Source organism: Acinonyx jubatus, chromosome A2 (genome assembly GCF_027475565.1).
Source record: "Acinonyx jubatus isolate Ajub_Pintada_27869175 chromosome A2, VMU_Ajub_asm_v1.0, whole genome shotgun sequence".
In the NCBI taxonomy this organism is placed as follows: domain Eukaryota; kingdom Metazoa; phylum Chordata; class Mammalia; order Carnivora; family Felidae; genus Acinonyx; species Acinonyx jubatus.
In genome coordinates this window covers 141274901-141419079 of record NC_069383.1, presented here as the reverse complement: position 1 = coordinate 141419079, position 144179 = coordinate 141274901, and the positions used below count along the sequence as shown (strand labels likewise).

At 37.2% G+C, this 144179-nt stretch overlaps 2 protein-coding genes and 1 long non-coding RNA gene across 19 annotated transcripts; 2 read left to right on the top strand and 1 right to left on the bottom strand.

Moving 5' to 3' along the window:
- Nucleotides 1-43355: 43355 nt before the first annotated feature.
- On the top strand, nt 43356-93786 carry CCDC66 (coiled-coil domain containing 66). Of its 10 annotated transcripts, XM_027039034.2 has the most exons (21): nt 43419-43441; nt 45042-45106; nt 45748-45773; nt 47463-47508; nt 54652-54796; nt 54877-55096; nt 56769-56934; nt 57114-57221; nt 58901-59036; nt 59843-59944; nt 71136-71267; nt 71876-72126; nt 72345-72429; nt 73501-73662; nt 76539-76683; nt 77426-77512; nt 88140-88627; nt 89210-89250; nt 90014-90255; nt 90439-90563; nt 91947-93786. In XM_027039034.2, exons 6-21 carry the CDS (start codon nt 54985-54987, stop codon nt 92031-92033), a joined length of 2469 nt encoding a protein of 822 aa, XP_026894835.2. In that variant the 5' UTR covers nt 43419-43441; nt 45042-45106; nt 45748-45773; nt 47463-47508; nt 54652-54796; nt 54877-54984; the 3' UTR covers nt 92034-93786. The 10 variants fall into 10 exon arrangements, with proteins under 10 accessions (XP_026894830.2, XP_014918689.3, XP_026894834.2 ...); XM_015063205.3 differs by having other exon boundaries at nt 54652-55096; XM_027039029.2 differs by lacking the exon at nt 47463-47508 and having other exon boundaries at nt 43356-43441; nt 54652-55096; nt 71939-72126.
- On the bottom strand, nt 93214-143513 carry TASOR (transcription activation suppressor). 8 transcript variants are annotated; one of them, XM_027039023.2, is made up of 24 exons: nt 142905-143513; nt 134848-134993; nt 133589-133681; nt 132848-132920; nt 132313-132404; nt 131494-131628; nt 128922-129046; nt 126783-126814; nt 125944-126049; nt 125073-125176; nt 124890-124993; nt 114044-114116; nt 113865-113936; nt 111784-112485; nt 108100-108506; nt 106705-106846; nt 105378-105437; nt 101119-101930; nt 98889-99011; nt 97949-98108; nt 97061-97169; nt 95150-95328; nt 94819-94983; nt 93214-93942 (listed from the first exon to the last, which is right to left on the bottom strand). In XM_027039023.2, exons 1-24 carry the CDS (start codon nt 143230-143232, stop codon nt 93410-93412), a joined length of 4875 nt encoding a protein of 1624 aa, XP_026894824.1. In that variant the 5' UTR covers nt 143233-143513; the 3' UTR covers nt 93214-93409. The 8 variants fall into 8 exon arrangements, with proteins under 8 accessions (XP_026894824.1, XP_026894827.1, XP_026894826.1 ...); XM_027039026.2 differs by having other exon boundaries at nt 101119-102053; nt 112294-112485; XM_027039025.2 differs by having other exon boundaries at nt 93214-94219; nt 101119-102053; nt 142905-143512.
- Nucleotides 112927-121558, top strand: LOC128314892 (uncharacterized). The gene is made up of 2 exons (XR_008297114.1): nt 112927-119921; nt 120166-121558. It is a non-coding gene; the product is annotated as an uncharacterized LOC128314892 (long non-coding RNA).
- Nucleotides 143514-144179: the final 666 nt, after the last annotated feature.

Genomic DNA, 144179 nt, shown 5'->3' with positions numbered 1-144179 from the left:
TATTAAAAAAAATTTTTTTTATGTTTGTTTTTGAGAGAGAGAGAGAGAGAGAGAGAGCATGAGTGGGGGAGGAGCAGAGAGTGAGGGAGACACAGAATCCAAAGCAGGCTCCAGGCTCTGAGCTGTCAGCACAGAGCCCGATGCGGGGCTCAAACCCACGAACTGTGAGTTCATGACCTGAGCTGAAGTCAGACGCTTAACTGACTGAGCCACCCAGGTGCCCCTAAGACCTCCACTTTTTTTTTTTTTCAACGTTTATTTATTTTTGGGACAGAGAGAGACAGAGCATGAATGGGGGAGGGGCAGAGAGAGAGGGAGACACAGAATCTGAAACAGGCTCCAGGCTCTGAGCCATCAGCCCAGAGCCCGACGCGAGTCTCGAACTCACAGACCGCGAGATCGTGACCTGGCTGAAGTCGGACGCTTAACCGACTGCGCCACCCAGGCGCCCCAGGACCTCCACTTTTAAGGGCTACCTCTATGAGATGAAAGAGACACCAGAAACTATGTCCACTCACTGGGTCCTGTATATATGTCCTTTGCACTGAGTACATGCTGGCTCAGTGGCACAACAAAGGGGACAATCTTAAACCAAGTCTAAGTCATCCTTTTCTCCAAGATCCAAGTTAGGTCTACTTTTAAAGCCTGGTCCGGATTAAGGATGGCCCTGATCAAGGCAACAGAAATGGGAAGATGGGACAATGAGGCCCCAAGGATGAAATATGAAAATGTGTGCTGACCTCTGGACCAGGCATCAGGTGGAAGGAAACCTTCAATGTAGGTACAAGAGGCAGCCCAAACCAGAAGGTGGCCCATGCATCCATCTTTCCTAGTGGTTGACTGGTAATAGAAGAGAATTCAGAGAGCTATAACCTTAGGACCCATCAGTCCAGCAAAGAGCAGTACTCCCTAAATGTAACTCAGAGAAAAGTCATGTCCTCCCTCAAGGAGCTTTTGAGGCCTGTGTTGGGGTGTGCAGAGCACAACAGGGTCAGCAGGTCAGCAGGTCAGCTCAAGCCATCCCTCTTCCAACTGCAGATTGACATACCAAGTCTTGGCTTTGGCTGCACAAGTAAGACATGTTCATAAAGAACAGATATATGTGACCACTCAGACATATCTTTTCCAACTGCAAATGTTTCATTGGGAGATGATGGCAGGTTTCTGGTTCTGAAAGGAGCGGCACATTCTGGATCAAGCAGCATCCTGTGAAGTGGCTTGGGAGTCCTCAAGCCTCTGACAGACACCCAAATTCCACACATGAGGTGAGAGTCCTTAGAACCAACCCTAGAGATCTTGGAGCTAGTGGAAGAAATCCTGCACAGGAAAGAGAATAACAGAAGATGTGAGGGGAAGACAACCAATTTGTTTGGTGAACTGCTGAATTTGCAGGGTTTACAGGATATAGAAGCAGGGATACCCACTTGGAATTGCTTAACAGGTTGGAATTCCTGAGAAATGTCAGAGCTGAAAGCATGGATCCAATGAGGAATAGAAGCCATGGAAATGGATGAGGTGCCGGGCAAAGAGTGCATCAGAACAAAGCAAAAATTAAGGAAAACTGGGAATTCCAAAATTCCAAAAAGCTGGGTGATCAGAAGAAAAGAGTCCCATGAAGGAGACAGAAAAAGAATGGTCCAGGATCAGGATTTCTCAACCTCAGCATGATTGACATTTGAGCCCCAGTAATTCCTTGTCACAGGAAGCTGTCTTGTGCATTTGTTTAACATCCATGGCCTCTACCCATGAGATGCCAGGAGCACCCTCTGCCCCTTGTGACAAACAAAAATATCTCCAAACATTCCTAAATGTCCCCTGTAGGGAAAGACGATCCCTGAATGAAAACCACTGGTCAAAGATATAGGAGGAAAATTAGAAGCAAATTATGTCCCAGAAGCCAAAGTAATTCACAAAGATAAATGCCTCAAAGATATTGAGTAAAATGAGGACTGAAGGGGCCAGTGTTTGGCCACTAGAAAGTCATCGGTGAACTAAAAGAGAGCAGTTTTGGGGCGCCTGGGTGGCTCAGTCGGTTAAGCGTCCGACTTCAGCTCAGGTCATGATCTCGCGGTCCGTGAGTTCGAGCCCCGCGTCAGGCTCTGGGCTGATGGCTCAGAGCCTGGAGCCTGCTTCCGATTCTGTGTCTCCCTCTCTCTCTGCCCCTCCCCCGTTCATGCTCTGTCTCTCTCTGTCTCAAAAATAAAATAAAAAACATTAAAAAAATTTTTTTTAATAAAAAAAATAAAAAATAAATAAAAGAGAGCAGTTTCAATGGAACAATTGAGGACAGACACCAGTCTAGCTGAATGTCCATATATGAAATACATAGTAAAAGAAATGCAAGAGTTGAAGGGTGTTTGTTGAACTAGGTGACCCTTTGAAGGTTCCTTCCAACCCTGAAATTGTGTGGTTCCAGATGACCTCCAAGGAAGATCTTTTGAGATCCCTCAAGCCCTGATCTGCTGGTGGCTGTCTTGTTTACATATAAAACCAGCCATGCCTCTGCTTGCCCTACTCATGTCACATGAAATAAAAATCCAAAGAAGCATCAATGGCTATGTGGTTTGGCCCCAGTGCATGTTGAAAACGAAAATATGTTTGTTTGTTTTTTATATCATTGCATAACCAAAAGGTAAGCAATAAAAATTTGCCAGGCAGTTACAGTTTAGAGAGAGGCTGAATTGGTAAGTGAATCTGAAGGTGTCAGGTTTAAGGTTGGTCTGAGAAGAAAGGAGTGGGGTTGAGGTCACCCAGAGCCTGCTAGAAGAATTTGTGTATCATCCAACCACTCCAGATTTCATCCCAGGTTTGGCTCAGATGAAGAGAGTCCTGTCCACAGATCAGACGAGTGGGAGCTAACATGTCCTGAGAGTGCCATGGGACGCCTGCATGGTGATAGCCTACACAAATGCCAGCACTCTTCTCCAGTGTTTGAACAATCAGACTAACTTCTAAGTGAGGAAAAAAGAAATTGAAAGCAAAGATCATGTTTTCCAACTAAATCAGGTATTCCAACTAGATAATTATCCAGCTAAAGGAGAGAGGTTGTTTTTTGCTTGTTTATTTGTTTTAAAGCTGAACTGAGAAATGAGAAACAAAAGTTTTAGTCCTAGTTTAATTACTACCAAAAGGCCACTTCCCTTCTCTGCACTCAGTTTCCACACGTGTAAAATAGGGAGTTTAAACTGGATGCTAAATAAGATGCCTTCTGCTTCTCTAATGGAGAAGAGGGTTCATGGCATGTGTTTCCACTGTGGAGGTTCCTTTAACACTTAGAGTCATAGTATGGCTTGTTTAATTAGATGTCCTCCCACCAGACTGTCAGTGCTTGCAGGAAGGTGCCAAGCCTCTGTTGTATACCACTGAGTCCCTACCTACCGTGCAGTGCTTGGTAAATATCTATTGGAGGAATTAATATGAAATGCCAGCTCCAAATGCCTCTGAGAGGCAGCTCTAGGAAAAGGTGATTTGGTATAAATCTTTAAAAAGTGTTCCAAGGAGAGCCTGTGTGGCTCAGTACATTAAAACGTCCAACTCATGATTTCAGCTCAGGTCATGATCTCAAAGTTTGTGAGATCTAGCCCCACATTGGGCTCTGCACTGAGAGCAGAGTATCTCTCTCCCTGTCTCTCTGCCCCTCCCCCACTTTCTCTCCCTCTCTCAAAATAAATGAATCAACATTTAAAAAATAAAAAAACAAATAAAAAATGAGCCAAGATCGGAACGTCTCCCTTCACTTTGCTTCTTCAAATGTGTTTTTTTTAATGTTTATTTATTTTTAAGAGAGCATGCAAGTGGGAGAGGTGCAGAGAGAGGGGGGGACAGAAGATCTGAAGCAGGCTCCATGATGACAGCAGAGAACTCACAAACCACGAGATCATAACCTGAGCCAAAGCGGATGCTCAACTGATGGAGTCACCCAGGTGTCCCATTTTTTCAAGTGTTTATAAAAGTCCAGTAATGGTATGTAATAAGTGGCAACATCCTAAAATATTTCCCATCCCTCTGACATGGATACCACTACCAGCTTGTCATATAACTTCTAGATAAACTAAACTTTTGGAAATTGTATTCCAAGTCAGCTATTTTGAAAGGGAAAAAAAAATCCAATGCTACTAATCCTGTGTTTGTGTCTCTGCCCTGCCCTTAGGAGGTTAATTTGCCTTGGGACACTGAGAGGATAAACAAGCAGACTGTGTAGTCAGAAGAACAAAAAACAAAATATCTTGAGATAAAATATTTTGTTTGTAAATTTCCCTGCAGGACAGATCACTAAGACTGAGATTTCTAGACACTGAGAACTTCTGTAAGTTCCCAGAGCCAGCCTGGGACCTGCTCAGCCTGCCTTAAAATTTCCCTGGTTCAAGTTAGCTGGAGAATAATTATCCAGAAGCTGTAGAAAAGAAAAAAGAGGAAGAAAGCAGAGAAAAAAAATCAAAGCCAAACATTAAGGTTTATTGCAAAGCCAAAGGAACAAGTGGACCCTGCATCCTGGAAGGTACCCCATTCTCTCTCAAGTCTGGCCCTTCCCTTGGCCTGGAAACCAGAATGATAAACGAAAGGGGTAAACATTCAAACAGGAAAAATATTGCCTAGGGAGAATTAACAAGAAGTGAGGACTAATGAGTCACAGCTGCCCAAGAAGAAAGTCTAACCTTAAATAAACTCAGGCTCTGTCATCCTACAGAACTGGGTTTAAATTCCATATTTGCCACTAGCTGGCTCTAGACAAGTTCCTCAAACTCCCTGAGCCTCTGCTTACTCACCTATGGAATAGAGATTGTAAGTGTTCATGTCCATGGAATTATTAAGTGGATTGAATGAGATAAGTCATATAAAGCACTTAGGCCAGGACGCAGTGCATAGCAAATGCCCAATAAATGTTACCTATTATTTTACTATAATTTTGATTCCTATGTCAAATTAGGTGACTGAGAGATACTACTGACAGACTCAGAGAAGAAGGAAGGGAGAACTGTGGTAGGGGATAAGAAAATGATCCAAATATTGTGGAGATTTGGTCTTAGATGTTACATGGTTTTGCTAGGAAGTTCATTAAAGTAGTTTTCATGGAATGATGTCAGCAAAATGGCAGAGTAGGCAGCTCCAAATGCCAGTCCCTCCATGGAAACAACAAAAACTAAGCAGAAACTCTCAGAACCAACTTTGTCAGAACCCTGAAAAAACATAGGTTTCCAGCAATCAAGCAAACATTGAATCAAGAAAAAGGCAATTTAAAAATAGTTGGAAAGCCTTGCGTTGTTTTTATTTGCTCTTGTTCCATTCCTTTTCTGACTCATTGTAGATTCTGAAAATGGAAGCTCATGTTCTTGGTGTGGGACCCAAGTACTTGGTTCTGGAGGAAGCAAAGCAAATCTTACTAGCAAATTATTCTGTTTGTTTCATCTTTCTTTTCTTTCTTTCTTTCTTTCTTTCTTTCTTTCTTTCTTTCTTTTCCTCTTCCTTTCCTTCCTGTTCAAGGAAATCTCTGTCAAAACACTACATAAACAGAGACTTTGATCAGCAGATACAAGTAATACTATCTTTGTAAAATACTTTGGAAAAGTCAGTAAACAGATGATGGCAGCTTCAACAATCGAGAGCCTGGGGAAGAGGGATAATCTGATTTCTAGAGTTACCATATTATAATATTCAAATGTTCAGCTTTCAACAAAAAAATCACAAGGCATACAAAAAACAAAACAAAACAAAACAGGGAAGTATTGTCCATTCAAAGGAAAAAATAAATACATTCACAGAAACCATCCCTGGAGAAGCAGAGGTATTGGACTTAGTACACAAAAACTCCAAATCAACTAAACTTAATAGACACACACAGGACACTCCAACAATGTCAGAATATACATTCTTCTCATTGTTTTGGAACATTCTCTAGAATAAATCATGTGTTACCCCACAAAACAAGACTCAATAAATTTAAGATAAAAATCATAGAAAGTATCTTTTCTGACTTCAATGGAATGAAGATAGAAATCAAAAACAGAATGAAAACTAAAAACTCACAAATATGTAGAAATAAAACAGCATACTCTTAAATAACCAATGGATCAAAGATGAAATAAAAATGGAAATTATAAAATATTTGAAACAAACAAAAATGAAAACACAAAATACTTATGGAATGTAGTCAAGGCAGTCATCAGAAGGATATTCATGGCAACAGATGACTCTATTAAAAGAGAAGAGTGGCACCTGGGTGGCTCAGTTGGTTAAGTGTCTGTCTTCGGCTCAGATCACGATCTCATGGTTCGTGGGTTCGAGCCCCACATTGCACTCTCTGCTGTTGGTGCGGAGCCTGCTTCAGATCCTGTCTCTCCCTGTCTGCCCCTCCCCCACTCACTCTCACAAAAAGTAAATAAATTTATAAATAAATAAGTAAATAAATAAATAAGAGGAAAGATGTCAACTCAATAATCTGAATTTACACGTTAGGAAATCAGAAAAAGAAAAAAATTAAGCCTAAAGCAAGCAGAAAAGAGGAAATAATAAAGATTAGAGAAGAAAGAAATGAAATAGAGAATTAAAAAAATAGAATCAACAAAACCAGAAGTTGGTTCTTTGAAAAGATCAACAAAACTGACAAACCTTAGCTAGATGGACAAAGACAAAAAGATGCAAGATGCAAATAACTAAATCAGAAAGAAAAATGGAGACATTGCTACTGGGCTACAGGAAACAAAGGATTATGAGACTATTCTGAACAATTATACATCAACAGACTAAATAACCTAGATGAAATGGACAAATTCCTAGAAACACACAAGAAGAAATAGAAAACCTCAACAGACCTATAACATGTAAAGAGATTGAATGAATAATCAAAAACCTCCCTACCAAAAAAGAAAAATTTCAGGACCAGATGCCTTCTTGGGTGAATTCTACAATAAAACATTTAAAGAAGAATTAATATCAATCCTTCTCAAACTCTTTAAAAAGTTAGAAGAGTAAGAGACACCCCAAATCATTCCCTGAGGCCAGCATTACTCTGACACCAAAGCCAAATAAAGGAATCACAAGAACAGAAAGTTACAGGACAATATTCTTTTTGAATAAAGATTGCAAACCAAATCCAACAGCAAATTAAAAGGATTATAACCCTATAACCAAGTGGAATTTATCCTAGGAATGCAAAAGTGGTTAAACATAAGAAAATAAGTCAATATAGTACGTCACATTAAAAGAATGAAGGAGGGGCGCCTGGGTGGCTCAGTCGGTGGGGCATCGGACTTCGGCTCAGGTCATGATCTTGCGGTCTGTGAGTTCGAGCCCCGCGTCGGGCTCTGTGCTGATAGCTCAGAGCCTGGAGCCTGTTTCGGATTCTGTGTCTCCCTCTCTCTATGACCCTCCCCCGTTCATGCTCTGTGTCAGTCTCAAAAATAAATAAACGTTAAAAAAAAAAGAGAGAGAGAATGAAAGAAAAAAATACATGATCATCTCAACACAGAAAAGAGAAAAATCATCTGACAAAATCTAACACTCTTGCATGATAAAAACACTCAGAGGGCCAACTCTTGATTTCAGCTCAGGTCATGATCTCAGGGTTGTGGGATTGAGCCCTCCATTGGGCTCTGTGCTGAGCATGGAGACTGCTTAAGATTCTCTTTCTTGCTCTCTCTGCCCCTCTCCCTCACTTGGACTCTTTCTCTCTCTTAAATAAATAAATAAATACATACATACATACATACATACATACATAAATAATATATTTTAATTTAATTTATTTTTTTAATATCCAAGTTAGTTAGCATATAGTGCAACAATGATTTCAGGAGTAAATTCCTTAATGTCCTTTACCCATTTAGTGCATCCCCCCTCCCATAACCCCTCCGTAACCCTCTGTTTGTTCTCCATATTTGGTCTTACGATATTTGTCTTTCTCTGACTAATTTTGCTTAGCATAATACCCTTTAGTTCCATCAATGTATTTGCAAATGGCAAGATTTCATTCTTTCTGATTGCTGAGTAATACTCCATTGTATATATATACCACAACTTCTTTATCCATTTATCCATCTATGGACATTTAGGCTCTTTCCATATTTTGGCTATTGTCAATAGTGCTGTCATAAACATTGCGGTGCATGTGCCCCTTCGAAACAGCATACCTGTATCTATTGGATAAATACCTAGGAGTGCAATTGCTGGGTTATAGGGTAGTTCCATTTTTAATTTTTTGAGGAAACTCCATACTGTTTTCCAGAGTGGTTGCGCCAGTTTGCATTCCCACCAACAGTGCAAAAGAGATCCTCTTTCCCCACATCCTTGCCAACATCTGTTGTTGCCTGAGTTGTTAACGTTAGACATTCTGATAGGTGTGAGGCGGTATCTCATTGTGGTTTTGATTTGTATTTCCCTGATGATGAGTGATGTTGAACACTTTTTCATGTGTTGGTTGGCCATCTGGATGTCTTCTTTGGAGAAGTTCCTATTCATGTCTTTTGCCCATTACTTCACTGGATTATTTGTTTTTGGGTGTTGAGTTTGATAAGTTCTTTATAGATTTTGGGTACTAACCCTTTATCTGAAATGTCATTTGCAAAGATCTTCTCCCATTCCGTCAGTTGCCTTTTAGTTTTGCTGATCATTTCCTTTGCCGTGCAGAGGCTTTTTATTTAAAAACAATTTTTTTTAATGTTTTATTTATTTTTGAGACAGAGAGAAACAGAGCATGAGCAGGGAGGGGCAGAGAGAGAGGGAGACACAGAATCCGAAACAGGCTCCAGGCTCTGAGCTGTCAGCACAGAGCCCGATGCGGGGCTCGAACTCACAGACCATGAGATCATGACCTGAGCCGAAGTCGGATGCTCAACCAACTGAGCCACCCAGGCGCCCTGAGGCTTTTTATTTTGATGAGGTCCCAATAGTTCATTTTTGTAAAATACATATATTTTTAAAACACCCCAGAAAACTAGGAATACAAGGGAAATTCCTTAACATGATAAAGGAATTATATGAAAAAACAGCAGCTAACACCATACTCAATGATGAGAGACCAAAAGCTTTTCCCCTAAAATCAGTAACAAGACAATGATGCCAGTTTCAACCACTGCCTTTCAACATTGTATTAGAAGTTCTAGCCAGAGCAATTATACAAGAAAGAGAAATAAAAGACATTGAAATTGAAAAGAACAAGTAAAATTATCTATTCACAAATGACATGATTCTGTATATAGAAAATCCCAAGAATCCACCAAAAACTGCTTAAGCTAATAATGACTCTATTAATAATTCAGCAAAATTGTATAGGACAAGATCAACAGGCAAGAGTCAGTTGTGTTTCTATATACCAGCAAAGAAACTGAAAAGGAAATTAAAAAAACATTACATTACAATAGCATCTAAAAGAATAAAATAGTTAGGAATAATTTTAGTCAGGAAGTGAAAGACTTGCATACCAAAACTACAAAACATGGCTGAAAGAAATTAAAGAAAACCCAAAGAAATGGAAACACATCCCATGTACATAGACTGGAAGACAATATCATTAAGAAGTTAATAACCCAAAGCAATCTACAATTGCAACACATTCCCCATCAAAATTTGGACAGCCATTTTTGTAGAAATGGAAAGACCTATCCTCTAACTCATACAGATTTGCAAGGGGCTCTGAACAGCCAAAACAATCTTGAGAAATTAAAAAAAAAAATTGGAGGATTCACATTTCTCAATTTCAAAATTTACTACAAAAACAGTGTGATCCTATCATAAAGATAGACATATAGACCAATGGAATACAAATGAGAGTCCAGAAATCCAACTGATTTTTGACAAGGGTGCTAAGTCCATTTAATGGGGAAGGAAGGGTTTCTGATAAATGGTGCCAGGACAACTGCCTTTCTACCTGCATAAGAATGAAGTTGGACCTCTACCTCACCCTATACAGAAAAATGAATCAAAAATGATTCAAAATGAATCAACAACCTAAGTATAAGGAATACATCCATAAAATTCTTGGAAAAAAATAGAGCAGTAAATAATTATGACCTTGAATTTAGCAATGGATTCTTAGCTAGGACACTAAAAGCACAAAGAAGAAAAGAAAAAATAGATAACTTGAACATCATCAAAATTAAAAACTTTTGTGTTCCAAAGGTTATTTAAAAAGTGAGAAGACAGGGCACCTGAGTGGCTCAGTAGGTTGATCATCCACCTCTTGATTTTGGCTTAGGTCATGATCTCACAGTGGGATCTAGCGTCACATCAGGCTCTCTGCTGAGCATGGAGCCTGCTTGAGAGTCTCTTCCTCTCCCTCTGTCCCTCTGCCCCTCTCTCCTGTTCACGCTCTTTCTCTCTCTAAAATTAAAAAAAAAAGTGAGAAGACAACCTACAGAATGGGATAAAATACTTGCAAACCATATATTTGATAAGGGTTTAATATCCAGAATATATTTTTTAAAAAACTCTTGCAAGCTCAAAAACAAATACCCAAACAATCCAATTTAAAAATGGTCAGGGGCACCTGGATGGCTTAGTCTGTTAAGCATCTGACTCTTGATTTTGGCTCAGGTCATGATTTTGTAGTTCATGGGATTTAGCCCTGCATCAGGCTCTGCACTGATGGCAAGGAGCCTTCTTGGGATTCTCTCTCACCCTCTGTTTCTGTACCTCCCTTGTGTGCATGCTCACTCTTTCTCAAAATAAATAAATAAACATTAAAAAAATAATAATAAATAAAAATAAAAATAGGCAAAAGATTGGATAGACATTTCTCCAAAGAAGACCTACAAATGACCAACAAGCATATGAAAAGATGATTAACATCAGAAGTCATTAAGTAAATGCAAATCAAAACCACAAAGAGATAGCTCTTTACACCCACTGGAATGGCTGTAATTTGATTTTAAAAGGAAAAATAACAAAAGCTATAATTTTTTTAATGGTTGTGGAGGATATGGAGAAATCGGAATATTCATACATTGCTAATATAAATGTAAAATAGTGCAACCATTGTAACACAGTTTGACAGTTCCTTAAATAGTTAAACATAGAATTATTGTATGACCCAGCAATCCCACTCCTAGGTATTCATGGGAAAGAACTGAAAACAGTTATTCAAACAGGTACATACACCTACAGGTTCACAGCAGCACTATTCACGGTAGCTATAAGGTAAAACTAGTCCAAATGTTTATCAATAAATAAATGAATAAACCAAATGTGGTATATGTGTATGGTGGAATATTATTCAGCCATAAAAAGGAATCCAGTACTGGCATATCCTATAACATGAAAGGACCTCGAAAACGTTATGCTAAGTGAAAGAAGTCAGACACAGAAAGACAAAATGATTCTATTATGTGAAATATTCAGAATGGATAAATTCTTAGAGATAGAACACAGACTGGATGGTGCTAGAAGCTGGGGGGAAGACAGCAATGAGGAGAAATTCTTTAGTGGTTAAAGGGTTTTACTACGGAGTGACAGAAATGTTTTTCAACTATGTAGAAGCGGAGGTTGCACAACATTGTGACTATAATTAACGCATTGAATTGTTTACTTTAAACTAGTTAATTTTGTATTATGTGAATTTCACCTCAATAAACTTTTTTTAAAGATAGCACCTAAACTATATTTTTCCTCCAAATGTGCTCTTTCAAAAAAAAAAAAAAACCCACTGTATTAAACACTTATTTGAATACAAAAATTAATTACAAATTAAATAATTCCTTCTGGAGAAAGGCCCAGAAAAAGAATATAGAGCTGTTTATAACTTATTGTTAACTTGCAAATGCTGCTGAATCCTTGCCATGCTTTTGCATAATGTGGTTCAGTCAAATGTTGGGTAATGAGCAGTTCATTTGGAGCCATTTTTGCAAAATATAGGATGCTATTCATGAAATGATTCTTTGAGTATTTATAGTGAAATGCCAATCTTTGTTTTTTAGTTTCATGGGAAGACTCCTTTTTGAAAGCCCTAATTTGTGACTTGAGTAACTGAAGGAGCCTGAGAATGCTTCTCATTGATAACTGATCCTTTCTCCTCCTCAGATCCAGTGTTTGTAGGCCAATGTCATAGTTTGCTAGGGCTGTTGTAACAGAATACCACACACTGGGTGGCTTATTTTAACAACAGAAGTTAATTTCCTCACAGGTCTGGAGGCTAGAAATCCAAGATCAAGGTGTTGGCAAGTTCGGTTTCTCCTCAGGCCTCTCCCCTTGGCTTGCAGATGGTGTCTTCCCGCTATGCCCTCACGTGGTCTTTTTTCTCTGTGCATGCACATCCCTGGTGTGCCTCTGTGTGTCCAAATTTCCTCTTCTTATAAGGATACCAGTCACATTGGATTAGGGCCCAGCCTCACAGCCTCATTTTAACTTATTCACCTCTTTAAAAGCCCTATTTCCAAATAGAGTCACATTCTAAAGTACCAGGGTTTAGGGCCTCAGCATATAAATTTGGGGGGGGGGACACAGTTCAGCCCATAACAGGCAGAATCTAAATTGACCCAACAAATTACAAATGTTTCAGATAATAGCGCCATATTAAAGTAGATTCAATCTCACCACCAGCAAAGACGGGCAGTTTCATGTTTTTCTCCTTTTGCTTCTGTAGCCAAGAGAAAAAAAAAAAAATTCTAAATAGCATAAAGATATTTTTGCTTTCCAAGGGTCTAACTTTTTCCTTTTCCTAGGCAAGAAAAGTTCTCAAATGAAGTAATCTCTCTCTTTTTTTAATGTTTATTTATTTCTGAGAGAGAGAGAGACAGAGACAGAGACAGAGACAGAGCATGAGTGGGGGAGGGGCAGACAGAGAGGGAAACACAGAATCGAAAGCAGGCTCCAGGCTCTGAGCTGTCTGCACAGAGCCTGACATGGGACTGGAACTCACGAACCATGAGATCTTGACCTGAGCCACAGTCAGATGCTCAACTGACTGAGCCACCCAGACCCCTCAATGAAGTAATCTTAATCAACTTCTAGATAATTGAAATACCCTAAGTACTTGGTGCTTTAATATTCCCATTGGGAAATACATGACTATTCTTAGCCTGATTCCCCATTTGTTAAAACAGGAATGATGCCTGTCTTGCCTATATCACTAGATAGTATTGCAAAGACATAGAAATAATATTTAACAAACAGTAGTTTTAATCTACGAAATGTAACATTAATACAAAGGAAAAGTAGGGGCACCTGGATGGCTCAGTCAGTTGTGTCCGACTTTGGCTCAAGTCATGATCTCACAGTTTGTGGGTTCAAGCCCTGCGTCGGGCTCTGTGCTGACAGCTCAGAGACTGCAGCCTGCTTCAGATTGTGTCTCCATCTCTCTCTCTGCTCCTCCCCTGCTCACGCTCTGTCTCTCTGTCTCTCAAAAATAAACGTTAAAAAAAAAAACACAAAGTGAAAATATTAATAATGACATTCAGTGCAAGAAAAGGAGAGTGATGAAATTAAGAAATTTGTGATAGGGACACCTGGGTGGCTCAGTCAGTAAGGCGTCCAACTCTGACCTCAGATCTCACAGTTTATGAGATCAAGCCCCATGTCAGGCTCTGTGCTGGCAGTGTGGAGTCTACTTGGGACTCTGTCTCTCCCTCTCTCTCTGCCCTTCTCCCATGCACACATGCACTCTCTCCCTCTCTCAAAATAAAACCACATTTAATAAAAAGAAATTTGTGACAAAACTTGTCAATTCATTTTTATGCAGCTTTACTTTTTTGGCTAAGATTTATTTCACGAATTATTGAATGAGCTTAGAAGGAGTAATGAAATGTATGTATATGCCATTAAGCAAGCTGCTCTTTCCATTAACTAAGAAAAGAATCTGAAGGTGGGGATTTAGGAAGGAAAGAAACTCAGCCAGATTCTAATTTCGTTTCCTTTCTATGTATGCTTTTTCTTTCTTTCTTTTCTTTTTTTTTTTTTTTGACATAAATTTGTTTGAACTCAATCAGCACTCCTTTTGTGAAGGAAATGTATGAAATGAAGGGGGTTTGAGAACTGGGCCAGTGTCTATGGCAACACAACATTTTAAGGAATGGCAGTGCACATCAATCTTCCCTATCTGATGGCAAAAGAGAAGAGCTAGATGTATGTCTGGAGAAAGGTGGCAATCAGCTTCAATTTGTCTTGTGTAAATAGGGATTCTCTTAATTTCAATGGAAGTTCAAAGCTTTTCATTTTTGTCTTTCCTGCCTACATAAATGCTCACCAAGGAAGCATTACACCTAGAGAAAATTCTCACAATTTGTAATTGCTTTATCTTTTCTCTCTTGTTAGTTACATGTTGTGAATACTGTAGGAAGGTCTGGTTGTTAACACTAATTATTTAAACCCTGATTTATTATTTAGCTTTGCAAATGTCAGTTTCCATATGTTTCTCTTTCCACACCTAACTTTGAAGATTATAGATAAGATAAAGATACATATATCAAAATTTTTAGTTACTAAATAATTCCAGGGGTGCCTGGGTGGCTCAGTTGGTTAAGCATCCAACTCTTGATTTCAGCTCAGGTTGTGATCTCACAGTCGTGAGATTGAACCCCATGTTAGGCTCAGCAATGGGTGTGGAGCCTGCCTTAGATTCCCTCTCCTTCTCTCTCTGTCCTTCCCCTGCTCTCAATGCACACACTCTCTCAAAAATAAAATAAAATAAAATAAAATAAAATAAAATAAAATAAAATAAAATAAAATATTCCAATCTTACACAAACTCTCCAGAGCATAAAAGAAAATGACCCAGATCATTTTATAAACTTAATATAACCTTGATATCAAAACAAAATAAGGAACATTCAGGAAAAGGAAGTTCCAGGCCAATTATATTCACTTATACATCAAAACAAGAATCCTAAAAAAAAGATTGGTAAACTAAACTATATACTACCATAATGAGCAAGTTTGATTTACCCAAGAAATCTAAGATTGGTCTAACCTTAGAAAAATTTGTTAGTGTACTTAATGACATTTATAGATTAAAGAAGAAAAAAAATCATATAATTAACTCAGTAGTTTCAGAAAAAATGTTTGATAAAATTTAATGCATCCTTTCAAAATAAAAGTGAGCTTCTTTAACCTGTAAAAGGATGACTACAGAATATCTACAACAAATATCCTTCACAATGGCAAGACCCTGACCATTCTTTTTTTTTTTTTTTTGAAAGAGAGAGAGAGAGAGAGCTCACACGTGCATGAGTGGGGCAGGGGCAGAAAGAGAGGGAGACACAGAATCCAAAGCAGGCTCCAGGCTCTGACCTGTCAGCTCCATGTGGGGTTGGAACTCACCAATTGTGAGATCATGACCTAAGCCAAAGTTGGACAGTCAACTGACTGAGCCACCCAGGCATCCCCTTTTATTTTTAATGTTTATTTATTTTGAGACACACACACACACACACACACACACACACACACACACACACGGGGAAAGGAAGAGAGAGAGAATCTCAAACAGGCTCTGTGTGCTATCAGCAGAGCCCCATGCAGGGCTCGACCCCACAAACTGTGAGATCATGACCTGAGCTGAAATCAAGAGTCAGTCATTTAACTGATTGAGCCACGCAGAAGTCCCAAGATCTTGAGCATTCTTATTAAAACAAAAGTAAGTCAAGCCCACCCTCTATTATCACCTCTATTTAGCATTACACCAGAGATCCTAACCAGATGAGTAAGAGATGGAAAAGAAATAAAAGTATTGAAATTAGATAGTAAAAAACAAAACAAAACAAATTGGGGGCAGTTGGGTACCTCAATCAGTTGTGTCTGACTTCAGCTCAGGTCATGATCTCATGGTTCATGCATTCGAGACTCACGTCAGTCTCTGTGCTGACAGCTTGGAGCCTGGAACCTGCTTCAGATTCTGTGTCTCCCTCTCTTTCTGCCCCTCCCCTGCTCACACTCTGTCTCTCTCTCAAAAATAAATAAACATTTTTAAAAAATAAAAAAATAAAAAAAATAAAAAGTTGTATTTATTTGAAAATGATATAATTGTTTAAAAGAATCTACAAATTCCTGAAATTTGTAAAGTTATGAGATGTAACTTGTAAGATTAGTAAACAGATATGAGTAACAAAGATTCAATATTGTTTTCAAAAAGATACTCTTTACAGACACAAACACAACAATAAAGATACCATTTGCAAAGCCAAAACTGAGATAATTTTAATTTAATCTAGCAAATATGCTCAAAACTTCTATGAAGAAAATCGTAACATTTTCTGAAAGACATTTAAAAGTAACTCAGATGAAGAGGTATGCCTGTTTGTGGACAGGAAGCCTCTATATCAAAAAGATTTCAGATCTCCCTTACCTGACCTGTAGATTCAGTGCAATTCCTGTCAAGGAACTTGACAAGCTAATATTAAAATATATATGGAAGGGAAAAGACCTCCCAAGATTAAAATCAAAGTGGGAAGATCTGCCATGCTGGAAATCAAGATTTATTTTAAAGCTTTAGTAATTTAGACAATGAAGTATTAAGGTAAGGAAATATACTGGTGAGGAGAAGGGAAAAAACAAATCGGCCCAACACACTATGTAACGTTGACGTATGAGAGAAGTGGCATTGTAGAACAATGGAGGAAGCACTCCAAATTCATCCCACACACAAAAATCAGTTACTGGTGGATGAGATTTTAATGTAAGAAACACAACTTTTAGGGCAGGGAGAAATGAATAGGTAGAACACAGAGGATTTTTAAAGCAGTGGAAGACCTCTGCATGTCATAATGATGGTTATATATCATTTTACATTTGTCTGAATGCACAGAATATACAACACCAAGAGTGAACCCTAATGTAAACTATGGACTTTGGGTGATTGTAATGTGTTGGTGTGGCTTCTTTAATTGTAGCAAATGTACCAGTCTGGTGGGGGAGACTGATAGAGGGGAGGCTATGTATGTGTGAGGACAAGGCGTATGTGGGAAATCTCTGTACCTTCCTCTCAGTTTTGCTGTAAACTTAAAATTGCTCTTAAAAATTGTCTTTAAATCAAAACACACACGTACAATATAGGAACTTCCTTAACAGAGAAAATTTCCTTAAGAGACAACATATGCAAATAATAAAGGAAAATATTTACATATTTTCCTACATGAAGATTAAGAATTTCTGTTAATAAAATTGGTACAGCCACTATGGAGAACAGTATGGAGTTTCCTCAAAAAACTAAAAATAGAACTACCCTAGGATCCAGCAATTGCATTACTAGGTATTTACCCAAAAGATTAAAAAAACACAAATTTGAAGGGGTGCATGTACCCCAATGTTTATAGCAGCATTATCAACAGCCAAACTATGGAGAGAACCCAAATATTCATTGACTGCTGAATGGCTAAAGAAGATGTGGTACACACATTCACGCGCGCGAGCGCACACACACACACACACACACACACACACTGAAATATCACTCAGCCATCAGAAAGAGCAAAATCTTCTTGCCATTTGCAAGGACATGGAGGGAGCGAGAATGAATCATGCTAAGTGAAATAAGTCAATCAGAGAAAGACAAATACCATATGATTTCACTCAAATGTGGAATTTAAGAAATGAAACAAAGGAACATATGGGAAGGGGGGGGAAGAGGAGAGAGGGAAACAAACCACAAGAGACTCAATGATACAGAACAAACTGAGGGTTGATGGAGGGAAGTGGGTGGGAGATGGACTCTAGATGGGTGATAGGCACTAAGGAGGGCACTTGTGATGAGCACTGGGTGTTGAATATAAGTGATGAATCATTGAATTCTCCTGAAACGAATATTGCACTGTATGTTAAATAACTAAAATTTAAATTAAAAAATAAGAAAGAAAGAAAGAATTTCTGTTAACAATACACCATAAAGGGAAAAGATAGTTCACAAACTGAGAGCAAAAATGTGCAGTGCATGTAAGCCACCAAGGATTAGTATTCAGAGTACCTGTAAGAATATGTGAATAAGAAACAGACAACCCAATATAAAGAGGAAAATGCATAATCTAACATAGAAAGGAGCAAAATATAAATGAATTTTCACTGAAGAGGATATACAAATACTAAAAATATAAAGAGATAAAAAACCTCATCAATAATCAGGAAAATGCTAACTAAAACAAACAAGATACCATTATATATCTTTCAGATTGGCAAAAACGAACACATCTGAAATACCAAAAGTTGATGAGGATTGGGAACAAGAGAAATGCCTGTGCAATGCTGGTAGGAGTAAAATAGGAAACAATTTTAAAAAGTTTGGTCCTCTCTGATAAAGTTGAGTCTGTATGACCAGAAATAGGTACAGAATTATTATAGCACCATTGCTTATGAGCAAAAAATAAAAACTAACAGACAAAAAGATCATGTAAGCAATCTAACTGTTCATTAATAGGTAAATGGATTTTTTTTGTGTGTGTGATATGTTCAAATAAGTAAGTTTTATACAGTAGTGGAAAGAGTTCAAGAACAAATCAAAAACTACAGAATACACTGCTAGGAATATTTTATTAGTTCGCTAGGGCTGCCATAACAAAATAACATAAAACAACAGAAATTTATTTTCTCACAATTCTGTAGCCTAGAAGCCCAAGACGAACGTCTGAGCAAAACTGGTTTCTTCTGAAGTCAGTCTCATTGGCTTGCAGATGGCTGTCTTCTCCCTGTGTCTCACATGGTCTTTCCTCTGTACATACATATCTGTGTCCAAATTTCCTCTTCTTATAGGGACTCTAGTCATACTGGTTTAAAGTCCACTCTAATTATCTCATTTTAACTTTATTATCTCTTTGAAGACTCTATCTCCAAATAGTAATATTCTTTTTTTTTTAATCCTTTTGTTTTTTAGTAGGCTGTGTGCCCAATGTGAGGCTTGAACTCACAACCCCCAGATCAAGAATCACATGCTCTACCCAATGAGGCAGCCAGTTGCCCCCAAATAGTCATATTCTAAAGTACTGGAGGTTAGGACTTCAAAATATGGATTTGGGGGGAAAAGAATTCAGCCCATAACAGATATCTACATTTAAGTAAAGCTACAATGAAAAGCAAAAAAATAAAATAGATAGCTACAATTTATCTTCTTGGTCTTCTTGGTGGCTGGGAGAGGGATGAGCTCAGGAAGGAGCACACCAGAGACTCCAATGGTCTTTGTGAAGATATGCTTCTTATGTGAATACCCTGATGTTCACTGATTGTATCCATTATGTATGTCCTCTGTGTGCTTGAAATTTTCAAAAAATAAGCTTCTTTTAAAAAAGAAAAATAGAACACACATATGTCAGAAAAAGAAAAATAGAACATACATATGTCAGAATGGTTTTGGTTGCATGCAACAGAAATCCAACCAGATTAGCTCAAGTGCAAGGGGAAATTATTGGCTTAATATCTGAGAATAATAGAAGTCAAGATTGCTTAAACATGGATGGATCCTACCTAGGACATGAATGTTGTCATCAGATTCCTTGCTTGTTCACTCTCTCTTCTCATGCATGTTTCCTTCCATCCATAGACAAAGAAGCCCAAGAAGTTCCTTTGGTTTTGAACACAAAATGTGTTCTGTTCCTCTGAAGATTCTTCATTGTCAGATTATCATTCCTTTTAAAATTATTTAGACTACTTTAAAATGTAATAGTAAATTAGCGTACTAGATAAATGTTTATACCTCACCAATGCTTTTAAAAATCTATAAACAGAGAACATTTTGACAAGGGAGCATAAGGGAAGCTGAGGACAAAGCACAAGACCACCCCCCACCCCCCATCTCCAGGTGAGATATGTGTGATATTCTTCAGGTCCTGGCTACCCAAGAATAAAAGAAAGGACAGAAAACAAATGGTTAAACTGATTAGAGTCCAGTTTACAAATATCTTGGTAAATTACAAAAAAAAAAAAAAAAAGGCAATCTTATCAATAGCCTAATCTCTAGGTACTCCCTACTATCTTAACTCTCTCTAAATAAATAAAAAAAAAACTTAAAAAAAAAAAAGATGTGAATAAAGCATCAAGATACATAGAATTGCATTATATCTCCTTCTTTGCAACTCTTGAGGATATAGTATTTTGTATACTGGTACCAGAAGGAAGAAAATATTAAAAATCAATTACAATACATTCAGAATTTATACATGGTATGTACCAAAGACTACATTTATTGAGTACCTACTATGTGCTATTAACTACATGTTGAACCACATTATATGCAATTTCTCCCACATTTTTCTCTGGCTGAACTAAATTTAACCAGGTCAAAAGCTTCTCTATGGAGGCAAAAAATAGATCAGTGGTTGCCTGGGGGTGGTGGAGGGAGTGTAGATGAAATCTCATTTGTTTTTGAAATTGGATTTTTAAGATTGATTGGCTTGCCTAATCAACAACAAACATTTTTCAGTCCATTTACATACAATTACAGTTGACACTTGAACAACTAGGTTTAAACTGCGTGGGTCCACTTCTATGTGCATTTTTTTCCCAATAAACATGGCTTAGTACTGTAAGTATATTTTCTCTTCCTTATGATTTTCTTTCTTTCTTTTTTAATGTTTATTTATTTCTGAGAGAGAGAGAGAGACAGAGTGCAAGCAGGCAGACACAGAGGTAGACACAGAATCCAAAGCAGGCTCCAGGCTCTGAGCTGTGAGCACAAAGCCCAACACAGGGCTCTAACTCGCGAACTGTGAGATCATGACCTGAGCAGATGCCCAACCGATTGTGCCACCCAGGGCCCCCTCTTCCTTATGATTTTCTTAATAACATTTTCTTTTCTCTAGCTTACTTCCTTTTAAAAATACAGTATACAATACACATGACATGTAAAATATGTGTTAATTGACTGCTTATGTTATCTGTAAGGCTTCTAGTCAACAGTAGGCTATTCTATTAGTAGTTAAGTTTGAGGGAGTCAGAATTTATATGTGGATTTCCAACTGTGCAGAGGATTGGTGTTCCTAATCCCTGTGTTCTTCAAGAGTCAACTGTACTCTTTCAGGTTACCGTTGTTTCAAGAAATGCATATAAATCTTAGAGGGAACATTTTGGAATGACGGTGGTTGGTGCAGTTTTGGAGTAGTGGTGGGGGTCCAGAGCCAATGGCCAAAAAAGAATTCTTGAGACATCATTGGTGCAAAAAAGGGGATTTTGTTAAGATATGGGCACAGGCCCTATGGGCAGAAAGCTGCACTGGGGTTGTGAGGATTGACTGACGATATACCTGGGAGATAGGGTGGGTAAAAGAAAAAGGGAGTTTTCCAAAAGGACTTCCACATGATATTGTGGAATAGCTAGATACTAGAGACCCAGCTATTGTCAAGCTAAGGTTGTTTTTCCCTCTAGCAAAGCATTAAGACAGCAGGGATTTCCTGGAGAAATGTTATACTCTGCATGCCTCAAGTATTTGTCAGTGGGCTGCAGGTTATAAGGAAATTTCATTTTATCTACATTTTCTTCTTGCCTTTGTTCCCCACCTCACTATGGAGGGGAGGGTGATGTTAACACTCCAGGAAATTTATTCTATAGGTTTCTGGAGGTTAGGCTATTGATAAAATTGCCTTTTTCTTGTAATTTACTGAGACATTTGTAAACCAATGGAGACTCAAGTCCTGCATAACTGTGGTCTCTATCAACTAACCATTTGTTTTTCCCTTTTCTTTGTTCTTGGGCAGCCAGGAGTGCCCTGGGGGTGGGGGGTGGTGCAGGATGTTAGTTCCTGTTTTGCCCTCAGCTTGCCTTTGGCTCCCTCATCAGTGGTGATGAATGACTTCTCAAAAGGTTTTCCCCAAATCCAGTGAATTGTAAAATAAGGCCCAAAGTGATCATGAAACTTTCTACTAATGGTAAAAATGCTTATGTATATCAACTATTATGTAAAATAAGTATTTGTGTCACCAGCCAGACCCCAAGACCTGGCCTTTACTGCCGAACCGCATGTGTGCTCACTAACCTTTGTCTTACATTTTTCCCTAAGCTCTTCTGTCCTGCTTACGTCTAGACTCAGGCCAATGAAACCCAGAAGACCCCCTGACAAGACCTCCTGCAGGCCCAGGCCACCCACATCGTTTGAGCCAAACCTGACTTGCACCTGCGCAGATGGACCATGGCATGACCTCTGGAATGACCTACGATTACCTTTACCTCATTGTAATACTAAAATCTCTTCCCAAGAAGGAGACTTAGTCTCATTTACATAACACGCAATTATGTATAGGCATGTTTCCTTAAGGAGCATGCGTGACTTTAAGCCTGTCTCTATGGAGGATGATAAGGCTTGCCTATCTAAATATTCATCCTAACCCTAAACAAAAGGAATCCATTCACCATCTCTCTGGGGGAATCATGGCTTTGGAAGCCATTCTCTTGATCTCCTTACTTGATGCAAATAAGTTTTCTTTGTGAGATAACTCAACCCGGTGTGATTTCTGACTCACCAAGGAGTGAACTCATATTGGTTCGGTTACATTTGTGTATGAGAAATGTTTCTCGAAAACAATTACAAAATTTGATTTGAGTTTTCATGACTATTTTATCTTATAGTTAATAAAGTATTGCCAGAATGTTTAAAGCTCAAGCAATAATTATGTCTATGATCAACATTTAATTCTATTTAGTAGACAAATTTTAAGGTGTCATATTTAATTAATGATTACACACACAACTATGAAAACATCTTATCTTGGCTCTTGCGGTTTCTGCACATTTTATGTAATTGTTCTCCACAGAGAATAGTCCACTTAAAGTAAAATTCTTGAACTTGATTTAAATTGTTTTTTCTCTATTGTGAGTTATATAAAATAACTTATACTATAGAAAGTTACATCTTGATAAAATTGGACTTAATTTTTACTGCAAAGTTTGTATTCAACCTTCAGATATGTATCAGTCAAAATATACAAAAAATGTAATCTTTTGTGTCCTCAAAAAGGTAGGTGGCCTCACTAAACCCACATTTAAATACTTCCTTTATTAATTGAAGTATACTGATATCACAAATAGGAGCAGGTAGAGTCATCTATAAAACTGTACTTATGTCAAACTTGCTAGATGATAAAAGCAAAGAAGCCCCATATTCAAGAGCTGCTGTTACTAGGGTATATCACAGGCTCTCTCCAGCCACAGACCTTTTGCACACACTGTTTGCATGTTTGCCAGACTCTTTGTTCATCCCTCATATCTCAGTTCTGGCATCTCTTCCTGTAGGAAATCTATTCGCAGGCCCAAAGTCAGACCAGACTCCCTTGTTATATGCTCTCCAGTCTCCAAGAGGCATTCATTTCCTTCAGAGCATTTCATTAAGTTAAATGTTGAATTAATGCCGATCTCCCACAGTTGTACCCACCAGGGGAGCAGCGTCCTTGTCTCATTTTGCTCCTTATTGATTGTATCTCTTTTTACTAACAAGTGCCTGGCACAGAGCAACCACATAAAGAAGTATTCTTTGAAGGAGGAAAGAAAGAAAAGACAAACAGCACACTAGATTATTTTCCTGGAGCCATCCTTCGGGTCCAGCCAATCTCACTGAAGGAGGGAATAGGGGTGATGGAAGTCACACATTCAAAAAGCAATCTGATTGTGACCATGTGCCTTGAGGCAAGCCAATCAGACCTGTTCTCTCCCAGGAATTTAAATATTGAGGGGATTATACTGGTCAAATGCCTGAGGTCCTACGAAGACAAGCTGTCAGCTTTTGTTCCATTGGGCCCTGTCTGAGCCTTTGGGTCTTTGGGCCTTTGGGCCTTTCAGTCTGAGACAGGGTTCTTCAACTTGCCTTTAAATCCTGTGAGCTACTCCCAAATTGTTTATTTTTACTTAAATTAGCCAGAGTTCCTTTCTTTTGCTCATAGCCAAAGAACCCAAACGGTTATATTTTCCTACCTCCTTTACCCTAACCAGATGTAAAGACTTCTGTATTACAGCACTTCTCAAGGCTAGGGATTGATGCTTTCAGTTTTAAAATTATAGCTAAAGGAATACGTTTCATTTAACCTGCACACATGCTCAAACACGATGGTTGCTTGGACCTCTTGTTTTGAACTGACCCAGGCCACACCCTTTTCCAGTCATCCCTCTAGTGCATTTCTAGCACAACTTCTGTGAAACCCCCTTCATTTCCAAGCTGTGATGTGTGGCTTCTTTTACATCCAGATAACCCTTCTCAAAATTCAAACAGCTATTTAAACCCCACGTCCCTAAAACATAAAACTTCAGTTCCATAAACACCCTCATTTCTCTGGAGCTTACCTACCTCCACCCCATCCTTCCTCCTTCCCTCCTGTCTCTTCGAGTGAGAGACTCCTTCCTCATCAAGGCAATCTGCCACCTCTGCCCTCCTGTCTGTCTCTTATGGTCCCATCCTCTCAACAGTCACAGCTCATTTAATGAGCCAGGCACAGTTCCAAACACTTTGCCTGTGTTACCTCCTTAAGTCTTGACAAAGCCTTATAAGGTAGGGAGTACTATTGCAGATCTGGGAAATAAGGCTCAGAGAAGTTAATAACTCTAAGTTCAGTGTACAACGTTTGGCCCACACAATTCAACTCCTGGACATGTATGTGTTCTGAAACATATGCTTTTCTATGCTATTCTGTCTCAGTGTTTTTCAAATTTCTCAATACCTGCACCCCCTCCCCAAAATAAAAGTTTTTCTGGGTGCTGCATCTTCCTATGGCCTTCTTCTCTTCACTTTCCAGTCTGCACCAAAGCCACTGTAGTCTAGCTTCTGCCCTTTTGATCCCACTAAATCTACTACAATTCTCATCACAAAGGTGCTCTCCCACACACAGAGTACCTTATAACTATTGAATTCATCCAGCCATTCACCAACCGGTTTTGAGCACCCATTCTGTTTCAGAAACTGCAGAATATGCACTGGCTGAACAAAACAGATAAGATCCCTTCCATCATGTACATGAGACCATCAGGGACCCCGTACCTGCCAGGTCCAGGGACCACTTTGGCCACTTCTCAATTTTTCTCCTATTTGATGTCCGCAGCACTGGTCATGCCAACCATTTCCTCCTTGAAATTTCAGGTTTTGGCTTCCATGAAGCCTCATATACCTGCTTTCCCTCTTCTTCCAGGACCACACTTTCTCAATCACTTTGATAAGTTCCTCTTCTTTACTATCAATCCCTTTAACGATGGAGTTGCTCAGAGTTCTACCACGGAGCACTTCAATAAGCCCAAAATTTAATCTTCCTTTCTCCCTTTTATATCTTTCCTTCCTTATTCCTTGTTCTCATTAATAGCAAGATGTCACATCCAATCTCCCTCTCCTTTTATGCCCCCACACTCTTATCCACCGGTCAGGAAATTCTGATAGTATTTGTCATCTTTAGAAGTTCAATCTGAGGGGGAGGCCTGGGTGGCTCAGTCGGTTAAGTGTATGACTTCGGCTCAGGTCATGACCTCACAGTTTGTGGGTTCGAGCCCCGCATCACGCTCTGTGCTGAATGCTTGCTAGGAGTCTGCTTCAGACTTTGTCTCCTTCTCTCTCTGCCCCTCCTCCACTCACACTCTGTCTCCCAAAAATAAATAAATGTAAAAAAAATAAATTAAAAAAATAAAGAAGCTCAATCTGAGGGGCCTGGCTGGCTTAGGGGGTGGTGTGGACAACTCTTGATCTCAGGGTTGTGAGTTCAAGCCTCATGTTGGGTGTAGAGATTACTTAAAAATAAAACCTTAAGAAAGTAAATAAACAAATAAAATAAATATTTTATTTTTAGGTAATCTCCTCATTCAAAGTGGGGCTTGAACTCACAACCCTGAGATCAAGAATCCCATGTTCTGCCATGAGCCAGCTTGGTGCCCCTCAAATAAGATCTTTTTAAAAAAATTTTTTTTAAATGTTTATTTTTGAAGGGGGGGGGGGCAAACTGCAAGCAGGGGGAGGGGCAGAGAGAGAGGAAGACAAAGATTAGGAAGCAGGCTCCAGGCTCTGAGCTGTCAGCACAGAGCCCGACGTGGGGCTCGAACCCACAAACTGTGAGATCATGACCTGAGCCGAAGCTAGTTGCTCAACTGACTGAGCCACCCAGGCGCCCCTCAAGTAAAATCTTAAAAAAAAAAGTTCAATTTGAATCTTTTTTATATCTTCTGTATTTATACTTAGCTTTTTAGATATATACAATACAGTTATAACAATCGTTTTCATGTTTTCTCTCTACTAATTCTAACACCTATGTGGGTTCCTAGTCAGTTTCAATTAACTGATTACTGTTCTTATTATGGACCATGTTTTTCTACTTCTTGTATGTGTGGTAATCTTTTTTTTTTTTTTTAGTATGTATGTATGTATGTATGTACGTATGTATGTATGTATTATTTTTCTTCTTTTTAAAAAAAATTTTTTTTTTTAATGTTTATTTATTTTTGAGACAGGGAGAGACAGAGCATGAACGGGGGAGGGTCAGAGAGAGAGGGAGACACAGAATCTGAAACAGGCTCCAGGCTCTGAGCTGTCAGCCCAGAGCCCAACGCGGGGCTCAAACTCACAGACCGCGAGACCATGACCTGAGCCGAAGTCGGACGCTTAACCGACTGAGCCACCCAGGAGCCCCAGTATGTATGTATTTTGAGAGAGAGAAAGAGAATTCTAAGCAGGCTCTGCATGGTCAGCATGGAGCCCAATGCAGGGCTCAATCTCACGAACTGTGAGATCGTGATCTGAGCCATGATGAAGAGTCAGAAGCTTAACTGACTGACCCATCCAAGTGCCCCATGTGGTAATTTTTGATTGGACGCCAGACATTGTAAATGTTACCTTGCCGAGTACTGAATATTTTTATAATCTGATAAATCTTCTTGACCTTTGTTCCAGGAGGCAGTCGATTAACTTGGGAATAGTTTGATCCTTTCTAGTTTTTATGATTTGTTAGGCAGGTCCAGAGTGGTGCTAGGAATAATTATTCCTCAATACTGAAAAACAAAACAAAACAAACCTTCCTGATTGATCTACCCAATGCCACGAGTTATTGGTTTTTCCAGTCTGGCTGGTAGGAATGGTTACTACTCCTGGCTCTATATGAGTGGCAGGCACTATACTTTCTAATCCTTTTGAATGTTTTTTTCCCTGGCCTCATACACATGCTGGTTAGTACTCTGCTGAATACAGGGAGGGGATCTCTACAAATCTACAGTCTCTCCCTCTCTGTTTGCTTTCTCCTCTCTGGTGTTCTATTCTATGAACTCAGCTGTCCTGATCTCCCCAGACTCTTAAGTCTGTCTCTTTGATCAGGGAGACTGCTGGAGCCCACCTGTTTTCCCCTCTCTGTACTGCAGTCTAGAAACTCTCTCAAGGCAGTAAGTTGGGGCAATCAATCACAGGGCTCATCTCAATTGTTCTCTGTTTCACAGGGATCTCTGTCCTTTGAGGCCTGTTATCCAGTGTGTTTGAAAATCACATGCGTGTGTGTGTATGTGTGTGTGTGTGTGTGTGTGTGTTATTTCAGGAAGGAGGGTAAATCTAGGCCTGTTACTCCGTACTGATCAGAAGAGGAAATCTTGCAATGAAATCTTAACAGATCACCTTGTCTCAAACTTTTGTAATCTGTTCTCAAGTCACCAGAGTCTTATTTTTTCCTAAAATATCAATCTCTTATTATTGCCTGCTTAAAGATCTTTTATGGCACTCTCATTTTTAGAATAAAATTTGAGCTTCTTAGTGTGGCATATTTCATGATTTCATGATGAGGCCCCTTCCCATCCCTCCACCTTCATTCCTCACCATTCCCCCACATGTGCTGTTGGCTCCAGCCATTTCAAGACATTTATAGTTGTCCTCCCCATCCCACCCACCAACACTTACCAGCACCTACTTCTCTTTGAACACACTGTTTCTTCTGCCTGGAATATTCTTTCTCCTCTTCCATCTGGCCAACCCTTCTTTAACCTAGACTACCCTATAAACTTTCCCTAGACCTTCCCATCTCCACCAGGTAGAATCACTCCCCTGCCTTTTCATATCACTATGAACTAAATCTTGTATGTGCCCCCTTTACTGCATTTATCACATGGCATTGTATATATTTGCTTATTTGTCTGTTCCCAGTAATATCTAGTACCTCCCATGAGGATAAAGAATGTATTTCCTTCATTAGGTGGCTAGTGTTAAATTCATCCAACCATGGGGCGCCTAGGTGACTCATTCAGTTAAGGGTCCAGCTTTGGCTCAGGTCATAATCTCATGGTTTGTGGGATCAAGTCTCATGTCAGGCTCTGTGCTGACAATATGGAGCCTGCTTGGGATTCTCTCTCTCTCCCTCTTTCTTTGCCCCTCTCCCCTCCTCAAAATAAATAAATAAAACTTAAAAAAAAATTCATCCAACCAATAAACATTTCCTGAGCTTTTCACCATATGCCAGGCACTGTTCTATGTCCTACAGATACAACATTGAACAAGACAGAGTCTTTGCTCTTATGGAGTTTACATAGGGGTGAAAGAGGTAGCCAATAAACATATAAAGCATAGCACATTTAGAAAACAGAAAAAGAGAACCCAGTTAGAAGGCTGCTCCAGCCATCCAGAGAACAGAGATGATTTTAACTTGGAATAGAGTGAGGGAAGGGAGGAGAAAGGAGCGAGAACTTGATCCACTTGAGACACATTTCTGAGATAGTCAGTAGAGTTTGTAGATGGATTTCTTGTGGGTGAGAAGGGAAAGGGAGAAATTAAGAATGACTTTTATGTGGTAAGTGCCTAATAAATTTGTGTATAAATAAGTTCCTTGATAATTGAAAACTAGTTTTAAAAGATGAACCTGGGGGCGCTTGGGTGGCTCAGTTGGTTGCGCGACCAACTTCGGCTCAGGTCATGATCTCACAGTTTGTGAGTTCGAGCCCCATGTCGGGCTCTGTGCTGACAGCTCAGAGCCTGGAGCCTATTTGAGATTCTGTGTCTCCCCCTCTCTCTACTCACCCCCACTGCTCACGCTCTGTGTCTCTCTGTCTCTCAATAATAAATAAACGTTAAAAAAAACTTTAAAAAAAAAGATGAACCTGTAGAATTGATTCAGAATCCAAGTGGCCAATTTCACTGGGAAAACTTGCCTTGTACTGGCTAGTTACCATGGAATAGTAAGTAACATTGAACAAAATGGATGAAGGTGGTCAAAAAGTATGGACTTCTAGGTGTAAGTCTTGGGATGTAACATACAGCATGGTGATTATAGTTAATAGTACTATATTGTATATTTGAAAGATGCTAAGAGAGTACATCTTAAAAATTCTCATCACAAGAAAAAATTATAACTATGTGTGGTTATAAGTTAACTACACTTATTGTGATTATTTTGCAATATATACACACATAAAAAATCATTATGTTGTACACTTGCAACTAGTATTGTGCTGTACATCAATTATACCTTAATGATAATTTAAAAAAATTAACATTGAGGTTAGACTTCAGAGTTACTTTGCACTTACTTACTGTCTGAACTTACTCAAGTTAAATAACCTTTCTAGGCCTCAGTTTTGTTATCTGTATTATGGAAATAATATTAATATCTGTAGTTGAGGATTTTGTTTAAAGAATAAATTGAGAAAACCAATAAATTGAGACAAATGCTTTTAAAGTTCTTAGTACTATGCCCAATATATAGTAGGTATTCAATAAAAGGGAGTTTACTTCAATGTATCGTTAGTGAAACAACTAATAAATTAGTTATTTTGTTGTTCTGTGTTCAAGAAGAATATCATGATTAAAATTTTTGTAAACATTCAGTGATTCTCGGTAGAAATAAAATTAGGTAATTCTTTTTTTCCTTTTTTTTTTAATGTTTATTTTTGAAAGAGAGAGAGAGAGCAGGGGACGGGCAGAGAGAGAGACACACACACAGAATCTGAAGGAGGCTCCAGGCTCCAAGCCATCAGCACAAATTTCCATGTGGGGCTGGAACCCATGAACCGTGTGACCATGACCTGAGCCAAAGTGAAGTGCTTAACCAGTTGAGCTGCCCAGGTACCCCAGAGTTAATTAATTCTTGCTGTGATGTATTTTGTGTTCTGGAAAAATTAATGAAGTCTTCAAAAATATATACAAAATAGGGGCACCTGGGTGATTCAGTCGGTTAAGTGTCTGACTTTGGGTCAGGTCATGATCTGGTGGTTCATGAGTTGGAGTCCTGTGTCGGGCTCTGTGCTGACAGCTCAGAGCCTGGAGGGAGCCTGCTTCGCATTGTGTCTCCCTCTCTCTCTGCCCCTCCCCCACTTGTGTTCTGTCTTTCAAAAATAAATAAAACACACACAAAAAATTTTAATGTCCCCCTTTAAAATATATACACAAAATAAAATACAAAATTAAACTACTACAAAAATCTCTCCAACAGAATGAAAAATCTACAATGACTTAATACTTTCAAGTACCTTTTTAAAGTGTCCCATTTCCAAATATTTCTAATACTGAGAGGAAAGCCGGTTGGTACATCTCCTAGCTGAGGCAGGCAGTTCTCAGTAGTCCTGAGCCTTTCTTGGGAAAGGGTGGGTGGACCCTGAACAGAAGAAGCCTGTGTCCCCAGCAGGGAAGGAGTAAACAAGGTCTGTTGCTAATTTCTTTAGAAATTAGGAGTAAATGAGATGAACACTGGTGAGCAAAATGAGAGACAAGTGGGGTTTCAGAATGGGAGAGAGAATGAGGAGGGAAGAAAACTATCAGGGCCAAATGAAGGGCAGCATATTGGAGACATCTCTCGAAAGGCTGGGGAGGAAAGACGTCAGGAGTTGGTGTTTTTACACATTCTGCAGAAGGGAAGAGAGAGAGAATATATGTAAGGGGATAACAGTGAGAGTGAGGACTGGCAATCCTCAAGAGCTGTCATCTGTGGTAATACTGTGAGCATATTATCACATAACTCTAAAGGCTAAAATCTATCATTGTCTCCATTTTACAGAGAAAGAAACTGAGACCAATTAACTGGGGCCAATTAACTTCCTCCTTATGGTGCAGGTGGTTAGCAGCAACGCAGAGATTTGAATCCGGTTCTGTTTAACCAGAGCCTATTCTTTCCTGCATCTTCCGGTACTGCCCCTGTAGTTCTTACTAATGGGTGGAAAGCTGTAGATTCAATAGTATCTGGGAAACCAAGGTGGGGGGGGGGGGGGCGACTGTGGGGGAGGGGGACTGTGAGGGAGGGTGGAGCAGAGGGAGGCAAAGAAAACGTACTGGCAAAATCTCCTATCTGCAGTTCTTAAATAAAAATCGATTTAATTTAACTCTCTTTGTGTTTGATTTTTTTTTTTTGAGTCTTGCAAAAAATGTAATCTTATACAATGGTAACGGTACATGAAGATTCTTAACTAATTTTATGTAAGGGGGTTTATTTGCCAAAGTCAAACTTGAAGTGCTGACCAGTTCAGATAATCACTCAAATCTTGTGAGAATGAGAGTTGCTTAATGTCACTTTGGAGGCGATGATTCCTATTTCTGAGTAAGAATTAGCTTTCACTTTATTAATGAAGTATTTTTTAATGAGTTTAATATAATTAGAAAATGCGTCTCTAAATCTCCAGGGAGTCATGACTTTCTACAATTTTATATTTTCTATGTTAACCATTTGAAACCACAAGTTTTCAGCTAAAGTTAAGTTTCATCTATGAACGAAAACGTGTCATCACTACATAGGAAACTGGACCCACACTGCCATCTGCTGTGTCAAGATTAGGTGAAAAATCACCCACATAAACTGGACTTGAAGAATGCAAAATATACATATGGAGAGCCTATATTGTGGAAAATGAGTACAAGGAAAAATAAATGCTTGCAATTATATGTTTCAAATTGTATTGGAAGTGTGGAGAGGAATTGTGTGTGTGTGTTGAATTGGACATGAAAAAAACAATAGAGAATAGTATGACAAAACTTAAGTCCCCACCACCTATATTTAAATAAAGAAAGAAAGAAAGAAATGCCTGTTTGTCTCCCTGGTCCCATTCTCTACCACTCCTACACCCATGCCAAAGAAATCACTCTTTAATGTCATGCTTATCACTGGAAAGTTTTTAATAAGCAAATGCATACATCTTATAGGTAAATATGTTCACCTTTTTACTTTTGTGTGCTTTATCTAGGTTTTCCAGTGAAGAAGTCTCTATGGTAGTAACATTTCATCCTGGGAAGCTAGCTAGCAGAAAGAGCTCTGTTCCGATACATATGTCCCGAACAGTATTTCTCCCCAATTTAAGACTCACAGCTGCCCAAGTAACTTCTCCCTGGTTGTCACTAACACTCCAATCATGGTGCCTCCCTTTCTGCGGTATGTCTAAAATGCTATTTGTCCCATTACAGGTTCATGTGGGAAGATGTGCATTCTAGGTAGGGGAGAGCTAAAGAAAAGACATAGAAATGAGAGAGAATACAAAGGGTATGTGGAGAAGAATAAATAGATTGTCACAGCTGGAGCACTAGGAGGAAGGGGAAATACAGAGGACATGTCCTACCACCGGCACACTGAGCACACTGAGTACCGAGGGCAGAGAAACCCATTGTGTCATTCACAGAATGAAGGAAAACATGAACAAGAGTCAAATGGGGGAAAGAATGGCACAATTAGCATGACCTCTGCTGCATTTGAATTGATTCTGAATAGCCTGAAAACTGTGGCAGCCAGCAATTGGGGACTTTGTAGCTAAGGAGAGAAGTAGAGTCTGGCAATTTCAGAGCCACCTGTACAGAGGTAAGATCGTAAATGTGAGTGGGGGATGAGCAGTCAGAAGAAGGGCTTAGGAGGAGAGTTGTAGAAAATACAACAGGAGGAGTCAGTACTGAGATGCCACAGTACCCCACTCTGCGAATGATAAAAATACCCCATCCCAATTGTCCCAGCACTGACTCCTCTGTTGCTGGCTATAACGAAATCCTTTCTTTTGGTTTTATCTCACATGTGTCCTTTTCTTCTAATGCACCTGAATAGAGGCAATCCCAGGAGGAAAGACATGGAGCCTGAGATGTTGCACTATCAAGCCTTTCCCCACCTCCTTCAATAATTTAATGTAAGAATAAACTGGCTTAGATGAATATCAGGCCAACCGGAAGGAAAAGAGAAGCCACCACTAGAGAGGAGCCTGCAGAGTCTAGGTTACAGGGAGAAGAAAGCCATCTCTCGCCCTCTTTTTCTTTTAAGAGTTTATTTTGAGGTAATCTCCATACCCAACACGGGGATCAAACTCACAACCCTGAGATAAAGAGTCACATGATCTGCTGACTGTATCCCCAGGTGCCCTGAAAGCCACCTCTTTAGATGCTATTGCTAAAGAGGGATCTTAGGCATATTTGTGGCAGGCCATGTCTTACTGAATCAGGTGGTGGTTTATGTTTTTATGTTTGCATGTGTGTAGTGAAACATGTGTAGGAGGGAGCAAATAAGGAAAGCTAGGAACCCTAAGCATTCATAGATCCAAAGCAAATTCTACAATTTGTTTATCACAACAGTGATCGGCTCTCAGTCAAATTTGGGGGCCTCAACTCTTTTTGGTTGTTATACTAGAAAGAAGGTGTGCTTTACAGAATAAGCATATGTACTAGTTTTATTACCACTTTAACAAATTACCACACACCAAGTGGTTTAAAACAGCACAGACTTACTAACTGTAAGGTCAGAAGTCTGATATAGGCCTCACTGGGCTAAAATCAAGATGTTGGTAAGCCTTCATTCCTTCTGGAGGCTGTAGGGAGGAATCCATTTCCTTGCCTTTTCCAGCTTCTAGAGGGTACCTGCATTCCTTGGCTCATGGTTTCCTTCCTCCATCCTCAAAGCCAACAACATAGCATCTCTTTGACCCTGTTTCCATTGTCACATCTCTTTCTCTGACCCTCTTCTGCCTCCCTTTTCCATGTTTAAGGACCTTTGTGATAACTTTAGATCCACTCAGATTATCTAGGATAATCTCCCTATTTTAAGGTGAGCTGAGTAGCAAACTGAATTCTATCTGCAACCTTAATTCCCCTGTGTCATGTTAGGTTTTTTATTCAGTTTCTGGGGACATTCTAGGAATGTCAGGGACCTTTTTGGCGTGAGGAGTGAGGGACGCATCATTCTGGTTACCACAATGTACTTTCATATATGTGACCTGTCATAAATACGATTACTTGATGGCACAGTTCATTTCCACAAAGGTTTCACCTTTTACTTCTGTGTGCTTTATAAATAAGATTGACCAGTGAAGAAGTCTCTGTGCTAGCAACTCATCTTGGGGAGTTAGTAGAGAAATTGCGATTCCTTTTTTTTTTTTTTTTTTTTTTGAGGGAAAGAGAGAATGAGCAGGGGAGAGGAGCAGAGAGAGAGAGAGAGAGAGAGAGACAGAATCTCAAGCAGGCTCCACACTCAGCATGTACCCCAATGTGGGGCTTGATCCTATGACCCTAGGATCATGACCTGAGCCAAAATCAAGAGTCAGACGCTCAACAGACTGAGCCACTCAGGTGTCCTGAGATCTCTATTATACACTTGTATAAGAACAAAAGAGATTTTCCCCCAAATTTACAACTCAGAGCTGCCTAGCTAACCTCTCTTTGGTTGCTGCTACATCTTATACCTACTCTAGTGTACCCCTTTCTTTGGTATGTCTAAGAAAATATATAAATTATGAGCCTCTGTTACCCTATTATGGATTCATGGGTAGCACTTTCCCATTTTACAGGATGTCTTTTCTAGCAGGAAGTCATTGGTTTGTGGCCATTTTAATTTATCTTGAAGAAAGGAGCATGTCCATGGTCTCACACAGAACACTCTAGTGGAATGCAGGGATGGTCACACAGGGTAACAAATGCTATTTGGGGACGAGTGGAGAATGCACCCTGGAGAAGTGGGAAGAGGAGAGAAGGCAGTAAGGGAGCCTCCCAGGAGGATGTGACATCTCAGCGAAGACCTACAGGACAAGTTACTCAGTGAAGTTACTCAGTGAAGTGCCATGAGGAAAAGCACTCCAGCAAGAAGAAATAGTTCTAGGAGGGCAGGGATTTTGTCGATTTGGGTTACTCCTTTATCCTTTATGCTAAAACAATTCTTGGGACACAATAGGCACCCAATAAAATCTGTGGTGCAAAGGATTATGTAAAATGGGAGGCAGGAAAAGTGGCTACATTAGAGGAAGTGGAACATTAGTGTAGGGAGGCTCGGGGCTCAAGGGGCAGTGGTGAGAGGGAAACTTAGAAAGATCAAGATGGGGCTGATAAACACGCTACGTCCTTCGGACTTTGTAGCAAGGGCAACAGAGTTTTCAAATTATTGCCAGATTTTAAGCAGCACAGTGACTTAGACTCCCATTAAAAAAATTTTTTTTCATGTTTATTCTTGAGAGAGAGAAACAGAGACAGAGTGTGAGTGGGGGAGGGTCAGAGACAGAGGGAGACAGAATCTGAAGCAGACTCCAGGCTCTGAGCTCTCAGCACAGAGACTGATGTGGGGCTCGAATTCACAAACTATGAGATCATGACCTGAGCCAGAGTCGGACGCCTAACCTACTGAGCCACCCAGGTGCCCCAAACAGACTCCCATTTTAGAAATCATTCTGGCCACAAAATAGAGACTGGTTAGGAGGTTGCTGGAATAGTCCGGAGTCTGGGGGAGAGATTCCCCGGGGGGGGGGGAGGGGGGCTCTAAATAGGGTGGACCGATGGGCATGGAGAGAGATGATGACAATTGAGAATCCACTTAGGAACTGAAAGGAACTTTAGACAGCTCATCTAATCTTTTATATGAAGAACCTGAGGTCAGAGAGGGTTGACTTATTCCTACAGTGGTTTTCTTTCTCTTCTTCCTCTGCTCTTTCAGTATTTCTTGAGATGCTTCTCAGAATTGTGCAATTAAGACCTTCATGCCTTCACACCTGAACAATTTACTTCATTTAATTTTGCTTTTGTCTAACGTATTGGTCCTTTGGTTTGTATCATCTGCTCCTGGAGACAGAGAAGACAGCTAATTAACCGGCTCTGTAGAGCAGCACTCACAAATGAATCACAAAAACTGCCTAACGGTGGTGATGTGTAGGGAGGAAAATGAATTCCACAAATGGGGGATGCTGGAAAATCTTCCCAAATGTGTATTTCTGAAAAGCTTTGGAACAGTTTCAAACAAAACTACGGAAATCAGTCCAGAATGCAACTTTCCAAGGTAGGATTTTAATTATTTTGTATCATATAAAAATGGTTCTGCTGAAGTCCTTCTGGAAACAAACCATGAATCCTTAGGCATTGATGGTGAAAAGGGGTTCTAAGTAGTCCTGATAGGGACAGACCTCACAACTTCACAGTTCTAAGGCCACTGGTTTTTATCAATCCCAATGCCCCTGTACCCACTGCAGATGCTTGATATACATGATATATTGTATTTATATCACATTGTGATATAAATTAAGACCGAATGGTGCACTGCCACACCCTGTCTGTCAGAAATGTTTAAGTATATCTGATGGGTTGGTAGGGTAGAAGTGCCAGGAGTGAGTTTAACAGAGCCTCCTAGGGGCACCTGGGTGGCTCAGTCGGTTGAGCATCCGACTTTGGCCCAGGTCATGATCTCACAGTTCGTGAGTTCGAGCCCCGGGTCGGGCTCTGTGCTGGCAGCTCAGACCCCAGAACCTGCTTCGGATTCTGTGTCTCCCCCCTCTCTGCCCCTCCCCCGCTCGTGCTCACACTCTGTCTCTGTCAAAAATAAAGAAATAAAAAAAAAAAAAGAAATAGCCACAGTTTAAAAAAAAAAAAACAAAAAAACCCAGAGCCTCCTATGAGGACCCAATGGAAGAAAGATCTCAGTAGTGGGGCCTCCCCTTGCAAATTCCATAAAAACTGAGTAAATGTATTAAAAATCATTAGTCAGTACAGAAATGCAGCTTGAAACCAAAATGAGATACCATTTTACATCCACTAGAGTGGCTAAAATTAAAAGCTGACAATACCAGGGGAGCCTGGATGGCTTAGTCATTTAAGTGTCTGACCTTGGTTCAGGTCATGATCTTGTGGTTTGTGGGTTCAATCCCCATGTCGGGCTCTGTGCTGACAACTCAGAGCCCAGGGCCTGCTTTGGATTCTGTGTCTCCCTCTCTTTCTGCTCCTCTCCCCTCCCCTCTCTCTCTCAAAAGTAAACATTAAAAAAAATTAAAGAATAAATAAATAAATAAATAAACAAATAAATAAATAAAGTTGATAATACCAAATGTTGGTGAAGGTATGAAAGCTACTAGAACCCTCATCCTCATACATTGGGGGTGTGTAATGGCACAACCTCTTCAGAAAACAGTCTGGTAGTTTCTAACAAAAATTAAAAAAAAAATTTTTTTTTAACGTTTATTTATTTTTGAGACAGAGAGACAGAGCATGAACAGGGGAGGGGCAGAGAGAGAGGGAGACACAGAATCGGAAACAGGCTCCAGGCTCTGAGCTGTCAGCACAGAGCCCGACACGGGGCTCGAACTCACGGACTGTGAGATCATGACCTGAGCCGAAGTCGGATGCTTAACCGACCAAGCCACCCAGGCGCCCCATCTAACAAAAATTTTAAAACATCTGTCCTCAGACCCAGCAATGAGTCTCCTTCCAAGTATTTGCCCACGAGGAATGAAAATACATGTGTACAAACAGACTTGCACAAGAGTATATAGAGCGGCTTTTTTTTCATAATACCCCCAAACTGGAAGTGATCCAAATATTCTCAGATTGTCATACATTCCTACAATGTATGAACTCAGCAACAAAACAAAAACAAATTCCTATACTCACATAACATGATGAATTCACAAATGTTATGCTAAGTAAAAGAGATCAGACTCAAAACCCACACCTTGTGTGCTTCCATCTATGTGACATTCTAGAAAAGACTAAACTAAATCCATGGTGATAGAAATCAGAACAGTGATTGCCTACAAAAAGGGGTAGGGATTGATGGAAATGGTACAAGAGAACTTTTGGGGGTCACAGAAATATTCTGTATCTTGATTGAAGTGGTGGTTAAATGAGTACATATATTTACCAAAAAAGTCTCTGAATTATACCCTAAGATCTGTGCATTTTACCATATATAAAATTTTTTAAAAATTTAAATCCAAGTTAGTTAACATATAGTATAATAATTTCAGGAATAGAATTTAGTGATTCATCACTTACATATAACATCCAGTGCTCATCCCAACAAGTGTCCTCCTTAATGCCTCTTGCCCATTTAGCCCTTCCCCCACCCAACACCCGGCCAGCAACCCTCCATTTGTTCTCTGTATTTAAGAGTCTCTTATGGTTTGTCTCCCTCTCTATTTTTATATTATTTTTGCTTCCCTTCCCTTATGAAATAGTGAAATCATATGATATTTATCTTTCTCTGACTTATTTTGCTTAGCATTTTACCCTCTAGTTCCATCCATGTTGTTGCAAATGGCAAAATTTCATTCTTTTTGATCACCGAGTAATATTCCATTGTAGATATATACCACATCTTTATCCATTCATCAGTCGATGGACTTTTGGGCTCTTTCCATACTTTAGCCATTGTTGATAGTGCTGCTATAAACATTGGGGTGCATGTGCCCCTTCGAATCAGCGCTCCTATATCCTTTGGATAACAATCTAGTAGTGCAATTGCTGGGTCATGGGGTATTCTATTTTTAAGTCTTAGAGGAACCTCTATACTGTTTTCCAGAGTGGCTGCACCAGTTTGTGTTCCCACCAGCAGTGCAAAAGGGTTCTTCTTTCTCTGCATCCTCGCCAACATCTGTTGTTGCCTGAGTTAATGTTAGCCATTCTGATTGGTGTGAGGTAATATCTCCTTGTGGTTTTGATTTGTATTTCCTTGAAGATGAGTTATGTTCAGCATCTTTTCATGTGTCTGTTAGCCATCTAGATGCCTTCTTTGGAATAGTGTCTATTCATGTCTTTTGCCCATTTCTTCACTGGATTATCTGTTTTTTGGGTGTTGAGTTTGATAAGTTCTTTATAGATTTTGGGTACTAACCCTTTATTTGATAACTCATTTGCAAATATTGCCCATTCCATTGGTTGCTTTTTTCTCCTCTAGGATTTTGATGGCTTCCTGTCTTATGTTTAGGTCTTTCACTCATTTTGAGTTTATTTTTCTGTATGGTGTCAAGTGGTCCAGGTTCATTCTTCTGCATGTTGCTATCCAGTTTTACCAACACCATTTGCTGAAGACACTGTCATTTTTCCATTGGAAATTCTTTTCCGCTTTGTGAAAGATTAGTTGGCCATACATTTGTCAGTCCATTTCTGGGTCCTCTATTCTGTTCCATTGCTCTGTCTGTTTTTGTGCCAGTCCCATACTGTCTTGATGATTACAGCTTTGTAACACAGCTTGAAGTGTGGAATTGTGATGCCTCCAGCTTTGGTTTTCTTTTCAGAATTGTTTTGGCTATTCGGGGTCTTTTCTGGTCCCATACAAATTTTAGGATTGTTTGTTCTAGCTCTGTGAAGAACGCTGGTGTTATTTTGATAGGGATTGCAGTATATGTAATTTTCTTTTTAAATCAGTTTTTAAGGGCACCTGGGTGGCTCAGTTGGTTAAGTATCTGACTCTTTTTTTTAAATGTTTATTTATGTTTGAGAGAAAGAGAGACAGCACAAGCCTGGGAGGGACAGAGTGAGAGAGAGGGAGACATAGAACCCAGAGCAGGATCCAGGCTCTGAGCTGTCAGCACAGAGCCCGATACAGGGCTCGAACCCATGAACTGTGAGACCATGACCTGAGCTGAAGTCGGATGCTTAAACTGACTCAGCCACCCAGGCACCCCAAGTGTCTGACTCTTGATATCATGACCTCATAATTCATGGGATCAAATCCCATATCAGGCTCTGAGTTGAGAGTGTGGAGCCTGCTTGTGATTCTCCTTACCTCTCTCTGCCCATTCTCTGCTCATGCTCACTGGCTCTCTCAAAACAAATAAATAAATGTTTTTTAAAAATCAGTTTTTATTAAGAATATAAAGTGGTCACATAAATAAAATATTTCAAGGAGAGGGTTATTAAATAAATTCTAAAATGGACAGAAACATGTAAAAACACCTGAAATATGTAGTCTTCTCAAGCAGAATATGCTATCCATGTATCCATTAATACATCCAATATCCATGGCTGTATTAATTGGTATTCAACGTCCATTAGATCATGGAATGAACCTCAGTATTATGATGTAGTTCTTTGTTGAAAGACTGTTCTATTGGTATTAAATTCATGGTATTAGTGAAAGCCTTGGTAAGTATCAAAAAGATAATTCAGTTACCAATTTATTAACTCAGCTTTTTTTTTTCAATATATGAAGTTTATTGTCAAATTGGTTTCCATACAACACCCAGTGCTCATCCCAAAAGGTGTCCTCCTCAATACCCATCACCCACCCCCCCTCCCTCCCACCCCCCATCAACCCTCAGTTTGTTCTCAGTTTTTAAGAGTCTCTTATGCTTTGGCTCTCTCCCACTCTAACCGCTTTTTTTTTTTTTCTTTCCCTCCCCCATGGGTTTCTGTTAAGTTTCTCAGGATCCACATAAGAGTGAAACCATATGGTATCTGTCTTTCCCTGTATGGCTTATTTCACTTAGCATCACACTCTCGAGTTCCATCCACATTGCTACAAAGGGCCATATTTCATTCTTTCTCATTGCCATGTAGTATTCCATTGTGTATATAAACCACAATTTCTTTATCCATTCATCAGTTGATGGACATTTAGGCTCTTTCCATAATTTGGCTGTTGTTGAGAGTGCTGCTATAAACATTGGGGTACAAGTGCCCCTATACATCAGTACTCCTGTATCCCTTGGGTAAATTCCTAGCAGTGCTATTGCTGGGTCATAGGGTAGGTCTATTTTTAATTTTCTGAGGAAACTCCACACTGATTAACTCAGCTTTAAATTAATCTTCTATGTAAAATGGATCTGGGCCCTTTAAATATTTTTCCTTTGTAGCTGACAGGATGTTAAGCTTTTTTTTTTTTTCTCACCAGTGGGAGAGGGGCAGAGAGAGGGGGGTACACAGTATTCGAAGCAGCTTCCAGGCTCTGAGCTGTCAGCACAGAGCCTGGCATGGGGCTCAAATGAAGAACCACGAGATCAAGACCTTAGTCAAAGTTGGATGCTCAACCAACTGAGTCACCCAGGTGCCCCTAAGATTTCTTTTTTTAAAAACATTCTTTTTAACGTTTATTCATTTTTTGAGAGACAGAGAGAGACAGAGCATGAGTGGGGGAGGGGCAGAGAGAGAGGGAGACACAGAATCCAAAGCAGGCTCCAGCCTCTGAACTGAGCACAGAGCCCAAAGTGGGGTTCGAACTCACAGACCATAAAATCACAGCCTGAGCCAAAGTCGGACGCTCAACCGACTGAGCCACTCAGGCACCCCTAAGATTTCTGGAGAGACATTGCAGGAAAAAAGAATCCTGTCCTTGCTTCCAGTGTGTTCACTTGGTAGGCTCCTTGGAATCCAGTATCTCAGTGGAAGAGGCTTCCCCCAGTTTCCAGCTTCTGCAGCACTGGCAGCTTCTCCAACATCAAGCTCATGCAGCATGGGCAGCATCTCCAGGGTCAAGCCCCCAGCACACAAGCTTGCTTCAGCACTCAATTCCTATAGAGCCTACTGGCCAGAAGCACCCAGCCATCAGCAGCTTCCCCCAGCAACCCCCTCAGGCAGTTTTGTAGTGACAGGCCCCTGGTGAGATACCTTGAATGGATTCCCCCGGTAACCTAGAGGATGGATTTCCGGCAAGATCTCCTGGCATAAGCCAGGGTCATGACTTCCAGTAAGGTCTGGATCTCAGTCCTGTGGGGCAACAGGGCTCTTCCTTGGGGACTTTATCTAAACTGCTCTTTATATCTGCTATTCGTATATTTTTTAGAATTCTCTTTATTTCTTACTAGTCAATCTCTCATTATGCCAGATCTGTTAACTATCATTATAGTTAATCATTATTTTTTAATGCTTATTTACTTGAGAGAGAGAGAGAGAGAGAGAGAAAGAAAGAAAGAAAGAGAACACACGAGTAGGGGGAAGGGCAAAGCAAGAAGAGAGAGAATCCCAAGTAGGCTTCACGCTGTCAGCAGAGAGCCTGACAAAGGACTCAGTCTCACATACTGTGAGATCATGACCTAAGTCAAAATCAAGAGGCAGGCACTCAATCGACTGAGCTACCCAGGTGCCCCCAAAGTAACATTTTATAAGTCACACCACTCTATGTCCCAAAAATACTCCTGTTAGCATGTCAGTTTAAATCTTTTTAGCCTTTTTTTTTTTTCTATGCCTAGGTAAGTGTTCCTTAAAACAGAACAAAACAAAACACAGGATCAAATGTACTCTGGTACCTGTTCCTTTACTCAGTCAAGTAGATTAACAAATGTTGATTTAAGTATATCTTCCACAGACCAGGTACATAAACGAATATTAAAAGATCTCTGAGTTTTCACTGAATGTACTATGAGAGTTCAATGTGCCTCATTTATTAAAACTATAGTTTCCAAAAATTGCTTGAGTAGATGAAAACCCTGTGAACTTTTAGTAGCTGCATTATAATCCTTATCATGAAATAGCACTCAGCCAAATTTAATAAAGTTGTTGGCATTTTTTATTTTTTGCTGTGTTTTCATGTGACAATTATTTACTGTCTATGCTTTTCAGTGCCAGGTGCTGTGGCTATGGAGGTATATGAGACACCAACTGCCTGGCCCTCTGAAGCTCACTCTGACACAGGATCTTAAACGTATGAGCGCGCAGATCAAAAGGGCAGGGACTGGAAGCTCCAGAGAATAGGTTCCTGATTTACCCACTAGCGGATTCCAGAGGAGGTTCTTGGAGGAAGTACGTTTAAATTTAGATTTTTAAGAACTAACAGCAGTTAGACTCATAAAACACTAGTTCGGAACATGGGCTCCGGGGTTAAACTGTTTGATTAATCTCTCTGTGCCTCAGAGATAATGTAAAGCTTCAATAGACCTAAAGCCCTTAGCTCCCAGTCTGCACAAAAGAGCTGAAATTCAGTACTTGCGATTGTTGCAATTTAAAAAAGAGTTACATTGCATTAGGCTTCCTGCGGAGGTCAGAGTCAGAAACAGGACAAACCCTGTACCGGACCTACGAGTCTCTCCCCAGGTCCCCACTCCCAATTTATTTTATACCCGAATAACCCTCTCTTACAAATATGAAATACGGGAAATGTTCATTTCCTAAAAAGCTTATACTTTTAGTTTTTCCATATTTTTGCCACCTCCACCTGAGCTGAGGCACTTCTCTGGGGGCTTCGAGTGAACTAGGGGCGGAGGGAGGAGGGTGGTGTGCCTACAATTCCAACGAACGAAGAGCCCCACTACCCAAGAACGAGGGCGAAGCGCCTGAGGCCACGCTAACCCAGCGGGTCTCCACAGTGGCTTCTCCCCCGTAGAGAGAGCACCCTCTAGCACGACTAATTCTGATTGGTCTGTTCTCCCAGCTCGCCGGCATCACCGTATCCAATGGGCGTAGCGCTTGTTGAGCGGCGGAGGCAACCGGCATACACAGGGGCCTGAGCGTTCGTGGAAAGAGCGAGAGGTCAGGCCATGAACCTAGGGTAAGCTGGGGCGAGAAGGGTGGTCTCTAGCGGAGATGGGGTGAGGCTAGGTTGGCCCTTGGAATCCTTCGTGGAACACCTTCCCGGCTTGCGCCGTCTCATACGGCATTGTTCGGCTGCCTGTGGCGGAGAGGGGACCAGAGGCCCGGGACGGCGTTTGTCGCCGCCGCCGCTTTTGCACAACGTTACTCGCAGTAAATCTGTCCGGGACCTCCTTTCCGCCCTCTCATTAACCTCACGGTGGTGAGGGAAGAGAGGCGGAAAGCAGTAAGGGCAGATGGAGAGATAAAGTTTAGTGGCTTCCCGGGGAGAAATCCTGGCCCCGGCCCTGGTTTTTTTTTTTGCGCCTTTGGCGTCTCTGCAGGTTGTCGGAGCGCCCAGAGGCGTTTAACGCCCGTAATGCGGGGAACCGAGTCTTGAGTAACCGATGCATTGCTAGTGCTTGGCCCCTAATAGGCCCTCATTAAGTTTGTTGAGTAAAAAGGACTGTTGCAGGGAAGTGATGGGGAAGTTCATGTTTTAAGAAGATGAAAAGTTACCAAACTCAGACTACACATCATTTAGCAAATGAATTTTGTATCCTAGAATCTGTAGAGAGAAAAATAAATGACAGGCTGCCCCTAAAGGAGTTTACAGTGCAGTAATACTGAACAGACGTACTTTTCGGTTTCATTCTTTTGTTTGTTGAGTTTCACGAACGCGTAAACATGGAGTATTCTAACGCTGCAACAGGGAAACTTTTAAAGTCCGTTTTCCCCCACTGTTTTAATAAAACAGGGTATTTTGATTTCCTCTACTTACCAACACTACAGTTTCGTGTTCCCAATGAGACTTTTTTTTCAACCTTTCTTTTTTTCCTTGGCTGATCCCGCTGGATTTAATTTTGTCTCTTAGACATCACATTTGTCCCTGTTGATGTTTATTGACCTACACTTATTCCTCCCCCACTTTTAGGAAACAGTGAATTAAATGTGGACTATTTTTATTTTCCGTGGAATTTTTATTAGGACCTTGATTTGTACAAGTTACCTTGGCAGTGTCTACCGTTAACTTCGTGCTCTTGCATAGGACATGCACAAATAAATTATAACAGCCAAAACTTATTACAGATTTATTGTTGTTATAGTAACAAAGTGTCAGTGTGCTCAAAAAGTTAGTAACAGTGGTGGCAATGTTACAGGCCACTTTCAGATTAATGATGTAGCAGGCCATAGAATGTATTAGTCATGAACAAATAGTAGTTAGATATGTTTTGCTACTTTAACTTAGGTGGAGAGTTTTGGTAACAGCATTTTTTCCAGTCTGGATTTATAAGAGTTAAATAATGGCATGATAATTGAATTCATTGCTTACCAGTAAAATACGAAGTTTCATGTTAAAGGTAATAAATTCTTTTATTATTGGAAAGTTTCAGGAATTTTCTGAGTGTTTAGTTTTATCTTGGATTGAAAAACGATTTTAATTAAAAGAATGGTTTAATATTTACAGTTCTTGTATAAATTGGGAAGAACGTATATATTTTCAAGATTCAAATGAGCATTTTATTTCTCTTTAAAACTTTGCTGTTTCTTAAAAATGACAACTTTCTTTTATTTTTCAGAGATGGTTTAAAGCTTGAAACTGAATTATTGGATGGAAAAACCAAGTTAATATTGTCTCCATATGGTATGCTGTGTTACTGGAAACCTAAAATGTTAACTTTTATATTCCTACCTAAAATTTATATGAGTTTAATGTACTTTTCGCTTATAATAGAGTAATATTTAAATGATTCTTTGCAAAAAGCTGTTTTCACTTTTTCAGATTTATTTTTAGCCAAGTAAAGTCAGATTACATCACTGCTTACCACTCTCAGTATTTATTCATAAAACTTAATGTCCCAGTATATTTTAATGTTTAATATGTTGCCTAATGGATAATCTGGGTGAAGTTTGTGTAATTATGTTCTGTGTATATAAAGAATGTAGTTTGAGAAAATTAAATTTGTAGTAAGACCACAGTTGCTAAAATCATTTTTACTATTAGTTTTAAAACTCAGTAAACTTTGGTAGTCCGCTCATTCATATTACTATTTTTTTTTTTTTTCTGATCTGTTTATAGCTTTATCTTGGAAAATAAATAGAAGTGAAATAGAAATTCTTGAACTATTCTGTAAAAGTTAGAACACTCAGGACCTAAAGTTAATGCTTTTGGGGTTAATATTTCTATTAAATACCTTCTTAAAACAATGCTAATTAAAATTTATTTTGTGACTGCCTTAGTGTGTTTTTGTTTGATGGCTCAGTAATTATTTTTTTCTTTTGTAGAATGTAAATCAAAATATTCTGTGAAGGTAAGCCAAATGACCTGACCTGTTTTTGAATGTAAAATGTGGTTTTCTTTACAGTGGTTTGAAAAGAATTCCTGTGAAATTATCATAATGGGTTTGGGATAATGATGAGGAGTTATTGTTCTCTTGCTTTCAGGCTGGTCCTTTCACAGAAATGGGATCATAATTTTTCAGTTTAAAAAGCTGTATAGAACATTTTTCTCTACATCAGTGCTGCCTAGTAAATCTTTTTGTGATGATGGAAATATTCTAAGATCATTGTTTTCTAATATGGTAGTCAGCAACTAGTCATGCGTGGTTATTTAGCACTTAAAATGTGGCTAGTATGACTAAGGAAGTGAATTTTTAATTTTATTTAATTTTGAATGCAAATTTAGTAGTTACACTGGACAGTGCAGTTCCTAAGATCTTTAAAAATACATATTCTTTAAAATGAGAATATTTTTCTTTTCATATTCAAATTCCATTTTCCCACATCAAAACGGTGTATCTGATTCACAGACTTACATGCATTTTGCCTTCTCCTTTAAGAGATCATACTTGAGCTTAATGATAATTTTCCTTTTAAATTTTTATCAGGAACCCATAGTGACTTTTTCTACAAAATACAGTACCACTTTCAGTTTTTTGATATCATACTTTTCTTGTTCCCTATTTTTTTTCCATGTTTAGATTAATAGAGCAGAAATTTCATCTCTTCCATAATTCACTGTAGCCCTCCTTTTTCCTTTATCATGTTAGCATCTTAAAGTCTTTTGTGTTTCTGTGACTAGAGCTCAATTTCGATGATGTGGCACTTTTCAACTCTGAGCTCTTGATGGCTTTGCTCTTTTTTCCAGGCTTGATCAAGGTGAAGTTCCTTGAGTACCGAGCATAATAATCACTTCATAAATGGGTGATGATAATCAGTAATTCCATATGTTACCAGTAAAAATTATCTCTCTGAATATGGTATATAGTTGTATACCTTGTGTGCTTTTTAAAATCACAGAATACAAATTATATATTTTTTCCTGGTCCTGCTCTATTAAAATATTGCAACTAATTATTTTATTTGAGTCACATTAACAACTACAGCACCCCTTTTTTAGCTCTTAGATAAAAAGCTGCTTGTAATAGTTGGTTTCCATCTTCCCTTGACCTCAGTTTTCTTTCACTTGTTTCTTCTTCCATCAATGTCCTTAATGGATTTGCTTCAGTCACCACATTTTGTGAAGACATTTCATTGTCTTTTTAACCAGCCTAGAACATATGGCGATCTCCTTTCATGCCTATAATAAAATTACTAGTCTTGGACTTTTGATAGAATCATCACAAGATTCTATTAGCAATCTAAAAATATTTTATTCTAGGATTCTTTTTTTCCAGAGTAACTATGTCTCAGTCGATGTTGATCTTAAATTATTATTCACTGTCTTGGAGCAAATTGTTTGATTTTATTCCTCTTGCTTTTGAGACTTCAAAATACTGATGATGGTAACTATATAAGGTGATGGATATGTTAATTCCCTTGATTGTGGTGACTTTCACAGTGTATGCATTTATCAAATCATCTAGTTGTACGCCTTAAATATATACAGTTTTTAATTGTCAATTATACCTTAATAAAGCTGGGGAAAAAATTCTGATGAAACCTAAGTCTCCCTTCTAGATTGATTTTACTTTAAGGAGCTTCTCTTCCCTTATTTATAGGGGTTGCTGAGATCTTCCTCATTTCTTTCTTTGCTCCTCACAGAAGGTAAAATACAAAGATAGTAGTACTTATCTTTTTTTTTTTTTTTCTTAAATCTGTTTTTAATTTCCCAAATCTCATTCAGCTTTATGTTGGATTCTCTTTTCCATAAGTTATTCATGAATTCTCTCTTCATAGTGTTTTTCTTCTACTGGGAGAAGCTCCTGAGTGACTACAACACCTACCTACAGTTCTGGTTTTCCCTTTCCTCACAGGTTGAATTACTGTCATTGTCATAGTGTGCTCTTTATTTTTTTTTATTTTTTTAATTTTTTTAATAATTTTTTTTTTTTTTTTTTTTTTTTTTTTGCGACAGAGAGAGAGCATGAGCAGGGGAGGGGCAGAGAGAGAGGGAGACACAGAATCGGAAGCAGGCTCCAGGCTCTGAGCTGTCAGCACAGATCCCGATGCAGGGCTCGAACCCACAGACTGTGAGATGATGACCTGAGCCGAAGTCGGACGCTAAACCGACTGAGCCACCCAGGCGCCCCATAGTGTGCTCTTTAAACACAGCTGAACTCTCATCTCGTCATGATTAAGTTTAACACCTCTGTGGTCCGAGTACTTTTTAAATTTTTCAAAATCCCTTCTGCATTTTTTTTAAATCCGTGGTAAGGAATATGAAGTTAAAGGTGGTTACCAGTTTAATTTCTTAAGCTTTTAGGAAGAGAAATGAAAGAAATGTTAATGATTCAGTGTCATGAGTAATTTATAAATTCTAAACTCTTATACTCGGGCACCTGGGTGGCTCAGTTGATTAAATGTCTGACTCTTTGGCTCAGGTCATGATCTCATGATTCGTGGGATTGAGCCCTGCATTGGGCTCTGCACTGACAGTGTGGAACCTGGTTAGGATTCTCTTTCTCTCACTCCCTCTGCCCCTCCCCTGCTCTCTCTCAAAATAAATGAATAAACTTCTAAACTCTTACACTTAAAATTGTCACTTGGGCACCTGGGTGGCTCTGTTGGTTGTGTCTGACTTTGGCTCAGGCCATTATCTTGAGGTTTGTGAGTTCGAGCCCCAGGTCAGGCTCTGTACTGACAGCTCATAGCCTAGAGCCTGCTTCAGGTTCTCTGTCTTGCTCTCTGTCTGCCCCTACCCTGCTTGCACTTTGTCTCTCTTTCTCTCAAAAACAAACATTAAAAAAAATTGTCACACATTAGTTGAAATATAAAACATTTAAAAATTTTTTTCATAGGTATTTCTACATGTGAGAAGCAGAATAGTGTCATGCAAAAGGATATACACAATATTAGTGTTAAGTAGCACATTTTATATCTTAAAATGTTACTTTTCTCTGATTCTTTCTAGCTTTGGCATCCTGGCCCCATGTAAATGATAAAGTCAGCCAGTACTAAACAAATTCATTGGACATTGTATTATGAAAAATATTGATAGAATTAAAACTAGTTAAAAAACAATTTGGCTATGTAAAAATTTTGACATGAAAACTTGATCTATTTTGATCTATTAAAATTCACATAATCCAGTAAACACTTGGAATTATTTGGTCTAGATTGCTTTTTCTTAATAAGTAACCTGAACATAATTGAATGTTTATTTGGTAGTTCATGATCTTTTGCTGCTTCCATTTATTGGTTTTGTTATTTTTTTTCCTCCCCTGCCATTTAGCTACAAAAAATAATCAGAATTGAGCTGAGTATATATTGACCTCATGCCACATCATTGCCCTTCTTGCCCACCCCCCTACCCCCATTTTATTAAATATTTTTAGAAGATTTTTTGGTCTATTTTTTTTTTTTTGTAAGTGAAATTTTGCAGGATAATTCTATTTAAATTAGATCGTCAATTAGTAAGTTTTTATTTAACAAGGATTTACTGAAGATTTAAAATTCTAGTAGAGTGCCATTCTTGGCTTTATTTCTTCTGTGATTGAAAGAAAGGAAATGAGCAAAACCTGGTCCTTGTGTTTTGGAAGTGAGGGTGTCAGGTAAATAACTATATTACAAGTAGAATATGATGTGTACTACAGTAGGATAATGTATACCACAGTAGGGTTATAAAAGGCAGACAACACTGCAAAGAGCAGCTTTTTGTGGTTTGAGGAGACCAGGGAATGCTTCATAAATGAGGTGACATTTTAATTAGAACTTAAAAGATGAGGCAGATATTTATAGGTAAAGAGGTAGGGGAGTGTATTCTAAGTTCAGAGAAAATGCTGGGCACAGTACCAAGATAGAAAGCCTAATTTGCATTTGGGGAATAGTGTGTATCTCAGGGAAGTATAGAACATAAAGCTTAGGGGAGGGTTTAGTCTTAAAGAGTTTAATTTTTTTTTTTAATTTATTTATTTTGAGAGCATGAGTAGGGGAGGGGCAGAGAGAGATGGAGAGAGAGAATCCCAAGGCTCTGCGCCCTCAGTGCAAGAGTCCGATGCAGAGCCCGATCTCATGAACTGAGATCGTGACCTGAGCTGAAGTCAGGAGTCAGATGCTTAACAGACTGAGACAGCCAGGCACCCTTTAAAGAGTTTAAATATATACTTAAAGAATTTGAACTTCTTAATTTGTATGTAGGGAGCATTAAAGTATTTTTGAAAAGTGGAGTAGATACGGTATAATTTGTGTTGTAGGATAGGGCTTCGGACAGCCCTACAAAGGACAGATTGTAACTGAGAGACCATAGTTACGGGCCAAATATAGTCCAGGGAGAGTCATAAGTTCTTGAACATGGGTGGTGGCTAGTGAAATGGAAAGAAGGGGACAAATGACTTCAAGATATGTTAATGGCATGCGCTGCACTTAGTTTGAATGAACAACTGATTAGAGAAACAAAATGCTCAACTATTAGTGACCAAAAAAAGGCCCATATGAGTCAAAGAAGGGTGAGAAAGTAGGAGCTATAGTTGGAGTCTGAGGTGGTAGGGCTCAGCTGTATAAGCTTCATGCAGTCTGCTAATAATTTGCTTATTCCACACAATGGTTTTCAAAAACTAGAGTGAATTGCCAGTATCTAAACATTGGAGAGTTTAATGTAAAATCTGTCATTTTTGGTTCTTTTGAAATACTGGATTCCTGTTTGGCAGTGTAGGCTGGTTCTGATGGTGACTGCCTCCTTTAGGTGGAAAAATGCTTTTCAACTTATCTTGTTTCCTACCTAGCCTAATTTACAGTATGTATTCAAGTTTGCCATTTCTCACTTAGAGAATTAGTTATATTAAAATAGCCACAGGGATGAGAGGATAAAAGGCATTTTACATTGTGGTACCAATTACATTGGTATTATCAAAAGCCTGAAGCTAGGAACAAATAGGATTTGGATGAGGTGAAGAGAATAACAAACAGATCTGTGGCTGATACTACAGGTACATTTTGAAAAGTCAGGTGAAATGTGAATGGCTAATTGGTCTAAGTGTGGTTGTATATTATATAAGTTACTGAAAGACCAGGAGAGTTGGGATATGATAAGCCGGGTGAAAGTCGTGGGGCATCTACCCTACTGTTTGACAGCAAATATCTTCTTCATTTTTACACCTCTAGTGCTTTTCTGTATTGGTGAGCACATAAAAAGCAACAGTTAATAGTGACTAAATGAGTGTTGAATTACTTTCGGTTAATTGGGTTTACTGAAATGTATAATGGATTAATAGAGGAAAGGTATGAATTAGGCAGACTGTAATCTAGTAGTGTGGTAATGAAAACCTGAATTTAGGCTTATCATCATGTAAATGGTGAGAAAAAGATATTTGAAAGGAAGAAATGACCAATACTTGTTCATAAGCCAAAGAAGACCATGAAAGAGGATAAAGATGACTCCATGCTTACTGGTCTGAGAGATTAGGACAACAGTGCCACAGAAATAGGATATTTTGGAAAGGGGAATAAATATGGGGGAGAGAGATAATTCAGTCTTTAAAATAGCGTAGTTGAGGGTAGTCAACAAAAAATTCACTCAACACCTATTTTGTTCCACTCCTTGTTCTGTACTGGAGCTATACAGTGGACAAAGTATAAAAAATTGCTGCCCTAGGGAGTTTACATTGGAAACGAATAGAGGCACTTGGGGTGGCTCAGTCAGTTAAGCATCCAACTTCAGCTCAGGTCATAATCTCACAGTTAGTGGGTCCGAGTGCTGCTTCGGGCTCTGTGCTGACAGCGCGGAGCCCGGAACCTGCTTCTGGTTCTGTCTCCCTGTCTCTCTGCCCCTCCCCTGCTCACGCTCTGTCTCAAAAATAAACAAACATTAAAAAAAAAAAAAGTTTGCGTTGAATGGGCATACAGTAAGCAAAATATACAATGTCACAAGATGAAAAGTGCTATAGGGAAAAAGAGAAAGGGAAGAGGCACAGTCACTTTAGGGGCACAGCAGTCTTTGGAAAAGGAAGTGTTAGGTAGGTGAGAGTGTGAGGGAGAACAGGAAACCTGCAAATTTAAATCAGTTGGTCAGAGAAGACCTCACTGAGCCAGTGATGTTGGAGCAAAGATTTGAAGGAGGTGAGTACATAAATCATGAGGGAAGAATGGCCCAGGTAGAGGGATTGACTAATGCTAAGGCCTGAAATTAGGAGAGTCTTATTCAAAGAATAAGAAGCCCACGTGTCTGGAGGCTAAGACAAAATGAGATCAGAGAGATCAGGTACGGGGATAAAATGTGAAGTGTGTGCAGATCATTAGGTCAGAGTAAGAAGTTCAGTTTTCTTCCTAAGTAAGATAGGAAGGCCTTAGAAGCTTTTGAAAAAAGTGACATGATGTGACTTTACCTACTAAGGTACCCTGTGGCTGCTGTGCTGAGCGCAGACTGGGAAGTGAAGGCAGAAGTAGGAAAAGCAGGCTTTTAGAAATTCAGGCAAGAGCATTATAATGACTTGGAGTAGAGGGCACAAGAAATGTTCAGGAGTGGTCAGATTCAGGATATATTTTGAAGATGGAGCAAAACAAGGTTTGATGACAAGTGTGGCATATGAGAGATAATTCCAAAATTTTGCATGGAGCTCCTCTGAAGGAGGAGTTATTTAGGGGCATGTGGGAGCTCAAGAGTTTGATTTGGGGCTTGCTGAGGCTTTTTTTTTTTTTTTTTTTTTTTGTAATTAAAGACAATTTTATTTGATCCTATCCAATTTGTGTGTGCACATATACACAGTCCATAGCAGACTTTGCAGGAATGTATATATTTCATTAAATGATAAATATGAGAACGTTTGGAAGTCCTGTGTATAATGTACTTTTGTCACTGTGAATTCTTTTCATAGGTTATGTGGGGCATGCCGAGTTTTAAATGGCTATTAGAAACCCAGTGGAAGTGTTTGGATAGACAGATGGAACCTTAAGTTAGGGGAGAGTTCCATCCTGGAGACAAATTTGGGAGTCCTCAGTATATGGATAATATTTAGAGCCACAAGGGTAAAAGAAATTAGCAAGTGAATGAGGTAACTTAGAGAAGAGATCCTGGGACTGAGCAACTTTAAGAGGTCTGGGGGAAAGGAGCAGCAAGAACCAGGATTGTGGAGTCCTGGAAGTGAAGTAGAGAAAGTGATTCAAAGTGGAAGGAGTTGGGGCCCCTGGTGGCTCGGTGGGCTGAGCATCGGACTTCAGCTCATGATCTCACAGTTTGTGAATTTGAGCCCCATGTCGGACTCTGTGCTGACAGATCAGAGCCTGGAGCCTGCTTCGGTCTCTCGTCTCTCTGCTTCTCCCCTACTCATGCTCTGTGTCTCTCAAAAATAAATATTAAATTTTTTTTTAAGTATTCAAAATAGAAGGAATAATCAACTGTGTCACATGCTGATAATAATGTTAGGATGAGGATCTGAGAATCAGTCACTGGATTTGCAACATAAAAGTTATTAGTGACCTTGATGAGTTTTAGTGGAGTCGTGTGGGTGAAAGCTTGTTGGGAATGGGATTATAGGAGATGAGAGGAGAAAGTGGAATCGTGTATTTTTTAAGGTGATAAAAAATGATGTGATCCAGCAGAAAAGAAACAGTTGATTCAGGAGAAAGCGAAGAATTGCTGGAGAAAGATCCCTGAGAACGGGTTATATGAATATGTATGAATAACAGGAGTACAAGCAGGTTTGCATGACTATTGATGCTGGTACAGATTTGGTGGTAGAAATTTCTTGAAGTTTTTTCAGAATGCTTCTCTATAAGATTTTTAGTGAAATATTGATCAAGATTTTCAGCTGAGATTAAGTTATGAAAGGGAAAGTGTTAGGAATTTGGGAAAGAGGAGAAAGTTGAAATTGTTAAGAGTAAATGAATTTGGGAAATGTTTGACTGTAGGGTAGCATGTTGTTTGGGCTATGTATTTAAGGTGAAACTAAATATTGTGGCTTGGTATTTTTCTTCCTGAGTAGTGTAGGCACAGAGTAGGTGATGAAGAGTTAGATTTTACCAGTTTGGGGATTTGCAAAGTGTGTGTCAGAGCAGGAGTTGGGAATGGAAGGCAATGGTGGTTTTGGTTGATTGTGGAATTTAAGGAAGGAAATGAGGACAAGAGGAAGGTAGTAGAATCAATAGATTATAGATCCCAGATGAGTTAAAGAATTATCAGAATTGGGATATGCAAGGAGAGTGTTGGTCATTGTGCTGTAATTGAAATTGAGACTATGGAGGGATTGCAAGTTAGGAGTAACAAGGTCAGTATAAGATATCACTGTGGGAATGAGTAACCGAGGTAGCTTGGAGGACAAGAGTAGAAGAGCAGAGTTAAGGAAATGAGAGGCCAGGGAATTGGAAAAATGATCTATGTGGATATGATAAAGCACTAATAATTAAGACAGGAGTTACGCTAGAGGGATGTTGACCCACAAGTTAAGTTATTCAAGGCATAACTAACCTAAGTTACTAATGCACAGGTCTATAGATACCTATAAAGAAAATTGGTAGTATGAGTGGTATAATCATGACATGAGATTCCAAGCTGGAGTAGAATGGAGATGTTCTACAACAGCTAGAATGAAAATTCTTCTGTATTCATTATCTTGAAATAAAATAATTTCCAGTTGTTGTTGAAGCTTTCAAGTAGATTTGCAAAGGTTAAATGTTATTTTCTCATGGATATAATCTTTTAACAGCAAAATGGAAAAAAAATTTAGAAGCCTGACATCACAGACAATATAAATAAAGATAATTGTTTGATTTTTTTCATGGGCTGTTATAAAGTATAAATTTCTCGTGTTTTAACAGATGGGAAATAAGACCAAGATTGCAAAATGTCCATTAAGAACAAAACAAACTGGATACATTCTAAAATCAACACAAAATACTTGTATCAAGAGTGGAAAACTTTTGCAAAAGAAGAGAATCGGTTCAGAAACTTCACAGGCAAAAGGTGAAAAAAATAGTATGACTTTTTCACCCACTAAGGATTTATGCAAGCAGTATGTAGATAAAGACTGTCTTTATGTCCAGAAAGAGATTTTACCTGCCACCCCCAATATACAGAAGACTAGAAACACCATAAATACATCTATAGTATCTAAAGAGAAGCTTTGCCAAAAACACATCACAGCTGAAAATATGAAGAGCAGTTTGGTGTGTCTAACACAAGACCAACTACAACAGATTTTGATGACTGTGAACCAAGGGAATGGATCTATTTCCCTGATTGAAAATGGAAAGGAGGAAACATGTAAGGTTTTTTTTGAAGTTTTAATTAATATTAACTTTACCAATATGTACTTGTTTTCGAATTTCTCATTCATTGGATTTGATATAACTGTGCCTCTTAAATTCTAAGTTACTGTGTAACAATCTTTTAAAATAATTATTCTTTTAGAGAACAGTTTTCTCATGCAGAATTACTTGTATAGTTATAATATGCCACATTTTAAGGTTAATGCTCAAAACACAGTACAATCATGGTACCATAGCCTTAAGAAACCCAATTCTGTGGACTCTAGAGTAAAAAAGCTATGGTACTTATTTTAGAATATAGAAGGCTCTACTTACATTAAAAATAATTATATTAGGGGCGCCTGGGTGGCTCAGTCGGTTAGGCGGCCGACTTCGGCTCAGGTCACAATCTCACACTCCGTGAGTTCGAGCCTCGCGTCGGGCTCTGTGCTGACCGCTCAGAGCCTGGAGCCTGTTTCAGATTCTGTGTCTCCCTCTCTCTCTGACCCTCCCCCTTTCATGCTCTGTCTCTCTCTCTCTCAAAAATAAATAAACGTTAAAAAAAAAAATTAAAAAAAAAATAATTATATTAAATGTTTTAAAAGACCACTATAGAATTTCTAGTGAAAATTGAGGGAAGCTTTACTTTGAATATTTGACTTGAGTTGCTGAAAAGATTTTTTCCTGGCTCCTGCATTTTGCCTTCTTTGACCCTTAATCTACGTTGAGGATTGGCAGCACTATCTTTTTAACCAATGTAAAACATAGATTTGGAAGGAGTAGTAGAGTGTCACATGTCTTCTGTTTCATTAGGGCATTGTGTTATGTTTTTAAAAGCCTTCCAGTTTCAGCTTTGAGCTAAGGAATTAATATGAGTAGAAATATCATTAAAATTTTGTTAGGCAATAATGAAATAAATTAAAATTAACAGTCACCAGAAAGAGGCCCCACAACTGACTTGGGGACAAGTTGGAGTAATTTACCTTCTCTTGGTCTAGATTATTCTTTGTAAAATGAGGGAGCTGGGTCTTTAGAGGCTAGAATTGTAGCCTAGAGAACAAAAAATAAAAACTTACTATGCATAGTGAGAGATTACATCAACAAAGTTGAAGGCAGAATTTGTCTAATCATGTATTGACCTGCATATTAAATATGCTTTCTCTTCACTGGGAAAACTAGCACATTGAGGAAGAATTAGAATAGTGTTTGAGCCAAGCATAGGAACCTGTATAAAACATTTGTAACAGATATAACAGAGGCATAGAGACAGTGGTCCATAATAAAGTTTTCCATTGATTTCCCAGCTAAATGAGAAAAATAAGGACAAGGTAATGAGTTTTTCATAAAGCTATTTGCATTCATTCTCCTTTAAGTTGTGATTTGTATTATATTATTTGTAAAAATATTATCAACAGGAGTAAATGGAGGGTTTTTGTTGTTGTTGCTTGTTTGTTTTCATATTTGACACAAGAGATTATATAGATCTTCTGGACCATTTAACCACTGGGCTCAGTTTCCTTTTTTGACAAAAGGGAGCAATAATACCTACTGAAGGATTGCTGTGAGAGGTAATTACTTTGGTAATGTTAAGGCAGTGTTTTTAAAGTGTGTAGCAGTAGGCCAAGATAAGGTATTGTAATATGTGTAATTTTAGTGTTAATTTTAAAACATGCATTTTTACTCCCTAGGTCGGGGCAGTCTACATTTAAACAATATTTTTAATCAGCCAAATGACGAAAACGTTATGGGAGTACTCCAAAAAACTGAGGCTCTTTCATCTATCCTAGATGAAAGTAAATCTGTTTTAAATAAAAATCAAGAGACATCTAAGCAGTATGAACAGAAAATTGCCATGTATGTAACTCCTGTATGTTATTGTGGGGTCATCTGGTGAAAATGGTTCTGCTTTTCCTTGACTTGCATGTGAAATATTTACTGTGAAGACTGTGAGCTGTTTAAAAGTTTATTACTTAATATTTATGGGTAACTTGTATAGAAACATATAATAAGGTTTCTGTTATTTTTTGTGTTAGAGAGAATGCATGGAAACCAGCTGACATATTCAGTACCCTGGGGGAAAGAGAACGTGATAGAAGTTTGTTGGAAGCAAAAAAAGCCCAGTGGAGGAAAGAGCTTGGTAGGTAACTATTATACCTGTTATTATTATAGATTAGGTTGTGTCTTTTTGTCTACTCGGTGTGCACCAAAAGACCAGAGGTGAGCGATGAGCATTAATATCATTAGTAGCATTCTGGAGCTCAAAGATTCCTAAACTTTTCTCGGTTCCTGAGAATCCATTTTCATATTTTTCTATTGTAGAAATCCTATGCATTTAATGGTTTTATTTAAAAATAATTGGGTTCGGGGCACCTGGGTGACTCAGTCGGTTAGGCGTCTGACTTTGGCTCAGGGCATGATCTCATAGTCCATGAGTTCGAGCCCCGTGTCGGGCTCTGTGCTGACAGCTCAGAGCCTGGAGCCTGCTTTGGATTCTGTGTCTGTCTGTCTGTCTGTCTCTCACTCTCAAAATAAATAAACATTAAAAAAAAAAAATAAAAAAAAAGTAAAAGCATAGAGATGGGCTTCATCTTCCACTCAACTAGAAAGTCCTGTGAGGCAGTCGTATCGCTGATGAGACAGGTGATATAGAAAAAGAGATAAGCAGAAGAAATTGGGAATGAATTATTTATGTTGGAAGTCAAAGTAGCAGAAGTTTGAAGAAATTAAATGTATGCTAACAGTACCTGAAGGTTTGGAGATTTGTTGTGTCTTTATATCATAATTTCAGCTTTAAATATTTTCTTTCAATACACATTTTGCTTATCAGACTGTAACACCAAACTTCTGAAGTAAGATGGAACTGCTTGGAAATGACTAAAGTGTTTTATGTTTTATTACCTAAAAAGAGTTTACTTTCTTCTGTTAAGAAAGCACCTTTCTCTTTGTTAAAGTCCTGCTTTCATTAATTTTCTTGAAATTTAGATTTATACATCTCTGAATCTTTTTAAAGTTTATTTTTGAGAGAGAGACAACATGAGTGGGGAGGGGCAGAGAGAGAGGGAGACAGAGAATCCCAAGTAGGCTCTGCACTGTCAGTGTGGAGGCTGACGTGGGGCTTGAACTCGTGAGACCATGAGACCATGACCTGAGCCAAAACCAAGAGTTGGGTGTTTAACCGACTGAGCCACCCAGGTGCCCCTATACATCTCTGAATTTTTAAGAACTATTGATTTGGGACCTTGTTGTTATATTAGTTTGTTAGATACAAGATTTTGTTTTTTCACTTTTCAGCAGTTATGAATAATAATGGCATTTATTACATACTTACTTTGTGCTAGGTCCTATACTGAAATAGGCACTATTCTCATTTTACAAAAGAAGAAACTGAGTTTTAGAAAGGTGAACAGCGATTTGCCCTGTTACACAGATAGGAAGTGGTTGAACTAGGATTCACTTACAGGGTTCTCTGAATCCAGAGGTCTCACTTTTCAATCTCTTTGTAATACCTGAGTGAACATTATAGGAAAGTAGAACTTCAGAATAATTAGCATGTTATAAAATACGTTCTGAAAAAAATTGCTTTTTATTGCCAATTGTGATAAACATTTTTACATCCATCTGTGCCATACATAAGTTTGGTTCTGGTTAAATGTTTTCTTTTATTCCATATTTCTTAAAATTCTTCTCTGTTTTGTGAGGTAATCTCCCTAAAAAACAGTTTTGATTAGATCTGTGTTGGAATCTGCACTCTTTAAGAAGGTCATGATTTGTTTACATGATTTTTTTTTTTTTACATTTTTTATACATTTTTTTTAAAAAGGACATTATTTACAGATGAACAGGTTGCTTTAAAGAAGAAAGAAAAAGAAGCTTCTGAAAAATGGAACAATCCTTGGAAAAAATTTGAAAGTGATAAAAGAGTATGGGAAAAATTTCAAATTCTTGACCAGTCTAAGGTAAGAGTATAAAAATGAAGCATTTTTAGAATATAAGACATCTTAATTTTACTTTAAATTTAACGTTTATTTATTCTTGAGACAGAGAGAGACAGAGCATGAACGGGGAGGGTCAGAGAGAGGGAGACCAGAATCCGAAACAGGCTCCAGGCTCTGAGCGGTCAGCACAGAGCCTGACGCGGGGCTCGAACCCACGGACCGCGAGATCATGACCTGAGCCGAAGTCGGACGCTCAACCGACTGAGCCACCCAGGCACCCCTACTTTTTTAAATTCTAAGCCTGTTCATATCATAAAGCTTTTTAAAAAAATTTATTTTTCATGTTATTTTATCTCATTCATTCATTCATTCATTCCGTTAGTAGGCTTCATGCACAGCATGGAGCCCAATGTGGGGCTTGAACTCACAAGAGTTCAAGACCTGAGCTAAGACCTGAGCTAAGATTAAGAGTTGGATGCTTAACTGACTGAGCCATCCAGGCACCTCTCATATCTTATTTTAGAACAATTTTATTTTGAGTTTAATTGTGACCTCAGCTAGGTTCTATTTGCATTCTGTAAATTGTCTTACTATATAGATGAGTGTGGAGGCCTGAGGCACCTCCTTCAGGCTCCTGTAAAAGAGCTCTGCATTTTTTTAGGTGACCACAAAACACTGCCAGTGACCATGTGGTATCCACCACAAGGTTATGTCAAACATAAGTATATAGCAGCTGTCCCTTAAGTAGTGTTTTAGTGACCTTTAAATTTTGCCTAGGTTTAATATTATATAAAGAAAGTGTCCTTGTGTTTTCTCTTTGTTTTTAGACTTGTGCTAGCTCTTCTAGCATTCTGTCACAGTCTCCTTGTCAGGTAACAGTGGTCCAGGATGATGGGCACCCACTAATTAGAGTTGGTCAAATTTTAGAGGTAAGTGCCATTACTTTGAATATGTAAGCCTTTTAGTACTTGATCTCTATTTTCCTTGAAGGAGTGAATCTAAATATTTTTATTTTATTTTAATTAACAGTTAATTTTTACTGAGTGCATTATGCTCCTTAAATTTAAAAAAATATGAACTTTTCTTTTTTATATATACATATATAATAATTTTTCTTTCCTAGTGAATGTTTACAGTTTAACAAATGTGTTCTGAAAATAATGCAGTAACCTAAAGGGATGATTCTGGTGGTAGACGTTTTCAGCACTGGTAGATTTCTTATAGAACCCCTCCAGGTTAGATTGTGTGGCTTCCATGGCTGTTTGTTCTCCATATAGGGCTGACTTGCCTACATCAAAGAGTTCTATAGTTGTTGATAATTTTACATTAACAAAAGGAATGAAATCTGAATTGTATTTTTCCACATTCCCAAAAGTACTTTGACTATTGAAAGGCAATAAATTAGTCTTGATAGAAGGCATTTTACAAAAATCTTAGTTTTAAAGGATAATTTTAAGTGTAAAGTTAAAGTGTAAAGTTTAAAAATTGATACATGCAGGGGCGCCTGGGTGGCTCAGTTGGTTGAGTGTCCGACTCTAGGTTTTGGCTCAGGTCACAATTTCCTGGTTTGTGAGATCTGTGCTGACAGCACATAGCCTGCTTGGGATTTTCTCTCTCACTCACTCTCAGCCCCTCCCCAACTTGTGTGTGCACTCTCTCTCAAAAACAAAATACTTTGATGCATGCAGATACTACTAAAAATTACAACTAAAACTGTTCATGAAGTTGGTAAGAATTAGTTGTTAGCTTATTTACAGTTCAACATTAGGATTGAAGTATCTTTAATACTAAAAATGGTAAGGTATTTTCAGTTACCAAAAAAATTTAGATTGAAATGTTAGTATATCATTTCTTATTGCTTAATTTGTACTATTTTTAGGTCATTTATTATCTGAGAGTAATTTATACTATGATTATTTTCTTAAATTTTTTTTAATGTTTATTTTTGAGAGAGAAAGACAAAGCATGAATGGCAGAGGGGCAGAGAGAGAGGGAGACACAGAATCTGAAGCAGGCTCCAGGCTCTGAGCTGTCAGCACAATCCCGATGCGGTGCTTAAACTCACAAACCGTGAGATTACGACCTGAGCTGAAGTCAGATGCTTAACCGACTGAGCCACCCAGGCACCCCTATACTATGATTATTAATGCAAATAAATAATTAGCCATTCGAGGTGACTTTTAGGTGTTTTTACATTTCATATGTATTTTTAAATGATAGCATGTGTCTTTTTTTTTATAATCCAAAAAACCAATAAAATTATTTATACTGTGGAGTCAGAGATGGGAATTGGGGTGGGAGAAGAACTAGAAAATAAAACACTAAATGTAAGGCTGGACAACCATGGCTTAAAGGGTATCATTATCTATTCTCTCTTTTTTTTTTTTTTACTGTTTAAATGCAGTTTTTATGCACTTATGTGTATGCATGTGGTAGGATATTGGAGAGATGCTGTTGAGGGGAAATGAATTAACTGTGTAATTTTAAAAAACCCTTCTTAAATATCTGAAAGCAGTTGGCTTCAGAAATCCATCCCATAGCCGGACTGTTTTACTATTAAGTTAACCTTTTTGTGTAACTAAGAGGAGCAAAAATTTGGTTGCAAGTAGAGTCACCAAGGCCAATTTTGTTAAAACATAAGGTAATGCATATAAAGTGCTTATTAGAACATTGGCTGACAAATAGCAAATACTCAATGAAAGTTTACTCTGTTTGTAACTTACAAAGCATATCTTTTTGGAGTCCAAGGCTGTTTGGGTCAGTTCTCTCACCAGCTTCCCTTCTTCTTTCTTTTTTTAAAGTTTATTTATTTTGTGAGAAAGAGCAGAGGGGCAGAGAGAGAGAATGCCAAGTAGGCTTTGCACTGCCAGTGCTGAGCCTGACTAGGGGCTCGAACTCATGAACCATGAGATCATGAATCATCCAATCATGAGATCAGACACTTGGAACTGAACCACCCAGTTGCCCCTACACTGTGTAATTTTAAACTGTTGTGTTTCTAAGAAATTTACTTCTAGCCTCAACTTTTTTGAGAACATCTCACCTCCATGCAGACTTGGCTTTCCCTAATCACTACTCCTTGCTGGGAAACCTTTTAAGTGAAGGAAGTATATTCAAATGCATTCTTTAACATGGGGAAGAAAGGGAGGTTATCATTCTGCTAAGTTTCTTAATGCTACCACCATACTATAGTTCTGCATTTGGCCAATAAAAAATTATATGTTTTTTCCTTTTTAACCTTTTTTTTTTTGTGGTAAAATACACAAAACATAGAATTTACCATTTTAATCATTTTTAAGTGTACATGTAGAGGGATTCAGTACATTCATTTTGTCAGTCAACCATTGCCGCTGTCCACCTCCAGAATTTTTTCATCATTCCAAACTGAAACTATCTATTACAGTCACTCCCCATTTTTCCCTCCCCCTTGCCCCTGGCAGCCATTCTAATTTGTCTATGAATTTGACTATTCTAGATACTTTAAGTGGAATCATGTAATATTTGCTCTTTTGTGTCTGACATACTTCATTTATACTGTTTTCAGGGTTCATCCGTGTTATAGCATGTATCAGAGTCTCATTCCTTTTTAAGGCTAAATAATATTTCATTGTATTTATAATACTGCATTTTGTTCATCCATCCAAATGTTGGTGGATATTTGAGTTGTTACCCCTTTTTGGCTATTGTGGAATAATGCTGCAATGAACATTGGTGTACAGACAATCTCTTTGAGGCTCTACTCTCAGTTCTTTTGGGTAGATACCCATATGTGGAATTGCTGCATCGTATGATAATTTTATATTTAATTTTTTGTTAGGTTTTACCAGTTTTAATTTGGTAATTTTATATTTAACTGTATTGTTTGCCATAGTTGTTCTACCATTGCACATTTCCATCAGCAGTGCACAAGGATTCTAATTTCTCCACATCCTCACCGACTTTTTTGTAATAACTGACCTAATAGGTGTGAAGTGGTAGCTCATTATAATTTTGGTTTACATTTCCTTAATGATTAGTGATGTTGAACATTTTTTTCATATGCTTGTTGGCCATCTGTGTATCTTCTTTGGAGGGATGTCAAGTTTTGTGCCCATTTTTGAATTGGGTTTTTGTTGTCGTTGAGTTGTAGGCATTCTTTATTCTGGGTATTAATACCTGATCCGATGTATGATTTGTACCATTCTTTATGTTGCCTTTTCACTTTCTTGATAGAGCCTTTTGATGCACAAAAGTTTTTAATTTTGATGAACTCCATTTTATCTGTTTTTTTTTTTCCTTTGTTGCCTGTGCTTTTTGTCTCCTATCCAAGAAACCATTGCCAAATCTGATACAGAACTTTTCCCCTATGTTTTCTTCTAAGATTTTTGTAGTTTCAGTTCTTATGTTTAGGTCTTTGATTCACTTGGAGTTAATTTTTGTATATAGTGTAAGATAAGGGTCCAGTTTTATTCTTTCACATATTTTGCATTGGTATCCAGTTTTCTCAGCACTATTTATTTGAAAAGATTGTCCTTGATGGTCAATCATGATGACTCAATGATGGTCAAAAATCATGTGACTGTATATGCGAGAGTTTAATTCTGGGCACTCCATTCCATTGTTCTGTATGTCTCTTTATGTCACTGTCTCACTCTTTTAATTGTCCAATCTTTGTAGTAGGTTTTGAAAGCATGAAGTGTGAATTCTCCAGTTTTGTTCGTTTTTAAGATTGTTGTAGCTCTTCAGGCTTTCTTGAGATACCATAGGAATCTTAGGGTGGATTTTTCTATTTCTGCAAAATGCATCAAGTTTTTCATAGAGGTTGTGTTGAATCTGTAGATCACTTTAGGTAATTTTGACAATATTAAGTTTTCTGATTTCATGAACACAGAGTATCTTTCCATTTATTTGTGCCTTCTTTATTTCCCTCAGCAGTGTTTTGCAGTTTTAAGTGTACACATCTTTTGCCTTCTTATTCCTAGGTATTTTATTTTTGGTGCTATTATACATGGAATTGTTTTCTTTCTTTTCTTTCTTTCTTTCAAGTTTCTTTGCTTATTTTGAGAGAGAGAGAGAACATGTGGGAGGAGGGGCAGAGAGAGAGAGAGAATCCCAGGCAGCCTCTGCATCATCAGCACAGAGCCGAGCCCGTGCTTGTAAGAACAGCAAGCTGGTCCTAAGTAACACATATCAGGTGCCTTGTCCAACAGTTGGGAAATATTTTTCTCAGGCACACATGGATATTTACAAAAAGTGATTTGTGTTAGGCCATAAAGAAAGGCTCAGATAAAATTTAAATAGCTATTTTACAGGGATGTCTGACTACAAGTAACTTAGAAGTTTTAGAGATTTAAAAAAAGATTTTTTTTTTTTAACATTTATTCATTTTTGAGAGACAGAGAGCAAGCATGAGTGGGGAAAGGGCAGGGAGAGGGAGACACAGAATTCGAAGCAGGCTCCAGGCTCCGAGCTGTCAGCAGCAGAACCCGACCCGGGGCTCAAACTCACGAACTGCAAGATCATGACCTGAGCCAAAGTCAGACCTCAACCGACTGAGCCACCCAGGCGCCCGTGCAAAAAGAGATTTTTAAGTACTACATATGTATTTGGAAATTAAAAATCACACTACTGAATAACTTGACTAAAAAAATCATAGTGGAAATCACAAATACTTGGAACAGAATTACAGTGTATATGCACACATCAGAAACACATCATAAGTTCAAGAGAAAGTGTATTAGAAAAGAAAATCTTTAAATGCTAGGTGTCTAAAGAAGTTAGAAAAAGAACAACAGAATAAATTATTTTTTTTAATGTGTATTTTTGAGAGAGAGGGTGTGCATGTGCACATATGCACAAGTTGGGGAGGGGCAGAGGGAGAGGGAGACACAGAATCTGAAGCAGGCTCCAGTCTCCAGGCTGTCAGCACAGAGCCCAACGCGGGGCTCGAATTCACGAACTGTTAGATCATGACCTGAACCGAAGTTGGACACTTACCCAGCTGAGCCACCTAGGCGCCCTAAGAACAACAGAGTAAATTCGAAGAAATCATGAAAATAAGGATACCAGTCCTAACCTAAAGCTGAAAGTTGCCTATTTGGAAAGAAGTAATAAATCTCTAGGAAAGATGATCAAGAAGATAAAAATGTGAGTGGCATAATTACAGAGAGTAATCAGTAGTGAATATCTTATGCCAACAATTCTGAAAACCTTGGTGAAATGGACAAATTACTATAAAAATTATAACTTAAAGGAACTGACTTAAAAGGAAATCGAAAGCTTGAATAATCCTGTTACTGTTAAAGGTAGATCTAGTTAGAAAGATTTTCCCACAAGAGATGCAAAATACCCAAGTGGTTTTACTAACGGTTTCTACCAAACTCTATTCACATGATCAGGCAGTAAAAATATGGAATAGCTCCCAATTAATTCTATAAGACTGTGTAAACTTGGTATTAAAGCCAGAAAAATACAAAACAAAAAAGGAAAATAAAGTTTATTTTGTTCAGGAATATATACCCAAAAATTCTAAAGAAAATATTCCCAATTAAAATTTAGTAATATATAGAAGGCGATAATATATCATGACTAAGGCAGATTTTTGCTAGGTAGTTAAGGAAATATTTTAAAATCCACAATAGGGAAGAAAGAGAGGGAGGGAAGCAAACCATAAGAGACTCGTTAAAGATAGAGAACAAACTGAGCATTGTTGGAGGGGCAGGGGGGAATGGGCTAAACGGGTGATGGGCATTAAGGAGGGCACTTGTTATGGTGAGTACTAGGTGTTACATGTAAGTGATAAATCACTAGTTTTTACCCCTGAAACCAATATTATGCTATATTTTAACTAAAGTCTAAATAAAAATTTGGAGAAAAAAATCCATTTTCTTATAGACTCCAAAATAAAATAAAATCCACAAGTATATTATACCATTTTAATAACAAAAGAAAACATTTCAATAGGTGCAGAAAAAGCACTTGATAAAATTTAACCCCAGTTAAGGAATTTCCAATTGAGTATTTAAAAAAACAAATCAAAACACTACCACATGTTGGAAAAACTGGATAGCTACATGCAAAAGAATGAAACTGGACCACTTTCTTACACCATACACAAAAATAAACTCAAAATGGATTAAGGACCCAAACTTGAGACCTGAAACCGTAAAAATCCTAGAAAGGAGCGCAGGCAGTAATTTCTGTGACATCAGCCATAGCAACATTTTTTTTTTTTTTTTTTTTTTTAGATTTCATCTCAGGCAAGAGAAACAAAAGCAAAAATAAACTATTGGGACTTCCTCAAAGTAAAAAGCTTCTGTATAGTAAAGGAGATAATCAACAAAACTAAAAGACAACCTACTGAGTGGGAGAAGATATTTGCAAATGACTAAACTGATAAAGGTTTAGTGTCCAAAATAGATAAAGCACTTATGCAAGTTCAACACCAAAAAAACCCAAATAATGCAATTCAAAAATGAGCAGAAGACATGAACAGACATTTCTCCAAAGAAGACATACAGATTGCCAAAAGACATGAAAAGATACTCAGCATCACTTATCATCAGGGAAATGCAAATCAAAAACACAAACGAGCATTGGTGAAGATGTGGAGAAAAAGGAACTCTCATGCACTGTTGGTGGGAATGCAAACTGGTGCCGCCACTGTGGAAAACAGTATGCTCCAAAAATTAAAGATCGAACTACTATATGATCCAGAAATCGCATTACAGGGTATTTACCCAAAGAATATGAAAACACTAATTTGAAAGGATATATGCATCCCAGTGTTCATTGCAGCATTATTACAATAGCCAAATTATGGAAGCAGGCCCAAGTATCCATTGATAGATGAATGGATAAAGAAGATGTGTTATATATGTACAGTGGAATGTTACTCAGCCATAAAAAAGAATGTAATCTTGCCATTTGCAACATGGATGGAGCTAGAGAGTATAATACTAAGTGAAATAAATCAGAGAATGACAAATACCATATGATTTTACCCAAATGTGAATATAAGAAACCAACAAAGAAAAAAAAGCAAACTGAAAAATAGACTCTTAATTATAGAGAACAAACTAGTGGTTACCAGAGGGGGGATGGGTGAAATAGGTGGAGGGGATCAAGAGTATACTTGATGAGCACTGAGTAATGTGTAGAATTGTTGAATCACTATATTGTACATCTGAAACTAGTAGAACATTGTATGTTAACTATACTGGAGTTAAAAAACAAAACCCTAAAGCTAACATCCTAAGTGAGAAATTTTAGAAGTATTCCATAAGGAGATAAGATGTTCAAATTATTATTTGTTATTGATTGGTCCTAGCCAGTATAGCAAGACAAGGGGACAAAATTAAGTCATAAGAACTGGAAAAGAAAAAATAAAATTGTAATGATTTTTCATTTATATAGAAATAAAACCTAAAACATCTATGGACAAAAAGTGAGGATTAATAATTTGAAAGGCCATAAAATTTTAACAAATTTCGTAGGTTCAGATTACACAGAATATGTTACCTGATCACAGTGGAATTAAGCTAGATATCAGTAACATAGGAAAAAGAAAATTTCCAAATGTTTAATATTTAAGCAATATAGTTCTGTGTGAATGAAAAACAAAGTATATGAACTCTGACAATGAAAATATTGCTTATAAAAACATGGGTTTTCTGTGCTTAGAGGTAAGTTTATAGACTTAAATCCATTTCTCGGAAAAGGAAGACTGGAAGACAAAACATTAATGATCTAAGTAATTCATTCAAGAAGTTAGAGAAAGAAGAGCAAAAATTATACCCAAAACAAGTAGAAGGAGGGAAATAAGATCAGAGTGGATATTAGTAAAATTGGAAATAAATATACAGAATTAAGAGATCAACAGTAGTCCTTTATAAAGGTGTTTAAATTGATAAACCCCTTGTGAAGACTGGCATGAGTGAAAAGGGATACCACTAAAGGGTCTATGGACATTAAAAAGGTAAGAATGGGAGTACCTGGTAGCTCAGTTGGTTGAGCATCTGATTTCAGCTTAGGTCATGGTCTCACGGATCGTGAGTTTGACCCTCACATTGGGCTCCCTGCTGCCAGTATGGAGCTTGCTTCAGATCCTCTGTCCCCCTCTCCCTCTACCCCTCCCAAGCTTGTGCTCACTCTTTCTCAAAAATAAGCTTAAAAAAAAGGTAAGAGAATACATGAACTTTTGTCAGTACGTTAGAGAATTTATGAAAATGGACAAAATATTAGAAAAAACAAATTACTAAAATTGACACATGAAATGGAAAATCTTGGTGAACCTATTTGTTAAAGAGCTGGACTCCATCATTAAAAATCTCACAAAATAAACCCAAGGCCCAGACATTTTTATTGGTGAATTCTTCCATGTAATTAAAGTAGAAGAGAAAGCTTTTCAAGGTTTATGAGAGTGGAATAAACAAAACCTGATACTCAAAGCTGACAAGACAAATATTTTTATATGAAAACTTGACAGTACAAAAAAGAGAAGAATTTTAAATGATACATCATGATGAGTTGGGTTTATTCAAGGAACACAGGCTGGGTTTAACATTCAGAAGTCAATGATACTCCCTTGTATTTTGAGGAATGACAGGTAAATTTAATCAAAGGGTTAAGATATAAAAATATGCTGACATCAAGGATACAACACTGGTGGCCCAAATGTCCACCAACTGATGAATGGATAAAGAAGGTGTGGTATATATTTATACATACACACACAATGGAATGCTACTTGGTGATGAAAAGTAATGGAACCTTGCTGTTTGCAACAATGTGGATAGAACTGGAGGGTATTATGATAAGCGAAATAAGTCAATCAGAGAAAGATATCCTATGATTTCACTCATGTGCAATTTGAGAAACTCAACAGATGAGCATAGGGGAAGGGAAGGAAAAATAAGAAAAACAAAGAGGGAGGCAAACCATAAGAGACTCTTAAATACAGAGAACAAAACTGAGGGTTGCTGAAGCGGGGCGGGAGGGTGGCAGTTGGGTTAAATGGGTGATGGGCATTAAGGACCGTACTTTTGGGGATGAGCACTGGGTGTCATATGGTAAGAGATGAATCACTGGGCTCTACTGAAGCCAAGACTATATGTTAACTAACTTGAAAATAAATTTGAAAAGTTCTCTTTGAGGGCACCTGGGTGGCTTAGTTGGTTAAGTGTCTGACTTTGGCTCAGGTCACGATCTCAGGGTTTGTGGGTTTGCGCTTTCTCTCTCTCTCTCTCTCTCTCTCTCTCTCTCAAACTTTAAAAAGTACTCTGCGAATATTACTGTTAGATTATAAAATACATGGAGAAAATATTTGCAAATTACCTGATAAAGGGCTGTATCTAGACTATATCTTTTAAAACCCCAAAAATTCAGTAATAACTAATTTTTAAAATTTCTTTAAGTCTATTTTGAGAGAGAGTGTGAGCAGGGGAGGGGCAGAGAGAGAATCCCAAGCAGGTTCTGTGACATTAGCACAGAGCCTGACATGGGACTCAAACCCGTGAACCGTGAGATCATGACCTGAGCTGAAATTAAGAGTTGGATGCTCAACCGACTGAGCCACCCAGGTGCCCCAAGAGAAAATAATAATTTTAAGTGTTTCCTAGTAAGTTAGAGAAGTAAAACGAATTATTCAAGTGGTAAGGAAGTTATAAGACATCCTTGAGTAGGAAGTGGAAGACTGAATTAAAAACTGATTTTTTAAAAATTATTTTTTAATTTACATCCAAATTAGCATATAGTACAACAGTGATTTCAGGAGTAGATTCCTTAATGCCCCTTACCCATTTAGCCCATCCCTCCTCCCCCAGCCCATCCAGCAACCCTCTCTTTGTTCTCTATATTTAAGAGAAATGAACTCATTAAGTTTTCCATAGGGTTGTAAAGACACGTACACAAAACATTTTGTGAGTGATTTTAGGAATTTTCAAGGGTAATTTTGACTTGTACCTAAACCGAAATTTGTAACTCGACTGAAATTTGAAACCACGTCTAGTTAAATCAGACTTAAACAGATGACAGATCTAAAATGATTGAGTGCCATGTTGAGAAAGTCTTGTAAGGAGGTAAAAAGGGACATTTGCTTCTTTTCCATTTTGATCTTCAAAATCATATTTCTAGAAATAGAATTGTTGAATTACTTGAAGATAGTGCTTCTTTTGAAGTGACTCTTTTAGGCTTAAGGAAATGTGACGGTTTTTATCTCTTTAAAACATGTAAGAATACATGAGATACTAAAATTTTTTCTTGTTGTATAAATATTTCCTTCCTTTAACTAAAGCAGTTTGTCAATTGCCATTGTTTCTGTTAAAAACAAAGGTAGAAAGTAGCATTATGAGATATATTGTGACTGTAGTAGTCTATCAAGCTGTTTTTTTAATTATGTCCTGCAGTTATTTCGTGTAACAGTATGTTTGTTACTTAGCTGGTGCATTTCAGGACAGTTTGAGTAGTATATATTATTTTCTTTTTGTTAGAGTATCCTAAATTTTCATAAATTAAGAAGCAACAACAAATTTTTATGCTACTATTCTAATTTTTGTTTTTTTCCTTAAAGTCCTTAGAATTCAAGGACTTAACCTAGACACAATATGTTTATCTTATTGAAATGTCATCTACTGTGATAAGGCTGTAGCAGTAGAAATGGAAAAGAGCGATCTCTAGAGAGACATTATGATTCAATAGAGAAAGCCTCTGGTACTCATATCTTCCTGGCTCTTGGTCCAGAGGCAGTATTTCCTGTGTTCTGAAGCCAGATGTAAAACAGTATTTTACATCTAACTTAAATGATCAGTAACTCCTTTCAAAGTCTAAATGAAACTATTAGGAAAAACTTTTAAAAATCTTATAATTATTTTAGAAAAAGAATTTTTTATTATAAAATTCCTTTTTTTACATTTAGTTACCTTACTGTGTTCTCTCCTTCTGTATGTTACAAGTATGATTCTAGAAATTGGAATAGATCTATTTAATTGTATAACTCAAATTTTTTTCTTTAAAATTATTGTTCCTCTTAGAGATCAGTGCCTTTCTGCTTAAATCTATATAAGTTCTTGGCAAGATTTATAAATATAAAGTGGTTACAAAAAGAGAAGCGAACTTCAGCTAGTATTGATGACTCTTGTTTAGGAAGCAGTACCACTGGAGCACTCTTTCAATGCTGTGAAACAAGAACAGCAGAGAAAATGGATCGAAGATTTGAACAAACAAATAGAGGATGATCGGCAAAGAAAAACAGAGGAAAAAATTACATCTTCAAAGGTAAGGTGGCAAATATATGTGGATATAAAGGTGCAAAAAATAATTTCAAAGTCTTTAATCATAAACATAAAAATATCCTGAAACTATTTGACAAGACTACACTATTCAAATTCTTACACAGTTGTTGTTCTGAAACTTTTATTGAATGCATTTAGTAAGTGTGATTTTGCATACTTAAAACTAACTTCTTAGGAATTTCCTAATTCTTTGAATTTCTCATATTCTTGAAGCTAGTTACCGAAATGTATATGGAATCAATAAAGAATGTAGTTTCATTAATTTTATTCTTATTCTGTTCTGTGGTAACTTTTAAAAATCGTGTTTGAGGGGCGCCTAGGTGGCTCAGTCGGTTAAGGATCCGACTCTTGATTTCGGCTCAGGTCATGATCTCATGGTTTGTGGGTTTGAGCCCTGCATCGTGCTGTGCACTGACAGTGTGGAACCAGCTTGGGATTCTCTCCCTCCCTCTCTCTGCACCCCCCCCTCCCCCACAGAATAAACAAATAAACATTAAAAAAATTTTTTTTTTTAATTGTGTTTGTTGTATAGGACTTTATACATGTGAACAATTGGAAAAATTCTTAGTAATTCTTACTTATCATGATTAGGGTGAGGAACATGACAGATGGACAATGCATTTTGGTTCATTAAAGAACTATCCTGCTTCTCAGTCTCAACTCTCCTCTCGGTCAACATACAACCAACCAGAGTACTTCTGTGTCTCTCCGGACACTCAGGAGCTGGCTGATATCAACAGTGTTTATACACCTATGAGTGGAAGCCAGGTTGAACCTTCAGAGGAGGAACATATAGCAAAACCTCTTAGAGATACGACTATGGCAAACAGTCAGAAAACGAAGTAAGTTTATTCTTCAGTATTGATTGATGTTTAAGAAAGTCTGTGCTTTATTAAAAGAGCTGTTGTTATATTTATAATATGTCTTAATTGATTTTAGGTTTGGTATTTTTGTTTAAAGTATAAATGAATAGTGGATATATCTGAAACAAAAGTGATTTAGCACCTTGTTAAACCCACCTTTTGGAGGTTTTGAATAGCTAAAGTGTCTGTCTTGTCAGTTTTCTCCGTTCTATGACTGCTCTCTTGGACCCAGCTCAGATTGAAGAACGTGACAGGCGACGACAAAAACAGTTAGAACATCAGGTATTGCACTGTAAAATATTGTTCTTTGCCTTAATAAATAATAGTCATAGCCAGCAGATGCCTAAATAAATGGCAGTTAAAATTTCAGTGTAAATGTGTAGCACAGGCCCTGTCCAATCCTGTGATAAATCTAATTCTTACTTCAACTGGCATTATATTAAAATTACATTCATGCTAAGAACTAGACAGTATCATGTAGTACAGCCAGCCATCTGCCTGCCAGAAGAGGTCTTTAATATGTAAGTTGCACATATGAAATGGCACTAAGTCTTAAGTTAATATTGGTTATTTTTTTTCATTGGTTTCGTTCTCCTGAATTCTGTTCAGGATAAGAATTAGTTCTTTGTAAGGGAATTATATAGGGCATTGAAGTAGAATTCTGATTGAGAAATCTAGCAGACAACGTAAGAAAGGAGACTAAGATTTAATTTCTCTCCTAATTTTAGTCTAACACTAAAGGGACTTAAAATTCTGAATAATTCTTTAAAATCACTGATACATGAAGAATTCAGTTTAACTAAAAATGTTACTCTTGGGGCGTGTGGATGGCTCAGTTGATTGAGCGTCTGACTTTGGCTCAGGTTATGATGTCAGGGTTTGTGAGTTTGAGTCCTGCGTCGGGCTCTGTGCTGACAGCTCAGAGCCTGGAGCCTGCTTCAGATTCTGTGTCTCCCTCGCTGTCTGCCCCTCCCCCACTTGTGCTCTTTCTCTCTCTCTCAAAAATAAGTATTACAAACTTTTTTTAATAATGTTACTCTTAGGTTAGTGAACAGACATTTATAGAGTATCTGTTGCTTACCAGGCATTATGCTAAGCACTAAGCACTCAGCTGTTTCTGGATTAGTTCTTCTAACAGCCCTCCTGGGGTTAAAGAAAAAGCATATGTAGAACTTGACAGATGAGATGGGAGAAATAGATTGGGAATTTGACAATTTAACTTTACTTATATATGTAATACTGTATTGTGTATCATCTGATACTGATAAGCTTATTTCAGGAATATAAGCAAATGCTAAAAATGGATTTTTTAATTTGTAACAGTAATTTGTGTCATTTATGATTTATGACCAGAAAGCTATCACTGCTCAGGTAGAGGAGAAACGCAGGAAGAAACAGCTGGAAGAACAGCAAAGAAAGAAGGAAGAACAAGAAGAGGAGTGTCGCTTAGCACGGGAGCGAGAAGAAATGCAGAAGCAGTATGAAGAAGACATACTTAAGCAAAAACAAAAGGAAGTAAGTATATATTAAAAAAATTTTTTTATTGAAATACAGTTGACACACAATGGTAGTTTCAGCTATACAAAATAGTGATTCAGCAGTCCTGTATGTTATGTGTGTTCGTAGGTACCATCTGTCATCATACACACTATTAGAGTACCATTGACTATATTCCCTATGTTGTAGCTTTCATCCCCATGACTTATTCGTTACATAACTGGAACGCTGTACCTTCCACTCCTCTTCACCCGTTTACTGACTCCATCCTACTACCAGTTTGTGGGGCTGTTTTTGTGTTTGTGTGGGGTTTTTTGTTTTGCTTTTCATTTAATATTTTTTAGATTCCACATGTAAGTGACTTCATATGGTATTTGTCTTTCCCATCTGACTTATTTTGCTTAGCATAATACCCTCTAGGTCCATGCATGTTAGTGCAAATGTCAAGATCTCATTCTTTCTTATGGTCGAATAAAATATAGAATATGTATACACCACATCTTCTTTATCCATTCATCTACCTATGGATACTTCAGTTGCTTCCATATTTTGGCTGTTGTAAATAATGCTGCAATAAACATAGGAGTGCATATCTCTCTTGTTTCCTCAGGCAGATACTCAGTAGTGGAATTATTGGATTGTATGGTAGTGCTATTTTTAGTTTTTTGAGGAAAGTTCATACTGTTCCGCAATGGCTGTACCGATTTCCATTCTCACCAACAGTGTATGAAAGTTCCCTTTTCTCTACATCCTCACCAACACTTGTTATTTCTTGTCTTTTTGATATTAACCAGTCTGACCAATGTGAGATGGTATAATTATGGTTTTGATTTGCATTTCCCTGTCGTTGAGCATCTTTTCCTGTGTTTGTTGGTCATCTGTGTCTTTGGAAAAACCTCTATTTGAATCTTCTGCCCTTTTTTTAAAAAATCAAGTTATTTGAGGTTTAGGTTGTTGTTGTATAACTTCTTTATGTATTTTGGATATTAACTCTTTTTCACATACATTGTTTATAGATAACCTTCGCATTCAGTAAGTTGCCTTTTGTGGATGGTCAGAAGTATTTTCTTTTGATGTAATCCCAACAGTTTATTTTTACTTTTGTTTCTGTAGCTTGAGGAGACATATCTAGAAAATTGTTGCTAAGGCCAGTGTCCAAAAGGTTACTACCTATGTTTCTTTAAGGAGTTTTATGGTTTTAGGTCTCACAGTTTAGATCTGTAATCCATTTTGAGTTTATTTTTGTGTATGGTGAAGGAAGTGGTCCAGTTTCATTCTTGTGCTTGTAACTGTCCAGTTTTCCCAGCACTATTTGTTGAAGTGACTTCTTTTTCCCATTGCATATTCTTGCCTCTGTTGTAGATTAGTTGACCATATTAAGCATGGTTTTATTCCTGGGCGCTCTATCCTCTTTGATCTCTGTCTGTTTTGTGCCATTACTATCCTATTTTGATTACTAAAGCTTTGTAGTATATATACTTCAAATCTGAGATTGTGATACCTTTAGTTTTGTTCTTCTTTCTCAAATTACATTGGCTATTTGGGATCCTTTGTGGTTCCATACAAGTTTTAGGATTATTTGTTCTAGTTCTGGGAAAAATACTATTGGTGTTTTGATAGGGACTGCATTGAATCTGTAGATTGCTTTGGATAGAATGGACTTTTAGCAGTGTTAATTCTTGCAGCCCATGAACATGGTAATATTTACATTATAAATAATATTTTAGAGTAAAAAATTGATTTTTTTAAGCTTATTTATTTTGACAAAGAAAGCATGTTTGAGTGGAGGAGGGGCAGAAAGAAAGGGAGAGAGAAGCCCAAGCAGGCTCCATAAGCAGCGCAGAGCCTGATGTAGGGCTTGATCTCACAATGGTAAGATCATGACCTGAACAAAAATCAGGAGTCTGATGCTTAACTAACTGAGCCACCCAGGTGCCCCAGTAAGAGTCTTTTCAAAAAGAGTAGATCTCTGGTTGGCTAGGAAAACATCTCTATTAAGTGGCACAGACAGCATAGGTATGGTTGTGTCAAGTACCATGTCATACAGTGACATTTGATTGCCAAGGATTTGGGAGGTTTGGAGAAGAGCCTTAGAGCCTTTTCTCTGGAGCTGGGAGATGGGTCTAAGAGCCTGCATTTTCTTGATTTTTCCTATTTGCAGCCTTCACTCCACACTTAGCTGATGAAACAGCATATGGTCAGGGTTCTAATTTGATTATGTTGAATAGGCTGAGCTAACTACTCCTATGAAATAACTGTATACATGAAAAAAATCTAAGTATCGCGTGCTTGAATTGCAAGAAGTGGCCATAAACCTTATAGGTTTTTTTTTTGTTTTTATTTTAAAAAATTTTTAAATGTTTATTTAGTATTGAGAGAGAGAGAGAGAGAGGGACAGCACAAGCAGAGGAGGGCAGAGAGAGAGAGAGGGAGACAGAATCCAAAGCAGGCTCTAGGCTCCGAGCTGACAGCACAGAGCCTGCCTGATGCGGGGCTCAAACTCACAAACTGTGAGATCATGACCTGAGCCAGAGTCGCTTAACCGACTAAGCCCCCCAGGCGCCCCGTATAAACCTTGTGTCCTACATCTTAATCTATTTTTACTCTTAATGGAATTCTGATGGAATTGACCATTGGTTTTAGAAGCTTTCAAAACTTTATTATAAATTTGAGTGGGTAAAAGGGTTCTTAAATTTGTGATCTAATACAGATAAAAAGATACTAAATACAGAGAAAAGATACTAAAATGTGAGCTTCAAAAGGGAAGGAACTTTGCCCAGACTGTTCTCCCAATATCTTGAATAGTGTCTGACACATAGTAGCTTATCTACTCAGAATTGTCAAGTCTGTATGTGTTTGATAATTGTATTTAATACCTTTGTGCACCTCAATAGGAAATCATGGCTCTCAAGACAAATGAGCTATTCCAGACAATGCAAAGAGCACAAGAGCTAGCACAGAGACTGAAACAGGAACAGAGAATCCGAGAATTGGCTCAAAAGGGACATGACACTTCTGGATTGATTAAAAATCTTGGCGGTAAGCGCTTCACTAGTATTTTACTTATGGGGTGCCTGGGTGTCTCAGTCGGTTGAGAGTCCATCCAACTCTTGATCTTGGTTTACTTCATGACTCACATTTCATGGAATTGAACCCTGCGCTGGGCTCGGTATTCTTTCTCTCTCTCTCTCTCTGCCTCTCCCCTGCTCATGCACCACGCTCTCTCTAAATAAATAAACTTAAAAATAATAAAATAATTAAAAAGAATTTTACTTATAGTATCTTTTGAAGATGCTTTTAAGTAATTTCTTATTTTTAGTGCCTTTAACACACCAATTAACTAAATGTTTTTTAAGGAATTTCAGATTTTGAGCTATTGGAACTCTATAATGCTTATTTTATTTGACAAATCACCTTAAGAGTATACTAAATGTTACATTTTCTAGTAATCTTAAATTCTCTTTATATTTTGCTCACAGTAGGGAAAATGTTTGCTTTTTTACCCAGTTTTTGGAGGAATATATTAAGTGATCTCCCTAAAATTCAATAACAGATTAAAATGCAGGTAATTTTTTGTAAGAAACTTTAGGAGAGCCCTTTTAAATTTGTATTGCAGTGTTCACACTTCCTGATTACACCAAACGTCTTCTTTGTATTTAGTTGCTGCTATACATAATTTCTGTTAACATTTCTGAAGTGTCATTATGTTGGATAACATATTTCTCTTGTCAGTTAATACAAGTGGAATATAATGAATCTACTAACAACATTTCAAATTTAGGACATGGCTTGGATGACGTCAGTGATAAAATGAATATATGTATCAATTCTACAACCTCTCCCAAAAAGGACACTGCTGTGCAAACAGGTATTTGTTTAAAAGTTGTGATTTGGTTTAAGATTTACTTAAAATTAACATCACAGTTAGAATTAAGCTCAATTTAAAATTGAGCTCAGTTAAAAAATGAAAGGAATTCAAGGTTTTCAGTAAGAAAGGGATCTCTTGGCTTTTCATTTCTTTGTAACAGCTTTATTGAGATATAACTCAGATAACATAAAATTACCTCTTTTAAAGAATACAATGCAATGTGTTTTTTCTAGAGTACAATTAGAGTATATTTAGAGTTGTGCAACCATCTCCACAATTTTAGAACACTTTTATAACTCCAGAAAGAACCTCTGTATTCATCAGCAGCTTTTGTCCACTTCCTCCCTCCTCTCTAGTCATAGGCAACCACTAATCTACTTTCTGTTACTCTAGATTTGTCTGTCCTAGACATTTCATATAATTGGAATCATACCATATGTGGTGTTTTGTGTCTGGATTATTTCTTTGCATAATGTTTTAAGGTTCAGCATGTTATAGCGTGTACTTCATTCTTTTTTATCATTGAATAATATCCCATTTTGTGCATATACCACATTTTGTTTATTCCTTCATCAGTTGATGGACTTTTTGGTTAATTACACTTTTTAATTACAGATATGCTATGAACACTCATGCAGAACCTGTATTTTCAGGTTTCCTGGGAGAAAAGAGTAACATTGCTGAGTCCTATATAACCAACTTTATGTTTAGCATTTGAGGAACTACAAAACCATTTTCCAAACAACTGTATCATTTTATATTTCCATCAGCAGTGTATGAGGGTTTCAGTTTTTCTGCATGTTCCCCTGCACTTATTCTCATGGTAGTGAAGTGGTATGTCATTGTGGTTTTGATCTGCATTTCCCCAGTGACTAATGATGTTGAACATCTTTTTTATGTGTTCATTTTAAATTTTAAAAAGTTGATAAGGTAATATCCATGTTGGATATTATTATCATAGATCTCCATGCTTACTGTGAATCCTTTCCCCTTTATTTATCTTTCTAGGAAATTTTTTTTTTATATAATTGTTTTAATGTTTAATTTTGAGAGAGAGAGAGTGTGTGCACGGGAGCGTGCGCAGGGGAGGGGCAGAGAGAGAGGGAGACACAGAATCCAAAGCAGGTTCTGGGGTCTGAGCTGCCAGCACAGAACCCGACATGGGGCTCGAACTCACTAACTGTGAGATCATGACCTGAGCCGAAGTCAGACACTTAACCGAGTGAGCCACCCAGGTGTCCCTCTTCCTGGGAATTTTTTATGAACTTGCAGGAAACCCCTTTATCTTTTCACCTTTTTAAATTGAGATATAGTTGACATATAACATTTTTTCAGTTGTACAATAGTGATTCTATATTTGTATATGTTGAAAAATGATCACAGTAAGTCTAATTAGCAGTTTCACCATCGATTACAGAATTTTTTGTGATGAGAACTTTTAAGATTTACTTGCAACTTTCAAATATAGAATTATTTTTAATTATAGTCACTGTGTTGTACATTACATCCCAAGACATATAACTGGAGTTTGTACCTTTTGACCGTTCACCCATTTTGCCCTTCCTTTTACACCAACTGCTGCTCTTGGCAACAGTATCTGTACCTATGAGCTTCTGGATATATATATATATATATTTTTTTTTTTTTTTTGACTATGCGTGTTTTTTTAAGATTCCACATAGAAGTAAGATCATTATGGTATTTATCTTTCTCTTTTTTCACTTAGCATAATACTCTCAGGGTCCATCCATGTTGTCACAAATGGCAAGATTTCATTTGTTTTTATGGCCTGATAATATTCTTATGTGTGTGTGTGTGTGTGTGTGTGTGTGTACACTACATTTTGTTTATATTTGTCTGACACTTAATGTTGCTTCCGTGTCTTCACTATAGTAAATAATGCTGCAGTGAACATGGGAGTGTATGTATCTTTTTGAGTTAGTGTTTTTGTTTCTGTCAGTTAAATACCCTGAAGTGGAATTGCTGGATCATGTGGTAGTTCTACTTTTAATTTTTTGAGAAACCTTTGTACTGTTTTCCATAGTAGAAATGTACCAATTTATAATTCTCACTAACAGTGCATGAAAATTCCCTTTTCTCCGCATCCTTGCCAACTCTGGTCATTTCTTGTCTTTTTGGTACTCCCATTCTGATTGGTTAAAGGCCATGTCTCATTGTGTTTTTTATTTCCTGATGGTCAGTGGTGTTGAGTATCTTTTCATGTAGCTGTTGGCCATCAGTAGGTTGTCTTTGGAAAATCATTCAGATCTTCTGCCCATTATTTATTTATTTGTTATTGTTTCATTAAAAAAATGTTAATGTTTATTCTTGAGAGAGAGACAGAGACAGAGTGTGAGTGGGGGAGGGTCAGAGAGAGAGGGAGACACAGAATCTGAAGCAGGCTCCAGGCTCTGAGCTGTCAGCACAGAGCCTGACGCGGGGCTCAAATTCAAACTGTGAGATCATGACCTGAGCCGAAGTCAGACGCCTAACTGACTGAGTCTCCCAGGTGCCCCTGTCCATTTTAAATCAGATTATGTTTTTGCTTTTGCTATTGCATTGTATGAGTTCTTTGTATTTTGGATATTAACCTCTTATCAGATACATTGTTTGCAAATATTTTCTTCCTTCAGTAGGTTGCCTGTTCAGTTTTTTGATGGTTTCTTTTGCCCTTTGCTATGAAGAATGTTTTTAGTTTGATGTAGTCTCGTTTACTTTTACTTTTGTTGCCTTTGCTTTTGGACTCAGATTCAAAATATCATCGCCAAGACCAGTGTCAAGGAGTTTAATGCCTGTGTTTTTATTTTTAGGAGTTTTACAGTTTTAGGTCATACATTCAAGTTTTTAATCCATTTTGAGTTAATTTTTGTGTATAGTGTAAGATAGTGGTCTGGTTTCATTATTTTGCAATTGACTGTCCAGTTTTCCCAGCACTATTCATTGAAGAGACTGTCCTTTCCCTATTATGGATTTTTTGGCTCCTTTGTTGTCAATTAAATGACTGTATAAGCATGGGTTTATTTCTGGGCGCCCAGTTCTTTTGATCTGTATCTGTTTTTGTGTCAGTACCTTACTCTTATGATGATTATAGCTTTGTAATACAATTTGAAATCAGGTGGTGTAATGCCTCCACCGTATTCTTTTTCAAGCTTACTTTGGCTATTTGGGGTGCTTTTGTAGTTCCATAGAAATTTTGGCATTGTTTATTTCTGTGAAACATGCCATTGGAATTTTGATAGATAGGGATTGCACTGAATTTGCAGATTGCTTTGGACAGTACAGACATTTTAAGAATGTTATTAATTCTTCCAGTGAGTATGGAATATCTTTTCCATTTGTGTATTCTTCTTCAGTTTCTTTTAGTAACATCTTATAGTTTTCAGTGTGCAGGTCTTTCACCTCCTTGGTTGAATTTATTCCTAGGTATTTATTTTTGATGCAATTGCAAATGGGATTGGTTTCTTAATTTCTCTAATAGTATTAGTGTATAGAAATGCAACACATTTTTGTATATTAATTTTATGTCCTGCACCTTACAGAATTTGTATTTTTCTGACAGATTTTGGTAGAGTCTTTAGGATTTTCTGTGTATGTCATCTGCAAATAGTGACAGTTTTACTTCTTCCTTTCCAGTTTGGATGCCTTTTATTTTGTTTTTCTTGCCTAATTGCAGTGACTTGGATTTCCAGTATTATGTTGAATAACAGTGGGGAGAGTAGACACCCTTATCTTGTTCTTTATCTTAGAACAAACTTTCACCTTTTCACTGCTGAGTGTGATGTTAGCTGTTTACTTGACATATATGGCCTTATTATGCTGAAGTGTATTCCCTCTATACTCTCTGTATAAGAGTTTTTATCATAAATGGATGTTGAGTTTTGCTTTTTCTGCATCCATTGATATGATCTTTATCTTTCATTTTGTTAGTATGTTGTATCTCATTGATTTATTTGCAGATGTTGGAACATCCTTGCATCCCTGGAATAAATTCTACTTGATCATGGTGTATGATCCTTTTAATGTATTGTTGAATTCTGTTTGCTGATATTTTGTTGAGTTTTTTGCATCTATATTTGTCATGGGTATTGGCCTGTAATTTTCTTGTGGCATTCTTCTCTGATTTTGGTATTGGGGCGATGCTGGTCCCATAAAGTGAGTTTGGAAGTGTTCCCTCTTCTGTTTTTTGGAATAGTTTGAGGATTGGTTATTAATTCTTTGAATGCAGGGTAGAATTCACTAGTGATTCTATCTGGTCCTGGACTTTTGTTTATAGGGAGGTTCTATTTTATTTTATTTTATTTTATTTTATTTTATTTTATTTCATTTCATTTCATTTCATTTCATTTCATTTCATTTCATTTCATTTTTTATTTTATTTTATTTATTTATTTCTGATTCTCCTTACTAGTAATAGGTCTGTTCACATTTTCTATTTCTGCATCATTTAGTCTCGATAGGTTGTATGTTTCTAGGAATTTATCCATTTGTTCTAGGTTGTCAAATTTGTTGGTGTGTAGTTGTTCATAGTAGTCTTATGATCCTTTGTATTTCTGTGGTGTCAGTTGTAATGTCTTCTCTTTCCTTCTGATTTTTGAATCCTCATTTTTCTTGATGATTCTAGCAAAAGTTTGTCAGTTTTATCTTTTCCAAAAATCAGCTCTTAGTTTCACTGATACTGTCTATTGTTTTTATAGTCTCCACTTCCTTTTTTTCCCCCTCTGATCTTTGTTATTTCCTTCCTTGTACTGAATTTGGTTGGTCTTCTTTTTCCTTGAGATTTACAGTTATGTTGCTTACTTTTCTTGTTTCTTGATATAGGCATTTATCACGATGAACTTCACTTCCCTCTTAGAACTGCTTTTACTGCATCCCATAAGTTTTGATGTTGTATTTCCATTTTAATTTGTCTCGACATTTTTTTATTTCTCTTTTGATGTTTGGACTCCTTAATTTAATCTCCACATAATTATGAATTTTCCAGTTTTCTTCATGTAATTATTATTTTCTCATTTTATATCATTGTGGTTGGGAAAACTGTGTGTAGATATTAATTGAAATTTCATGAATTTATTTTATTAAGACTTGTCTTGTGGCCTAACATGATCTAGTCTGGAGAATGTTCCATGTGTACTTGTGAAGAATGTGTTTTCTGTTGCTTTTAGATTGAATGTTCTGAATATATGTGTGAAGTTCATCTGGTCTAACATTTAAGGCCTTTGTTTTTTTACTTTCTGTTTGGACGATCTATTCACTGTATGTGGGGTTTTAAAGTTTCCTGTTGTTGTACTGCTGTTTATGCCTGTTAATACTTGCTTTATATATATACATGTATTTAGGTGCTCACGTGTTGAGTGTATAAATATTTACAAATGTTACATCTCTTGTGGATTGACCTCTTTATCAGTATGTAATGCCCTTCTTTGTCTCTTTATTGTAGTCTTTGTTTTAAAGTCCATTTTGTTTGATATAAGTGTGGCTACCTTCAATTTCTTTTATTGTCCATTTGCATGGAACATCTTTTCTCATCCCTTATTTTCAATCTGTATGTGTCCTTCTGAAGGGAGTCTTTATAGGCAGCATTTAGATAGGTCTTAATTTTTTTTTTTTTTTATCCATTCACCCATTCCATGTGTTTTGATTTGGAAAATTTAGTACATTTACATTGAAAGGAATTATTGGCAGGTGTATATATATTGCCGTTTTTTTCATTGTTTTCTAGTTCCTTTCTGCTTCTCTTCCTTTGTTTTGATGACTTTAATGGTATTGTTAGATTCTTTTCTTGATCTTTTGTGACTCTGTCCTTTGTGCATCTACTGTAGGTTTTTACTTTGTGGTTAACATTAGGTTTACATACAGTGTAACTTAGAACAGTGTGTTTTAAGTTGGTAACAATTTAAGTTTTAACATATTCTAAAGCTCTACGTTTTTACCCCCCTCCCTCATATTTTGCTTCTGGTGGCACATTTTGCATCTTTTTATCTTTTGTATCCCTAACTAGTTATTCCAGTTATGGTGATTTTTACTACTTCAGTGTTTTTAAAAATTTTTTTTAATGTTTATTCATTTTTGAGAGAGAGTGTGAGCAGGGATGAGGCAGAGAAAGGAGACACAGAATCTGAAGCAGGCTCCAGGCTCCGAGCTGTCAGCACAGAGTCCAACGTGGGGCCTGAACTCATGAACCGTGAGATCATGACCTCAGCCGAAGTTGGATGCTTAACCTACTGAGCCACCCAGGCGCTCCTATTGTTTCAGGGTTTCAACCTTTAGACTGGTCTTATAAATGATTAAGCTACTACTTTTATTTTGTATTAATGTTTACTAGTGAGATTTTTAGTTTTCCATTTGTTGTTGATTAGTGTTTGTTTTACATTCCTTTTAAGTCTGGTTTAGTGGTGATGAACTCTTAATGTTTTGCTTGTCTAGAAAGTAAATTCTTTAATTCTGAATGATAACTTTGCCACGTACATTATTCCTGGTTGGAAGTTTTTTCTTTTGGCACTTTGAATATATTGAGTCACTGCCTTCTGGCCTACAGAATTTCTGCTGAAAAATTTCATGTAGTCTTTAGGAGGGTTCCTTGTATGTAACAAGTTGTTTTCTCACCATTTTTAAGATTTGCTCCTTGTCTTAAAGTTTTAACATTTTAATTATAATGTATCTTTGTGATGGTTTCTTTGTTTTTATCTAATTTTGAATTCTCTGGGCTTCCTGTATCTGTATATCTATTTCTTCTCCAGGTTAGGAGATGTTTTTTTCTTCTAGAAGTTTTCTGCCCCTTTCTCTTCTTCCAGGATTCCATCATATAATGTGAATATTAGTCTGTTTGATGTTGTCCCATAAGTTCCTTGAGCTATCTTCACTTTTGTTTTTGAGTTCACTGACCTTTTTTCTGCTTCATTTTGTCTGCTGTACCCTTCTAGTGTATGTTTCAGTACAGTTATTCTGTTCCTCAGCTCTGTGACTTCTGTTTGGTACTTTGATACTTACATTTATTTTCTTTTTGAAGTTTTCCTTGCTTATCCATTCTTTTGAGTTCTGTGAGCATCTTTATCATTACTTTGAACTCTATCAGGTAAATTACTTCTATTTTTTTTTTTTAAGTTTGTTTATTTTGAGGGGCACCTGGGTGGCTCATTAAGTTGGGCATCCTACTTTGGCTCAGGTCATGAACACAGGTCTGTGCTGGCAGCTCAGAGCCTGGAGCCTGCTTCAGATTCAGTCTCCAGCTCTCTCTGACCCTCTCCCGCTCGTGCTCAGTCTCTCTTGCTCTCAAAATATAAACAAACATTAAAAAAAATTTTTTAAGTTTATATTTTGAGAGAGAGAACCCGTGGGGGAGGGGCAGAGAGAGGGGACAGAGGATATGAAGCAGGCTCTTTGCTGAAAGCAGTGAGTTTGAGCCCTGTGTCAGGCTCTGTGCTGACAGCTCGGAGCCTGGAGCCTGCTTCAAATTCTCTGTCTCCCTCTCTCACTGCCCCTAGCCTGTTCATGCTCTCTCTCTCAAAAATAAATAAACATTAAAAAAAAGGGGGGGAGGGGGGGATTGAGTGTACCAAGACCGGGTCAGTGCCCTAGAGGGGAATATCTCAGTCAGCACCTAGATTCAGGCTGAGTGGAAGCCAGACCTTCAGATACCAGCTTTTAACGTATAAAAGCATATACAGTCCCAACAGGACCACAAGCAGAAGCGCACCTGGCCTCCAGAGCCAGGTGATCAAGGGGCACCCTGCACATAGCAGCTTCAGAAACCAGGTCACAAAACATAAAATCCCGGGCAACAGACATGTATAAGGAGATATTGGGACCGTGGAACAGGACAGAGGAAGAACGTGAAGATGACACCTGCTGGTTGGAGTGAGGTAGACAGGAGTGGATGGAGGAAGGTCTCTAAAGATAGCATCTGCCAGGGGTGCAGGGGATACCTAGAGTTTTAAATGAAGGTAGTACTTGCCAGCCTTAGTTCCCTGGAACAGTATCCCAGCAGATCCCTAGATGTGTGTTGTTAGATGCCTGCCCCTCACTTTATGTGAAAGAGGCTCATCTACTTATATTACACTCTGGGCACTATTGGCTACCTCTGCACTGGGCCCTGGGGCAAGTGAGTCTACACAACAACCCTTTAAAAGCCATTTCTTCCCTCCACTATAGCTTGGTGGGTCTCATGGGCATGAGCCTGTTGGCTTTCAAAGCAAGATGTTTTGGGGGCTCATTTCTCAAGTGCAGGTCTTAAAAGTAGGAGTGCCTGATGTAGGGTTCAAACCCATCGCACCTTAGGGAGCCGCTCTGGGTTACTAACTTACCTACTTAAGCCACTTGCTTACTTAAAATTATTGTGCTTATGAGCTCTTGGTATTTTTTGATACTTCACTCTTAAGCTTGAAGAATCTGGTTCAGTCCCATCCCTAGGTCCAGATAAATTACTAAATTATATAAATCCTACACATTAAGGGAAAGTGAAAATAAGTTTTTAAAATAATGAAACTATGTGTCTTTTCACTGAGCAGCTCTAAATAAGGGAATTCAATCAGTCAGAGTCCCAAAATAGAATAATTCAAAATGGTTTATGTAGGAAGGGAGTATTTCTAAAGGAGAATCAGAAGTAGTGCATATATCAGATTTATGGGAACCAGAGAGGGTGCATGACTCTTGTGCTAGGTAGCAACTAAACTGATTACCGGAACCTAGAAGACAGAAGTTGTGTCCGAGGGAACTTTGAGGGGAATGATGAACTATGGTAAAGGGACAGAGTCAGCCTCAGGTCAACTAAGAGAATGAGCCAGTGGAGTAAATATCCTGATTTCATTCTGTTCCCTCCCTTCACTCTGCTTGTGAACCCTGTTGACTGAAGTCAGAGGATCAGGAACCCATTAATACAGTTCATACCAGTCAGCTTGCCAGGGTAGAAAAAGGTGTTAAGTGGGTACAGAGTGGCAAAAGAAGATACCCACTATGAGAGTGATGCAGGCTGGGCAGCCTTACTGTGGATTGGTCCTAAAGCATGTCCAGCCTGGAATAACACACCTAGTAAGTGTACAAAATAAGAGAGCAATAGCTAGAGTTAATTTTTTTAAATGTGAACACAAACCTTTTTTCATGACCTAATTATGTATTTAAAATTTTAATCTTGAGTGAAAGAAAACCTTTTAAAAGATTGTTCAACTGGTCCCATAGCTGTTACAGCTGAACACATCACTAAACATGTAAGTTGTAAAATTTCAGATGTTTTTTTGAATGAACTGTTCCTGACATTGTGTGTGATTCAGGGATGATCTGCAGGCCGAGTATAATGGTATATGAGATCTATAGATCTAAATACACAAAATGCAATGTGACTTATATCAGTAGCAACATTTCCCTAAAAATTTGGTTCCAAGGAGGGAGGTATAAAAGAAATTTTCCCAGCACTTTTGGGGTGAAGACAGAAGGACGTTTTCCAGATCCTGTATATTTTTGTATGTTGTTAATTTCAAAACAAGTTACCAGAAAAACTTAACATGTCAGAAGAAATTTTTTACATTGCTTTTGTGACACTTTTGTCAGTTACTGTTGTAGGGAAAATTAAATTAAGAGTTTTGCTCAGAAATAGATGTAGAAGATGATATTACATACGGCTTCTGTATATTCTAAATGAAAACCAGGACAGTCCTGTGAAAAGTTTTGTTTAAAAAATGGTCTATATTATGTGATGCTAAGAATGAATCAGCTTAAGTTTCAATCCATGCTGTGGCATGGGTGACCAAGGAATTATGCTGAGTAAATAAGCTGAGCATAGGGTTGGGGAGGAGTACGCAGACACACAAATATTACATAGTTCCACTTATGTGAGGAATCTAGGGTGGGGTGGACACATTCATAGAGATGGAAAATAGAGGTTGCTGGGGGTTGAGAGTGGAATGTGGAGTTACTGCTTAGTGTATACAGGGTATGTTTGGGGTAATGAAAGGGTCTGAAATTGTGCAGCCCTGTGGGTATGCTTGCTGCAGTGAATGGTACACTTAAAAATGGTTGAATGGAAGATTTGGAGAAATTGGAACACTTGTGCACAGTTGGTGGTAATGTAAAATACTATATAGTCACTATAGAAAACATAAAGAATTTCCTCAAATAATTCAAAATACAATTGCCATATGATTCAGCAGTTCGCCTTCGGGGTATATACCCTGAAGTCTTGAAGAGCTATTTGGACACCAGTGTTACCGCAACATTAGTCATGATAACTAAAAGGTGGAAGTAATCCAGATGTCCCTTAACAGATAAATAAAGTGTGGCATTTAGACACCTCTGATGGTATATATTATTCAGCCTTAAAAAAGGAGGAATTATGACACATGTACAGCTTGGATGAACTTCGAGAACATTATCCTAATACGAAACAAGCCTGTCCCAAAAAGACAAATACTGTAGGATCCTACTGACATGAAGTACTTAAGAGTAGTCAGATTTATAGAAACAAAGTAGAATGGTGGTAGCCAGGAGCTTCAGGCAGGGAGGGAGGAATGGGGAGTAGTTTAATGGGTATAGAATTTGTTTTGAAAAAACAAAAAACCCTGTGTAATACCTTTGAGAAAAAAACCTAAATTTTGTGTTACAACAATTAAAATTAAGCCTTTGAAGTTTTTCTTTTTAGATGACTTAAATACAGGAATGTTCACCAATGCAGAATCATGCTGTGGATCAGTAATAGAGAGGGAAATTATAAATTGTTCATCCCTTGAGATTCCTGCAGAATTTAGTGAACAACTTCACACTAAGAAAGACAAACAGGAACTAACAAATCAGGATAAAGGAGCCAACTTAGAAAAAGAAAACAGTTGGTATAATGATCAGTGGAATGAATTCACAAGGACAGAGAAAACAAAACCAGTGAGGAAAGGTCTTAAAAGGCCCGACTGGAATATAAATAAGCCACTCAAAAGGTATATTCCAGCATCAGAAAAGTACCCTAAACAGCTTCAAAAGCAGAGAGAAGAAAAAAAAGTAAGAAGGCAGATGGAACTGCTTAATTTGGTAGAAAGAAACAGTCCTGGACACCTCTCTCAAAATAGAGGGCCTTCACCAGTTCTTCCTTCATCTCAAGAAACTGAGCCAAGGTTCAGGTGGCATCTAATCAAAAAGGTAAAACTCCTCTGTCTTAAAATATATTTTGAAGTATGTATTGATGTTTCTAGATTGAAAACCAGGTTCCCCACATGCATGTTTTGACAAGGCTGTTCTGTATCTGAACAAGAGTTTAAGAAATGTGCTTTAGTTTATAAAGGATTGTTAAACTATGGCAAATCCATCAAGTTTTATAGGAACATAGCCATGTTCATTCCTTTATGAATTGTCTGTGGGTGGCTTAGAGTGGTTGCAAGAGACCACATGGCCCACAAAGCTAAAAGTGTTTACTGTCTGGCCCTTTACATAAAAACTTGACACTTAAACCCTGTCTAGATTAATGCTGTTCATTATTCCATTATTCAAATAGCTACTCAGAATTCTTGTTTATAGTCCATATTGACAGAGGGTAATTTTACAAGGTCACGTATTACTGTATTGGTTCCCTGTGACTGGAAAAATACAAAATCTCTATCCCATCATCCAGTATCTGTTATTCAAATATTATCCTCAGATTATTTCCACAAGTAATCATCAGAAGTATTTGTGGGTATATAAGGCAAATACTGTTACTCCTTTGTGCATTTATCTATCTTTTAGGAAGAAGATCCTCTGAAAATTAATTCTTTCAGCAAGGAAAGGTATGTTACGGACTGGATGGATTCCACAGCTACTTAGTGCTGTGTATATGTGGTAAAGAAATACACAATATTTGCTGAGAATACAGTTGAGATGAAAACATGAGCATGTATGAAGTCAGTAACTGGAGGTCAGACTTCCATGTGAGGCATAGAGGTTTAAGGGATATGTGGCTGGCATTTTACCTAAAATTTGAAGGCCCAATTTGGACTGGGCCTAATAAACATCCTGGGTGGGAACGTAGGTAAGGTATTGTTGTCTGCAAACTTAGCTAAAATAGTTGGAATTTCCAGTTATGTCAACAGTGGAATAGACATTGTACTTGGATGAAAAAATGACTAGTAGGGATAATGAAAAATTCAGTTAACCAGTAGGAGATTTAGATTGTTAGGAATTTGATTCTGTGCCTTTGAACCAGATGGTTTAGAGTTCTGTCAGAATGTGGCTCTAATGAGTTTAGTTCAAATGGTAAGTATATTATTTTATGCTAAATTATCTCAGGAGAAACATTAGGCTTACATTAACCCAGCTAATGTTGATCGCCCTTTTTTCCTCTATGCTGTATATATCCTTGCCAAGTAAAAACTCATCCTATTCTGTTGCTATTTAGGGAAAGTATCCTAGAACTCACTTCTGTACATAGTGTTCCTAAAGGTTTTACATTTAGGATAAATTGAAATGTGATTGAAGAGCAGATATACTTTAAAATGCATAATTTTGCATTAAATCTTCTTAGTCCTTATTGTGCTTTTTTGAAAAACACAGGTCTCCATCACCACCACCAGTTCCAGTGGTGAAAAACAGAACACAACAGACTCAGACACTAAACAGTAATTATGAAAGAGAGAATCTGATCTTAGAAGGCAGTCAAACAGAAACATCACCTGGGGTTTCTGAACCATCCCATTTTATCCCCTATGTCCGAACCAATGAGATCTATTACCTTGATCCAGATGCACCACTGTCTAGGCCTTTAACCCAGGATCTTCAGTACCAAAATCCACATGGTAAGTAAATTCAAAATCCAGATTAATATTCTTGCCCTTAGCCAGGAGAGGTATAATTTCCATTTTGGGGTGCATAACTAAATTTTTAATTGAATATGTAAGCTTATTAATGAATCCTTAGACTAAGATAGGGCTGTATCATATTAGAGTTATATTTAACATACTACTTTCATCTGGCTTCAGACTGTGACCAAGAACAAGGACAGCTACTTGACTTTGGTGTCAGGGACCCACTTCTTAATCCTAACTTGTTGAAAAACAGGGATCGACAACAAGCAATCCTTAAGGGACTATCAGAACTGAGACAGGTATGATGAGCTTTTTCACCAAGTGTGGATGTAACTGTTTGATGGAGGGCTGTGTGTTGGATCTTAAGCAGGCTCCATGCTCAGCGTGCAGCCCGATGCAGGGCTCAATCCCACAATCCTGGGATCATGACTGGACCCGAGTCGAGAGTTCAACCGACTAAGCCACCCAGGAGCCCCTGGAAGGCTGTATGTTGGAATGGCTGTGTCTTACTTACTTACAAGTGCCTAATTGGTTACATGATTTATGTCACTTCTCCCACATAAGAAATTCACCTGTGTATTAACCTTGAATGGAAATAAGATTTGCCATTTTAAAAATCTTTCCAGTATGAAATCATGAGACAGTTCTAATATTAAGACAATTTTATTGAATGGAAAAAAAAAGCATACATTTGAAAGGTAAAACATGATAAATAAGGCCCTAAAACCAAAAGCAGAAAATACACAATTATGCTTTAATAAACTCTTAGTAATGCAGTTCACGTTTTTTTAATTGAATGTGTTGGCAGTGTTCAGAACAGAACAGTGATCCAAGTCCCAAAGAATAATATAATCCAGTGTGAAATTATACATGTAACCTTACTCATCAGACTACATCTTTTCTTCCCAGACCAATTATTGTCAGATAAAAATAAAATCTGGTAACATACACACTATTTTAAGGCTATAACCTTTTTCTATCAGGAAAAATAAACTGCCACTTTAGAAGTGCCCTTTTCCATGTCCAGTCATTTGCTAATGCCTCTTGCATTTCAAATTGTTGATTGAACAGTTGCTTACTAGTTCTCACAGAGCTAGAAAATCACCCATACTAACAGAATTATGTAGAAAGTATCCTTCAGTTCTCCAAATGCTAGCTTTGGCTACATGTAGATTGAGTTATGTAACAAGCAGTAAATATTTTCAATTTTCCTTTAAAGTGACAAGGCACTTAATAGAGGTAAAAGTTGTGAGGTCAAGAGGCAGGAATATATATGATTGTACACAGTGACCCACCTGTATAGTAGCCACGTCTTATTTCAGCAGAGCCTTGTCTAAGCCACTAAGGTTAGTGCAGTCAAGATAAACACGGGATGTTCGGGGAGACTCCTTCAGTGTGTCTCATTACCATTTTAAGAGCCATGTCATTGGGGAGACTTTGCTTTACAAGTTAGTCATCCCTCTTGGTTTTTATCCTAAGAAGGTAATCCTGGGTATACAACATCCAAGTGAGTAAGTTTTTTGAGTGGTTCAAAATTCAACATGACAAGCTATGGCTGAGTAATGGAATTTATTATAGGTTTTCAAAGTAAATAGAATTCTGGGTTAGCAGGGCTGAAATGTAAAATAGGAATAATTTGCAAGTCTGCTGCACACCTCACTAACATATTAATGTGATTTCAGGGCCTTCTCCAGAAGCAAAGGGAGTTGGAAACTAATCTCATGCCTTTAGCTGCAGATCAAGAAGAGAATTTTAATTCTTCGTTTTAAATGTAGAAAATCAAATCCTTCACGTTTGTTGTCTTCTAAATTATAAAATGTGTTCATTGCATAACTGTATTTTCCAAATAACCTAGCTTTATTTTAAAAATGCTTATTTAAAACTTGTACATTATGTAGTACAACACTGTGTATATATATATATATTTTACAATAAAACGGACATTTTTTGTAAAGCTTAGTAAAGAAAAAAAAAATTTCTGCTCTATCACAATCTAGGCATTTAAGTCCTGTAAAAACACTTTCCACTTACCTTACGACAGGTTTCTGACCTGTTCACAGACAACGTTCTTCTACACTTATGAAGCTTATTACTAAGATACCACTTAGGTATTTTGTTCTATAAGAAGATTTGAAAGGTTAGAACTCAGATTCTAAGTTCTTCTGAAGGGCGGGCCCAAAGGAAGGTCTGACTTAACACATCCCAACTTTTACTAGAGTAGCTGATTTGGTATTTCTTTTCTCTAAATCCTTTTTTTTTTTTTTCACTTGTGGAAACTGCATTTTCAAAAACAGTTTGCAATTGTAATGCAGGCAGTTATTACCAATATAGTTTTAAAACTGATCGCCATATACTTTGTGAATTTGGAGTTATTTTTTAGAACAGCACTTAAGTGTTTAACACCTCAAAAAATATACTTACATTTTGCTAAGACTACCAATTTAAAAATCCATAGCAAATTTGTTCAATGCCTTTAATAAACCTATCTTTTGAAATAGGAGACTGAATTTGAGTAAGTCAAATTTCACACTAAGTACTGAAAATCGTTAATTATCAAATACCCTCGAATAAAAGGTTGAGCAAAATTTTAGCAACAGGCAATTTTTACATGGCTAAGCTTAAAGATAAAAATAATGCTGCCTGGTATTAAGTCCTAGGTCTTAAATCTTGAGGTATTGACCCAAATCCTGTAAATATCTATTGACATCACTGGCTTATACCTGTATAAAAACACTATACAAAAGCTTAAAATAAATACAATAGTTGACTGATATGTCATTTCAGCAAAAGTAGCTGGTATCCTGACAGAGGGGGGGAAAATGTTATTTACTATGGTTTTGCAAATATCTAATTTTATGTATAAAACAGGCTTCAATTTGAAGTCTAAGTACAGGTGACATATAAATGTAAAACTTAAAAGTGCCAACATGAGATAATTCAAGTACAATATATGTTAAAAATATATATATTTATTTCAATTTTCAGATGCTTCAACTGTTACAGGCCATCATGATTTAAATAAAAGGAAAAAAAACATTTGAGAAAGGACAAGAAACCTTTTGTTTAGAGAATGAAATATAAATTGTTATTTCACTTATAAGAAACAAAGTCCATAACAACCTGTTTCAAAAAAAAATTAATATAATTATTTCTCTTTTGAAAACGGCCTGGAAGAATCACTTTTCCCCCAACTTAATGGAGATGGAGATTTATCTCTATCCAAGCTTGGAGTATAAGCAGATAAAAAGTAATTTTCACTTTCTTGAGACTGACTTGATGAAAGGGCATATGGTGTCCCCAAAAATGTCTGATGAGTGAGAACGTTAAAATGACTAAACTGATGGGACATATGTAATTGACTGTGATAAACCTGAAAGCTGCTATATGCATCTTGTTCAGTTGAACTGCTGTTCTCTCCTTCAGAGCACACTAGAGCAACAGAAGCTCTCTCTTCAGAATCAATCTGACAAGTCTTATCTTCTAATAAACTTTTTTGCACGTCAAGAGACGATTGCAACTCAATTTGAATATTCTTATTTTGATCTGTTCCACGTGATCCTTTGGTCTCTTTCGCCAATATTTCTGAATGAAAATTGCTGCATACTTCTATTTGTGAGATTTCATCCCCTGAATCCAGAGACATATCCTCTTCATCCTTTTCATCGTTTTCTAAAAGAGCTACATTTAAAAAACAAAAAGTCCTCCTCTATTGAAATACACAATTTGTTTAAGTTTTAAAATTATACACTACTCACACAATATAACGCGTCAGGGTCTGCAAGTCCACAATCCCTTAAAGCTTGGTCTTCTGCCACAAGTTCACTTAGTCACAACACTCACACTAGGTGTGAATGTCCAGATAATCCGATGCTAAAAGCTTCTGCGAAATGTGTTCACGTTTAATGTTGGGAAATCCCAACTCCCAGCTCCAAAGGGGTTAATGTCAAAACAGCATCTAAAGTTATACGGTAATTCAGTATTTGACAAGACAAATAAAAAATAAAAATTTTGACATCTAGCTTCACTGGATTATGACTAAACCAGTTCTATCAAATGTTTGATCATCTCTGCTTTTCCTCAAAAACAAATTACATCTTTCATTTAACATAAAACCTGGAACCAAAGCAGAGGCCATCTCACAAAAGACTAAAGCTATGGATATCCCTTACTACCTTGTAATTAAATTGCTTTATACATCTGGGGAGATTTAGTAGCCCAATGCTAAATCCCCATTATCTGGTGTCCTCCTTTTAAAAATAGAACCCCTTTGCTGACAACAGCAGCCAATAAAAGCTTACAAACCCTCGAGAAAATGCCTACTCTATAGTATGCGACACAGTAACTCTTAACAGCTTGTAGTGATTACAGTATAAATGAGCAGATTTTGGGGATGCTAAGTATAAAAATCATAGGTGCCTTGAAATACTTTCCCTGAAGCTATTAACACTGAGGGTGAGTAGTTTCAGGACAGGCATTTCGTTATATGAAAATGAAACAAAACCGTTCCTCTTTTTCTGTCTGCCTTAAAGAAAAGGAAAACTACTGAAAAGTTACCTGACTGCGACTCAAGATTCTCATTAGCACCAAGCAGTGGAAGGTTTTCTTCTGTGATTGAGTTGTGATAGCCCACAAGATTTTTAAAGTTGTGCATAAAGTCTTCAGTAGTTGCAACCACTATTCCATTATCTGTATAACTGGAAATCATCTTGATATTCTTTTCTAAATTAAAAACAAGTTTCTAGTATAAAACACTTGAAACTATACATGGACAAATGATGGTGCCTGCCCCCATTCCCCATAAAAGTGCTCAACACCTACCACAGGCCCAGAAAATCCTTGCATCCACACCTACATTCACAATAGGAAGCTTAAGGGCGCTCTTTACCTGTTAAAAAGACTATGTGTCTTTGCTGTACGTTCTGAGCCTGAAGTCTGATGAGGCAATCCAATTCTGGTGCATTTCGAGTTTGTGAATCACAATTGTGGTACGACAGAATTTCAACCAGATGCTTCTTCTGATAGACATTCAGAAGCGTCAACAGACTTAGAGCTTTAGCATTCAATCTGTGAAATTAAATAGTTCGATATCCGGATCTGCATTTCTACAGTATGGAAATTTTTGCTTCAAATTAAAACCATAATTTCTCAATTGAGGCAACTAATGACAACTGCACTACTTAGTTCAGTGCCTAGTGAATGGGTTTCTCCTAGGGGAGAGAGGGGAGCAGGAATTGTGCAACCTACATGTAAGTCCAGGGGCTTCATATGGGTGTAAAAGCCTGAGAGCCGGCTATTCAGCTTAGGCTAAAAAATCTCAGTTGTTTTACTTAATAAAAAACAACAGTTCCCTTTAACTTTACTAATTTAGAACTTGAATGAAGGACACAGAAGGACAAAAAATATATATAAATATCTCCTTCAAAAAAATACATGGCTCTAAGCTGTTTCTACACCTCCAAGCACAAGGTAACAAGTGGTAGAAATTACTGACTACTGTCAGGAAGATAAAGGTACTAACTTTGTACCAAAGTTACACCTGTGGGCCTCACGGTTATCTGGTATACAAAAGTAAGGCTTTACTGATGCCTATTTCACATGATTTGAAGATAAAACAAGTTTCAAAAGAGTGAATTACTACAAAAAGTTACTTTTCAGTTATTTAAGCCTGAATTTCCTTCTTAAGTGTACCATGGGATTAGAAGGTATTAGGGTATACAAAAAAAAGTGTTTTGTAGTCTGCTTCAGAAATGCTGGCTGACAAAATGTAGGTTTTTTTTTTAATTTTGAGAGAAAAAGTGTGAGTGGGGGAGGGGCAGACAGAATCCCAAGCAGGTTCCACACTCAGCGAGGAACCAGACATGGGGTTCCATCTCACGACCGTTTATTTTAAAAAAAATTTTTTTTTCAACGTTTTCAATTTATTTTTGGGACAGAGAGAGACAGAGCATGAACGGGGGAGGGGCAGAGAGAGAGGGAGACACAGAATCGTAAACAGGCTCCAGGCTCCGAGCCATCAGCCCAGAGCCTGACGCGGGGCTCAAACTCACGGACCGCGAGATCGTGACCTGGCTGAAGTCGGACGCTTAACCGACTGCGCCACCCAGGCGCCCCTCACGACCGTTTAGATCACAACCTGAGCCAATATCAAGAGTCGGACAATTCACCGAATGAGGCACGCAAGCACCCCTGTAGAACAGAAGTCTTAGTCTCTCAGATCCCTAATTATGTAAATATACTATATGGACTCTCTAGTAGGAAGATACAGTATCCAAAACTCCTCTATCATTTGTGAAGCCTCTCAAGCTGACTAGTGTTCTAAGGACCACTGGGTATGCTAGAAATCACCTATTTCCATAAATAAATGTCCTAATCACAAATCCCCTTATGTCGGGATTAATCCTTGTCTCAGTATGTATGCGCCTCACTAGATTAGCTGCCTATATTAGTCCTCAGTTGGGAAAGAGTCTGACCTAGTTGGCATATACAGTTTGGTAAAAAAAAAAAAAAAAAAAAAAAAAAAAAGCAGACTATTCCCTCTTGATTATTCTAAATCCCAACTGGCAAAGATGAAAACCATTTTACCTATATACATAACTAGAAACTAGAACTTCAACTTAAGAAAAACTCTACCTAAATAAGAATACTACTTCCAAATAGGCTAGAATTATATCTACATTCCCTTTATGGCTGGCTAAAGATACCTGTGAAAACTGAGCAGCATCGATGATAATCTATAAACACAGAAAAATAAAATTTTAAATCAGCAACCATTATACAGTTATTTTTCAAATCTTACCTGCCCAATTCCTTTAGTTTTTTCTGAAATTTACAGTGGACTTTCCATTGCCATTTTCCTTCCGGAGTACTAAGTTCTTCGAGGAATGTCAAAAAATTTTTAAGGTTTTCTGTTAGAGATAACAAAGTTCATCTTAAATTCAATAAATAATAGTCAATCCACAACTGAATTATGGAAGAAATTTTTGTTGATATTATATAGAAATGTCTACTTTCCTTTTTTGTTTTTTATTTTACTTTGTTTTTTTAAAAATATATGAAATTTATTGTCAAATTGGTTTCCATAAATGTCTACTTTCCTATGTAGTGTTGCCCCCCACTTTTTTCCCTCTGAGGGAGACAGATCTATACATACTCTTAGATTTAAGAACATCTACATAAAAAAAAAAAAGAACAGGATGATAACAGTAACAAAGCAGAAGTGATACAAATGCAGTAGGAGCAGGTAGCCTTGCTTTATACCAGATTTAGAGGAAATTATTTGCAAAGACTAAGAGAAAAGAAATTTGAGGCAATAAAACCTCAAGAAAACGATGAAAATGTATTAGTTATCTGTAATTGGCAGAATGGACAATACATTTAAAAAGCGTGAGTCACTGAGGTGCCTGGGTCGCTCAGTCAGTTAAATGTCTGACTCTTGGTTTCAGCTTAGGTCATGATCTCAGTTTGTGGGATAGAGCCCTGCGTCGGGCTCTGCACTGACAGTGTGGAGCCTGCTTGGGATATTCATTCTCATTCTCTCTCTCCCTCTGCCTCTCCACTGCTCGTATGTGCTCTAGCTCTCTCAAAATAAATAAACTTTAAAAACAAAACACAAAAGCATGAGTCATTAATCAGAAAAACCTAGAAAAGACAGAAGTTCATACTTGAAAGAATGCACAAATCTTACCAATTGTGATAACTTCTGGATTTAGAATGGATTCATCAGACACGATAAAACCTCCAGATACAAATAATTCATTGTATGTATGATTTTTAACATCATCCAGACTATCAACACCAGCAAAACTAACACAAGGGAGCTTCTTCAAAGTCACCAAGCCAGGTACCTATTTAAATCCCAAAACAAAAACAAATAAAGAATGAAATGGTTAAGACTCAAGTGTGAAGTGACCTACAGGAAAAGTCTAACAAAATGCACTACAGCTCATCTATATTAGTGTGTTGCTTCTGGAAAGCCAAGCACAAAAATAATATTCCCAACATGTTCAAATACATAAATCAACATTTATGTACTCGGTGAATACCGTAAACAGAATGCTCTAAAGAAAAGGTACCTACAAACGGACTTGGAAACAATGATATAGGCCAACCTGTCTGGCCCTGTGAGTGCAGGCAGAATTCAGAGGGCAAGAGCCTATGGTACTGGAACAGTCAGGAAAGCCTTCAAAGGGCAGTAGGACTTGAGACAAGCTCAGAAGACTGGGTGGGGTTCCTCCAAATGCAACGGAAAGGGGAAATGATGTGGCAGAGAGAGGGTACAAACAGGTTTTACCTGGGACATACGAATGAAAAGGACAATGTAAAGAGAGTGAACAGACCCACTGACATTCAAGGAGTCAGTATTCCTAGTCTTGATGAGTGACAGGGAGGGTATGGGACATGCCGCAACTTAAAATTTTGCAAAGGTACAAACTTGATCACAAACTGATTCACAGAAGGATCATTAGGTCTCAAGCCCTAAATCTACCAACCTTGAAGTTTTCTCTCTTTTCAGACCTTACAAGGATATTTTAAAAACAAAGAGCTTTAGTCTCAAAGGCAGTAAGATTTTAAAATAAGGGAGTTTTTATAGCCAAAATAATAGTGAATTTGACTTAATATTCTACCTTGTGAATGAAGCCTGCAATGTCTTCATTCTGAATAATAATCAATAGTTTATCTAGTTTTGATCTTCTTTCCAAAAACTGTTCTGGATGACATTCTGTATTGCCTAATTTGATAAGATATTCCTGTTAAAGAAAAAAACTAAATCAACATTAAGAAGTTTTTTTTTTGTTTTTTTTTTTTTGCAAATATCCATTTAACACTACAAATGCAAGATAAACTGGCAAGTGTAATTACTGTTCGAACACTAGCAATGATGACCTTATACTCTAGGGACCCCAGAGATCATCAAGTCCACTCTTCTTATAGAACAACCTATAGCTCAGAGTTTTAAGTGGCCAGTCACAATGTTACAATGCTATGCAGTGAAAACTAAGTAAATGTCAATGGTGGGTAATAGAACCATAAGAACAATGGTTAGCCAGGTTCTTAATACAGTTCCATTACTTATTCTGGGCAACCCAGAGTCCAATCATCAACCACTCCCTCACTCCCATTTTCCACTCCATTTAAGGCAAGCCCTTGGCTATTTGCAGCAAGGTTGCCAGTATACTCCTTTAGTTATAAAGCACTTTTCTTATTGTAGCTCATTTAATTCACAACAGTCCCAAAGTCATTCATACAGAGCTTCAGCGTATACAATGGCATTCACATACTAGTTAGCCATGTCTGTCAAGTTTATACCTTCAGCCGAAATAGACCCTCCCATCTAATTAATACCTCCCTCCATGTTGGTGACATGGTACTACCTTTCCAAGGACACATGGTGGTAGTACAGGCAATTTCCTTTGCTCTTTGCTTGCTGGTGGAATCCTGAAGTCTGAGGTAAACTGCAGGGTCCTAGAGGTCACATTCCTCTTTTCACAGATACAGGAGCAGATTAATTTTCTCAAGATTGGCAAGGCTGGTTAGATAGCCATTAAATCTAAACCCAGCTTGCCTCACAACCAGTCTACTGCTCTGTTAAGAACGGTCTACAAGTGTCACCCCCAAAGAGGATGTTTCTGTGTAGCCCTAAACTAAATAAAGCAGCGTCTTCTGTATTATTAGATAATTAAAGCTTCTGGGCAGATCTCAGAACAGCTTACAGTCAGGTAATGAAAAAGTAAATTGCTGTCTGACAGACCAGCTTATAATTTTTGGTCTTTTTACAGTAAGAAGTTTTAAAAGCAAGTTCATTTTAGGTAAGATGGGTGAACAGTCTGATCTCATCTTTCCAAGAAATCACACTGAGCACTCTTCCTCCCTCTTCATTTCCATGCCCTTCATGTTCTTATGGCTGCACTACATGAAACATGCTGACATCAAAGAGATCCCCAAACTGACAAAGGCTCAGGACATGTCAGCAGCACAGAGTTTCTGGGCCACTGTAGGCTACAAGGCCCTTATTTATAGTCCTTTCTGCTTCCTCTAACAACACAAACAGAAACTCATCATGGTAAGTAAATTCCATAAATGGGAGGAGGCATTTATTTTAAAACCTATGGTATTCCCTTAAGGAATTGAAATCCTGTAATTTAGTGAATGTTAATTGTTAATATGAAAACACTGATATAATTGTTACTGTGTTATAATTTACCTATCGTTACAAATGTTACATACTTATGCATCTGTATGCATCTGCACAGACACACGCAAGTGTTTTAAAAAATCACATACTTGAAACACTTGTCTTACTCTGTAGCTTCAGTAGAAAAAAATACACCTTGCAGTGAGGAATCTTCCATGATTGGGGAATCTTTCAGGATCATCATGTTTTTTGATCAAAAAGGCTATAAGGAATCCTGACATGACCAGGGTACCAAGAAAATGCCAAAAGATCACATATATCATGATTAGGTCATCCCTGGACAGTTTTTTCTATCTGATTGATAAAAAACCCATAAGAGGTAAACACTGATAGCTTCCTCTACTTCTCTGTATCTTTCCCTCCCCTTCATTAAAAACCCAAGTACAAAGCATTTAAAATCTCTGAATCAAGAGTTTAAAGGTATTTGCAGTGTGCATACAAATGGTCTTCAATACCACCCAATAAAACAAGATGTTAATCCTAAGATACTTAGATCACAGGTTCTAAATTTAATTGAACTTACTAGTTTTTTATTTCAGTCTGTATTAAATTACATAAGAAAGTATATCATCAACATTTAAAAACAAAAAAAAATCCATTTTATAGACATTAGACACAAGACAAGTTTATATAGCATTACTATTACCTTCTCATTTAGTTACCTTTATTTCTTTACAGAGCACACTCTCTTCTTCTTCATGAATATAAAATTTCACAGTATTTTTCTGGACATCTTTCATGATTTTAACCAAACTGTTAAATACTTCAGGTTCTAACTGGCTTATAAAATTTGAAAGAGCTGGTTGGGCAGAAATGTTTACATCACTGGGCGATTTTGTTGTTTCTTTTTCTACTGGTTCCCGTACAGTATCACCAGGTACAGTATGGTCAGAAGTCACCATTAGCTCTGTGGCATGGTGTGGCTGGTTCACTTCTACTTCGGTTAAACCCAAAGATGAAGAGGAATGCTGCTCACTGGAGTTGGTGTCTTTCAAAGGATCACTACAAAGTGGCTCAAGGAGCTGTTTATTGTTGAAGTCACTTGAGGAAATTGGGATGACGGGCTTTCCCAGAGGATTCAGTGCTATCTTAGTACCAGAATCATTAGGACTGACTGGTGGCAAATTCCCACCCTTGGCTGATGCTTTGATAATAATAGTATTTAGTTTCTCATGCAAGCCATCTACAAACTCCTGTACACCAGCTTTGGAAGTCTTAGAATATATGAACTCAGAAAGCCGTTTCATCTTCTCTTGTGTTGAAAAAATAGGTGTGGAAATTCTACTGACATATGAAACATTCTTTTGCTTCAAAATCTCTTCTATCTTCCTAGAAAAGAGACTGTACTCTCCTAACACTGTCCTCTCTGTGGTTTCACTCATTGTTGGTGGCTCTGCTGCTGGCACACACTGCTCCTCCACTGTCACCACCTGACCTGTCAACACGTCATCCTCAGTGGTGCCCTTTAGTGTGTCTGTAAATGGAGAGGATGGAAACTGGTAATCAGAACTTCTCTGTCTACTTATTACCCGGGGGTCGTTAGGAAAGGCCTCCTGTGGTGGCAGACACACCAGTTGTTCTTCTGGTGATTTCATACCTATATAGGAAGAGTTCATTATTGTAACAGCAATCCAAAAAAATAACACCTGAAAACACAAACTCATAAATAGGAATGTCAGATCAAAGCATATACTGAGAATTAATTACGTACTGGAAGGTAGAATAAGAATCTCAAATAATGATGTGAACCCTATTTTCTAAGTGCCCTACCTATGGCTGGTCTTTGGATTTAGGTAGCTAGAGTAACAAGTTTGGATGTTATTTTCCTTGATTCCTTTTGAAGTGTTTGAACAAATGCCAATTTGGAACTGGCAACAATACAAATTAAGTCATTTGCTTATTTCTGCTTCTCAGATCAGGAAAAGAAAGGCTCAAGAATATGGAAGAGGACATATTTCATATCTGCATTAACAGTTACACTCTTGAGATGAAGAGGTCATTCAGCTAACTACTGATTTTAATGGAACCATAACTCTGACTTTTGACAACCAGCACAATCCACAGATTATACTTTTTTCCCCAGAAATTCTAAATTCAAAACACAATATGGTTTTAAAACTACAGTTCAAAACAGACACCCTAAGTCCTTTTTTAAAAGGGGAAAATATGTTTAACAGCAATTTATAGTAATAACATTTTTAGGAAAAGAAAAAATCTTTGCCTAGATGATATTATACAATTTTATTTTTAATTTTCTTAGATCTTAGCAAATATTCCCCAACAAATTGCTATTGTAGTCTACAAAACGGTACCTCCATACGAAGAAGTGCAGGCACAAGTGTAGTCTTCAAAACCACGGTACTTTAAAGATATAGTGAATTCCCTATTCAAGTTTGCATCTAGGTGTGGCTGCATGCCCTCTCCACACACATTCAGTTTGGGTTTCCTCATATTCACACTTTTCTAAGGGCTTTAACAGCATCAGCAGCTGTCAGCTTGTGACATTTTTCCACCAATCTTGGTATTTACCATGAGCCACTCCACCCATTAACTACTGCACAGACACCTGTCAGCAAGACCACAACAGGTCTATAGGTAGAAGGGGAACAAAATAACCAATGCACCAAGATAAGAAAACTATATGAAACTGGAAACCAGAAAATTCAAGTTCCATAAATAACTCAGGAATACAAAACATCCTTCTTAAATTTGCAACATAGGGTTTAGTACACACACAAAATACATTTTAAATTCTATCTTACATAACAAATGGGTTGCAGAAGACTACCTATAATTTTTAAATTTCTGATTATGTATTATTTCAAGTGAAATAACCTGCTTCCCAAAATGTACAGCTGTAGTTCAAACCAATAAGCTTACACTTGAAGGGCTATGGATAAAAGGAATTTTTTTCTAAAGTGGAACAGAGCTTTAGGGGCGCCTGGGTAGCTCAGTTGGTTAAGCGTCTGACTTTGGAGCAGGTCACGATCTCGCAGTTCGTGGGTTCAAGCTTCATGTGTTTGTGCTGTGAAGCACAAGCTTCAAGCTGTTCAGCTTCTGTGCTGACAGCTCAGAGCCTGGAGCCTGCTTCACATTCTGTGTCTCCCTCCCTCTCTCTCTGCCCCTCCCCCTGCTTATGCATGCTCTCTCTCAAAAATAAATAAATAAACCTTAAAACAACAACAATAACAACAACAACAACTCTAGGGTCCCCTTAGTGGCTCGGTCAGTTTAAGCGTCCAACCTTGGCTCAGGTCATGATCTTGTGGTTCATGAGTTCAAGCCCCACATCAGGCTCTCTGCTGTCAGCACGGAGCTTGCTTCAGATACTCTGTCTCCCTCCCTCTCTGCCCCTCCTCTGTGCACATGTGCTCACACCCCCCTCAAAAATAAATATTAAGAAAAAAAACCCTCTAAACAAACCCCGCTTAAAAATGCAAATTATCATCACCGAATTCTATTTTGCACAAATTTCCCCTATATGATTCTAATTACTAACACTGACTTTATTATTTTAAAAAATGTCTTCATCGGTAAATGATTTAAAAGAAAAACACATAGATATCAAGAATAATGCATGTTTTCTACTGACATTCAAGCAATGCAGGATTTTAAGTGTGAGTAGTGAGTTCTCTAAAGGCAGCATCATTCAGGTATTTACACTATTAAGCACAAAATATAAAGATGGGTATGCCAAATAAGAGGACTGCAGATGCTGAGGGAGCATGGTGAAGCATAAACAAGATGCCCTGCTGCTTCTAATAAGAAAGAATTACTGACAGATAGAAAATAGATGAATTCCAGACATAATGTTGAGTGAAAGAGCCAAAAACAAAACAGGACATGTGTAGGTTCCATTTACCTTAATTAAGAACAGGTAAAAATAATCTATTGTGAAAGAAATCGGATTAGTGATTACTGTTGGGTCAGGGAGAGTACTGACTGGAAGCATACAAAAGAAAACCTGGGGTGCTGGAAATGGTCTACATCTCAATTTGGATAGAGGTAACATAAGTGTATGCACATGTAAAAATCCATCGAGCTGTGCACTAAAGATTTATGCACTTTATGTCATAGATCTGTTATTCCTGTTTTGCTTTTTGGGGTCATCTTTTCCTAGGACAAAGACGTCCTTGAAGAAAACTATTCAATCTTTTTCTAATCCCCAAAGAGAGGAAAACCATAAAGATCTACTAAAATTAAAAGTCACTTGGCTTTTCTTCAAAATTAAGAAAAAACAAAAACAAAAAAACAAACCACCACTGAAGATTTCTGAAAGAGTAAGACACAACGAAATGGAAACAAAAAAGTCCAACCACCAAACTCAAAGCAAGAAAACAATGCCTATGCCCATCTGCAGAGATGTTCAATTGACTGATCTCAGACAAAAGAATAGGTCTTCTAGGAACCAATGGCAACTAGCTAATCAGCAACATCTGTAATTGTTTCTGGAATCCCAAAATTTCCTAATCTCTTAATTACACTGTCTTATTTAAATAATTAGAAGAAGAACTGGGTCAAAAAAATCCAAGATTAGGAATAATGTACCTAAAAGATAAATGGCCTTAATCCTAGTAGTTTTTAAACTTAAAGAAACTTGAAGACTGCTTCTCATAGGATATTCTGCAGGAACAGATTAAGAAAAATATTCCAGTCTTCTGAAGTCGTCATATCAGATAGAATCACAGTATAGGCGAAGAAAACTTAACCTCTAAGAATGATTCAGTGACTTCTTTGAACACATTCTTTGTATAAGAATATTTGATACAAATCAAATGATTTAAATGCAAATATGAGATTGTCCAAATTTTCTGTCATTAACAGAACTTAATATGATGCCCTATTGATGGAGAACCAGAAATGCAAGTAGCAATTCTGAAGAAGGGCACATTGGGAAGAAAAGCAAAGGGAGCCTTCTCACCTGGTGTTTGTTTCTCACCATGTTTCCCCAGCTGGTCTTCTGGGCTTCTTGCATTCCCTCCTGAGGGAAAGCATCCATTAGATTTGTAGACTCTCTTCAGATATTGGTGATACCTATTAAGCACCTTTCAGACAACCCCAAATGCTAACAAATCCAAGTATTCCACCTTTTGCCTAAAATAATCCAGAAGGGTCATTCAGAAATAGCAAGTTGTTTCCCTTTCCGTTCAGGTGATGATAGAATATCAACACCTAGATGCTGTGCCTTCAAATAGCTCTGAACATCAACTATGAAGGTACCTAAATGAGGAGTGGTTAGGATAATCATCTTGAACTGCCTACTTTCTTATTGTTCCTCCTACTCAAGCCGATGTCTCCAGCTCCTAAGTATCAGCTACCTCTCTACCATCACTCCTGAGGCTCTTGCCCCCTCTGGTAAGGTACTAAGTAGAGAATGTGCTAAAGCCCATGGAAACTCATCAAGTTTTAGAAATTCTTCTCAGAGTCCTTGGAGGCCTTAGTAGCTTCTGGGTCACAAGCCAGTCTACTTACTTTTTAGCAAAAAGTTATTTGTTTTTTCTTTTTAAAGTTTATATAAAGGTCTAGGAATGGAAAAGATGTGCCCTGGGAATATTTCCAAAAATGCTTAGCTTACAAAGATGAGTAAGAACTTGGAATATTAAGAGTATGTATATATGTGTGTATATATGTATGTGTTTGCACAGAGAAATTAGAATACTGCAAAATGATCTTTCAACATTTGCTAACCTACATGGTTCAATAAGCTTTCTAGGGATTTTTGCATTTGATAATTTTAGGCCATTCTCTACAATGACCTAATTTCTCTAGGATAATCTAATATTAAGAAATTTCTTTCAAATAGATGAACCTCAACATGCCCACTTCTCAGATGATAGCTTGTTACAGTGAAGTCTGCTCTAATAATTTGAGAAGATAGTATTTAATCCGCTACCCCAAAGACCATCATTTCATCTCTGTCACTAGCTCACCTTATCAGAAACTCCATTTCTGTCAACAATTTTCATTTGGAAGTCTGCATGCTAACAACTCCATAGGAAGAGTAAGTATGTTTTAAATCCTTCTGATTTTATAGGCTGTTTTGCACATACTTGCTGATACTGACCAAAAACAGCAACACTCAATAATGAACAATTACATTGTTCAAAATAAGATACCAAGATGTCAGAGCCAAGTAAGATGAACCACCTAGTGACCCAAGAATGGAATCTAGAAAAGATGAAACCCATCAGGAAACTGGTCCCTAAGTAAAACCAAGCAAACCTAAGTCTCAGTATACTTGTTCTTACCTGTAATTGGAATCAGTTTCCAATGTATTTCAGTCTCTTCAACATCATTTGACTTAGATTGTCTGCGGAATCCATGTTCAATGGGAACAGTGGGACACAAACTGCAATCTTCAAAATTATTCATGCTAATTAAATTTGGATCCTAAAAATTAGAGTACACATTCAATAGCTTTCTTTTCAATTAATCTTTATGTCAAGAATAAACAACTATTTTTTCTTTCTTTCTCTCTCTCTTTTTTAAAATAGGCTCCACGCCCAACGTGGGGCTTGAACTCGCAACTCAAGATCAAGAGTTGCATGCTCCACCAACTGAGCCAGGCAGTGCGCCCCTAAACAACTATTTTTTAATAGCAAATCCACAAGCTTCAATCTAAACATTACAAAGGAGTAAGATCAACATGACAAAGTTGTAACTCTCTAGTCTTAAATTTAAACATAATTTGATGTTGATTTAGAGCAGAGGTTGGTAAGCTTTTTTGGTAAAGCACCAAATATTTTAGGCCTTGTGGGCCAGATACTCAGCTCTGCCACTGTAGTGCAAAAGCAGCCAGAGGCAATACCTAAGCACATGAGCATGGCTGTATTCCACAAAAAAATTTAGTTACAAAAATAGGCAATGGGCTGATGCTGCCATTGACCTGATTTAGAGTATTAAATATGTCAAGAAATGTTAAGAATTTAAGTTACATAAGTTACATATTTCCCCAAGTGGTCTTCTGCCATCAACCTCCTCTTAAAAAAAAAAAAAAATCCTAAAACTGCATGGAGAAAGCCTGGGGACATGCATACAACTTTTATTCAAAGACAGGGAAGAAATACAGGAGGAAAGAGGAAATTAGAAATAAGCCAGTAGGAACATGGTGCTATCCTATTATTATTATTCCCCAGAGATACAACCCCTTCTTGGAGGAGATAAGGTTACTTCTCAGCTAGAGATCAGTACTCTCTAAGCTTGTATCATAAACAAACTGGATGTCCTGTCAAGCAATGCTGAGTCACTTCAGAGGTAATCCTAAAGGACACTCACTTTCCATTCCTATTTGCATGAAAAATACAAAGTACCTAGTCTTGTTTGTGACACTGATGTACAGGCTGTGGTCACCTCATCTGCCTCACTTTCGGATTCTGGTACTGCCAGTAGAAAACTAATCTTTTGAGGATTCAACTTTATATATAAGCCTATATACATAATTCTCTAAGCAGGAAGGAAAACAACTACATCTACATTTATCCCTCTGTAACAGGGATAACTTAGAAATACTATCCTGGATACTTTCATTGTAAATGTGTAATTTCTTTTTGAAAGGGGAAAAAAAAACATTGAAACACACCTACATCCTCTTTCAGACACACATTCACAAAAGCAACAAAGGTAATCAAAAGACATATGCTTACTTCTTTCAAATGTAGTTTATGGTCAGTGCCTACTTCACTGGTAGAAACAGCAACAGGATACTTTAACAATGATGTATCAATTTCTAACAATGGGCTCTGAGTACCCTTAAAATGCACATTTTCAATTTTTGCACAAGTAGGCTGCTCATATTCTTTCTTATCTGCGGGAGAGTTCAACTCATACTCATGCTTTTGTCTCAACTCTTCATAGGCATCATCAGTGTTCAATCCTAAGGCTTTGTTGACTGTGTCTGTCAAGGATGCATCAGAATGACGTGCATTTGCTAGTGTTTCTGATAGCCAGTTAAACAGCCGATGGATGTCAGCAACACCGGAGTTAGAGGTATCTTGCTGCTGAGGTCTCAAATCAGCATCATGCCCAAGAGAGCCAATAGGCTGCAGAGACTCTGAAGGGAAAGAGAAAGAAAAACCATCTTTCAAAGTTAAGTTTGGAATGGTAGCATAAAAATTTAAAAAATCAAGTCTATTTAAAAATTATCATAAGACAGTTGTGGGAAGGAATTCAATCAAACCACTGGCTTAGACTGTATAAGAATATCCATCCCTTTCTTTACAGATATGACAGGTTCTAAAATTTTGCACAAAACTAAAATTTCCCATAAATGAAAGCTTATTTTCATAATTTGAAAACTGTATTAATGGAGAAATGAGCTCAGACATGCTGGTAGTATGAATAATATATATTAATACCTGTACTGTATTCACCTTAAACTCTATTACCAAAACCCCAAAGTCTATCAAGTGACTTGAAAACTATATAAAATACCTGTATACTTGTAATTTTGCAAAATGTTAGGAAGATATGCAGGTTACATTTAAATCTACTAAAAAACAAACCAGGACTATACCTACTAGATTTTGTCTTTAAGGTAATGACTGATATTCTTATAATCTAAAACCTTATTTTGAATGACTAGATTACTTAATTTCATAACAAAGCTACAAAATCATCCTGAAGAAATCTACACCAAACCTGCACTAAGAACAAAAAGCAATATGAGAGAAAACATGTTAAGACATGGTTCCAAGCAGATGTAAATCTGCGTAATCTGCACAACCATTATATTTAAAGCCTGCAAAAGGAATAGATGTTCAAAAGTCCCATGCTTTTAATGCTGAAGGAGGGTAAAGCCTGAGTAGATGTCATGATTTCCAATTTAGGCAGACAGAGTATATATAATGTACCATAGTATATATAATGTACCAAAAAAAAAAAGTTAGAAATAATATAGTATACACTGTATGATTCTAAATATATGAAATTATAAAATTATAGAAGTAGGAAAACTATTATATAGAGACAGAAAGCATTTCAGTGGTAGGGAGGGGTGAGATTACAAAGGAATACAAGGCAACATGTGGGAGTGATGGAAATGTTCTCTATATTGGAGTGGTGGTAACATAGCTATCAAAACTCATCTTTAAACTGTACACTTAAATGGGTACATTATACATAAATCATACCTCAAAAAGTTAATGTGAAAGAGGGTAGGGAGGTTAGGAGATTACCTCTTATTAAATGAGTAGATTCACCATCAAATCAAGGTGAGGGTATTTTAAAAGTTAAATCCAACCTTTAAATCTCTACTTTCGGAAATCAAAAATTAAAAAATCAAAATGACTAAAAAGAAACACAAATGAGGAACACCTAGAAATACAAGTCTGACTGTCGCTTGTTCAGTTTAACCTATCTCTTCTCCCTTCTCCCCTGCCCTGCTTCTCCTTAAAGTTATTATAATTAGCATGGCTTTCCCACCATTTTATTATTGATAAAGCCTGTCACCCACAACTATTTTTTTTACATTTTTAACAAAATTAGTCAATTAACAGCTAAAACAGTACTGAAATTTAAGTACCTTGACCATTATGTGCTCAGTGCTAGGAAACACAGTCAAGTTTAGGAACAATGTTTTAAAGTCAGTCACAAGTAAGTTATGGATTAAACATGGATTAGTGAACTATGTAACTTTAGGGGAAATTATTTAACTTCTCTGAGATGGTTTCCTCATCTGAAAAATAAGAATAATAATGTCTACCACTCAAGAACTAAATGAGTCCATAAATGTAAAGCACCTGGCACATAGTAAGCACTTAATTTTCAAGATACAGGTCAACAGTATGAGTGCAGATCACTAAATGTCAACAGGTTCAGCACAGCGTAAGCTAAAGGAAATGAAAACCGTCAAGGAAAAGAGCCAGAAAGCCAAGGAGGGATCAAGCAAAGATATGAGGCTTGAGATAAATCAAAGATGCTTCATACATGAAGAAAGAAAGAGAAGTAAACTGCTGACCATGACATATTCTGAGGAGAGAGATGAGCCCTAATCAAAGAACATGTGAAAAAAGAGTGGGAATCATGGTTATTCAGGCTGGACATGCCAGCCTATAAAAAAAGCTTTGAAAGACAAAAATACAGAAGCTAAGACTGGAAGATGATACTGAAGTGAGTGACAGATGCTAGGAAAGCCAGCCAAAGGTAAGAATAAGATGAAAATGTTGGAAAGAAAAAGAACACAGGTCAAGTGAAGAAAGAACACTTGAAAGACTGAAAACAACAGCACTGGCTAAAAAAACTTTATGCAATGATGGAAATGTCCTCTATCTGTGCTATTTCAATATGGTGGTATGGCTGATGAAATATATCAAGTATAAAGCATGAAATGAATTCTTACTTCATTTCAACTTAAACTTAAATAACAACACGTGGCTAGTGGCTACCATATGTGCAGGAAGAGAAGAATTTAAGGAAAGCAGGTAAGTAAAAAGTAACTGAGGATACAAACACAGATTGCTAGAATAGTACAATAAAGACATTGATTCAAATTAGTTCTGAGACCCACTGAATGCGAACACATACAAGTAAAACAGCTTAGTAAGCAACAGGAATGGAATACTGAGATCTGCCATAATCAATAAGAACAGCAGCAGCATTGCAAAATTCAAAGGTGTCTGAATGCAAGGAACACATTTCATGCTTGCTTTAGCAAAGATCTTAAAATTCTAGATGAAAAATGTTTTATGTTACTTGCAATACTGAAACACACAGTTTAGGGTCTCCCATTTCTGTCTTTTACTGTCAACTAAAACAAAATAAAGAAAAATAAAAAAAAATAAAAAAAAAAGAGAAGCCAAACATATTACTAGGCTCCTGGAGTGGAAAAAAAAATGTGTATGCATCAAAGAAACTTAATTTTAAAGCTCAGAAGGTTCCTTTCATTAAGCAACATGCTAAAAGAACCCAATATTCAATGTACTTTTCCAATTATACAATTAAAGGGATATAAAAGGACAAGAACTCCAATTAATAGAATAAGAGCTACGCATACTTATTTTCCTATCAGCCTAAGCTACACAATTCAGAAACCTGATGTCCTAAGGCAGTAGTTGGCAAATATTTTTTGTAAAGAACCAGACAATAAATATTTTAGGCTTCATGGGCCAAGCAGTCTCTGTCTCAACTCTGCCATTATAGCGTGAAAGCAGCCATATACACATAAATAAGCGTGGTTGTAGCCCATTGAAACTTTCTTTCCAAAAACAGGGGACAGGCTGGATTGGCTCTCAGGCTGTAATTTGCAGACCCCTGTACTAGGGGAAAGGACAGAACTACTTTAGTTTTGGTTGTTATTTTTATACTATATAAAAGCAACCTGATATTTTTACCTTCATATAGATGGCAATTTTCAGATAAATTACTGGTTTTGGCGAGCTTTCTCATATTTTCAGGTAGATCCTCAAGCTTCCTCTTCAAGACAGTTTTGCTTCTCATATCTTCTGTGTCTGAGTCCCCACCCACATTTTTTTTCCTACACTGAATTAAATTAATCAATTCTTTGACTCTATCCTTATCATAATCCAAAGAATGAGAGGACTTGTGCTTTCTAGGTATAATAGTTTCACCCCTTGAGTTATTTCGTTTTCCAAATTTCATTTTTGTACCATTCATTTCTTCTTCTTGGCCTTCATAATCTGAAAGTGGACTGAACTGTTGAAGTTTTCTATTTTCTTCAAAAAGCTCTTTTAATTTACAAATTGGTAACTGATACATTTCAGGCCGAAAAATATAGGCATGCAAACAATTATCAATATGGGATTTATTTTTTGGAGCTGAGTATAAGAATTTTTTATCATCTAATCGTGAATCGTATGGAAACATGATAAACTCTCGTTTACCTGAACCAAAACCTCGCTTAAAAAATTCATTTACATACTTTTCAACAACAGAATGAAAATTTATAGTATTCATATTTTTGAATTCCTTTCGACACTGAATCAAAGCAAACTGTAAAAACTGAGTTATTTTTAATACATCTGTCATGCTCTCATGTCTCTTCTGTGGTGCTGCATTAGTTGAACCTTTTTGTGCTGTAAACAAACAAAAAAGCAAACTATGTTAGCAAGCAAGAAATTAATCAAATACAGATCTATATGTTGTCAGAGAAATGCAATCATTCATACATTAACGATGAACCAAACTAGAAGTATGTACCCTAGTACATATATGTAATACAGAAATAGATGAATAGCGTGCTTCTAAAAACAGGCCAATAAGAAATTAAAACTAAAACAAAATTGCAGAACATATCTGTAAAGGGAAAAACCCACTCATTGAAGATCTTCTTCATTTCCCATTGTCCCTAGGCAATTCAACTGATGGCAAGCAAAATGTAAGGAGAAATAAAGAAGCAGGGCAAAATATGAGGCTCCTAGCAAGAGTCCTGCAACCGATAGCAATGTCACTCCTTCCTGCTATACTGTAACAACTTTAACTACACATAAATGTTCTACCCCCATAAGCAGATTGAAAATGTCATTCTTGGGGCGCCTGGATGGCTCAGTCAGTTGAACGTCTGACTTTGGCTCAGGTCATGATCTACAGTTCATGGTTTTGAGCCCCGCATCAGGCTCTGTGCTGACAGCTTAGAACCTGGAGCCTGCTTCAGATTCTGTGTCTTCCTCTCTCTGCCTCTCCCCTGTTCGCGCTGTCTCTCTCTCTCTCAAAAATAAATAAACATTAAAAAAAAAAAGAAAAGAAAAAAAGAAAGAAAAGAAAAGAAAAGAAAAGAAAAGAAAATGACATTCCTAATCTAACAGTGAAACCCATTAGTGGGACTTTTACCTTAATATAGCATTGAAGTATGTTCTTAGAAACAGTGAATAGCAAATTTTCTCTAACCTCAGTGTGAAAAATAGAACAAACTGAGGGCTGCTGGAGGGGAGGTTGGTGGAGAAATGGGCTAAAGGGGTGATGGGCATTAAGGAGGGCACTTTTTGGGATGAGCACTGTGTGTCATATTTAAGAGATGAATCCCTGGGTTCTACTAATCCTGAAGCCAAGACTATACTGTCTGTTAACTAAGTTCAATTAAAAAAAAAAAAAAATCAGTGTGAAAAGCTTTTATAATTTTAAATGGCATAAATTTAACCTAGCACACGATTCTTTTATTGTTACTAAAATCTGGATGCAAAATTGAACTAAGATAAAAATTAATATAAAACCCAAAAATCTAAGCTGTAGTATTTTAATAATTACAGCCCATGTTTATTTAGTGAAAATACTGATAACAACCAAATAATTTTTAATAGTTAAAAAAAAACCCAAGTCATATATAATGTGTTTTATTTTGCTAAGACCTCTTAATATTCCCAGTATTTCCCAAAATGTAAGAAACAAAATATTTGGAAAATTTCAATAAAATGTAAGTATCTATAAGTAACTAGATTTAGACACTCAAAGAACTTACAAGTAACTATGCCTCTAGGTTCTTGAAACAGAAATAAAGCATGCAGGACTCGAGACTTGGCAGTCTGATGTTCTAAAAAAAAAAAAAAAAAAAAACAAAAACCAGAAGCCAAATTGATTAGCAATATGTTTTAACTAAAAATTTTAGAAAGAACTGTAAAAATTAAAGAGATCACCTACCATATGGAGAAACCATTTGACAAGGAGAGAGAAGAAATAGGTATCCTCGGTCTCCCAAAGGTTTAACAAGAACCTGCATTTTTGGAAGAGGGAACAAGTTGCATCTGTTTTATTATTACTCATAAGGCAAAGACATAGCAATTTCTACTAATTATAAAGAAAACAATAAGTTATTGATCATCTTTCTTTAGGAAAAATAATTCTACTAAATTAAAAGCTCTACTCTCTGATTAACAGAATTCTAATCGAATAAAAATTACTTAGTTCTCAGAATGAAAACAAGAAATTACTACTGAAAGAATTCCTCTAATTAACTGTGAAACCAACTTGCTGATTTTTCCTTGAAGTTAAAATGCAAGGACCAAACTAAAGACTTCAAATATCTTCCTCAGCAATTCAAAAGACCTATTATTAGTTGCCAAGGCAGTGTGTTGGATGTTGGGGGTATAAAACAACTACAGCACAAACATTGCCTTTCTGTGAGTACAGGCTAATCTCAAATGAAATGTGTTGCTATAATCTAATGTTTTCACATAAAGAACACATTTCACATCTAAGGCAATTTCCCTTGCCAGAAGTAACTTCAAAGATAAGCAACACAAGAGCCTTGAGAGTAATTTATAATTGGATGGAGAGAGTAACACAAGAAATGTCAATAATTAGTCAAGATAGAAAAGTTCTCAAAAAGATTTATAAAACAACAGAGAAAAACTATAATTTATTTATGGTTAGAAGAGATGCCAAGAGCATACTTAAGTTGGATGTTGAAGGATGGGAATATTGCCAAGAGCCTGAGATTATGGGAAGAACATTTCAATAGAGGCAACATCATGAACAAAGGCAGAATTATAATTGATGAACAGTTTGCAGGCATCAGAGTACTTATGACTGGGAAAAGGGTAATGACAGACTATGACAAACACACAAATCTAGAAGAAAAGATCACTGGCTCATTTGTAAAAAGACAAGGATGCCAAGTTAGCCAGGAATGCCCTCAAAAATATATCCTTTTGAACGGGAGTTCAAGAAACAACAAAAACTCAACAGCACTGTGCAGGAGGGGGAAGAAAACAATGTAATGCAAAGAAACTTCAGGAGATATTGTAATTGTTCACAATACATTTTAAAGAAAGGGGAAGTAAAGGAAGAACTGAGCATGACAGTTGCACACAAACGAACTCCGGGCTCTGAAAGGAAATGTGTGCTACCTAAATTTGTATTGTAAATTTGTAACTATTCCAGTAAACAAAGTCTGTGTAAGAACGCAAATTTAAAGGACAAAAAGTAACTGCTATCAATTTACATTTAATAAAACAGTGGTTTAGGGGAGCTTGGGTGGCTCAGTCGATTTAAGTGACCGACTCTTGGTTTCAACTCAGGTCATGATCTCACAGTTTCATAAGTTGGAGCCCTGCCTGACAGCACAGAGCCTGCTTGGGATTTTCTCTCTCCTTCTCTTTCTCTGTCACTCCCCCACTTGCACTGTCTGAGTCTCTCTCAAAATAAATAAATAAACTTAAAAAAAAAAAGTTTTTTAAATAAAATAAAAAATAAAAACACCGTTTGAATAGCCAAAAGTAAGGTGGAAAATGTACCTGCAACATTTTTGTTTCAGATTCAACCACTTTTGTCCAAAAATGTTTTATACATCCTATATATTTCTGTTAACATTTTACCCAACTCCGGGTTTGTCAGAACAGGAAGCTGGGAAGCATGAGTAAGATTTTCATGTTTTGTGGTAACTAAGGAGAAAGATTCTTTTTAATGTCTCACCCCACTCCAAGTACCAGGTTTTTAAAAATTCCACTGGCTGTGTGGCATAAAGACCCTCCTTGTCTTTTAAGGGGCCTCAATGTCCCCAGAGTCTCATGGAGCACAGGGACTCTATACCCAGCAACACCACTCAGGCAGACAGAGGCCCTAACAGTAGTATTTTTGCCCTTTAGCTCCAAGAAATACTTTAAATGCTATAGGAAAGCAAACACCTGTTAACTAGGTTCTCCTACTACCTCGATTACACCTTATTGTTTTCTTCCCCTCAGAAAACAATATTAACCCAGTCATTAATTTTTATTACTCAATTCTACTATTTTGACTTTCCATATAAATATTACAGGTAACATGGTACAAAAACAAAAATGTGTTGGGGCGTCTGGATGTCTCAGTCGGTGGAGCATATGACTCTTGATCTCAGAGTTGTGAGTTCGAGCCCTATGTTGGATGTGGAGATTACCTAAAAAGAAAATCTTTAAAAACACACAAACACACAAACAAACAAACAAAAGTGTGTTAATAATATAAAACATCAAGCTCACAACCTAGGAGGAAATAAGCTACCCTAAGTGAGATTTAGCAGAAACACGAGATTCAAATGCCCAAGGGCTTCAAACTGGAATAACAGATGTAATATATAAAACAGGTATGAGATGCTTAAAGAAATAACTGGTAGAACTGAAAACATATTCACATAAAAATTGATACACAGATGTTCATAGCAGCTTATTCATAACAAAGAATAGAAACAATTGACAAAATGTGGTATTATCCATACAATGAAATACTGTTCAGCCATAAAAAGGAATGAAGTACTGACATGCTACAACATGGATGAACCTTAAAAACATTATGTTGAGTGAGGGGTGCTTGGGTGTCTCAGTTGGTTAAGCATCCCCGACTTCAGCTCGGGTCATGATCTCGTTGCGCATGGGTTTAAGCCCTACATCGGGCTCTGTGCTGATAGCTCAGAGCCTGGAGCCTGCTTCGGATTCTGTGTCTTCCTCTCTCTCCCCCTCCCCTGCTCAACTCTCTCAAAAATAAATAAACATTAAAAAAAATTTTTTTTAATTATGCTGAGTGAAAGAAGCAATGCACTAAAGGCCACATACTGCATGATTCCATTTATATAAAATGTCTGGAATAGATAAATCCATAAGGACAGAAGTAGATTCACAGTGGGATTGGAGGAGGAACAAATACAGAATGTATGGTTACCAGGTATGAGGTTTCTTTTCTTTCTAGGGTGATAAAAATGTTCTGAAATTAGATAGTGATGATGGCTATACAACACTGTGAATCTACTAAACATCACTGAAAAGGTGTACACTTAAAAATGGCTAGGCATGGGGCACCTGGGTGACTCAGTTGGTTGAGCATCTGGTTCTTGATATAGGCTCAAATTGTCATCTTGTGGTTGTGGGATTGAGCCCCGTGTTGGGCTCTGTGCTGAGCATGGAGCCTGTTTAAGATTCTCTCTCTCCCTCTCTGCCTCTCTCCTGCTCATACTCTCTCTCTCAAAATAAATAAACATCAGTCAGTTGAGCATCCAACTCTTGATTTTGGCTCAGGTCATGATCCCAGGGCCGTGGGATCGAGCCCCATGTTGGGCTCCACGCTGAGTATGAAGCCTGCTTAAGATTCTCTCTGTCCCTCTCCCTCACTCGCATTCTCTCTAAAAAATAATAATAAAAATAGAAATGGCTAAAATGAAGCTTATTTCAATATACCTCCTGAATATCAGAATAGAACCTCCATGTCCTCAATAAGTATTTCTAAAAAATATTAACAAGAATCTATTTAAAAAGAAAAAAAAAGACCAGGCAGGTCTTAAAAATAAGCAAATACAACTTTTAAGAAATCAAAAATATTATGTGAAATTGGAAACTCAACGAATGGATTAAATAACAAACCAGACACAGCTAAAGACAGAATTTGTAAACTAGAGGGTAACTATGATGAAATCACTCAGAATGAAGCAGAGAAACAAGTAGATGTAAAACACAAGAGAAGTTCACAGACATCAAGAACATAATGAAAAGACCTGATATAGGATGCTCTAGGTTCCTAGAAAAACAGTCTACAAAGAATGAAGGAGAAGTATAATCAGAAAGATAATGACTAACTGTATTATAGAAATGCATCTATAAATCCAGATATCAAATTATACCAAGGTGGATAAATAAGAAATCTATACCTAGATATAGAGTTGAAAAACACCAAAGACAAAGATTAAAAAAAGCAACCAGAAAAAAGATGACAACCTACAAAGGAATGATAATTAGACTAAGAACTGACCTCTCAACAAAAATAGAAGCCAGAAGATATTGTAACATAGTCAAAGCACTAAGAGGAAATAGCTGTCAACCCAGGACTGTGTACCCAGAATCTAACAAAGAATACACTTTTTTGGGCAAGTCTACAGAGCATCTACAGGGCATGTTCAAAAATTGACCACAAAGTTGGCTTTAGATTAAGTATCAATACATTTCAAATAATCACCACCTGTTTTGATTATAACAATTAAATGGGGAAAAAAAAGACAAAAGTATTCTTATATATTTGGAAATTTAAAAACAATCCTCTACATCACATATCAAAATAGAAAATCATAATGGAAACTAAAAAGTACTTAGAACTGAATGATAATGAAAATCCTACATATTAAAAGTTGTGGAATGCAACTAAAAGAGTACTTGCATTGACCATTTTTCCAACTTAAGAAAGCAGAAATAAAATGAACCTCCCAAAAGTTGAAATTAATAGAACAGCTAAAATTAGGAAAAGAGTAAAACAAAGATATAACAGAAGGTTAAAACCATAATTTGGTTAAGATTAATAAAACACACAAACCCCTGGTGAAAGTGACTAATAATAAGGGAAGGCATAATGAAAATATTATCACATAATAATGCTCACAGCAGCTATTAATAGACTATTTAAATGACTATATTGCAATAAACTCAAAAACATAGAAAAAATGGACAAATTCCTAAAAACCAAACAAAACCATAATATATCTAAACTGACATAAGAATAGAAAACCTGAGAAGTTTAACTATTAAATTGAATCAGTACTTTAAAATCACCCAGAAAAACGAAGACAGTTTTGTAATTAAGTGCTAGCCAACATCCAAAGAACAGATTATTCTAATCATATGTACAAACATCTCTTACAAAATGAGGAAAACTATTCAACTCAATTCTGAGAAGCTAGTGTAACTTTTAAGTTTTTATTTATTTATTTTGAGAGAAAGTGTGTGTGTGCACTAGCAGGGAAGGGGCAAAGAGAGAGGGAGAGAGAATTCCAAGCAGGCTCTGTGCTGTCAGTGTAGACCTTGATGCAGGGCTCAATCTCACCATGAGATCATGACCTGAGCCAAGATCAAAAGTTGGACATTTAACTGACTGAACCATCCAGGTGCCCCCTAGTATAACTTTGATACAAAAACTAGACAAGAACAAGATTGCAGGTCAATCTAACTTATCACAGATACAAAATTTTTCAACAAAACATTCACAGATCAAACCATACATTACAAAAAAAAAAAAAAAGTGAAGTTGGTGTTCTTAACTAGCAATACAAACATAGTTTAATACTGGCAAAAGATAAATGTAATTCATCTTCTAAGTCTACAGAATAAATATTACATGTGATAGTTAATTTTGTGTGTCAACATGACTGGGCCACAGGGTGTCCAGATATTTGGTCAAACTCTATTCTGGCTGTTTCTGAGAATATTTTTGGATGACTTTAACACATAAGCTCTCCTGATTCTCCAGCTTGGTGACTGCAAATTTTGGAATTTTATGGGCTCCATAATTGTGTGAGCCAATTCTTTATAATAAATCTCTTTCTATATATGTACATCCTATTAGTTCTGTTCCTCTGGAGAACCCTAATACACCTTGTTACCAACTTGATAAAAGCCAAAAACAAAAACAACAAAAAATGAAAAAAGCATTAAAAAAAATTCAAAACCCATAGTGGTTAAAATAATGAAGGAAATTTTTAAACTGATAAAGGTATCTATGAAAATCTACTACAAACTTCCTACCTAATGGTTCATGTTAGACATGTTCTTTTTAAAATCAAAGACCAGGGGTGCCTGGGTGGCGCAGTCGGTTGAGCATCCGACTTCAGCCAGGTCACGATCTCGCAGTCCGGGAGTTCGAGCCCCGCGTCAGGCTCTGGGCTGATGGCTCAGAGCCTGGAGCCTGTTTCCGATTCTGTGTCTCCCTCTCTCTCTGCCCCTCCCCCGTTCATGCTCTGTCTCTCTCTGTCCCAAAAATAAATTAAAAAAAAAAAAAAAAGTTGGAAAAAAATAAAATAAAATCAAAGACCAGAGAATGCCTCCAACTACCACTTTTATTCAACATTGTACTGGAGATCCTAGATTACACAGTAATACTAATGCAAGAAAGAGAAATACAAAGCTTGAAGACTAGAAAGGAAAAAAAACCAATGTTGCTTCCAGATAATAAAATCTATATAGCAATCTCAAACAATGTACAAAAAATAAATTATTCAAATTTCATACTCTGATCTAACATAATTAATACATAAATATCAATTACATTTTTATATACACAACGAACAGAAAATGTACTGAAATGGAAAATACTGTTTACAATCACACCAAAAACAATTAAATGGCTGGGGATAAACCAAACAAAAAATAAGCAAGACATGTACCCAGAAAACTATAAAGCTCTACTAAAAGAATACCCTAAAAGAGTAAAGAGATAATCCTGTTCATGGATAAGACAGTAACATAAAACACATCAATTCTCTCAAATTTCATCTATAGATTAAAAAAATCTCAATAGGGCTTTTTTTGGGGGGGGAGCACCTTAAAATCTGATTCTAACATTTTTTGCATAAAGCAAAGCTGAGGGGAGCCTAAGGAGCTCACTCAGTTGAGCAACAGACTCCTGATTTCAGCTCATGTCATGATCCCAGAGTCATGGGATCCCACATCAGCCCAGAGCCTGCTTAGGATTCTCTCTAAAATGAAAAAAAAAAAAATTAAAGAAAGAAAAAAGCAAAGCTGATATTTAAATATTTGAAAAAAAGTTCCATCTCAAATAGCAAAACAGTTCCCAAAAGAGGCAGTTGACTCTACCTCATATCAAGGCTTCTCGGTGGAGAAATGTTTCAGGAACAATTTGGTATTCATATTGGGGAAAAAAATGAATATTGGATTCCTATATTATATCACACAAAAACAAAACAAGCAAAAACCTATTTATTTATTTAAAGACCTAGGTGCCAAAGGCAAAATCATAACATATTCAGAAGAAAACACAGGGGCAATACCTGTAAGATCTAGGGGGTAAGGAAAGATTTCTTAAAGTCACAAACAGTGCTTAACATTCAGGCAGATAAATTTAAACACACTGAAGTTAGGAACATCTGTTCTTCAAAAAACACCAGGAATAAAGTGAAAAGGCAAGCATAGATTATGAAAAAAAAATTCTAGCACACATAGCTCAGTATTAGGACCCAAAAATGTATTAAAAATTCCTTTAATAAGTAAGAAAACACAAGGCAGGGGCACCTGGGTGGCTCAGTCAGTTAAGCATCTGACTTTGGCTCAGGTCATGATCTCAAGGGTTGTGGGTTGGAGCCCCACATCAGGTTCTGTGCTGACAGCTCAGAGCCTGGAGCCAGCTTTGGATTCTGTGTCTCTCTCTCTCTCTGCCCCTCCCCTGCTTGCTCGCTCGCGCTCTCCCTCTCTCTCTCTCTCTCTCAAAAATAAACATTTAAAAAATTTTAAGAAATAAAATAGTAAAAAAAAAATAAAATAAAATAAAAACACAAAGCACTCAAACAATAGGCAACTGAATATGGAAAGAAATACATTCATAAATGGATGATCAACTCATCATATTTCAGGAAAATACAGGCTAAAATCACAGTACAATATATTTTATACCTACCATACTGGCAAGATTATGCCACAGTCTGACTATACTAGTAATCGTGAATTTACGAGAACTTGCTGGTAGTAAGGGATATAAATTGGTACAAATATTTTTTTTAATTGGTACAGATATTTAAAACAATTTGACATTATCTTGTAAAGCTAGTCATGTAGAATTAGATTCAATGATTCTACTTATCGATAATAAATCTAATATACTAGATATATACCCAAGAGAAAAAATTTTTGTACATGTCACACTGGGAGATATACAGAAGAGTGTTCACATCAGAAATAACGTTCAAATTTAGTGACATATATCATTTTCCTTTATATTAAGTTAGTTTTAAGAATTACTAACTTATCACCAACCAAAAGAAAGCTCAATATAATTTTACTTATATTACAAATCTCCTTGTGAGGAAATAAAATTTCCCTAATTTCTCTGTGGTCCTCCAAAACTAGCCTTCTGATGCACAAAAAAGTAAATATACAGATAGGGAAATGTTTGCATTCACTTCCCCCAGAAATATTTTACTCCTCACATACTTTATAGCCAATTATCTAAGTAACTGCTCTGATCCAAAAAGATAATTAAATTTCTCTTATCTCCCCAAGAGTGCCACGTGGGTACACAAGAGGAACAAGAGGTTACAGCACAGATTAGTTCCTATGTTTTAAGTTCCAGAGGGCTGAATGTATCCTGAAGAGATTTTATTTATTTACCACAGTATTGGAGTTAATATTCATCACATTTTCAAGAACTTCCCAGAAGGGGAGGGAGACAGTGGTCTTCTTCCCTTAATAAGCAAAGAAAAGTAATTTTTCCTCATCCCTTGCCTGTGGAATATCCAGCCACCTGCACAGAACAGACCTGTCTCCTCGGGATGCCCTAAGGCTAAGGACTAGGGGGCAAAGGAAGGCCAATATATTTACTACCGTGAGGTATTCACTAAATCTATCTCTGATTCAGAACATTTAGTGTGCATATTCAAGATAAAACTATTGAGAATTCAACAGTCCCCAATGCATCTCCCATCTTCATTAGAACTATGAAGAAAGTAGCAATAGTTAGAATAATTCCCAATGAGGTTGCAGGAAAAGGGATAGCTATACAAAAATATCTCAACTCCGTTAGACTCAGGTACTATACCCCTGCAGAATGCTCATGCCCTCTAAGACATAGGATCTTACTCTATTTCTTAACCCTGAGAAAACCCAGTCCTCTAAGAATCTAATATAGTACTTGCTCAGGTGAAGAATAAGATACCAGTATCTTCCTATCCCGAGTCTCACTATTAGAATGGAAGATACTGTAATTTTCTGATAAACTCCTCATTGTCAAGATTCTCAATACTCATTCTCTGAAATGCAAGAACTGAACAGATTTGGATAACCCAGTATCTCACCATACCCAAACCTACAATCTGAACTTTCACTTTCTGAACTCAGGAATTAAACAGATTTTGATGTGAGGAATAGTTGTATTAGGCAAGCTTTCAGAAGAAAACAAGAAATGTAAATATAAGAGTATATTCATATGTGGTGAATGTGCATCTGTCCATATGTATGTGTTATAAGGTGCCCAGTCCAAAGATTTCCAGCTGGTTAGTCAAAAAATTATTGTTAGATGTCCACCAATTCATAAGTATATAAACTCTGCCTATAAATTTTGTACACAATTTGACTCTGCCACTCTAAACAATGGATGGGTTAAGAAAATAAATATGCATACAACAAAATTCTACATAACCATTAAAAATGCAGTTGTCAGTTCTGAAAATCACTGATAGTAACCTCCATTTGACTACCTGGAAATTGAGGCTCAATAAAATGAGTAGAAAGAAGTTAACTGCTGAAAAGCTTTTATCACATGGCATACCTGTGCAAAAAACTTCTTCCCCTATTGAAATGTCTCATCAACATTTAAAAGTGAGCTCATCTATCTCAGGTTAACCGAAACCTTGGAATAACCCCTCTCTGTAACCAACTCCTCTCCTTCAGCAGAACTACACATAATAGCATGTATTCATCTTGTTCTTTCCTAAACCCATCACAACTAATGCCTGACCTAAACCCTCAATCTAAACTCAATAAAATCAGTATCTATTATTGGATACTACCTAGTAAACAGCTTTTTTTTTTTTTTATTTTTTTTTTTCAACGTTTATTTTTTTTGGGACAGAGAGAGACAGAGCATGAACGGGGGAGGGGCAGAGAGAGAGGGAGACACAGAATCGGAAACAGGCTCCAGGCTCTGAGCCATCAGCCCAGAGCCTGACGCGGGGCTCGAACTCCCGGACTGCGAGATCGTGACCTGGCTGAAGTCGGACGCTTAACCGACTGCGCCACCCAGGCGCCCCAGTAAACAGCTCTTAAATCAGTCTCTTCTTATATCATCGTTCTTACCTCTCTCCTCTAACCCACTACCACCCTCTAATGTAATGCTACTTTCCTGCCTCATCTCGCCTCTTTATTCTCTACAGAGTAACCAAATAAATTTCCCAAACACGGATCTGATCATGTTGTATACACAATCAAAAACACATCCTGTGCTCCCTTTAAAACCAACTGCTCTTAGGATCACCCAAAATTCCAAACATTTGAACACTGCCTACACAACACTGCAGGACACAGGCCCCACCCCCACAACTTTTCTAGTCTCAAGTCCTACCACTTTCCCCCAACTACTCTAGTGTTCCTTTCTCTTTCAATCCTCACTAAGCAATTGTTCTGATGGTTCTTCAAATATGGCACAGTCCTACTAGAACAAACCATATTGAGTAACTCCATTTATCACTCTGTATATGATCCAGAAAAGTCCTTATCTCATTCTTTTGGAATTATACACCCTGCATAAGAAAATATTCAATAAATATTTGTTGTCACAATCACAAAATACAATAAAGATACTTCATGGAGAAGACTTGCAGAAGGTCTAGTGTCATGGCTTTAAAAAAAAAAAAAACAACGACGACGACTACTAAAGGCCATAGTAAAATGGTTCACTAAATAATATCAACAAAGACAGAGACCCTATGGTACTCTGAGGCAAAAATGAAATAAATTGAAATATTAATATGATCACTTATTCAAACACTTATTTCTAAGGGAGAATGAGGAACATTTTAAAACCTTTCACTCACAAGTTTTTCTTTCTCTAGTTTTTGTAGTAAACTCTCCATGTTACTTCCAATTCTTGTCTTTTCTACAACTTCATAAAGGCTGCAATACATTCCATTCTTCAAAACTGACATAAGAAAAAATACAAGGTAAATATTCAAATCAAATCTGCTTCTTATATATTTTAATAAAATTAAATTACTTACCTTCACTTGGACCTAAGTATGTTTCCTTATAAAACAGCGCCGGAGGGATTTTCTGTTTCAGATGATCAATACTCATAACTGTTTCAACATCTAACTTTTCGGGACTGAAAGAAAATTGAAAAAGTGTGTTTGCCTCACCTATATTTTTAACTCTAGCAATGTTATCTCCTTTCCACCCACAACATACTATTAATATTAGACTTGATTCTAAAGAGGATTGGAAATGGGAAGCCCAGATATATAGAGAAGTAGATAGGAAGACTGGTAATATCACCAACCTTCCATTTTTAAGCCAGAAGCTAATCTTATACACCAATTTTCCTAACCACAAAGGATTAAAGGCTGTCCTTTTATTAAGACAATTTGAGTATGAATCCTGAACGTAATCATCAAACATTTAATGAAGGCCCATAATGTTTGGGTGGTAGCAAAAGATCATTTTAGACCATTCTATTCTAATATATGCTGCACAGGACTGAAAACAGTCTATAAATTTTAACTTACCTCACCACATCAAAGAGGTTTCCAACAAAGAACTGATAACTTTTAGGTCTACCATGTTCAAATTGCTAAATGACAAATATATCTAATTAGGATAAAACTTTGAAAAATTACTTTTAAAATTTAAAATCATTCAGAAACTTTTATGCTATAAATGTATATGACTATTTAGCCCATTCTCAAACCAAGATAGAAAAGCAGAGGGCCCATTTTGCCAACTGTGTTTCCCAAGTTATCAATCTTTTAAAACAAATTGACATTTATATTGAAGTTCTTGTGGACCAAAGCAAAATTTAAATATAAGAATAAAAAGCAAAAGAAGAAACTATATTGAGCAACCGCTAATTGCTATTTCTTATAACATACTTACAGCTTGATAGGCAAAAAAGCACGAGTGGTTGACCTCAGAGAAATATAACACAAAAGCTTTCCTTTATTTAAAAGCTGTCCTTTCCACAAGGTGTAGTTAAATTTGTCTAAATAAAAAGAATGATAATTCAGCCTCTAGCAGCCCAGAAGCAAATACATGTTTACTACAAATAAGGGAAAAACATCTATGACAACAAAAAACAAAAATCACACAAAAAACACCCATGACATTGCTATTTAGGAGAGAGTTCAAATAATAGGATTTTTGTTTCAGGTATCTTTTCCCCTACAGGATTATTCCAGCTGCAAAAAATTAACAAATTTGTCTAAACGTCCTCATATCAGACAGTTGAAGAGCAAAGACCAAGCATTTACTGCCTTCTTATTTCACCCAAAGGAGACTATCTTACTATATTAAATCCAGTTAACTACACAAATCACAAATCCCCACAGCATCTCCTACCCTCTCTACTCACTTTCTTTTCATTGTGGAGAAACTTGATGACAGAAAATGTCAGTTTTGCTTTTAAATCTTTTCTGTGTCTTCTAAATCCTAAACTTCTGATAAATGTATTTTAATTATCTAAGTTGTAAAGCTTGTTTGTTTACTTTTATCAAAGTGCTAAAATCCTTTGGTTTACTCATAGTTTCAGCAGCTTCTAAAGAAGACCTTATGCTTGGACAACCAAATGTTGATGCTATATCATAACATGGCCTCACCCCCTTTATCATACTTTGCAGATTTTTGTCCATTATAAAAATAAAGCAAAACACTAATTTTTTTACTTTATGTATTCTTCCAATTTATAAAACTAAAGGAAAATAATAAAAGAATCTTACCAGTGTTTCTATCTGCATTGAAACTGTTAGATCTACAAGTTTTAAAAAGAAAAGAAAACATTACTGATTGGTAACAAGAAAGTTAATATTCAGGATCTTGACATAAGCACTGTTTCTAATGGCATAAGATACAAGAAAAATTAAATCCTTTTTATCCAAGTGGGAAATACATATGAACTACTTATTACAACACTTAATACATCCAAGTCTATATGAAGAAAACAATTACTTACTTGGCTCAAATTATCATATCTGTCCAAATTTATGGGAGCTATTTTCCCCAAAAATAGTCATCAGGAGAAAACAGAGTCCATTAAAGTCTCTGTGAATTACTTTGTTTTGGTGATAAGATTTGAAAAAATAGCCTCAAAATACACTTAAATGTATTTATTTATCATTCAATAAATATTTACCAAGTTCCTATTATTTACCAGGCACAGTTCTAGATAACAGGATTACCAGGATGAACAAAGCCCCTGCCTTCATAGAGTTTACAACCTCATGAAGATTCCAGGCAACAACCAAAAGTAGTATATAGTTTACCAGATGATGGTTTTAAGTGAAACCAGAAAAAGAGAAAGCAATAAGGTTATGGGGTTAAAAACAAAAATCATGAAAGGCCTCACTGATAAAGTCACCTTTAAGGAGAGATCTGATAAAAGTTTTTAGTGTAAACAATGTAGCTAATTGGGAAAAGAGAACAGTAAATGCAGAGGCCCTGAGGCAGAATGATTCATAGCAGCATTTGAGGTATAGCAAAGGTGTTCAAACAATGCTCATTTTTAAATGATATGGAGACCAAAAGATAGAATCAAAGAGGCAAAAAAAAAAAAAAAAAAATTAACACAGTTACAATTCCTGGAGGTATGACCTCATAATTACTAAGTGGTGGATGTCTTTTAAAGATTACTATCGAAAGGCCCTATTGCAAATTTATCATGGAAATCATAAACACAGAGCCACAAGAAAAATGAAAATCACAAGTGTCTGGATAACATATGAACTGCTACTTATGGCTATGGATGGATGGTTACCAGGGCTATTTGGTGACATGAAATAAGTGTGCTGGATCTCAAACAACTTAAAGAAAGACAAGATGATTTGATCTGGAAAACCAACGAAAAGGTTGACCTCAAAAATGTGTTTCATGATATATGGCTTTTTAAAAACAGTATTTCTAAATTAATAAGGCTCATACATAACTTTAAACAGACATTTGACCATTTCACCTACATCCCTATACATTTACTTATTCAATTTTACCAACATTTTTTCTGGAATCACCACATGGGCGAAACAATAAGGGAGACTACTTTGCATTTGGTCTCTTTGTATTAAAGCTTATAAGAAATCATCAGTGGTACTCAACTCACTGAAAATCAGAATCACCTGGAAGCTTTTAAAATTACCAATGCCTAGGGAGGGCTAAGTTCGTTGATTTCGGCTTATGTCATGATCTCACCGTTTGTGAGATTGAGCTCTACACTGACAGCACAGCCTGCTTGGGATTCTCTCTCTGCTCCTCCTGTCTCTCAAAATAAACAAACACTGAAAAAAAATTACCAATGCCTAGGCTCCTTAATACACATTTGATTTAATTTGTTTGAGGTAGGATCGGGGATCTTTTGTAGAAGCTCCTCATTTGTAGGAGAGCTAACACACAAAATTTCACTTTTTTTTAAAAGCTGCATTTTAGGGGCACCTGGGTGGCTCAGTTGGTTAAGTGTCTGACTTCAGCTCAGTCATGATCTCACGGCTCCTGGGTTTAAGCCCTGCATAGGGCTCTGGGCGGATAGCTCAGAGCCTGGAGCCGCTTCGGATTCTGTGTCTCCCTCTCTCTCTCAAAAATGAATAAACATAAAAAAAAAAATTTTTTTTAATAAATAAATAAAAGCTGCATTTTACTCAACTATGCAAACCTTCAATATCAAGAAAAAAAGGGTTAACTGGTGAGGTTTAAGTAAATTTTAGTTGCATATAAAGTACATTTTTCACACTCTACTTTTACAAGTCATCATAAACACTGTGCATCTAATTAGTTGCAAGGCAAGAAAAAAAATGGGAAGAAAACAGTGTTCTAGGCCATGCAGGATATGTAAATTAGTATTCTGAATGATGTCTAAAACTCATGAGTCTTACCTTGATGAAGGTACAAACTTCGGAGTTTGTATATCATCTTTGTAAGTAAAAGATACAACAGCATATGGACACACATGTCTTGGTCTTCGCCTGAGTTCATCAAAGATATACTCATAAAAATAATACTAAAAATAAGAAAATGCAAAATTAACTTCTATAAAAAGACAAAAAGGTACAGAGTAGAATCTTTAGTTGCCTGACTTTAGAGAAACATAACACCATTTAAATATCTCTAACAGGAAGTATCTTTAAGCACTGCTTGTTAATTTATTTAAAATAATTTGCACTTTATATTAATTTTATGGTATAAAATATTCTGCTTCTATCTATCTATCTACCTACCTACCTATCAATCAATCAATCAATCATGCCAGAGCACTAATAGTACTTGAAAAAGTTATTACTAAAGAGCTGAGGGCTCGGTATGTGCAACAAATTTCCTCATAAAAATGTTACAAATGGACATTTATAAGCTCCAAGCCAGCCCAGAAAAGTCAATTCGATCCGAAAAGTAAAATGCTAAGGACACAATCTCAACCAAATCTAGTATTCTGTTCATTATTTCAAAAGAAAAATATATTCTTGGCTCTAACCACAGACTAAGCAGAAAAAAGGAGGTAGAAGAGATTATGAACATAGGTGACAAATGTAGCTAATTGTCTTACTACCCATCTGTTTCTCCCCTTCACCTATTCACAACATTCATTAGGGTTTTGTGACTCACAGACTAGTGATTTTTTTTTATTTTTTATTTTTTATTTTTTTTTTTGAGAGAGAGAGAGAAGAGTGAGCAGGGGAGGGTCAGAGAGAGAGGGAGACACTGAATCCGAAGCAGGCTCCAGGTTCTGAGCTGTCAGCACAGAGCCTGACATGGGGCTCAAACCCACAAACTGGAAGATCATGACCCAAGCCGAAGTGGGACACCTAACCAACTGAGCCACCCAGGCACCAACCCAGACTAGTGATTTTCATTAAAAAGAATGCCCTGTTTTATAAAGAAAGCATTGTCCTTCAAAGTTTATTCCCTTGGGAAACTACTGATTTTCAATATTGTTGCTGCTCTAAAAATGCCTGGAAATTTTTTGGAAACATCAAGCCAGTTTACAAGTTCTGCTAGAAAAATCTACTGCTTTAAGAAAAGGGCGGGGGGAGGGGTGGGGAGGGGGTACTGGGTGGCTCAGTGGTTAAGCATCTCTTGACTTCAGCTTACAAGGTTCCTGAGTTTGAGCCCCACATCCAGTTCTGCACTGATGGCACAGAGCCTGCTTAGAATTCTCTCTCCTCTTTGTCCCTCCCCCACATTTGCTCATGTGCACGCTCTCTCTCCCAAAAACAACTATACAAAAAAAAGAAAAAGAAAAGCCTATTGCTACCTTCTCCAACTACTGTTCAGAAGGCAAACAAACAAGTCAGCCCAGACATCTTTGGTGAACATAATTTTTGCTGAGAGCCCCCAACAATATGTCTTGCCCATTCAGAGTCTTCAAAAAGTCAACTATACACTTCAATTAAAAAAAAGTTTCAAGGATATCTGGTTGGCTCAGTCAGTACACTGTGTAACTCTAGATCTGGAGTTTATGAGTTCAAGCCCCATGTTGGGTGTAGAGATTAAGATTACTTAAAACAACAACAACAAACCACAAAAAAAAAACAAAAAAAAAACCACAAAAGCTTCACTCACACTCACAATTTTTTTTTTTTTTTTTTAAGGAGCTGGGTGTGAAGCCTGCTTGAGATTCTCTCTCTGGAGAATCCTGAACCTCAGAGAATATGGCAGCAATGGCCAACACCATGATTCACCTGGTGAAACATGAGGAAAGGACCTTGCTAACTTGTCCCCAGACTCCTGACCCATCAAAACTGTACAACAATAAATTTGTGTTGTTTTAAGCCACTAAATTTGTAGTAATTTGTTATGCAGCAATAAAAAACTAGTACAATGAAACAAACAAACAAAAAAAGGTTCTCTCCCTTGACCCTGCCTGCGCGTGTGCACTTCCAAAACAAAATGACTAAAATTTGGTAAATATTATACTTTTAAGTACCTGTAGTTTACTGTATTATCAATTATATCTGAATAAAACTTGCATCTTAGAAAACTCTAAGTTTGTAGTCTTAGAAAAATGTTAAAATAAAAAATATCAAATCAACAGTGCAAAATTACATCATTTAAGGTAATTTAAGGGGCTTCAACTTTACCTTGAAGAATGAGTAGTATTTTATTAGACAGGATATCTTTCTAGGCCAGGATCTAGGCCAAGAGAAGCCTAGGCTTCAAATAAAATGAGGTTTACTGAGGGCAGCAATCATACAAAACATCAGCTTGGAAGGAAGAACTAGACTAAGGAATGTATTACTTTAAGTCTGGGGAGCCACAAGACTTAGGTTTCTGAATGGTCTTGAAAACACTGAACAAACAGTAGTGAGAAACACTGGAGTCTGGTAGTGTTATATGGACACCAGAGGTTAGACTGGTGTGGTGGCAGAAGGTACAGAAAAGGAGACATTTTAAAGGATTTGATGACAAAACAGATATGAAGTCATTAACACTGAAATGAATCCAGGCACTTACCTGGGTAAGCTCATAGGCTCTGTAAGCCAAAAGTGATGTAACTCTATTGGCATTCTTTGACACGTGACATTCATGCTTCGGCGTTGGGTCCAAAGCACTTTTATTTAATATAGATTCCAAACTTTTTATTTTACCCTAAAATAAAGAAAACCTGTTAGGTCCACCTAACCTAATTATTGACTATATGACATTACAAAATACCTCTCTGAATACAGATCACCTATGGCAACAGTTCTTTCCTTTAATACCTGGTAACACTCAACACTTTTTACCAATATTGAAGCAGTAAAAAGGAGTTAACCATGAAAAAAAGTGCTGTTTGAATTTAATAACAAGGAAATAAAAAAAAATTTTTTTTAATGTTTATTTTTGAGAGAGAGAGAGAGAGACAGACAGACAGACCGACCACGAGCAGGGAAAGGGCAGAGAGAGAGGGAGACACAGAATCCGAAGCAGGCTCCAGGCTCTGAGCTGTCAGCACAGAGCCTGATGTGGGGCTCGAAACCACAAACCGTGGATCATGACCTGAAGTCGGACGCTCAACCGACTGAGCCACCCAGGCTCCCCAAGGAAATAAAAATTTTATTCACAACACTGTTCATTAGCCTAAATGACATTACCAGTTGTATTACCTCTTCATTCTTTTCTTTGGAAAGGAAGTCAAATAGATTAAAGATGGCAAACCACTCTTCAAAGTATGTTTATCTACTAAATAAAGCAAGCATCAATTTTAATTTAATCAAACTCCTAAAGACAGAGCCAACTAAAATCCAAACCAAATGCTGTCTTTGATATATGAAATGTAAAAGTTAAAATTACCTTCATTATTTTAAAAATAACAACATCGCCCACTGCCCCAGCTTCCAAAGGGTTAGCTTGTAATAAATCAGCATACTTAGAAAGATAGATACCTAGTAAAGAGGGAAAAATTAAAGAATTTGAATAAGGGCACAAATACTAAAAAGAAAATTCAAACATTTAATCTAATGATGAGAGAAAAAGTATGACAACTTAAAAAAAAATGTAATGGCAGAAAAGACAGTGGATATTAATCCAAAGCAAAACAAACAAAAACAAAACCTAACCACAAAACAACAACAAAACCTGTGAAACTATCCAAATTTCTCAAAATCACCAGGACTGAGTTAAAAAAATAATAATCTTTGATCAATTTGAAGTATGCAAATCAGAAACAAAGGGTAAAACTGGTTTTACGCTGCATAACCTCAAACTATCCTCCTTTTTCTGAGAACGTGACAAAGCAAACATGAATTTAATTATAAGGACTGCAACAAAATTAAACATGTTTAAGTGGCAACTTAATAATAGATAAATGAAAAAAAAAAAAGATTACCCATGGAAGGACTGCCAAGAATGGTTATTTTGGACTGGCCCACCTGTAATCCTTTTTCACATATGCTTTGCACCTAAATAAACAAAACACTTCATCTTGCGATCATAATACATTTAAAACATGAAAAGATAATTTATAAACTTGTTTTAAATAAAATACAAGCTCCTAAACCCTATAAGTTCTACATTATAGAAATTTTATACACATGACAATTTATGACTAAATATCAATGTGAAACTGGCTTATGCTTCCAATGTAACCATAGCAGATATCCATTTTTGTTTATACTAGGTGTGACAGATACTCAGAATTCATGCCACTCGTATATACAAACATTCCCTTTTAAAGAGAATTAGAACTGGCAAAACATTTAAAGAAAAAGTAACTCCACCTACACAACTTTAATTAAAGGAGACAAAACAGCTCCTAGTACATATAATCAACAATACAGAAGATAATCTACTTTAATAAAGAGAAAATTATTATCAAGCACATCCTAGGCAAAGGAAATAGGCTTGGTCAGAGAAAAAATAAGCACATTTGAAAAATAAATTACATAACAATGAAATATCTTGCCCTACTAAATCATTTCTTCCACATATATATCCATTTACACATATCATTTATAGTAAAATGTAAAACATTAGTTTATAATTACCAAGTGTATTGTTCACACTGAAAAATTACTCACTTACAGTGGAAACATCCTCAAATTGTTTTTTATAAAAGGAGTTCACACACCTGATATCGATCAACCATAAGAAATGCATAGGATTCCGAAAGTTCTTTATCCAAACGACCATCAAACTTCAGTTCTCTTCGCTTTTCGGTGAACTAAATAAAATAAAATCTGTAATAACTCCTTAGCATGTGATTACGTCTTTCAAGGTAATAGCTTCAGGAATTTTATTTCTAAGAAATCCCAAAAGTAACCAAAGCAGAAATGATCTTTTCTCTCCCTATAATTTCCATGCTTCGATTAATTTTTACCCCATTATAACTAGCTCTTTATACCTTGTAATAATCAAATAAACATCTAATATCTATGAATTTTAACTAAATGTCTACTAAAATTTTGCCATATTCCAACTCTCCCACAGATTTTTAAGTTAATAGTTACCTTTGGATCTCTCATTTTACATAACATGGTACACTGCATAAAGTAGGTGGTTTAATAAATCTCTGCGGAATGGCCAACTTCTGGACTATAAACTCAATCAGGACAAGGAAAAATGTTTTCTTTATAACTACATTCTCAATGCCAAGTACATAAGATGTACTCCATATATATTTCCTGGATAAAAGTGACATCCTCTAAGTATAACTCAACTGCAAGTCACCCAAACTGCTTTTACTTTTAGATACAAGCAAATGGATATACATTCAAAATATGGAACATACATCTAAGAGATTTATATGCAGTATTCAGGCCATTACTGATGTTCAGTAATTAAAGAATTATTAGACAAAATTTTCATATAAAGTTAATAAATAACCCCTATCACACCCTAAAATCACATCAAACTATCAAGGTTTTAATTTTCTCAAGTAGCCAGTAACTTCAGGGATTCCTTCGAAGTTCAATTCTGGTAGCACTGGGTTGACCACTTTACAAAAGTACAAAATTAATAGTAGTTCATGTGCATTAGAAAGCAACAAACACAAAATATTTCTAAACATCTCATTTGTATTACTGCAGAATTCCTCATTCTGGCTTTTCCTAAAAACGTTTATAATCTACATGAAACTTAAATTTACTATCTTACATACTTAACTATTCCCCTTTGTTTACATTTTTTTTTTTTAAGTTTTATTTATTGGGTGCCTGCATGGCTCAAACTCACGAACCGTGAGATCATGAACTGAAGTCAGACACTTAAACTGAATGAGCCACCCAGGTTCTCCCAAAACTAGCATTTTAAAGAAAAGGAACATAAAACAACTTCCAGGCTATTAACTGGTTATGAAGAATCTTACAATAAGTACTATTTAAAACTTACCTCCTTTTCCAAAAGTTCATTATGTATCAAGCAAGCACGTTTGTAGTTAAAATTTGTTACTGAGGTTGGTTCAAGGTAAGATGAATGGAGAATATTTAGAACGTCTTCAAATTCTCGAGAGCCTGGAGTTAATGGCTGAAAAAGTGCTAAAACAAAACAAAACAAACATTAATTTTAAGACTATTCCTTCTTAAGCGTAATTTCTTAAACTTTTGTGGGCTTACTATAACTTTTAAATAAGGTTGAAATAAGGCATCAAGGCTAATTTTGTGATATTCTAAAGAAACACATATTAACGGAGAGAAAATAAAAATCAATTGCCTACATTGTTCAGTTCCTTCAGCAATAAGTATCTGGCCGTTACACATGCATGAGCAGGTTACAATTTTGCAAACCTTAAGAATGTTACATCAGGCAACTTTAATTGCATAAAGACTCTCATAAGAAAGAATCTGTGCATAAGCTCAACTTGTCTCCACTCCTTTTTTATGTTACACTGAAATAGGTCTAGGACCATTTACTTGAGCAAACTAAATGCTTACAGCATAAATGAATGCATAAAAACATTTAAGATACTTATGTATCTATATAATAAAACTACCCTACCTGGTTTTTAGTACTAACATTAGAATAAAATACACTGCATCCATTGGCTTCTTGTATTACCAATACAAAGTAGTGGGACATTATGAAAGCTTAGTGAAATGGAAAGATGTAGAGCTCTGGAGTGAAGCATGGACACAAATATCAGATCTAGCATTTACTAGCTTTGTGGAAGTCCCTGGGTAAATCAATTCACTTAACCAAAAATAAGCTCAGTTCTCCTACCTGTAAGAATTCATTCCAGCTATCCTAATAACCACTAAATTCTACATGCCACACATGATACAATACACAGAAAAAGCTCTAAGCACAACATCTGTTGTTCAAGTAAGACAATAAAAGTTTTTACTCCCCACACCTACAACTATTCCACAACCCATTTAATTTTTAAAATACTTAAATATCCACTTGTTCTTAGACCAGTGGATTACTGGTCTAATAATTTCAAATTTCCACTTCATGCATGAAATAGTTTAACTTAATAATAAATTTCAAGAATCTATGTACATAAAATTTCCCCAAGCCAAAAAAGGAACTACTTATATTTCACTGTATATAGAAGTATTCATTCATAGAACTTGGTTATACTGTGTTACCTTAATTTCTTTTGAGGTACTATTTCTAAAGAGTCAATAAATTTCACGGTCAAAATACTTTTAGGCTACTACTAAAAATTGTACGTACTCTTAACAGTACTAGACAGCAAATAAGATATTTTCACCGTATTTTCTAAACATACTATTAGGCTTTAAAGGACATGTCAAATGACATATCCATCCATCCCTTCACCAAACCATGTATATTATTACAAAAGTGTCTGTAAAACTGTAACGTGTATAAATGTGTATATCGATGACAAAATGTGTATATACGGTGCCCACTACCTTGGGATCGCACACTAAAATAAAGAAATAAAGCCAACATAGTTATAATGCAATGAAGACACTGACTAGGGTTAATCAGAAAAAAAAAAAAAAAAAACCTCAAATAGAACAATTAAACACAAAGTGTCCTATAATCAAATTTGTAGCAGATGAATACATTCAATAATCTACTGTTGTAACCTCCCCGAGAGCCAGAACCATATGTGCTTTATTACTCTACCTTTATCATATGCCAGTAGCTAGAACTGTGAGCACTGGACCCAAGTAAGTTGAATAAGTAAGTTCGTAAAGAAAGTGAGAATAAACTTTCTCAATGATTTTTATACTGAGGGGTGCCTGGGTGGCTTAGTTGGTTAAACAGCTGACTTTGGCTCAGGTCATGATCTCATTATTCATGAGTTCAAGCCCCACATCAGGCTCTCTGCTGGCAGCACCAAACCTGCTTCAGATTCTCTATCCTCCTCTTTGCCCCTCCCCCACTTGCATTCTCTTTCAAAATAAACTTAAAAAAAAGTTTATACTGAATACAAACATATTCTACACCTACCAAAGTATCATTGCTGTGTCATCTTAAGTCCCACAGATTCAATAATTCAGTAATATGTAAAACAAAATATAAGCTCTGAAATAAATCCTCTTAAGTCAAAATCAGTTTTACAGAATAGGAAAAAACATCTTTGTGACTGTCCCCAACTAAATTGGGAAAAACTTGGCAAGGAGAACAGCATGTATTTGGAATAGTCTTTATAGGCTTTCACATCCAAAATGGGTTAAGCATGATTTCAAAAATTGGGTTTTATGCACGATTCCTTTTTTTGTTGTTTCTAAGTGACTTCAGACATCTAAAATGCTCCTTCTGCAAAAGTGTCATGTGGCTTTAAACTTCTATGAAATCTTACAAGTCTACATAAAGCATTTTCCTTAGTTAAGCTGTCCCAACACTATTTTGACTATCAATCTAATCATATGGGGAAAATTTCATCATATAAGTTTATAGAGAAATTAACATTCCAATTATCAGAAAAGTACTTAACATTTGTTTCATTCCAAAGCAATGTCCTATAGTCATGTCAAGTGTCCTCAAGTAGACTGCCAGCGGGGGGAAAACATTCTTGTGAATGAAAATATAGAAAAAGATGCCTGTGTCCTAGTTATTTTATATATCAAATGATTCCATTGGCTTTACTAGTTAGGCCAAAGTTGTAATTTCTCTTTTTCCTCCCAGTTTTCATTTCTACAAAAATAAAATTATGCTGTTAACTCTTTTTAAGGATTTCAAGTCAAAGTGCTGGTAATCATAATTAGAAATTTAACAAGTTTTTGTTCTGAATGTACATTCCCTAGTGGCCTATTTTGTCCTTAATAATCCTCTTAACACTCCACATCCCTTGGTCAACATATCCTATCACTTCTCTTAAAGAAAACATGTATACATCATAATCTTAATTACAGGCCATTATTTGAGGCAATTAATAAACAACCCTGTGATTATCCAAATGGGGAACAGAACATTTTATATGATAATTATTTCACTTATGAAAAGTCAGTATCCAATATATTGTTTTCTGGATTCTGACAATTACTGAGTCTAACCACTAGTGGGTCATTATTACTATTTAGATAACTATACTAAGAGCTTTACATGAATGATCTCATTTAATCATTAAAACCATCCTACTTAGTTCAATTATACTCATTTCACAAATGAACCTGAGAGCTAACAGCCAATATGACCCAAGGTTACATAGTTGTGAATAACAGGGCAGGTAGGATTCAAATTCAGGCTGCCTAGCTCCAAATCTTATATCCTGAACTCTAAGTAGAAGATGTGTGTGTGTGTGTGTGTGTGTAAGAGCTGAAACTGATCATTACAGAACTGGGAGAATAAAATTGTTTCTTCATTTTAGACCAAGAAATCATATAGAACACTTAGACACAGAAAATTAGGTATTAAAGAAAAAGAACTTGATGTCCAGGATTATGCTCTTTCTACCCTCTTATGTGTCTCTTCTATCAAATCTCGTTTTTCTCATTTTAATAGAGCCAAAAGCCAACGTGCCCTTTTTAGGGTTCTAAAGGTTAACAGAAGTAACCATAGTTCCTCCACACACCGAGAAACACGATTTTGCTTATTTATAGGATTTCCATAACATACATGTCAGAAATGAGTTGATGTACATAATTTACAAGGTTTCCTTACGGACAAAATTGATAATAGATGTTTTATGGGACTGAAGAACAGATTTAAAAAGACATTAGGAGATTTATAATTCAGACAAGGAAAATGGATCACAAAATTAGAACTAGAATTCAGGTCTCCTGACTCCATACTATCCATACTATCATTAAATAATTTTTACTACTGGTAGCATACAAATATATATTGAATTTAATGTTCTATTTAAGCAGTTGGAATAGACATAAAATTTAAGTCATGCAACAGCTTTGTTCCTTTGTCAAAGTAACAATTTTCAATTACTTTTACCAATTTACTTAGTGTAAATGCCAATCTTTATGTTTGTATTACGATTTATGTATATATGTAAAACAAAAAACCCATCTATATATATGTAAAAATAAGCTAAACTTTTAAAAGATAGAGCACTATTATCAAAACATATAAATAGCCAATGTGAAATAAACATTCCAATTTAAAGTAACTAATTCATGGAAGAAAAGGAAATAGCCAAGAGTAGGCTGCAGATCATGTGTGTTCAATTCTCTGAATCCATCTCTCTGATGTCTAGCCATTTGTTCCTTCCAATAATTTATTTGAAAGATATTTTAAAAATCACTTTTCTCCAGTCTAATAAAATTGCTAAAGACATAATGCTTTAGGAATGGACGTTTCATCTCTAAATCAAGATTGAACACAATACAGAATTAAGAACGAATATGCTGGCAGAGAACTAGAGAAACAAGTACAAATATGACTAAAACTAAAAACTATTGACTTTTTCTGGCCGAGGGAATAGGTCAAAGAAAATTTTACTTACATTACTTAAAAGTGATACACACCTATCAAATGTTTTATGTGGATAACTGGATTCTGCCTATACTTCCCTGCTTACCTGTAAATAGGGAAATCTGTGGTACTTAGAACCCAGTCATTCATATACAACTACTGAAACACGATGCAAATTTCCTTAAAGGAAACTTTGCTCCAAGTCTTAAAAAAGACAACTGCAAATTCTGTGGGAAAAGATGGGTGCTGGGGAGGAGAATTAGCCATTAATTGTGCTAGCCTAGACCAGTATAGACGCAGGTGCATGAGAAGTTAGTCTTGTGTCCTACAGAAAAAAAACATTGACCAATAAACACTTTCCAGAAAGTGAATCATCACTACTTCATGTCCCAAGAACTTTGGAGGGAAAAGTTATATCAAATTGCCAATTTTAATTTACTTTTAATGACTTATAGTATTAGATTTTAGAGTAAAAGAAGGCAATAGAGAAACATCTACCGACAAAATCCAATTGTACAATTTGGTTAAATATAAGAAGTGCCTCTTTACACTATAGAAGAGCCCAGCCAATAAACAACACAACATACATCAAAGAGTAAAATTTTACCCTTCCAGTCAAGTTAGGTCATTTAATCTGTCACCACAGATTAAATGTGTTAATTTCATAATGAACATAATTTCTGAATCTCAAAATACCCCAGAGATGAAGACATACTAAATATATCTAAGTTTAACATTGGTTAAAAAATTTAATAGGTCAAATCAAAAGCTAACAAGAGCACTTATATTACAAAAAAAGAAGTCTTGCTACAGTTTGTGTAATGATAAGTACTGTACACCTAAATTCAAATTCCAAGTTCAAGTTGGAATTTGTGTGACCTTGGGCAAGTTATTTAACTTTTCAATACTTCGGTTTCCTCATCTGTAAAATGGGAATAGTACCTACTACATAGAATTTGGTCCACACATGTAAACTGCCTTAAACAATGCCCACAACTTACTAAGCACTATAAAGTGTTTGCCACTACCATTAATTAGAATGGCAGTATTCTGCATGTTATGCTACTGTCAAGACAAGGAAACGAACTTTGAGTCAGCAAGCTATACTCACATATATCTGAGGCACCATAATCAAGTCATGTTAAGTTTCACTGGAAACGCACAGTCACAAGCACAGGTCTGCCATATTAAAATATGAATGCAACAGAATCTTTGATACTGGAAGGTTCAGAGGGATCTCCTGAAAATGATTTAATAGTCATGATAAAAGACTCCTGTGACCACAACTAGTATCTAGCCACATCCTATACATAAAGTGATACCTTTCAAGCCTTTCAAGAGGCAAAGATGTGGGGATGAAGTGCGAAATTAACAGTACCTGCTATACCATTTCTAATAAAACTTTCTTTTTAAAATAATGAAAAGTTGAATTTTTCTATTAAATTCTATCACCAAGCACTAACTTATTTCAGTTTGGATAGGATAAAGTCCATGGTGGTAAAATACCTGCTTATTTAAGTTTTAAAAGCTCTAGTTAAGTCGTTATTGAATTATTTGAACAGCTGCTGCTTAGTGCATCAATTATTTTCACTAAATATGAAGAAAGTCCAGTGTGTTTTATTTTCCTTAGCTATAACTTCCCCAAGGTTGACAACCTTTTGCCTCTACATGAAAATGGAAAACAAATTTTCCCCATGGAGCATCAGACTCCGGGGAGAAAACAGCTAGATTTTATATTTCCTAATTCCTCAATTATTTCCACTTTTAGTGTGTTCAAATAAAGTTCTATTTTACAGCAACCTCTGGATTTACCTAATTAAAAAAAATACATGTAAACTGTGCCTTTTAACATTTCCTGGTGACTTCCCTCATTTCAAACCAAACTATGAGGCTTTCTACACCAATATTCTGGTCCTATCAAAAGTTTTAAAAGATGGTACATCCATTGTTTATGGTGTAACATAAACCATATTCTTGGGCACTTAAAAATGAAAGAAAAAAGGAAAGAAAAGAAAGAAATAGAGGAAAAAGAGAAAAATGGACTTCAAAATTTTATCAAGCTAGGAACAAGAGAAAAGTTCAATCTCCTACCTCATAAACCAGAGGCCACGTGAATGTACTTCCAACCTATTCTCTAGCAATTGATTAATTTGGGAAGAACACCTAACTTTCCTCATATAGGCTGTACCATGCATCTTGACTAAATAAACCAAAATAATGGACAGCCTTGACCTTTACAAATATCCCCTTGAACTCTAAAATACATTACATTAATTCACCTAAAAGATATTTCTAGAAACATTCCTCATGCTAGTGGGCAAAAGGTAACTTCATCTTTGTCAACATGGTTTCTGACACCAAGGATTTCCTTGGTTTTCTCATCCAAAAAGAAATTAAGTTTGATTTTATTTGTATCTTCCTGATACAAGGCTCTAACAATTTCAGTTGTGCAAACGGGAGGTGGTTAAGCACATGGAAAAAAGAAGCACATGCTTCAATCAAGATTCCAAGTCTACTAAGACTTTAATTACAAATAAAAAAGCATTCTGCAAATAAAAAATTCCTGTTATTTCCCAAAGTAAATCATGAAAACCTGAACTATGAGGTAAAACAAAAAGAGACTTTAAGTTGACTAAGTCCAAATCACTGGAGAGTCAAAAACAGTGTAATAGAAAACCATAATACTACTTTTGATCTCCATTAGAAATGTGTCCCAATATAGCATTGTTTTAAAAACGTAAAAGTAGTTCATGTAACTATTCCCATATTGGTTCCAAAAAGTAGACTGGCCTTAAAAAAACCAAAAAACAAGTGACTGGCCTTAAAAAAACCAAAAAACCAACTTAAGTTCTCTCATCTGCAAGATCAAGTTGGTGACTCTTGGGCATAAGCTAACTTCTATTTTTTCCATAGGGAAATTACTGCACCAAGAACCTACCTTCCCATTCTTCTCAAATACAAGAGAAAACATACCAAAGTTTGGATTTAAAGAGAGACCTATTTTAATCTAACGCTTGAACAAGAGGGGAAAAATCTACATGGAAATGAAGTGTGATGGAAGACAGCAGTGTGCATGGATCACATCTAATGGAGATTTCTAAACAAGGGGAGACGCTGACATCGAGCAAATTTCAAGTAGACACTTCTAGCTGAAGAATTTCCATAGGGAGAAGCACTTGTGGTCCTCTGAATGCAATGGCCTTGGAGAAAGCCCCAGAATCCACGGCCACGGGCTATTTCCAGAGTGAGACTTGTCAGAAGCATCCTGAGGAGGACACACCAGCTTCTGTGCCTTCAGGGGTTGGGAGGGAGGGGCGCCGAGCACCATCTTTCCTCTCTGGGAGCTGCAGCCTTACGGACAAGCTTCAAACCTGAGCTACTTCCAACTTCCACGGGGAGAGGGGGAGCAGGGGAGCGTGGTTCCACCGCTTTCCTCTCGCACCAGGCGCAGCAGCTGGGTGGCCGTGGCAGTGAGGGGAGAGGCGGCTGGCGCTGCATGCGTGTTTACGTGTCTCGGATGGGTGTGGGAAGAGGAGACAGAGAGGTTCTAATGAAAAGATGGAGGGGAGAGAGAAAGAGGGGTTGGGGGAGAGGGGAAGCACCACCTTTCTTTTCTCTGCTCTTCCTGGGGATCTGAAAACTCCTCCTAACGGGTCTTTCGGGCTCTTCGGGGCCTTTGGGCACAGCGGCCGCGCCCGCCTCAGACGAGTCCTGAGTCTGCTCGTGGCTGACGCTCGGGGCGGCCGAGGCCGCTGCTGTCTCCTCAGGCCCGGCGCCGCCGCCGGGCTCCGCGATGCTGAGGCCGCCGCCGCCATTTTGTGGGGAGGACTCAAGCTCCGGAAGCGCCTGCTTCATCTCGTCGTCCCCGCCGCCGCCACTTTCCCAGCTCGCGTCCGTCGGCGGAGAGGCCTCCGTCTCCCCAGCAGTCGCCATCGCGCCGGCGTGAAGAGCTCCGGGAAGCTTCTGCCGGCAAGGTCGGCGGGGGTGGGGGGAAGGGGCGACGGGCCGGCCTCGCTGCCGAGCTGCTCTCAGCCCACCCACCCCCTTCCCCCCGTGGCCGCGGACCCCGGTCCCGACCCAACAGCCTCTCCGGGGCCCCAACGCCGGCGCCCCAACCGTGCCGCCCGCCCTAGGAGCCGCTCCTCGCTCGGGCAGTTCTTCTGCCGGCCCCCGCCACTCAACGTGCTGGCGTCGGGGCCGGGAGGGGGCGGGGCCGTCGCGGGCCTCTCCGCCAATGGGGGCGCGGTGCCCGCCTCCGCGGGTGCGGATAGACAGCGCTGGGGGGCGGAGCCTCGGGGCGCCCGAGCCCGCCAAAAGGGGCGACCGCAACGCCCTGCGAATACCTCGACGCCGCGGACCGCTGCGGGGTGGACAGGGCTTAAGGCGAGCTGCGAGTTCTCGGACCGCGCCTAGCCAGCGCCGCAGGCGAGGAAGGCGCGCCTGATAGGTCCCGTGAGCTCAGGCGTCGCCTGTCTTAGCGAGATAACGGCCCTTCTCCCAGCACGAGTTCCCTCAGCCAAAACAGGATTCAAGCAGTGGATGCTGGATGAACCCGGCTTTGTGAAGTATTTGCGTGCATAGATAGACCTGGAGAGAGGAGATAAGACAGTGGTCTGACGACGACGACAGCCTGAAAGCCTCTGGGCCCAGTGATCTGCCTTGACCACCGGATCTGCATCTTTACAATATATTACTCCCCGCATCCCTTTTTATCTTAAAGCGTTAGAACCAGTGACACGCCTCCAGCCAGCAGACAATACTTGAGACCCTTTAATGCATCCCTTTTTATCTTAAAGCGTTAGAACCAGTGACGCGCCTCCAGCCAGCAGACAATACCTGAGACCCTTTAATGTGACTTCACAGCCTAGTGTTAACCGGAT

Bases quoted from the DNA above. Each gene is read 5' to 3' on its own strand.
- CCDC66 (XM_015063203.3), top strand. The intron at 55,097-56,768 runs GTAAGGTTTTTT...TTTACTCCCTAG, and splicing joins AAATGGAAAGGAGGAAACAT to GTCGGGGCAGTCTACATTTA. The intron at 57,222-58,900 runs GTAACTATTATA...TTTTTTAAAAAG, and splicing joins TGGAGGAAAGAGCTTGGTAG to GACATTATTTACAGATGAAC.
- TASOR (XM_027039021.2), bottom strand. From the start codon at position 143,232: ATGGCGACTGCTGGGGAGACGGAGGCCTCTCCGCCGACGGACGCGAGC. The intron at 113,937-114,043 runs GTAGGTGATCTC...TTTTTTTTTTAG, and splicing joins TCAAATGGTTTCTCCATATG to AACATCAGACTGCCAAGTCT. The intron at 102,054-105,377 runs GTGAGAAGGCTC...CTTCCTATATAG, and splicing joins TGGTGAGAAACAAACACCAG to GTATGAAATCACCAGAAGAA.